Here is a 106,861-nt window from a genome sequence, read left to right on the forward strand (position 1 = left end):
CCCTTGAGTAGTGAAGTGCGTTACCACCACAATAACACAAGAGCGCACGTTAGTATATTTAACAGCGCCGTGCGTTGGCCAAGTGCTCGGGTCTGTGCTCGCGTACTGCACTTGCGTAAAGTTTGTTTCTGGCCTTATACTAAATATCAGATTGTCTGTAGTGCCGCTTGGTCAATCAGATTAGAGGGCTGGAATGAACTGTTGTGTAATAAGGACCAAGGTTTAAAAATAAATTATGATCCCTCTCATTTAGAAAAAGAAAAAAAAAACTGATCTGGCAGATTCTGCAAGGGGTGTGAAAACGTATGAGCAGAAGTGTATACTAAACCAATTCTTGTCTATGAAATGTTACTCATTTCATTCAGACATAGTTGCACGTAATTGAGTTTGACTGTTTCCCTTAAATGTCACAGGATGGCATTATTAGAATGACGAAAATGATTTTCGCTTACCTGTCTTGCAGTTGTGCTTTTGAGATGTCTTTGCCTGCCTTGCTTAGCGCCTTTGACATGTCACCTTTTCTTTGTCACATTCAACTCAATTACAGATCAGCAGTGAGGCACAGTAATTCACAATGCAGGATTCTGAGCCCAGTGTGTTTCAGCTACAGCCCAACATCATCTCAGTACGGCTCTTCAAAAGAAAAATCGGTGGGCTGGGCTTTCTGGTCAAGCAACGGGTGTGCAAACCACCCGTCATTGTATCTGACCTCATACGGGGAGGAGCCGCAGAGGAATGCGGGTTGGTCCAGGTTGGCGACATCATCCTGGCCGTGAACAACAAACCGCTGGTGGACCTGAGCTACGAACGGGCGCTTGAGACCCTAAAGAACGTGTCGCCTGAAAGTTACGCTGTCCTGATACTCCGTGGACCCGAGGGCTTCACCACTCACCTGGAGACCACGCTTAGCGGAGATGGCAAACCCAGAACGGTACGCATCACCAGGCCGGTCAACCCAGCTTCGAGCAAGGCATGTGAGCGATGCTCGCCCCTCACACCCAACATGACCAAAGAGCTAAGGGCTATAGAGAACCTGTCCTCTACTTCCACGCCTAGGAAGGAACCCAGGGAGAACAAACCTCTGATTCCTCTGCTCGCCCAGGAGTCTCTGCTTCGAGAAGGAGGCCATTCGCTCCTTAACGGGGTGGAGGAGAACAACGACCTGCTGAAGGAGATTGAGCCAGTGCTGAAACTGATCAAGAATAGCAAAAAAGACATCAATGGAGAAGGGCATAGAGTTGTGGAGAGGAAGGATGCAGAGGTGCAAGTGGAGAGGTGAGTGATATCAGCTTATGGGTCGATGACGTGACGCTCATTTTTTTGTCCAGATCTATTAAGATGTTCAAAAATACATTAAAAGTGCAATTCACACAAAACAATTACTGCCAACACTTTACAATAAGGTTGTAGCTATTCGTTAACATTAGTTAACATGAACTAATAATAAACATAACTTTTACTGCACTTATTAATCTTGGTTAATGTTAATACTAATACTTTTTAATTAGAAGTTGTTAACGTTAGTTAATGCATTTTGAACTTGCATTGACTAACAATGAACAATTGTGGGGGTTTTTTTTCTTTTCTTTTCTTTTTCTTTTTTTTTATTTTTAAATATAAATTAAAATTAAGCAAGATTAAAGGAATGTTCCGGGTTCAATACAAGTTAAGCTCAATCGACAGCATTTGTGGCATAATGTTGATTACCACAAAAATTTATTTAGACTCGTTCCTCCTTTTCTTTAAAAAAAAAGCAAAATCGAGGTTACAGTGAGGCACTTATAATGAAAGTGAATGGGGACAATTTTTGGAGGGTTTAAACACAGAAATGTGAAGCTAATAATTTTATAAAAGCACTTACATTAATGCTTCTGTTAAAACTTGTGTATTATTTGAGCTGTGAAGTTGTCTAAATTACAATTTTTACAGTAGTTTTAAGTTTTGTTGACATTACATCGTCATGGTAACGAAGTTGTAAAATTGGATATATCTTTACCCAGAAAAGGTTAGTAAGTGATTTGATCAAACTAAAATAATATTTACATGCATATCCTTTATGTCTTGTGGCTATATTTTTGAAACAGTGTGTATTTTAATGTTCAAAAATTGGCCTCCATTCACTTCCATTGTAAATGCCTTACTGTAACCTCGATTTTTACTTCTTTTTTTTTTTTTTTAAGAAATGGAGGGACGAGTCAAAATGTATTTTTGTGGTAATCGACATAATGCCACAAATGCTTAAGCGGTTGAGCTTAACTTCTATTGAACTTAATTGAATATTCCTAAAAAATATATTGTTAGTTCATGATACCTAATGCATTTACTTATGTTAGCAAGTGCAACCTTAATGTAAAGTCTTAATTACTTGACCAGTCACTTAAGCATGTTTTCAATTTCTGAGTCCAAAGTCATTTTGATACTTTTATGGGGCAAAATGTTTAAGTGGTGAAACCTTATAGGACAAAAAAAGTCTCTAAATGCTAAAAGATAAAATTATTTTTTTCTTTTCTCCCCAATTTGGAATGCCCAATTCCCAATGTGCTCTAAGTCCTCGTGGTGGCATAGTGACTCACCTCAATCAAGGTTGTGGAGGATGAATCTCAGTTGCCTCTGCGTCTGAGACCGTCAATCCACACATCTTATCATGTGGCTTGTTGAGCGTGTTACCGCAGAGACATAGCACGTGTGGAGGCTTCATGCTATTTTCCGCGGCATCCACGCACAACTCACCACACACCCCACAGAGAGCGAGAACCACATTATAGTGACCACACGAGGAGGTTACCCCATGTGACTCTATCCTCCCTAGCAACCAGGCCGATTTGGTTGCTTAGGAGACCTGGCTGGAGTCACTCTGCATGCCCTGGATTCAAACTTGCGACTCCAGGGGTGGTAGTCAGTGTCCTTACCTGCTGAGCTACCCAGGCCCCCTTTCTAGTATTTTTTTTATATGTGTTGTATATATAAGTATTTGACTTTTTATATTTGAAAACCATATATGAATGTAGATTACATTTGTGTTTTGCATACATTGCCATATATCAGATTTCTGATATGGCTGAGCCATATCTAGAGACCAGAAAATCATAGAGACTTTGGGGTGAGCTCTTTTGACTTGAGCAAGTAAGCAACAACCATAGAAACTCACGAGAACACCATAACAAGACTTCAGCAATGCCCTGGCAACCATTAACAAAACTTTAGCATCATCTACAACACACTTTCCTGCCTTGAGTTCACAGTAAAATTCTGAATTCAGTAGTTTACTAGGAAAACAAACTTTAACATTTTACACCTATACATCTTATTGTACATTAAAAAATAGTTATTTTCATTCCTGTTTTTCTGTTTTTTATTTATTTATTTTTTTTATGTATAGTTGATCAACCAGGCTAGTGTTTGAGAAACAGGGCCACAAGATTGTCATTTCCCCTGTATGATCTTATTACCTGGTGCCTCTTGTGGGTTCAATTAGTCTAATCATATCATCTGCAGATGGCAATCTGATTTGGGTATTTAACTCTAAATAATCCCTTGCCTGAAAGCATCAACTTTAACATTGCACTCATCACCTTCCCCAGGATATGATTCATGGCATTCCAGGAAACCACTAACTTCATATCCACACCGTTTGGAGCTAAACAACTTTTCTGATATTTGTACAAATCCAGGTTATGAATGCATCGTCCTTTTTTTTAGAACAATTTAGCACTGACATTTAAGAAGCAGGGATAAGCCCACTAACCTGATTTTCTAACATGCACTTTTGCAAGCAACATCACTTACCTGTATTCCCAGAAAGGTCTTGTTTAAAAGCTCCAAGTGGTTTGGTATGAGTAATGAGGTACACTACAGCAAATTACATGAGCACTATGTCATTTATGAAGCACAAAACAATTACAAATTCCAGAACAATCATTTCCTTAGCGTAAAGATCAGGAATATTGGATCGCTCCTATTATGATCAGTGAAGCCGTTCAATAAAGCTGTCTGGGTGACCTGCGGACAAGTGAAAAATTTCTTTGTTAATTATAAAAATACTTTTTTTGTCTCTTTCTTCTGCGCTCGATTCTATACAACTTCAGCTACTCTAGATATTGTTGACTTGTGTGACAAATTGCTTGTTATGTTCCTCATTTGTAAGTCGTTTTGGATAAAAGCCTCTGCTAAATGACTAAATGTAATAGTAAATTACTTGAGCAGCTTCATTCATTATAACTTTTAGAGCTCTACCTCTTTAAACGCACAATTAGTTGGCATAAATTTTGTTTGTGTGCTACAGTTGTTAGTACTGCACGTATCCAGTCGTCTCGCTTCACTGCAGCGGTTCATGTGTCCATGTGTGGTTGCTTTATCGGAGATCTAACACTTTAATTTCTGTTAGTTCCAGGCATCCAGACATCATCCAGCCACTGAAAAACATGGTCCACATTTTAATAATACCATTTTATTACAATCATGTCGATTGTCACTAGTCACTAGTCACTACCAATTAGTGCTTCTCGCTGTTGTTTTGAATGAATTTGACAACTAGCCAGAAATGTTCAAGGGATAAAGACGTCATTTCCTTAAACCGATGTATAGACCTTGAAATGGTCTATACAAAAACGTACGACTTTTACTCCCAAAGAGAAAAATTAATGAACCAACAATGTTATTCAGAATCAGAATCAGAATGAGCTGTATTGCCAAGTATGCTTACACACACAAGGAATTTGTCATGGTGACAGAAGCGTCCATTGCAAAGAGAATACAAAAAATATACATATACAACATATACTGTACATACAAACATTTGAAATATTCATATAAACATATATATGTAAACAGTGAAATAAGAATAAAAATAAGATACAACAGATAAATATATAGAGGAAACTACAGTAGGGCAATAATAATGTTGTTCAAATGTGTTATATACAGATATACAGTTATGTGCAAGGTGATTTAATGTATTGTGCAGAAGAGGTAAGATATGTCAAATAAATATCAATGGAATATAAACATGAATGAATAGTTGAATATGCACATGATTGTATTGTCACAATGGAGAGTATTGAGGGCAGTTTTAAATGTTCATAAGGTGAATGGCCTGAGGGAAGAAACTGTTCTTGTACCTGACAGTTCTGGTGCTTAGTGCTCTGTAGTGCCAGCCAGAGGGCAACAGTTCAAAAAGGTATTGTGCTGGGTGAATGGGGTCCAAAGCGATTTTTCCAGCCGTTTTCCTCACTCTGGAGGTGTACAGTTCTTGGAGGGTGGGAAGGTGAGAACCAATAATCTGTTCAGCAGTCCGGACTATACTTTGAAGTCTTCTGATGTCTGACTTGGTAGCTGAACCAAACCAGACAGTTATAGAAGTGCAGAGGACAGACTCAATGACTGCTGAGTAGAACTGGATCAGCAGTACCTGTGGCAGCTTGAACTTCCTCAGCTGGCGAAGGAAGTACAACCTCTACTGGGCCATTTTCACAATCAATGTGGGTCTCTCACTTCAGGTCCTTTGAGATGGTAGTGCCAAGGAACCTGAATGACTCCACTGCTGCCACAGTGCTGTTTAGAATGGTGAGTGAGGTCGATGCTGGGGTGTTCCTCCTAAAGTCCACTCTCATCTACACTGTTTTGAGTGTGTTCAGCTCCAGGTTGTTTTGACTGCACCAGTGAGCCAGCTGTTTAACCTCCCTTCTGTAAGCAGATACGTCATCATCTTGGATGAGGCCGATGACAAAAGTGTTTGACAGAGGGGTCCTTGGCAGTGCAGTCGTTTGTGTACAGGGAGAAGAGTAGTGGGGAAAGCACACATCCGTGGGGGGCACCAGTGCTGATTGTACATGTGCTGGAAGTGAATTTCCCCAGTCTAACTAACTGTGGTCTATCTGTGAGAAAGCTGGTGATCCACTGACAGATAGAGATGGGAACCGAGAGCTGGGTTAATTTATTCCATATTTGAGCAGGGATGATGTTGTTGAAAGCCGAACTGAGGTCCACAAATAGGATCCTTGCATAAGTCCCTGGTCTGTCTAGATGTTGCAGTTTGTAATGCAGTCCCATATTGACTGCATCATCCACTGACCTGTTAGCTTGATAGGCAAACTGCAGGGAATCCAGAAAGGGTCCAGTGATGTCCTTCAGGTGGGCCAACACAATTATCTCAAATGACTTCATGACCACAGACGTCAGGGCGACAGATCTGTAGTCTTTAAGTCCTGCAGTCTTGGGTTTCTTTGGGATAGGGATGATGGTGGAGCATTTGAAGCAGCTGGGAACTTCATAGTGCTCCAATGATGTGTTGAAGATCTGTGTGAAGATGGGGGCCAGCTGGTCAACACAGGCTTTTAGACAAGTGGGTGAAACACCATCTGGGCCCTGTGCTTTCCTTGTCTTCTGCTTCCGGAAGACCCGGCACACATCCTCTTCACAGATCTTAAGTGCAGGTTGAGTAGCAAGAGGGGGGTTGCAGGAGATGTTGGTGTTTGTGTGAAGTGAAGGTCAGAGTGGGTGTGGGGTGTGAGACTGGGCTTTTCAAATCTACAGTAAAACACATTCAGGTCATCAGCCAGTTGTTGATTCCCTACAATGTGGGGGGGTGGTGTCTTGTAGTTGGTAATGTCTTTCAGGCCACTCCATACTGATGCAGGGTTGTTAGCTGAAAACTTGTTTTCCAGCTTTTCAGAGTAGCTTATTTTAGCCGCTCTGATCTCCTTTGTCAGTGTGTTTTTGGCCTGATTATACATGATTTTATCCCCACTTCTGTAAGCATCCACTTTGGCCTGACAAAGCTGCCTGATTTTTGATGTAAACCATGGTTTGTCATTGCTGTATGTTAAATAATGTCCTCACAGAAACTGATATATGATGTCACAGTATCTGTGAGCTCGTTCAGGTCGGTGACTGCAGCTTCAAAAACACTCCAATCAGTGCAGTCAAACAGGCTTGTAGTTCCAGCTCTGCTTCACTGGTCCATCTCTTTAAAGACTTAACTACAGGTTTTGTTGATTTTAGTTTCTGCCTGTAGGTTGGAAGAAGATGAACCAGACAGTGATCAGAGAGTCCCAAAGCTGCTCTAGGGACAGCGATATGCATCCTTTAATGTTGTGTATCAGTGATCCCAGTGTTTCCCATTAACTGACTAGACTCTGGTGGCCCGCCACAGTCTAAATTGCCCCACCACGGTCTCATAATGAACCGAAAACATTTGTACACTTCTCATATACAATATTTTTGCACTTCTCAGTCTCATAATAACATAAATTTAAAAGGTTGTGTTCTGCGCTCTCTCACGCGCCAGTCAGCTCCAGTCAGTTCAGTCAGCTAATCGCCCGCTGCTGTAAATTCACGCACTCACACACACTCGCAGATATATGCACTGGAGTATTCCTGGATCCGTCTAACATTATCTGGTTGAGGAGGATGACAAATCTTTGAGGTAAGTAACGTTAACTAACATTAAATGTATCCACTGCATTTATACACTACTCCACACACAATTTATCATCATCAGTGTACAAGAGCAAACAGATAATATTACTGCCGAAGTTAGAATCATGATTAGGGTGACCATATGTCCTTTTTTTCCCGGACATGTTTTCTTTTTCAGACCTTAAAAAAGCATCCGGCCAGGATTTCTAAATTTGCGAAAATGTCCGGGATTCGGCTTTAGTTGCATTATAATGCGCATCTGGTCTAATACTTAATTGTGTGTGCGTGCATATTTGCATTGCTTTAACCCCTCTTTGTAAGTCCTGCATTCTCGCACTCCAATTGGTCGATTATAAGAGGTTTGCAGTAACTATTGGCCAAATTCCTGCCTGTCAATCTCTCCGCGAACGCGCAAATCGCTGTTGTGTTCAGCATCAAACAGCTTAACAGTAGCAGCAAATGACAGCTGAGTGGAAACAATGCCCAAACAAAAGTGCAAATTTACAGAAGATTTGCACAAAAAATTCCCATGCTTTCGTCCAAGTCGAGATCCGTGGGAGGCAGAATGTATGACATGTAAAGCTGGCAATTATGTGTCAGTTGCTAATAAAGGTACAAGTGATTTAGAAGCACACATTAGCTCTGCAAAGCATAAAGGGTCAGCAAAAGGTGAAAGTTCATCGGGTAAATTAACGGACTACTTTTTGCGACAAGGTAAAATTGTTATCACATTGCTTCATTTTACATTGCCATTCAAAATAATACTAATAGTAAATGAAGGTACACTCATGGCATCAAATATTTTATTTTAGTACATTCAAAAGAATGTTGGACATTTTTATTTATTTATATATATATATATATATATATATATATATGTAGTGTCTTTTTCACTGTATTAAAGTTTGCATTCATAGTAACACTGTTTTGAACCCTATTATTCCACCCCACCCCAATCCCAGCTGTCAGTTAAACCCTGGCTGGGGTTGAAGAGCATCATGTATATGGGGAAGAATTGGGGGCGCTGTTTCTCACAATTATATTTATTTCAAAGTTGCCTACTGCAGCTTTAAGAGCACAAAATTGTTTACAAGAGCACAACACTAGCCTCTTAATTTTGCTCTCAAAGTGCACCAGATGGAAGTATTTAACTATAAAATGTACAACATTTTCTTACGGGGGAGCATGCCCCCGGACCCCCCTAGAGGGTCGGAGGTCCACCTGCCATAGTCTCACAAAATCCTGTGGGAAACATTGGATCCAGTATATTTCTGTTTCTGGTTGGGCATGTAATGTGCTGTTTGTATTTGGGCAGTTCATGTGTTAGGTTTGCTTTGTTAAAATCCCCAAGAATAATAATAAGTGAGTCTGGGTGTTGTTGCTCCGTGTCTGTGATGTGATCAGCCAGTTATTGCAGCGCTGTGTTCACGCACACTTGTGGAGGAATGTAAACACTCACCAAAATAATCGAGGAAAACTCCCGTGGTGAGTAGAAAGGCTTACAGTTGAGGAAGAGCACTTCTAAATTAGGGCAGCACATCTTCTTCAATGCTATTACATCAGTACACCAACTTTCATTGATGTAAAGCATGTTCCACCGCCTCTCGCTTTCCCCGATAGCTCCATGATGCGATCCGCTCTGAACAGCTGAAAGCCCGGCAGATGTAACGCTCCGTTCGGATTGTTTTCACGCCAGGTTTCCATGAAGCACAGAGCAGCAGAGTTAGGAAAGTCCTTATTTGTACAGGTTAGGAGAAGTAGTTTGTCCTTTTTGTTAGGAAGAGAATGGAGATTCGCTAGATGTATGCTTGGCAGCGCAGTTCGGAAGCCGCGTTGACGCAGTTTGACCAGCACGACGGATCGCTTCCCTCGCTTGCGTCTTTTTACTCTAAATCTCCACTTTCACTTTCTCTTTTACATTTGAAAGTCACATGTGGTGCCTGTTTAATTTCACTTTCACATCTGAAAGTGAAAGTTAAAATGAAGATTTAAAGTAAAAAAGGGCTTAAATATTGTCCTGTTTCTCACCCAGACCTATTATATCACTTCTGAAGATATAGATTTAAACACTGGAGTCATGTGGATTACTTTTATGTTTCCTTTATGTGATTTTTTTAAGATAAAAAGGTCTGATCACCATTCAGTTGCAATTTTTCTAAAAATCTTTGTGTTCTGCTGAAGAAAGAAAGTCATACACATCTGGGATGGCATGAGGGTGAGTAAATGATGAGAGAATTTTTATTTTTTGGTGAACTATCCCTTTCCTTTCCTTTCTTAAAATAAAGCATTGGATTGGAGGATATCGCTTAAATTTGATGTCTGTATTGTATTGATTTGAAATTCTGTTTGTTGATTGGTTGGTCTAAAAGTTGTCACTTTCGTACAAGCCAATAAATACAATATTACGATTTTGCCATCCAGTGGCATAGCCAAGGGTGGGCTAAGCCCACCCAAATTAGACCCAGACCCACCCAGAATATTAGAGATAATTCTTTGATTTCAAATATATGTTTATAAAATAGTTAAAAAAAATGCATAAATTCTGATTTATGAAAGTATAAAAGAACTGTTTGAATGTGCCGCTTCTCTGTTGTTGAGGACAATTTGTAAAAAAAATAATAATAATTTTTATTGAGGCCCACCCAAAAGTTATTTCCTGGCTACACCCTTTTCGCCATCTCATACAAAATATTACAAGTTGTCATGAGACTGTGAACAATTCATGAAACAGCAAAAATGTATAAGGTAACATGCAAAAATACCAAGCCATTATTTTGGCCAACAGACTTAATTAATCAACTGTATACAATTTCATAATTTTAAACACACGTGACAACCTTATAAAACTTATAAAAGTAAATTACAAATAGCTCTGCAGAAAATTGAGAGAATATAGAGACATTTGCGCAATATTTATGATCCTAAAACAGTGACTTCTGAGAAGGGTTGGTTTCCGGAGTGCACATTATTTTTGATGAGTGATTTTCTATGTGTGTATTTGGTGAGCCGTCAGTAAATAACAAGTTCGATATCATAGTGTATTTATTCCATTCTCTGTGAGATTACTCTTGCGTTGAATGCTCATATCATTCTTTAGTGAACAGGAAGTACTAACAGGCAGTGTGAGAGTGTGAAGCTTCCAGCACCACTGAAGATACCATGCATAATGATAGACGTGAATATCATTGTCATTTTGTGATCACCCACAGCCAGATTTCACATGCTCTAATTAATTCTAACCTAATATAAATGTTATAGTGTCCCAGACAAACCATACAGTATAATAACCAGTATTCAGTGCGGGGTAGTAACAAATTACATGTAATCTGGATGACTTTACGAAAATCAAGTACTTGTAATTGGACAAGTACTTTTTATGGATTACATGATTACATGTTAATTAGGCAACGGCAGTAAACTGTTCATAATTGATTGATCACCATAATTATTCTCTTTTTTAAATCTTTGACATTTTTCACTCTAAACCAGCCTACCTATGATACACATTCAGTAACTCTTCAAGTGTTTTCAGAAGAGAGGGAGAGGGGGAGGGTTGTGAAATTGCACACAGACCTGATACTTGTCATTAGCTATGTGTTTGGAAAATCATCAACTCATCCATCAAAATGTCCAAATACACATCATTTCATTTTCATAATGTAAACCAATTGCATTAGCGTTATAAAATTATTTTTAGTTTTGTGAATTGCATTTGTACTCAGCTTCAAAAATGTGAATGAATGCACTTTTGATTTAGTAATAACTTTAAGGCTGTTTTTGTGACATTCATTCTTAAATATAGATGGTCTGGGTGTGTTTCCCAAAAGTATCGCAAGCTTAAGTTGATCGTAGAGATCACTGGCGCCAGTTATTTCTACAACCTACTTACAGTGCTTTTGGGAAACATAGCCCAGATCTCTTACCACACATGGATGGCATTTGTAAAATGGCAAAATTGCATGACCACAATTGTGTAACACGCCCTGGAAACCTGTCCATATTTCTAGAAATTCTCATATAAGAAATGCCTGTTAAACTCAAACATAAACTCAAATAAAAAAGTAAGGTTGGAAGTAATCCCAAAGTAATCCAAAATTAATCAGAATAGATTACCCCAAAAATCTAATTTGTGGGATTACGTTACTGATTGCAACTGATTTGTCATGTAGTATGATTTGTCATGTACCTGATTACAATTCAGAAGTAACCTACCCAGCACTGATAGTATTGTTACAGTCGACATAAAGGAGTTTCTTATTTTATCATATGTGCTTGCCTTATGCCACAACAGGAAGTGAAACTGAATTAGAGTTGGCATCTTTAGTCAGTTGACTTAGAATTGCAAAGACCAAACAATATGTTTGGGCGGATCGATCCTAAAGAATCAATACTTCCGAGATTGATGTTGTACCATGAGGATTGATATTTGCTTAAAAGTATTGACACTAAAGGTTTTTACTAAACTAGTGATTTTATTATATCTTTACTATGAAAACTGTTGCATTTCAGAAGACTCAAAGTGAAAAAAGAACTACATAAGTAAATAGCGTATGATTGGATGTATTTCTCCTTACACCAAATTCATGCGCAGTAATTCTGAAAAACACATGCAGTCGCAGACTGCGCTCATTTAATATGAATTTATTTTGTAATTTAATTTGGTGGACAAAAGTTTTTCAAAAATTAATAATATTTTAAAACAAAATTGTTTCACACCTTATTTTTTAAGAAATAATTATAAGAGTATTCCAAACCACTTATGCAGACATTTCTTTCTAGAATTTTAGCTTTTAAAGAGATTGTCTTTATTTTTACTGTCTCCAAGCAGTTGCCGATCAGCTCTCATTTGGTATAAATTTATTTAAAATTAATTATTTTAATTTAATAAATGATAAACACAATGTCTGATATTTTGCAGTTTAGGTCTATAAATAAATAAAAAAAGGCTTTTAAATGCAATGTTAATGGCTAAAATTACCCAATTTATCCTCAGAGACTAATAATAATAATAATAATAATTGATAGAGGTATTGGTAGCAGTATCAATATCTGTGATTTTGGCCTTGATAGTACTTTGTATCAGATTGAAAAGAAAACAAGTGGTATTGCACATCCCTACCAAACAAATGTCCACAGTCTACAAATGGCTTTTTAATAGTTGCCTCTGCACATTAACCTGATAGGAGAAAGTACACATCACTTTTAACTAATTTTCTTTTCTATATGAGAAAAATGAACTAGAATTATAATTAGTCTTGGAATATTAACATGGAATGAAAAACATAGATGGCTGTTTACCATTCAAAACAAATCATGCTTTTCTCACTCTTCTCACATTTGTGGTAAAAGTGTTACTATCGTGCTCATCATGCAATGGCAAATAAAAAAAGTGTCATGTTCTGAATGTGTTTGTGGACATTTTAATGTTCATTATACATCTGATAGGATGGTTTATATTGTCAACGCATTCAGTATATGTGCATTGGATAAAGTTACAGTAGATTACTATATTTTTTTCTCCTTGATGTTTGTGTGAGTTTTAAATGTAAAGAACAGGGATTGAAGCTATTTATCATTTTATTTGATTTTGTGTTTTAGGTTTGGCGGTGATTCTTTTGTCAATAACATTTTTTTATTGGTTCCAACAAAGACAAGATTAAATTTAACCACAGAATTATGCATTCGGAATCATCACCCCCATGCACAAATACAAAACAACATCATACCCACATATAAACAGACACACAAATAGAAATACATAAGTACATAAAAAAAGACAAAGTTCAACAGATAGAGAGAAAAAAAAAAGGACACACCAATAAAATAAAAAAATAAAGTAAAAAAAAATCCCCCATACTCCGAATTAGCAGGGAGTAATACACTGATGCCTCATGACCTTTTCCAAAAGCAGTAATCACCACTCCCAGAGTATCTGCTGTTTTAGGGGGGTGGTGTGCTATGCCCAAAAACAGTCCAGAGCAAATGTGAGATAACGGGGTGTGATTTAACTTCTCCAATTTGTTTGATAGAAAGGCTTTGCTGTGGCGAGATAGGGGCAAGAACTTCCTTTTCAATACAAAACCAGGGAGGGGCTCTCTCAGGTGGAAGCGACCAATGAGTCAAATGTCTGAGACCGAATGCATAATAATAAAACAAACTCTTGGGTAGGCCTAACCCACCTTTGTCAATCGGCCTATGTAACTTATTTAAATGTAACCTGGGACGCTTACCATTCCAAATGAAGGACTTCACTATGCTATCAAATTGCTTGAAATAAGAGAGGGGGACATCTACAGGGAGAGATTGTAACAGGTAGTTAAATTTTGGAATACAATTCATTTTAATTACATGAACCTTCCCAATCATAGATAAATGTAATGAAGCCCACCTGCCCACATCGCTCAAAAACCTTTTTATTAAGGGATCAAAATGAGCTCTGACCAAATCAGACAAATATGCTGGAATAAAATGTCCAAATACTTAATGCCCTGTATGGGCCACTGGAAGGTGCCTCGCTGAAAAGCCGTTACTGGGCAGTATACTGTCAGAGCCAAAGCTTCGGATTTAGACCAATTAACTCTGTATCCCGAGATCTAGTGGGGTCGGAGACAAATAATAATATATAATCTGCGTAAAGCAAGATCTTATGCGCCACACCCCCCGCCACCACCCCTGGAAAATCATCTTCCCTTCTTATCGCGGCTGCTAATGGTTCCATGGCAAAACAGAACAATAATGGGGAAAGAGGGCAACCCTGCCGGGTGTCCCTATCCAGAGTAAAGTAATCTGAAATTAATCCATTCGTTTGTACCGCCGCCACCAGGTGTCTATAAAGTAACTTAATCCATACAATAAAAGTATTCCCGAACCCATATATTTCCAAAATCTTAAAAAGATAATCCCATTCTACCATATCAAATGCCTTTTTGGCGTCAAGTGAGATGGCAGCGACCGGAGTCTGATCATTCGCCACTGATCACATGATATTGATCAGATGCCTAATGTTATCAGAAGAGCTGTGGCCCTGAATAAACCCCACCTGATCTACACTACCGGTCAAAGGTTTTGAAACACTTACTCATTCTTTATTATAATTTTGTTTTCACATTTTAGAATAATAGTAAAGTCATTAAAACTATGGAATAACACCAATGGAACTATGGGAATTATGTTGTGACTAAACAAAATCCAAAATAAATCAAAATTTCAGCATCTTCAAAGTAGTCACCCTTTGCCTAGAATTTTCAGAAAGGTACTCTTGACATTTTCTCAACCAACTTCTTGAGGTATCACCCTGGGATGCTTTTTAAACAGTATTGAAGGAGTTCCCATCTAGATGCTGGGCACTTATCGGCTGCTTTTCTTTATTATTTGGTCCAAGTCATCAATTTCAAAAACTTTTTTTAAAGTTTTAATTACATTTTAGATTTATAATGAAATAAATTAATATATTGGCACAATTATATTTTTGTCTACAAAACGAATTTCAAACATTTAAGCATACGCCTTCAGATCAAAAGATTTTTAAGATCATGAGAAACATTTCGGTCAAGTGTTTCAAAACTTTTGACCGGTAGTGTATATGTATAAGAGATGTCATAACTTTACTTAGTTGGTTAGCCCAAATTTTTGACAATATTTTAACATCTAGCTGGATAAGGGAAATTGGACGGTAACTCTTACACTCACTTGGATCTTTGTCTTTTTTAAGAATCAGACTGATCCGGGCTTGTGTCATGGTTGGCGGAAGCTTCCCATTCTTTAATGATTCTGTATAAACTTCTAACAAAAATGGAGCCAGTTCTGTAGCATAAGATCTAAAAAACTCAGCGGCAAAGCCATCTGGCCCCAGAGCCTTGTCTGTAGGCAGGGCCTTAATTACCTTGTCAAGCTCCTCCAAGTTTATCTCAGAATCAAGAGAATTTTTTTGCTCAGTCGTCAGCTTAGGGACATCTAATGGTTCCACAAAGTTTCTAATATCTTCATCAGTAGACGAAGACGTGTAACAATAGAGATCAAGATAGAATTCTTTAAAAGCATTATTAATATCAATAGCCGAGGTAAATATTTCACCACTAGCAGATTTCACTGAGGGAATTGTAGAAAAAGACTCTCTCTGTTTTATATATCTAGCCAAAAGCTTCCCTGCTTTGTCCCCTGACTCAAGGTATGACTGTCTTGCCCTGAATAGCCAAAACTCCACCTTCCATGACAAAGTAGTATTATATCTGTATTTCAATCAGGTCAGTTCTCTGAGACCTTCGGATGACTTTCGGCACTTCAGCTCTGCCTCTGCACTTTTAATATTCCTTTCCAACTCCACGAGTTCTCATGCTCTGGATTTTTTGATGAATGAGGCATACTGTATGATCCAGCCCCTAAGAACTGCCTTAAGTGCCTCCCAAGCCATGCCCACAGAGGATACTGAGGACCAGTTGGTCTCCATGTAAACACTGATTTCAGCCTTTAACATTTGATGGAATTCAGGATTTTGCAAAAGGGATACATTAAAGCGCCAACTATATGATTTCTTTTACTCCATTTGTGGCAACACCTCTAAACTCACCAGGGCATGATCTGAGACTAAAATGTTTCAAATTGAGCAATCCAAAACAGATGACATGAGGGACTTAGGTATATATATAAAATAAATCTATTCTAAACTAAATCTTATGGACTGATGAAAAAAATTTATAGTCCCTACCAGATGGGTTCAAAAGTCTCCAAATATCTGTAGACCAAGATTTTTACACATCCTGTGAAGTGTCACTGTTGCTCTAGAGGCTTACATACTTTTGTTTCACTATGATCAAGGACTGAGTCCATCAAAAAATTATAGTCTCCTCCCAATATTATATCATGAGGGGTGTCAGTGGCTTGCAACATCCCTTTAAGATCTATAAAAAGCCCTGATTATCAGCGTTAGGTGCGTAAATATTAGCCAAAATCAACCTTTGCCCCTGAATTTCTGCTAAAACAATAATGACTCTTCCTAATTTAGCTTTAATCTGTTTGAGACATTTGAATTGTAGATGTTTATTTATCAATATAATGACCACCCTGCTCTTACTTGAACCAGCACTAAAGAAAACATGTCCACCCCATATCTTCCCAAATTTTTCAGCTTCCTGCGGGGAAAGATGCGTTTCTTGAAGAAACACTATTTCATATTTCTTATGCTTAAGAAAATAAATTACCTTCCATCTTTTTATGGGGTGCCCCAACCCAGTCACATTCCACGTGGAGAATGACAGTCCACTCATATTAACATTTGACCTTTTGACATATTTAGGAAACATAGATTGGGTGTCAAAAACAAGATTATAGAGACCACATTCTCCATTAGTGCAACAATAAAACCCCTAACTTCCCTCAGAACCAAACAAACAGAAAAAGAAAAATGTGCGCATTAACCCCACGCACGAAAGCGCCAACCGGCATCAATCCCTCTAAACTCAAAGAGTCCATGTATGCCTACGAGAGCCCCCCCGACAACTTTGCCGTCGGATTGCTCAAGTCTGGTGTTTTCGTACAAATTTTGTGAGGCAAAATTACATAACAGAAAATAATCTATAAAACAAACTCCAGCCAATAGGCAGAATAAACACTAAGAACGTGTAGAACGTCTCGAAGGTGTGTTCCTCCATAAAACAAGCTCTAGTCTCTAGCGGAACCAGCACAAAAAATTTTTAAGAACAAATTATATATATAAAGCCGTACAGTTTCCTCAGAAAGACAAACGAATGTTCAGTGAGCCGGCTGGTCATGAGTGTAGCAGATTACATAATCCTCCCAATGTCCTAGAAAAATACTCCACAAAACAAACTCCAACCAATAGGAGGCATAAGCACAAAGAACGTGCAGACTGTCCCGGAGGAGTGTTATTCCATAAAACAAACTCCAGCCGCTTGGCGGAACCAGCACAAAAGAAACAAAACAGACGTTCTGGTTCCTCGGACGGTCAAGAGTGTATTGTGTGAGTTTATTTCACTCAGAGGCCACATAAGAAACACACCATGACTTCCTCAGTCCATTGATTTTATGACAACATCGCTTGTAGGCATGTAGATATTTTGCGGCCATACTTAGTATCCATTCACAATCTGGCCGGGAACTTCAGTGTAAAAAAACTTCCGTCAGTGCAAAGGTTTCTTGAAGGAATGTTATTCCACAAAACAAACTCCAGCCACTAGGCGGAACCAACACAAAAAGAAACAAAAATGGTGCCCAGCTTCCTCAGACAGCCAAGAGTAAGTACAGTGGGTCAATACACTCACATGAGAAACACCAAATGGTTTACTCACCCATTGTTTCTATGAAAGACAACGTTGCTTGGGACACGTAAAACTTTGCAGCTATCCTTAATATCTATTCTCAGCTTGGCCGGGAACATCAGAGCAAAAGCAATCTTCCGTTGATGTAAGAGTTTCTTGCATTCCTTGAATCAATCACGTTTCTCTCTTGTAGAATTCGCAAAGTCCGGGAACAAGAAAATGTTGTGATTCTTCCAAGAAAGCTTTCCTTTGCTCCTCGCCTCACGCAACACAAGATCTTTATCGGATGATCTCAGATATTTGGCCAGAATTGATCGGGGCCTGTCTCCCTCAGTGGATCTGCGAACCGGGACTCTGTGAGCTCGCTCGATTTCCAGCTTATGGCCTGTTATGTCGAGCAGACTTGGGAAGAGCTCATCTAGGAATTTCACCATATCTCGGCCTTCCTCATGCTCAGGAGTTCCTACAATTTGTACGTTATTTCTCCTACTTTGGTTCTCCAAATCTTCAATTTTTTCAAAAATGCATTCTAATGCATACTATCTTAGTCATTAGCAGATTAGCGGCTAATTCTCTCTCCGATGACTCCAGATAATCAATCCGTTTCTCGACGTCCGACACTCTTGTAACCAACTCAGAAAATTTAGTTTCCATCGCCGTAATCGATCGCCGTATTACAGCAAGATCCTCTAAGTCGGCAACAGCTTTTGTCAGCATCACAGACATGATGGACAGTTGACGCTGGATTTCTCCCGCCGCACCGTCCAAACCGAATCCTTGGTCTGCAGGCCTGTCAGAGGTTTCAGCTTGAGCACGTAAGTGTCTTTTAATATCTCCAGAGCCCGAGGATTTCGACTGCTTTGCCATGTTGACTTCAAAGAACAGATATGTAGCAGGATGTATCGAATCTCACCGGATTATGACACAAAAATAATTAAAAACTAGCAAAGTGCGCAGAGCTCGCCGTTTACACGTCCGTTCCTCGCATGGCGTCATGTGACTCCGATTCTGGTGGTGATTCTTTAATGCTTTGATAACATATTCATTACACATTTGTATCCTTGACACTTGAACCTTTTAAATAATATTCAGAGTTTAATTCAATTTAAGCTCTATTGATGGCATCTGTGACATGATGTTGATTACCACTGAAAATATTTTTGATTTGTCCCTTAGTTTGTAAAATCAAACGTAAAAAAAGTGCGAAAAATGAAATCTAAAACAGTTTTTTTGTTTTTTTTACAAACTGAGGGCAAAGGTGAAATAACTTTCTGGAGTAATCAACACATGCTGTTGATAGAGTTTAAGATGTGTTAACCCAATTCCTTTAAGTCTTCCTATCTTGAACGGAATTATTCTTTAATGTACAAGAGGAAACAAATGTATTAAAAGGTTAACTTGACTCACTCAGAGAAATAATTTTTTTTTGAGTGGGTGTCTGTACTATACACCAAAGCTTGTTTTCTTCTGACTGATGTTGAGCTGTGCGCTGAACTGTTTGTGATTTTCAGAGACCTTGGTGTGGGAAATGGACAGAATGACCAGCTGGCGTCGGATAACGACAGAGTGTTTGATGACCTCTGGAGAAAGGATAACATGCCTACGGTGCTTAACAACCCTTACTCTGAGAGTGACAAGGTAATGTATGGTCTAAACGGCTTACAAGTGTGTTTAAAGGATTGCAAGTGAGTCAGTAGTCTATCATTATTTGTTTTCCAGTTTAAAAGGTGCATGTTTAGAAATATTGAAGCTGCATTTACTGTATACCGTATATAGTCTAATGTTCTCGACAGTGTGCTCAAATGCTCAATAAGTCTGTTTTGCACTCTTAAAGGGATAATTCACCCAAAAATGACAATTCTGTCATTTTCTTATCCTCATGCCATCCCAGGTGTGTATGAATTTCATTCTTCTTCTAAACACAAAAAAAATATTTTTAGAAGAATATTTCAGCTCTGCACATCCATACAATGGAATTTAATGGGTACCAGAATTTTGAAGCTCCAAAAAGCACATTAAGGCAGCATGAAAGTAATCCATATGACTCCAGTGGTTAAATCCATGTCTACAGAAGCGATAAGTTAGGTGTGGATGAGAAACAGATCAATATTTAAGTCTTTTTTTATTTTTTGCTATAAATTCTCCTTCCTGCACAGTAGGTGGTGATATGCATGAAGAAAGTGAATCGGCAAAAACAAGAATGTGAAAGTGAAAGTGGAGATTTATAGAAAAAGGACTTAAATATTTATCTGTTTCTCACCCACACTTATCATATCGCTTCTGCAGACATGGATTTAACCACTGGAGTCATATGGATTATTTTATGCTGACTTTGAGAATTTTGGAACTTCAAAATCTTTGTACCCATTCAGTTGCATTGTGAGGACCTACAGAGCTGAGATATTCTTCTAAAAATCTTAGTTTGTGTTAAGCATAAGACAGAAAGTCATACACATCTGTGATGGAATGAGGGTGGGTAAATTATAAGAGAATTAAAATTTTTGGGTGAACTAAACATAACAACAGCCCGACACAATTACAGTATATAATATTATTTAAACATAAAGGTACCAATTATAATCTAATTGCCTGATGTTGTAGGAGAACCGTAAAGGAATAGTTCACCCAACATTTTTAATTCTCAGTCGCAACCCAAAAATAGCAAAAATAAATATTTGTAGAAAACATTTCCGATACGCTAATCTTAAGAACCTACAGTATAATCAAAAACATTTTAATCTTTAAAGAAATGTTTCACCCAAAAATAAAGAGTCTGTCATAATTTAATTGACAAATCATATTCCAATATTCTGTGCATCTTCTGAAAGCACATATTAGGTTTGGTGAGAAAAAACTCAGTATCATTTTTATCTTGACGTCCATTTCGGATTCGTGAGCGCTATGATAGAAGCTCATTCACAGAGGCTCTCATGTTTATGCGAGACTTGCGTCATGTAGCACTAAAAAATTCTCGATTCTCAATATCTTAAATTTTAGTTTCTCAACAAAACCTATTGTATCCATTCTGAAGGCTTGGAATATGACACCGGAGTTTTTTTTTTTTTTTAAGCTTTAAAGTGAGTCACTATTAACTGCCATTGTATTGAATAAATGGCCTGGGATATTCTTTTCAAAATTTCCATTTGTGTTCAGCATAAGACAAAAACGTCATACGGGTTTGGAACAGGGAGAGTAAATGATAGTGGAATTTTCATTCTTGGGTTAATTGTTCCTTTAAAGAATTTTCAACCCAATACAGCAAAAATAATTATTAAGGTCATATTATTAAGATGAACCTAAGGTGTAGCTAAAAACCATTGAAAACCCTTTATTCGTAAAAGCATATTCCAGGTTCAATACCAGTTAAAGGGATAGTTCACCCAAAGATGAAAATTCTCTCATCAGCATCTGTGGCATAATGTTGATGATTGCCACAAAAAGAATTTCAACTCGTTCCTTCTTTTCTTTGAAAAAAGCAAAAATCAAGGTTAAAGTGAGGCACTTATGCACACTGCACAATGGAAGTGAATTTTTGGAAGGGTTAAAGGCAGAAATATGGAGCTTATAATTTTATAAAAACACTTACATTAATTCTTCTGTTAAAACTCGTGTACTATTTCAGCTGTAAAGTAGTTACATTCGTGTTTTACCGGGAATACAGGTTTAATGGCGTTATGGAAACAAAGTTGTAAAATTGGACATAACTTTACACAAAAAAGGATAGTTAGCAGTTTCATCACACTAAAATCATGTTAACACACATATTGTTTATGTCTTGTGGCTATACTTTTGAAACAGTGGGAATTTTAACGTTTACAGACTGGGCACATTCACTTCCATTGTAATTACCTTAATGTAGCCCAGATTTTTCCTTTTTTTTTTTTTTTAAGAAAAGGAGGAACGAGTCTAAAATGTTTTGTGGTAATCAAAATTATGCCACAAATGCTTAACTTGTATTGAACCCAGAATATTCCTTTAAGAGTGTATATGCAAGTTGCTGTTTCCTGAATATATATTGTTCTCTGTATAATGGTTTTACTAACATTGTGCTGACTTCTTATTACACATTTGACTATATTCTTGACATTAATAAAGGCAGTTTGCATTCAGCCATGTGTGAATAAGAAAACATATTGTACAATCGTGTCAAATGCACTCTATAGCACCTGTCATATGGTCTTCTCTGTCCCTGCCAGCATAGTGCTTGTGTACCATGTGCTTCTACATTCTCTGCGGTGCTTACATTTCACATCAGCACATGACTCTCTCATCTGGCCACTTGTGACGCATTATCCCTCTGAAAGAAACCGGATAGATGGAGGCAATACAAGACCAAGGAAGCCAAGGAATGAATTAGTGCAGCTGTGCAGTCCAAGAGAACAGAGAAAGGGAGTAGTTCTCTCGATCTCATAATGTAGAGTCTGGTGGATGATTAATCGTCAGTGAGTAAGATGAGGAAGGGAGGGGTGAGAGAATACAAGTGCGATAGAGAGAGAGAGAGACAAGAGCATGGGTCCAAGGTAGCATGCGTTTGTTGTGAGACTGAATGAGGCACAATGAATTGGTGTGACAGAGAATGATGCTAACGTATTTGTTTATATAATGACTGTTGGAATGATAAATGATCCTAAAGAGACTGTATAGGTAACTGAGGCTTTAAAATGTTGGAGTTCGCACAGAAAAATGAAAGCTGCGTCCCAATTCACATACTTAAACTATGCACCTAAAGCAGAGACAGTAAAGAAGATGAGTCAATTATAGAAAAATAAATGGAAGTTTTGCTTTCCAGTTAAAAGAGCTGAATTCTGAATTTTTGACAGAGGTGTCACCTGTTTTTTTTCTCTAGAATGTGTATGTGCTGAATCAAACTGAAAAATACAGTTTATTAGTGTGATTTGAGAAAAAAATAAACATTTATGATACCATTGTTGTCAGATCTTATTGTTGATTTAAATTTATAAATGTGACATAATCTTAACAATCAATTTAGGAGATTTAAAGGTGCACTCAGTAGTTTTTTTCCCATTAAAAATGTTTTACTCCTAAAGAAATTAATTGTAATTTTGAAACATATGTATAAAATCATGACCACTCACATGAGATGAGGACTCTAGTCATATCAGTAACCTTATAAAAGCTGTTTTATTCTGCATGGGGCAGGGGCCCATAGCATCACATGACCATCTGAAAACTACTCGCTTAATCTCAGTAGCTGTCTTGTTATTGGACACTTTCACTCTTGGATTAAACTAATCATGGCTGATTATTTAAAATTATTGATTTTGAATGATGCTGCATCCACACCACAAGGTGTCACTGTAAGTCCAAGATGACACAAACAAAAAGTTACTGAGTGACCTTTAAAGGAATGTTCCGGGTTCAATACAAGTTAAGCTCAATCAACAGCAGGATGTGGCATAATACTGATTACCAAAAAAATTATTTTGATTTTGATTACATTGATGAAGTCTGGCGGAGCGACTTCATCAATGATGGCGATGGGTGGCATATTTCCTCCTTGCCTCCCACCCCAGCTTGTGGCGCCTTAGGCGACCATCAGGTTCACCTGTGCCTAGAAACAGTGCTGATAACACGTATAGACCGTATTCACAGTAGCGCCATGTTTGAATTTTGACGTGAATGAAAGCGAAGCTGTGAGGGATACACTTAGGGTTTGTCTCAGTCAGCTCCCTGTTGTTCAACTCTGTGAACAACAGTATGTTACCCATTGAAGAGAAATAAAGATTTGTGTTAATAGAGTCCATAATGTTTATGTGTTGTGGCTATACTTTTTAAACAGTGTGTATTTTAATGTTTATGGACTTGGCCCCATTCACTTCCATTGTAAGTGCCTTCCTATAACCATGATTTTTGCTATATATATATATATATATATATATATATATATATATATATATATATATATATATATATACACACACACAAGGGACAAGTCAAAATTATTATTATTATTATTATTATTTGGTAAACAACATTATGCCACAAATGCTGTCAATTGATCTTAACTTGTATTGAATCCAGAAAATTCTTTTAAATCTTTTTTACTCAGTGTTCTTATCAGGTTGTTATGGAATACTTTATGTTGTTTTACATTTCTGTGTCAAGCTTTAAATGGAACAGTTTTTTTTTTTTATTATTAAAGAATTGTCTGTGCTTTGCAAAGCTAACCTTGCTGACACTTGTCGACAGAATGCGTGTTTCATTTATTTAGTGGTGGAAAACCCACTGAAGCAACAGAGGTGTGAAGATTTGAAATGTTTCAGATGATAATAACCCTTCACGCTGCCTGATGGGGTTCAGGTTCTTTAGAAATTGTAAAGAGATGTCCAAGGCTAACAGTAGCATCCTGCCTTAATTAAGTTCTAAAAAGGCATGTTCGCCCAGAAGAAGTGGTTCAAAGCAATTGGACACACAAGCTCCACATGATACATACACAATGATAGACAGATACATGGATGGATTCTAGTGTGCAGTGAAGGTTGAATGCTTATATAGAATGCTCGTCTCTCAAGTGCTACGGTGTGGAATGTGTTCTGGAAGTGTCGATGATGTTGCAGCTTGTCCGCGTGGCCATGTGTGCTTGTCGTTGCTTGGGGCGACACTGTCATGTAAACAGAATCCTTACAAAACCCTTCAATTGAAGTTCCTACACCTTTTTCATTCATGCTGCCTTCCTGTCATGATTTACACTCGTATGTTGAAGGATGTATCATCTCCAATTTTTGTCCTCAAATTTCACTTCTGACAAAATTATACTTCTCATCCGTTTTGCTTCAGATGTCTCATCTGAAAACATGAGTGCAGCTTTCTTCGTGCCAAGTGAGTGTGGTGTGTTGGCTTTGAGATAATAATCGTGTATGTTGCGTGTGTTGTTTAAGCCAGAGAATGTACCAATGTTGAAAGAGAGGGACTGCTCTGTCTTCTGAGGAGAATTAAATCCAATGAGTAGAAGAACACCCACTGTTCTTCCAAAGGACAGCAAACATAATGGGCCAAGATTCAAGTTTTCATTTGTATGATCAGAAACTGGCACAATTATGCATGTGATGTTGTTTTGAATCCGCTGGTCTGTAGACTGTGTCTTACGAGGAAAAGACAGCTGGATTTACATTGGATTCCTTGGATCAGAGAAGTCCACTCCTGATTGATTCTTGCATGTTGCAATTTGCAGTCATCTTTTGAATGGCAAGTCAATAAGTGTATTCTATCCTGTCAAAATCAAAGCTCATTTAGGCCTTTGCTTAATAGTGCTGATGATCTTTTTGAAATCTTTGAGTATGTAATTTATTTCCTTTTCCTGCTTGCCAATAGGTAGAATAGCTACACAAGAGCGAAGAACTTTGCGAAGAAGGTTCATTGCTGTTAATCGTCCTTTGGAAGTTGGTTTACTGCTTACATAAACATTAGGAATCTCTATCAGCAAAGTATGTCAAGAAGTGGTTTAGCTTAGCAGCCATGTCAAGATGATTCAAAGTCTATTTCACTCTGTTAAAAGCCTGCCAAACAAATTGGTCATTAGTGAAACATCTACTGTAATATAATAAAATGTTATGTTGCTTAAAAAAAACTGTTTAATCAGTTTACATGGCTACTTTTAGATGCTCTCAATTAAGAAGCATGCATTTTGCCTGGATAATGGTGTAGTTACGGCATCTACCAGCAGGGGTTCAAACCCTACAAGAGGATGCTCTCCATGGGGGATTGGTCCTATAATTAATGAATTGTGAATTTTATTGAATAAAACTGTTGGCCAAACACTGAATCAAAATTAAGCTGCCTTTAAAAAGGTTTAACATGTGTTCCTTCACACCCACAGCCGATATCCCAAGAACAAGTTTCCCCCACAAAGACTGTACAGAATGGAAGTCCATCCAAATGTCCAAGATTCATGAAGGTGAAGAACTGGGAGACTGGAACACTGTACAATGATACTCTACATCACAGCTCTGGCCAGGTAGGTTTGAAGCTGACTCATAAGTAATCAAACAGTGGTTAAACACCCCAGAGCTGAAATTATACCATTATGTTGAGTTTGTACCTATACATGAATTATATATGAATTTACATGAGAAGATCTAAGAAGAAATGCCATCTTGAGATTGAAAAGAAATTGAGAAGAAATGCCATCTGGAGGTTGTAACTTTGCAAGATTTCAACAAAAACGTGGTTCCATGGTAAAATGATGGTATCAGATGATAATACTAAACTTTAATGTGCCATGGTCCTAAGTAATTACCATATTCATGTACAATGGTATTTTCAAGGGCTGTCGATTTAATACATTAATTCTGTGTGATTAATTATATAAAAAAGTAACGTGTAAAAAAAATTAACACGACTAACGAATATTCCTGCCATCGGAGCAATTAAAGTTTGAAGTACCACTTTCATGTTTTTACAAGTCCAGACATCAGGGGGCAGTAAGCACAACTACAGCTGTACAGACAATGTGCAGCAGTACAGGCAACAATACACACTTACTGACAGCAGACAGCACAAGATGAGGGTGTGTTCATGCGTTCAAGCAGAGCTGAATGACACTTAATTCCAAATGCATGGGTCTTGAAGTGTTTTCGAAGTTTCAAAATGCACTTAACTTGACAGCCACCTAAAAACGCAGTGTTTATGATGCAATCCTCCAAAACCGACCATCGGACAAATATGTACAGATAAAAGCCCTTAGAATAATTCCACCTTAGACAGATTGAGGAATATAGGCTAATTGCAAAACGGATTGCTGTGGACTGTAGGTCAATCTTTTTTTTTTAACTTTTTTTTTTACACATCGGAAACTCAATTATGGTAATTCCAGCAAGACATGAACACACAAAACTAAAGTGGAATTTTGCTTATTTGCATTTCCTTGTTTGAAAAAAACCCCTAGCTTAAACCAACCTTTACAAAAAATCTAGAGTTCTGGCAAACTTGCCGCAACTTTGCAATTCATTATTTTCACATGCAAATGAGCTTGCTATTCACCGCAAATGTTAAAGCAGTAGTATAGTCTAGGGCATACGCAGACATACACCGTATGCCCACCTATCTTCCTTAGGATTTTGTGTATGCCCACCTAAAATTAGTGATGATACTTATGGCCGCATTTGATAAGGATTTTGACCCGGAACTTTTTAAATCTACTAACGCAATGCCGCAACATCGTTAGAGAAGGTTTTGTGTGTGTGTGTGTGTGTGTGTGTGTGTACAAAGGTTCTCTCTAGATGCGCACGGCGCTGCGGGAGCGCAACTGATGGCATAGGCAAGACAGACAGACTGACTAAACTGATCCACCAATCAGAACATTCATTTCAGATACGATTGGATGTTTGCTAACCAATCACATTTTCCGTTTCAGTTAGGGGCGGGACATTTCCAGCATCTAATGCTGATGCACAAGCATCCTTGTACTTTAATTTCACTGCTAAACATAAAAATAAAAAAAATTATAAATAAAATTATATATATATATATATATATATATATATATATATATATATATATATATATATATATATATATATATATGTGTTAACGTGAACATTACTACACTCATATTAGCTATAGTATACAATGCTTAACAGTTTATTGCGTATTATGTGTGTGTAGTTTATTAATTAGAGTAATTATAAAGTATTACCAACTTTCATAGTAGCCTAATGAAAGGAACATTAATGACACTTATTAATTTAAATACATATTTAACATCAAGTTACCATTGTTCTTAGTAGTGTCAGCAAGAAACTTGAACCCTGATATACATTTTGTAAGTTCATGTGGGACTGTAATTACAACAGTCAATTTTTTTTTTTTTTAAATGGAAAAATATATTTCTCACACATTTTACATATGTACTGTATATAAATGTAAATATATACATTTTAGATACTGGGGGGTAAATTCACAGTATGCCCACCTCTTCAGACACTATTACACCACTGTATTGAAACTAATTTGCATGAGAAAATAATGAGTGGCGAATTTGCGGCAAGTTTGCAGCAAGTTTGTTGCAAAAGATTTTTTGTAAGGGAACCTTATGTGGTTTGCTGGTGTTAGCTGGTTGGTTAGCTGGTCTCCCAGCCTGACCAGCTGACTAAGCCCCTAAATCCCTCTAAAACCAGCAATACAGACAAGTCAAACCAGCTTGGCCATACTGGGAGAACTTTAGCCTGGTTTGAGCTGTTTTACCTATGTCTTGAAGGGTTTAATTTTAGTTATTGCCCCCCACTGTAGACACAAATCTGTGCTAAAACATAGCTGCAGAGCCCTCAACATTAGCTCTAAATCTGAATCATTCGTCTAAGTGAGGGTTATGATGTTCTGCTTATGAGTGGCTGGCTTTGCATGCTAATTGATGCTAATTACAGATGGTATGATTTAGAATATATCACATTCTGAGGGATTTTTGTGTTTGCATCTCTAAACTCTACAGAATGTAACAGCTGCAAGACCATTTTCACAGTCACTTATGGCGAGTGAATGCGAAGAATATAATGAAGTCTTTTTAGTTTTTTAACTTTCTCTTGATTAGCACCAGTTGTGTAAATGCTAAGTCAGTTAGCTACAGTCACACAGGTTTCCCAGTACTAGCCACAAATGATTTACATGAGTTTGTTATGCCTAGTATTGGTAAGGAACTACAGTAGTGACACTGCTAACTTAACTACATTTTTCAGTAGCGTCTAGCGTGACAGTTGTTCAGCAGTTTTCAGAAAATTGTAGCTTTTTTAATAACAAGTAGCGGTGTAGCATGGTAATAAGCAAACATGCTTTCCTAGAATGTCCTTTCTCTCATATTTAGCTTTGGAAAGTCAGATTCATTTTAATGAATCTCTTCATTTGGATGGTTTTTGTAAATAAACCTAATAGAAAATAAAAAAAAAAAATTCACTGATTCAGTCGCTGAAGTTTTTTCAGTAGTGAAATATTTATATAAATGATGTTGTTTGTTACTCAGTTATAAAAATTTGGTTATCTCTTGTTTTATTATTTGTAATTTCTGTACATTAACAGCAGGGTCGTTTCAGACCATTCTGGCGCCCTAGGCGAGATCCCTATTGTTGCCCCTGTTGGGGGGTGTTTGGGGTGCGTTACAGCAGCCTCCTCTTTGGCGCCTCTCCCTCCAGCATGTGGTGCCCTAGGTGACTGCCTAGTTCAACTATGCCTAGAAATGGCCCTGATTAACAGTTCAGTTCAGTGCTCCTGCTGAAAAATAAATGGCTTAAAGTAGTCTTGGGTGATTTGCTGGTCCAAGCTGGTCTTTTAGCCTGGCCAAGTTGGTGATTAGCTGGTTTAGTCATTCAGCCAGCTGGTCTCTCAGCCTGACCAGCTGACACGTTAGGCTTGTTTTTTGTTTGTTTTTTTTCAGTTGGGCCTCTTATTCCTACTGCTAAAAAATGAATTATAGCATCTAGTATTTATTTAAAAAGCGATTTCCCCATTGAAAACTGTGGCTTCACTGTAGTTAGCTACTTTTTGTTGTGGTAGATTGTAGTGTATCTAACAATATTTTAAATGTAGTGGCTAAATACTTACTCAGCTTGACTGTAGTTAAACAGCTTTAAATTATGAGTAGTCAAAAGTAGCTTCCCATCACTGGTTGTTCAGGGTCAGCCAAAAGCCAGAGGTTTGGCTAGGCCGGTTCTTCTTACTCCATGGCAAGTCATAGCCATGATAACCTGGTTTAGTTTGCTCTGGGTGACTCAGAAACTGTTGAGGGACATGGGTCAGTGATGGTTTAAATGCTTCAGGAGACCGATTGTGCAGATTGGGACATTGAAATGTGCCAGCCCTCAATTAAGCAGCGCTAGACAGAGCAGGACTGTCATTATTTTTCCGTTCTGTCTTTGCCATTCCACCCCTAATGCAATGAACATTTTAGCAGCTACACAAAGTGACAGTGCACTTCAGATCTAATCTTATTACATTGACCATATGAGGATTTTCCTCAAGGCGATGGCCAACTTCCGCCTGTCTCTTTACTTCATATCCGAGCTCTGATGAAGCCTGCCACTTCTCAAGCCATTGGATGTTTGAAACAGCATTGCGTTTTTCATTAGTTTCCCAGTAATATGATCACTGTACAAACACATTGTGATAAATGCTGAAGCTTGTGGAGAAATGAAGTGGAGAATTTGATTAGTATATCGTCACTGTCTGATGAAAAGCACGTATGTCCAAAAAATGAATTTTTCAAGAGCATGGAAAAACTCTTTTTCTCAGAAACAATTTTGCAAAATGATTCGAAAAAAACATTATTAGTCACCTTAAGCACCATAAATAGAATTCTATCATTACACATCTGTTAGTGAACTGTTTGATATTTTAATTGGACTTCGATATTGTTAGTGAACGTGGACATACACGGTTTTCTTATCATGAGTTCCAGTGACGCATGTTCAGTTACAGACTTGTGTCTAATTGTTCGTGTTCCCAGAACTCAGTTTGTAGGTTATCGATTGCTAGTGAATTTATTTTTGGATATAATCTGAGCTTTCACTTACTATTTTAGATTGAAATCAGTTTTATGACTAGGGTTTCTAGTCTGGTCACTGAGTGGACAGTTCAGTTTCGAGACGCGTTTTATCAGAATTAGATTTCACTCGCAGTTTCGCAAAGATGGAAATCTGGCAACTGAATATGGCTGGTATAGTCTACTTTTTAAAGCCACCTGACATTGTGTGTGCATGAATGGCTTTGGTTGTCAGGGAAATCACAGAGCCAGCGCAATGTAGCCAATCTCTTCACTACACTTTAGCCAGACAGCTGAGGTAAATTAGTTGACACTCTTCAAAACATAAGGTCGGGACATACGTGGTTTTGATGGACACTTCTCAAGGCCAGTGGAGATACTTGTTAAACAGTTAGCCTTATTAAACATCTTTTCATTGGTCATTTTGATGAACAATTCAAACAGAAGGAAGAGGTCATTCGGCACATTTCGTCTATTGTAAAAAGTAAATTGCCAAAAGTGGAGATACATGTTTTTCATTGGACAGCGACGATATGTTAACCATCGTAGTATGGTAATAAGTAGTTTAACCAGTTTAAACAAAAGTCTCATGTTGCATGATGGCCAAGGCCTTTTTCACAAATTTTCCATCTGTAGCACGTAAGTGACAAATAATGTCTTGTCTTGCTTTTTATTTAGACTTCAGTTTTACCAGGTTACAGTATTCATGCACGTGTATGGGGCCAAACGTGTTCTTGCGCTAAAAAAGCTACTTTTGAAAAAAGCTGTTCTAATTTCATAGAATGCAAGCAAAATGAAATGTATTTTGGAAAACAAATAAAATAATTCTATGTAAAATATTTACAAATTTGATATTATGACAATGAAGTTTGTTCAAGTTTGACTATGCTGGTCCACCAGCTATACCAGCATTAACCAGAATGAACCAGAATGGACATTTCTGCTGGTTTAAACTTGCCTGCTGTTACAATGACACTGCTGCACTGCTCACATGCTCCAGACACAAAATGTGTGAAATAGGCATCTATCTGTTCCGTATTTCCCAGAATGTTGCAGCATGTTTTAATTAAATATACTTCATTGTCTTATTGTGCTAGTTGCATTTTGTTTTAGGTGCCTATCTGCACTGAGAGTGTTTGTATCGGGTCAGTTATGGTGCCAAACCAGCACAGTCGCAAGCCAGATGAAGTACGGACGAAAGAGGAACTTCTACCACTGGCTACAGATTTCATCGACCAGTACTACACATCGATCAAAAGGCAGGCCAACAACTTTAATCTGATACAGAGTTCTAATACAGAACTTCAATTGCTAATTGAATTTACCTATGTATGTTTGGCCACTATATGAGCAGATGTGGCTCCAAGGCCCATGTTGACAGACTGGAGGAGGTCAAAAAAGAGATCGAAACGTCTGGAACATATCAACTGAAGGACACCGAGCTAATCTATGGGGCTAAACATGCATGGAGAAATGCAGCTCGCTGTGTGGGACGGATCCAATGGTCTAAACTACAGGTACTTAAGTAGTTCTTTAAGTACTTAACCTGATGTGATCTAGCCAAGTAGGATACTTTGTTGGAACTGGAACAGTGTTTAGATCAAACATACTCCTAATCGTAACCTACCTCTGATGTCAGAGGTGAAATGATAGCTTGAATTTTGTTATAGTGAGCATGAAATCAAAATTGACCCTATTTACTTTTTAATACATATTCCTGGTCTTGTTGCACATTATTCCAAGGAAAATAAATTTTTGTTTTACTAATCATTCATAAAAATGTACGAACTTGTTCCACTTTTGAAACAAATGACTTTCTTTTTTGGCTAACATCACCTAGCCCTGTATTTTTTTCACAATCAAACCCCAATCGATAAAAAAAACAAAAAAGTTCTACTTTTCTATTTCTTTCAGTTTGTTGGGAAATCGATTTAATTCAGAACTATGTCACATTATGGAATTAAAGTGCGTTGCATCATTTAATGTTTATGTATCACTTTAAAGCAACAGAGAAGTGCCGCATTCAGACAGAAATCAGAATTCATGCATTTTTTTTAAACTATTTTGCAATATATATTTCAAGTCAGAGAATAATCTCTAATATTCTGGGTGGTCCTAGGTCTAATTTGGGTGGGCTCAGGCACACCCCGGCCCAACCTTGGCTATGCCACTGGTGCAAAATTATTGATAAATCTTGATTTCTGCATGAAAACAACAGGTTTTACACACATCTCTCCGTAAACACAGTTTGTGTATGGGGCAATATTTTCAGAGTGCCAAAACTGTGAAGTGTCTAATCCACACATTGCTTTGCATCATCAAACCTTCACCTCAACATGAGCAACAATAGTGTGACACCCATTGAAATGCAGTGCAACTACATAGAAAAGCAGTGAAAATGGAAAAATGTGCCCTAAAAAAAGCTTATTTCTTTTCCGTTGAGGTGTTTGACGCTCGAGACTGCACGACGGCTCATGGAATGTTTAATTACATCTGCAACCACATCAAATACGCCACCAACAAAGGAAACCTCAGGTTAGTGTGGCCATTTTTCACCCCTTCCCTTTCTCTTTTCTGTTTCTCCTTTTCTCAGCTCCTCACTTCTTCCCCTGTCAAAGTGTGTACTGCCATCCTCTCTTTTTCACCTTCTTCCACAGCCCTCAGTACAGCACCTGCCACAGCAGAGTCAAGCACTGGCACCACTGCCACATTACACAGCTAATCATACATGACACTTACTCTATGTTCGCTTTAATTAACGTCAGTCTTACAGAATGATTAGAGCCTGAGTGAGACAGAGAGAGGGGAGTGAGGAAAGGAGGTTTCAAATAAGAAGAGAAGAAAACGCTTTTATACAACTTGGAAGCCTGAAAATCGTACACTTGCGCAGTCAAAAGCCCCCGCGCTTACTCGTTACATCATCAGGAACTGTCAGAATAAACGACAGAGGGCTCCTACACTTTTTCAGTGCATAGACAAATCAAGGCGCATTTCCCTGTTAGCAAGGGGAAGTTTCCTGGTGCCTTTGCAGGCAAGCTGGTGACCCAAATTTCATCCCAAGTCATATTTTAAGAGTGACGGGACTTGTTACTTAGATTACTTTGGACTGACACTTTATGCTTTCAGCATGATGAAGTCGGTAAACAAGTAAAGACACTGTTTGATGATGTATTTTCAGCAATGGGTCGTGAATTTATTTTCCTGTGAAACACAGGTATTAGTGTATTAGTACATTTTGAAATAAACATTAACCAAGATGAACAAATGCTGTAAAAGTATTGCTTATTGTTAGTTAGTTAACAAATGTAGTGAACTAATGGAACCCTATTGTAAAGTGTAACCATTTGGTCTTGAGTATTAGTAAGGAGCTAGAACTAGTTGTAACAACTTCAGTATTTAGCAGAAATCCTGAATTCAAAGCACAGTTTTTTTTCTGTGTTTACATATTTTCTGTTGAAAGGAAGTTGTGGTGGGATATAATGAAGAGCTTTCCCTTTATTACAAAATATACAATAGCTTTTCGTTTTTGTAACAGCCTGGCAAAACCATAATTTGCTACATGCTATAACTAGTCGATGACAGGTGATATTAAAGAAACAGTTCAAATGTATTCCCCATCATGTCATTCAAAATTAGGGTTGGGAACCGAGAACTGGTTCTGGTTCAGAACCAGTTCAATATTTTAAAAAGACCAGAGCTGTTTGTTTTTCATGACTTTCTTTTCCCTTAAAGGTACACTCAGTAAATATTTGTTTGTGTCATCTTGGACTTACAGTGACACCTAGTGGTGTGGATGAAGCATCATTCAAAGTTTACAGTGTTCAATTACAGATGCCAATAGAAATTCACTATTTACAATCAGCCATGCTTAATTTAATCCAAGAGTGAATCTGTCCAATAACAAGCTGGTTACTGAGATTAAGTGAGTAGTATTCAGCTGGTTATGCGATTCTAAAATGGCAGCCTCCATGAGGGCACCCCTGCCACATGTAGAATAAAATAGCTTTTATAAGGTTACTGATATGACTAGAGTCCTCATCTCATGTGAGTGGTCATGATTTAATACATATGTTTAAAAATTACAATTAATTTCTTTAGGAGTAAAACTTTTTTAATGGGGAAAAAATTACTGAGTGCACCTTTAACAGTTCTGACTATTTGGATGGAACACTGTATTGAAATACTCTGACAGTGTTTCCTGCAGCGCTTTAGTGCATCTAATATACACAATATTTCTGAGTCCCATGACACCTTGCGGGCGATGTGGGCGGAACTTGCAGTTATGAACAATCGGCAGCACTAAAAAGCACAGAAACTTGGGAACAAATGAAAACAGAATCACAGCGATGCAATATTGTTCTTCCCTGCCCAACTGTTATTGATGACAGGTGGGAGGATGGTGGCCAAATATCACACTTAGGAGCATTTTGGTTACTTTATTGAGTCTTTGTCTAGCAATGGAGAAGCTATAAGCAAGCTGAAAAGCTCCGAAGCCTATCATTGCCATCACAGCTGTAAGAATGTACATGATTTGAGGACTGTCGATAATTATGCTTATTTTAAAGCAGATATTGAGTGTAGTCAGATCCCGAAGAGTCTGTTCTACTGAGATTGTGTACTTATTGCAGAGGCAGGGGAGGTTCAGATAGTTGGATGCTCATGCATTGCAGGGTTCAGGGGATGAGACGGTCATGCTGCTGTTATTGTTTGGATAAAGTACAATTATTTTGCATGAGATTACTGTGTTCTAGGCTCAGTCTAGCTTTATAATTTTAAGTTTACATAATCTCCGTACCTTAATGCTAGCCTAAACCTAGATTAAATGTTTTGGTGTTGACCGAAGAATGGTCCTGTTGATTGACTTTATCAATCTTGTGTAAGAAATCAGGATGCATGTACCATTCATAAAGAACTACATACAAATAAATAAATTAATGTGGACATACATTATAAACATTGTACAAAAAGTAAGGACTCCAAGCTAATGTAAAGCAATTCAGATACAATATGTATTATGAAATGCACACCACAAATACATTTAATTTATAATGAAATAATGGCCACGTTTTTTTTTCCAAATTAGTTTTTCCCATTTTGGGAAGGCATGGGCATCCTGCAAAGACATATTTAAAAGAAAATAGATTGCAGGCAGGAAAAATTCAGGGCAGAAGAAAATCAAATAATTATTTTCAAATCTCACTAATGAAAATGTGGCATAAATAATTATATAACTATCGTTGCAAAGCCATTATGGTGGGTAAGATAAGTATTCTCTGCTGTTGACTTCTTGTCAATAAAGTGAAAAGAACACAGAAACAAATTCATGAGTTCGCTGGTACTGTACATATTGTCTCAGAGCGTTCGCTGGTACATATTGTCCCGGAGCATATTAAGGAAAACATATTTGGCGTGCTGTCCAAAGCGGAGGGGCTCGATTGCGGAATCTATGGCTATGGAACCTTACATATCTTACGATCCCCGTCCATATTCCAAACCTGTATTACTTTCTTATGCGTAACACAAAAGGAGAAAATGTACTGAATATCCTGCTCCATCTTTCAATACAATTGCAGTTGATAGTGACTTACTTTAAAGCTTAAAAAAGTACCCAAAACTATCATAAATGTAGTCCATGCAACTTGTCTGTTATATTTCAAATAATCTGAAGGCATACAATCAAATATGTTGACGTCCATTGCATGTTTATGAGTGCAATGAGAGATTTTCTTGGGTTTTCACGCAAGAACTTGCATTGCATTGTTTACTTACGTGAATACGCATGCTGCTGTGAACAAGCTTCTCTAATGCATTTTATTAGTACACTAGCATTTAGATGGCCTCAAAGTTAATAAAGATGGACTAAAAGGACTACAAATCTCCAGTTATGATTTCACTAGGTTAACTGTTTTAGCTAGAAGATTATAAGCATAAATCCACATAGAGGGATCCCAGCATCACTGCAATGATCTTTGGTCTCTGATGTGCAGATCGGCTATTACCATCTTCCCCCAGCGGACAGACGGAAAGCATGACTTCCGTGTGTGGAACAGCCAGTTAATCCGGTATGCAGGCTACAAGCAGCCTGATGGATCAATACTTGGAGATCCGTCTTCTATGGAGCTTACTGAGGTGAGATAAGAAAGCTGCACTGCAACTGGGCTGGAAGGGTACCAGCTTGAGGTGACCAAGTCACAGACATCACCAAAGTTCCTTAATGGCATCATATTAATATAATGTCAACATAACAAGCAGGGGCTTAGGAATGATCTGAAAAGTAAGGGGTGGCATATTATAAATCATAATGAATATTAATTGGGTGACAACTCCTACCCACTTGAATGGGGTGATACAGAAATCACCAAAGCTGTTTGCCAAGCTTGCATATCTATATTTGTCAAATCATCAATTAAATCTGACAAAATATTATCATGGATTTTGATTCTAGCGCCAATTTGTCCAGCTCTTAAAATATGATGATTATTGCTGTAAAAAACAGTAGGGGGATCAACTTAGACAATTCTAAAATTGAGGGACTAGAACTCTATCCTATGTCACATGATCAAGATGATACTTACAGTAGTAAACATGTTTATAGAATATTCCTCTTGTTTCTCTTAACATCTCTGTAAGATGCTTGGAAACTGAAAGTCTGTAATGTTTGTAACTTGTAGATCTGTATGCAGCAAGGATGGAAAGCTCCCAAAGGCCGTTTTGATGTTTTGCCCCTTCTTCTCCAAGCCAATGGGAACGATCCTGAACTTTTTGAGATTCCAGATGATCTTGTACTTGAGGTTCCCATTACACATCCAAAGTAAGAAGAACCAGGCATTACTCATGATCTGAAATCTATTGGTTTTCTCCTCAAATGTTCATCCACCTAGAAAATGACAATAGCCAATGTCATCCATACCAGAGGGAAATCACATATCAGAGAGGCTGCAGCGTTTAGAGCTTCAGGAGGCATAGCAACGAGGAACTCAAGCTGAGAGTGTTCCTTTAATGAGCATACACTCAGGAATGTGGGCTAATTTGGCATAAAACTGGCCATCTTACTAGATCCGGCCTCTGTTTTTATAATGCTGAGCATCTTTAACCCTCATAATCTGATGAGATTGACTCTAGTGTTTTTTATGTTTGGGGTTCCAGAAACCCCAATGAAATATGTGTAAAAATAATAAGTAGTATTTCGAGATTTCCTTTAAAATTTTTTAATTAATTCATCTGACCTAATCAAAACCCCGTAGGCAGATGTTATTGAAGCATTATCCCTTAGACAAAGCAGTCATGCACTTTTCAAAAGTGCAACTCGTATCCATTCTAGGTTCTGTTTTGTTGCAATTTGACCCATTCTATAAACATTACATACATTAAAATAAATCAAAACAAACAGTTGTTTGGAGTGTCTCTCTACTGAGTGTACACCAGCCAGATAGTCTTACCATTTGAAAAATTACTAAGTTTATCATATTTTATACAGTATCTGTCATCTCTGAGAGCCCAAAAAGACATTTTCAAGAAAAGTAATTTTTCATTATTTGTTAAAAATACCACAACCAAATTATTTTCATGACTTCCTGTTCCGTTAACGGCTCATGAATGTGCATTTTTCCGCTGAACCGGACGCAACACCATGCTAAAATGCTCTGACAGTGTTTCATGCAACCACTTTAAGTATGAATTTAACATGCCACTGCAGCACTGCTACTCGATCAGCAGCTCGAAACGTGCAGTGTGACCATTGTAGTCTTATTTCCAAGCAAATTACTCAAATGAACCGGTTTGTTTGAATCTACAGCGCAACCAGTGTTACCCGATTCCTGAATGAATGACTCTTATGAGCCGATTCTTTTGAATCTTTAGCCTGAAACATACAGCGCTACCAGTGTAGCCCTATTGTTTATGACAATGTGCAGTTAAAAATAAAATACTATGAGTTTTGTTGTAATTTGTGGAATTCTAGAAGAATGAATGAATGAATAAAATATCTTAATTATCTTAACATCTTAAAGGAATAGTTCACCCAAAAATGAAAATTCTCTCATAATTTACTCACCCTAATGCATCCAAGGTGTGTAAAACTGTCTTTCTTCAGAAGAACACAAATGAAGATTTTTAGAAAAATATTTCAGCTGTGTAGGTCCATAAAATGCAAGTGAATGGGTGCCAACTTTTTGAAGCTCCAAAACGTACATATAGCCATCATAAAAATAATCCATATGATTCCAGTGGTCTAATTAATGTCTTCTGAAGTGAAACACTAGGTTTGTGTAAGAAATAGATGAATATTAATTTTTTTTTTACTAAAAATCTTCGCTTCTGGCCAGCTTGAGGTTTGTACATTGATGAGGGTGGAGTTCAAACTGCCTCTCGCGTGATGTAAGCCTACTCTGCATAGATATTCATATGTAGATCCCTTATTAGCAGCTATTTCAATGGACCGCGGTACTTTTTTGACACAAAAGGAGTTTATGCAGTGGTCTGAGCAAGGAGCTCGGTCTGTGGTATCTCCTCCACTCACTCACTTGCATTCAAACCAATTCAAACAGCTGTCTATTGACCATTCCAAGATGGCGCTGCAGTTGACGTATTCAAACCAGCTGAATGAGGCATCTATGTATGATTATCTATGCTCCTCTATTGTAAACAACACTGCACTTCTGTTTTTATCTTATTTCACACGCCAGTTCTCATGTGAACTTGAGCTCGACCCTTGTAAATGTTTGTAAAAGAAGTTTTAAAAATGTATCAATTTCTTACACCTAGCATTTTGTTTCAGAAAACATTAATTAATCCACTGGAGTCGAATGAATTACTTTTATGATGGCAATAAGTGCTTTTTGGAGCTTCAAAAATTTGCCAACCATTCACTACAGAGCTGAAATATTTTTCTAAAAATCTTCATTTGTGTTCTGAAGAAGAATGAAAGTCATACACATCTGGTTTGGCATGAGGGTGAGTAAATTATGAGAGAATTTCATTTTTGGGTGATCTAATCCTTTAACATGAGGATTGGTTGATCATTACAGACTAATAGTCTATGAGAGAAGCTCACTCTGGTAACTAAACTAACACCAACATTAAAAAGTCAAATTGCACACAGATCACACATTCTGATCAGAAATAACAACATCCTTGAAACTGATTGAAATACTATACACTATAATATTCACAACAAACACTACCATTATAAGACCGCTAGAACAACAAAACAACAGTTTACGACAATCATCAACACTTGTTTTCCTAAGGTTTGAAACTTTTATCAGCATTAATATAATGTCCATTATTGGGTGATTGCTTCAAAACACTCAAAGCCAGCTGACAAACCAAACAAGCATTTAAAATACAGGAGATTGCAAACATACATTTACATAAGCAAAGAATGTGTTAGTTTACTGCTGTTACAATTATGGGCTCAATCTTGGCAATATGTAGCACAGTAATTGTGGGAATGCTAATGCATGGATAAGCCATTTCACCAGAGCACTTCTGTTCACAGCATTAGCAATAGGCACAGGTGGAACTGGCCTCTCAGTGCAACACCTGAGAATCCTGCAGGTGCTCGTTTGGAGATAATGATAGTTTTGGCAGGGCTTACTATGCGCACGTATACTTACAGAGAAATTATAATGAAAATGGTAAACAGCACTCCAATCTTAAAGTTGTACATCTGCTATGCCAAGGAATTCTACTGATGTACTATATTATGCAAATAATCCTCAAGAACTTCTGCTGCAAATTGTTTCACTGCCATCTCAATTGGGCATGTGACAAAAAAAAAAAAAAAAAAACTCTGAACTTTTTGCCACATTAAAAGAGTGAAGAATGTTTTATAATCCCACATACAAGCTATGCTGCCCAACTTCTCTAATAGTAAGTGATTTCACTTGGTGGCCATCTTGGTAGGATAGCAACTGTTTTGTGATCTTATATCTACTGTACCTGAATGCAGTAAGACTGAAGTTTCCAAAACTGTTTGCTAAGCTTATACTTTTAAATAACCTTTATCAAATCACCAATCAAACCTGACAAAATGATTTCATAAATCTTTGGGTCCAATGAGGCTAAAATGTGTATTTTAATTTATGTGTTCTATATCAATGCTAGAGTTAAGATAAATGATGTATTCCATTCCAAGTCGTATCTAGGATATTCCTACTTGATATCTCCATCTCCAAACATCATTCTGTTGTCGGAGAAACAAAGTTATAAAAAATAAAAAATAAAGGAACAAAATTGCAATGCTAACTTTTGTGTTGCAGGTGTACATTTATCAAAAGAGAAGATAATTTTCTGTGTTTCACACACCTAGCTGAAAACGTTTACTAAATCAGTTTTGTATCATGTTATGTAGGAACTTTGACTGCATACAGTGCATCCGGAAAGTATTCACAGCGCTTCACTTTTTCCACATTTTATGTTACAGCCTTATCCCAAAATGGATTCAATTCATTATTTTCCTCAAAATTCTACAAACAATACCCCATAATGACAACGTGAAAGAAGTTTGTTTGAAATCTTTGCAAATTTATTAAAAATAAAAAACGAAAAAAAATCACATGTACATAAGTATTCACAGCCTTTGCCATGACACTCAAAATTGAGCTCAGGTGCATCCTGTTTCCACTGATCATCCTTGAGATGATTCTACAACTTGATTGGCATCCACCTGTGGTAAATTCAGTTGATTGGACGTGATTTGGAAAGGCACACACCTGTCTATATAAGGTCCCACAGTTAACAGTGCATGTCAGAGCACAAACAAAGCCATGAAGTCCAAGGAATTGTCTGTAGACCTCCGAGACAGGATTGTATCGAGGCACAGATCTGGGGAAGGGTACAGAAAAATTTCTGCAGCATTGAAGGTCCCAATGAGCACAGTGGCCTCCATCATCCGTAAATGGAAGAAGTTTGGAACCACCAGGATTCTTCCTAGAGCTGGCCGCCTGGTCAAACTGAGCGATCGGGGGAGAAGGGCCTTGGTCAGGGAGGTGACCAAGAACCCGATGGTCACTCAGACAGAGCTCCAGCGTTTCTCTGTGGAGAGAGGAGAACCTTCCAGAAGAACAACCATCTCTGCAGCACTCCACCAATCAGGCCTGTATGGTAGAGTGGCCAGACAGAAGCCACTCCTCAGTAAAAGGCACATGACAGCCCACCTGGAGTTTGCCAAAAGGCACCTGAAGGACTCTCAGACCATGAGAAACAAAGATTGAACTCTTTGTCCTGAATGGCAAGCGTCATGTCTGGAGGAAACCAGGCACCGCTCATCACCTGGCCAATACCATCCCTACAGTGAAGCATGGTGGTGGCAGCATCATGCTGTGGGGATGTTTTTCAGCGGCAGGAACTGGGAGACAAGTCAGGAACGAGGGAAAGATGAATGCAGCAATGTACAGAGACTTCCTTGATGAAAACCTGCTCCAGAGCGCTCTGGACCTCAGACTGGGGTGAAGGTTCATCTTCCAACAGGACAACGACCCTAAGCACACAGCCAAGATAACAAAGGAGTGGCTACGGGACAACTCTGTGAATGTCCTTGAGTGGCCCAGCCAGAGCCCAGACTTGAACCCGATTGAACATCTCTGGAGAGATCTGAAAATGGCTGTGCACCGACACTCCCCATCCAACCTGATGGAGCTTGAGAGGTCCTGCAAAGAAGAATGGGAGAAACTGCCCAAAAATAGATGTGCCAGGCTTGTAGCATCATACTCAAAAAGACTTGAGGCTGTAATTGGTGCCAAAGGTGCTTCAACAAAATATTGAGCAAAGGCTGTGAATACTTAATGTACATGTGTTTTTATTTTTTTATTTTATTAATTTTTTTATAAATTTGCAAAGATTTCAAACAAACTTCTTTCACGTTGTCATTATGGGGTATTGTTTGTAGAATTGAGGAAAATATTGAATTTAATCCATTTTGGAATAAGGCTGTAACATAACAAAATGTGGAAAAAGTGAAGCGCTGTGAATGCTTTCCGGATGCACTGTACATGTTGTTCGCGTAAAGCAATGTTCCAATTTAATACAACTTAAAGGGATAGTTCACCAAAAAATGAAAAATTTCTCATCATTTACTCACCCTTATGCCATCCCAGATGTGTATGACTTTCTTCAGCAGAACACAAATTAAGATTTTTAGAAGAATATTTCAGCTCTGTTGGTCCATACAATGCAAGTGAATGTGTGGCAAAAATGTGATTCTCCAAAAAGCACATAACATCGCATAAACATAATCCATATGACTCCAGTGGATAAATCCATATATTCAGAAGTGATATGATAGGTGAGGGTGAGAGACAGCTCAATATTTAAGTCCTTTTTTTTTTTAAACTAGAAGTTCTTCTACCTGCCCTGTAGGGGGCGATATGCACAAAGAATGTGAATCACCAAAAGCACAAGAAGAAGAATTTGAAGTGGCGATTGACTGAACAGGGAGGAGAATTTATAATAAAAAAATGACTTTCAATTTTAATCTGTTTCACACCCACACATTGATTTAACCACTGGAGTCTTATGGATTACTTTTATGCTGACTTATGTGATTTTTGGAGCTTCAGAATTTTGCCACACATACATTTGCATTGTATGGATCTACAGAGCTGAAATATTCTTCTAAAAATCTTCATTTGAGTTCAGCAGATGTCTGGGATGGCATAAGGGTGAGTAAATGTTGAGAGAATTTTCATTTTTGGGTGAACTATTCTTTTAAGCTCAATTGATAGCATTTGTGTTTTAATGTTGATTACCATGAAGAATTATTTTAAATCTAATTTTGTACCCTGTTTCATAAGTATAGCCGCAAGATATAAACATTGTATGTGTTAACATGATTTTAATGTGATAAAAATCACTTACTAACCTTATATTTGTAAATTTATATCCAAAATTACAAGATTTTATCACACTAAAATCATGTTAACACATACAATGTTTATATTATGTGTATTTTTCCAATTTATTTTGCAACTTGGAACCTTTCTCATCCTTATACTTTCTCTATTCATAATTCATCCCAACCATGTCCCCCTCCAGTGTCTCTCCTTCCACAAAGAATTATAGAATTATACATCACACAGAGGTTCTCACCACCTTGTTTCTCTTGTTTTTAGATATTCCTCTTTGTGCAGGTTTTTGACTATGCTTTTCTTTGTGTCTGTCTAGGTTTGAATGGTTCAAGGATCTGAATCTAAAGTGGTATGGCCTTCCTGCCGTGTCCAACATGCTGCTTGAGATCGGGGGGCTGGAGTTCACCGCCTGCCCCTTCAGCGGCTGGTACATGGGGACCGAGATCGGTGTCAGAGACTTCTGCGACAGCTCTCGATACAACATTCTTGAGGTACCGCACTAGACAGCCATAAATCTAGCCACACACTGTTAAAAATGTCTCTGGTGTCATGAAATAAGAAACGTCACTTTTTACACTGTAATACCACAGTTTGAGCATTAACAAAATTAATGTGCATTTGCATTAGACATTTACCCCAACAGTAAATGAGCAATATCACATATGTGGTTGATCATCCATTATATTAGATTAAGTTAATTATACGGTTTAATAAGCACCGTCTATTGAAATGCACCATTTACTACAGAAACACAGATTGTTAATTTACAAACATGCTGTCTTCAATTATCATTGTTTTTATACTCATCCAGTATGCCTCTACTCTACATTTAATACGCCCCATAAACAATAAACATTTTAAATTAATAACATCCTAACTTATCTTAATCTGCTGTGATTTCCAATTGGCTTTCTCTCATTTTACTCTACAGTAATCCATCTGCTCTGTTAAAGGAACAGTGCACCGGAAGTTGCTCTAAAACCATATAATTTTTCTTAGAAATGTATAAACCATAACCATATACATCTGCTCTTTTTCATAAAACAAAAGCGAATAGGGGGCTGTCAAGCTCTAAAAAGTACCATAAAAGTACAATAGAAGTAATCACTATACTGCACTATATTCCAAGCTGTACAATAACATTTAAAGGAATATTTCGGGTTCAATACAAGTTAAGCTCAATCGACAGCATTTGTGGCATAATGTTGATTACCACAAACATTTATTTGAACTAGTCCCTCCTTTTCTTTAAAAAAAAGTCAGAGATCCTCTTGTTGAAATCCACTCAATTAATTTATGTAATTTCAGAAAGGTTTCCTAATCTCTCTTGATCTTTCCGGTCTATAGTGACAGATCATGAATGGCAGTTCTATTAACCTAGGTTCAGATCCTGGGAGAATTCAGTATGAATATATTCCTCTCTGTTCTGTGTGATTCTTTCCTCCATTTCAGGAAGTAGCCACATCAATGGGGCTGGACACGAGGAAGACTTCGTCCTTGTGGAAGGACCAGGCCCTGGTGGAGATCAACATCGCTGTTCTTTACAGCTTTCAGGTAGCCTAAAGCTCAACACATGGGTGAATCTCACAAAAACTAGTAATAAAAGATCAAAATGATCAAAATCACACATTTTAGGACCATTATGTTTTTTTGGCATCGTGACATGATTTCCATGACTGTTTACTGTAATGTGTCCAGCATTTTGATTTTGTTAGTAATTGTTAGTAATTAGCATTTTTGCTGTCTGGGAATATTTTTTATTTTTATTATTTTTTTAAAATCAACAAATACTACCTTGATGTAGAAGTACTGCACATTTTAAATTATATAGCATTATTTCAGTTGAATTATTTTTTCTTAAAGTATATTTTGCGGGGAACTGTCATTGAAAATAGTGTCACATTGCAAAACTTCGGAACTTCTGAAAACTTTGATTTATGAAAAATATAATTATTTATTATTAATTTATTTATTTGTGTAAAATATGATCCGAAGATATTCTTAACTGTCTTGGTGAAGTTTACCCTCATGATTTTAGTCTTATTTTTGGTCAAGTTTACATATTTTTGCTAGTATCTAATTTTCCAGCCTGTCTCTTTGCATAGCTTTTTAAAGAGATTTCAAGCATTTCTGTGTTCACATTTATGAAGCATTCATAATAAAACAGAAACCAGTTCTCACAAATCAAAGGAAATAATTCTTAATAGAATTAAGAAGTTAGGACCATTTAACTGACAGCTCATTTGACTAAAAATATATAATGATAACTCCATGCAGTTTCATATTTTATATATAGGCTTTTATTAAAAGGTTTTAACACTTCTTAATTAATGAGATATAGTTTATCCTTATCTTTCATTATTGCGGATGAGACCGCAATCAAAACTACTAGGAATACTAGACATGCTGTAATCTAAGCAAATCTGAGATTTTAATTGCAGGTTGCATTGACAGATATCAACATGCTGGATTAAGCATGACAAAATACACAAAATGTGTTAGAAAATTGTCATAGACATGAATGCACAATATATTATGTGATTTGTTGTTGTTTACGTGTTTGAAAAGCATATCAGATTTATGTCATATATTGATAGAAAAACTAAACTGGGATCGGGGGCTTTTGTGGACTTTGACAAGCTTTAAGATGTAGTGGCAGGGTCCATAATTTACTTTTTGACACACTTTGCCAGTGTTGAGTGAACTGAGAAAATTTACCAGCCACAAAATATTTCTTATTGGTCATAAAACCAATTTTTGTTTTGTATTATGCATTGTTTTTACTCTTTTTTTTTGTTTCTTTTTTAACAATGGGATTATTTAGTTGTTTGCATGGAAATGCATGTAGGTCTGAACTGGTATTTTTTAGCCAGGATCTAAGTATTCTGAGAATACTTTACAATAAGGTTCCACTCGTTTACATAAGTTAAAGCATGAGGTATCATGAACAAACAATGAACAATATATTTTTACAGCATTTATTAACCTTTTTTAATGTTAGTTATGAATAAAAATACAATTGTTCATTGTTAGTTCATGTTAGTTCATAGTGCATTAACTAATATTAACTAAAACAACATTTGATAAAAAATGCTAGTATTAGTAAATATTTAAATTAAAATTACCCGGGGGGTCTGGGTAGCTCAGCTAGTACTGACGCTGACTACCACCCCTGGAGTCGTGAGTTCGACTCCAGCCAGGTCTCCTAAGCAACCAAATTGGCCCGGTTGCTAGGGAGGGTAGAGTCACATGGGGTAACCTCCTCGTGGTCGCTATAATGTGTGGTTCTCACTCTCGGTGGGGCATGTGGTGAGTTGTGCGTGGATGCCGCGGAGAATAGCGTGTAGCCTCCACACGCGCTACGTCTCCGCGATAACGCGCTCTACAAGCCACGTGATAAAATGCGCGGATTGACAGTCTCAGACGCAGAGGCAACTGAGATTTGTCCTCCGCCACCCGGATTGAGGCAAGTCACTACGCCACCATGAAGACTTTGAGCACATTGGGAATTGGGCATTCCAAATTGGGGAGAAAATATATATATATATATATATATATATATATATATATATATATATATATATATATATTTAAATGAACCAAGATTAATGTAAGCTAGTATTTAATCAAATAAAGTATTGTTCATTGTTAGTTCATGTTAAAGGGATAGTTCACCCAAAAATGAAAATGGTCTCATTATGTACTCACCCTCATGATATCCTCCGTGTGTATGACTCTCTTTCTTCACCAGAACACATTTGAAGAAAAACAGAAAATTATCTTAGCTCAGTAGATCCTTAAAATGCAAGTGAATGGAGATTTCTCCTTCGAAGCTCCAAAAATCACAGACAGTCAGCATAAACGTCATCCACATGACACCAGCTGTTAAATAAATGTCTTCTAAAGCAACACGATTGCTTTTGATGCAAAAAAGAAAAATATTTAAGTATTTTTTTTCCTCTAAATCATGCTTCTGTCAGCAGTGGTATGCACGTGTGACATAATCACATTGGCATTTGAAACACGCAAGAACTGAGGCTCGTGCATCACAGCTGGATGAGCAGCGCTGTTTACAAGTGAGGAGGAACACTGTAGAGTAGCTTGGTTGGATTTGGTTTAGATCTGTATTGATCTGTTTCTTTACTCACAATGGTGCGTTTGTGTACTCATCCTGGATGTCTCAACCGAGTAGAGAACGTGAGATTATGTCTGTCCTTTGGCAATGGGAATACATCACACGAGAGACCACTTGGACTCCACCCTCTTGTGAAGCTTACGCTCACATTGGATTATAGTTAAAAAGTTATTAAATATTGATCTTTTTTCGCACCAAAAGTGATCATATCACTTTAGAAGACATTAATCGCTGGAGTCGTATCGATGACGTTTAAGATGACTGTCTGTGATTTTTGGAGCTTCAGAAGAGAAATCTCCTTTCACTTGCATTTTAAGGATCTACTGAGCTAAGGTAATTTTCTGTGTTTCTTAAAATGTGTTCTGGTGAAGAAAGAAAGTCATACACACCTGGGATATCATGAGGGTGAGTAAATAATGAGATCATTTAAATTTTTGGGTGGACTATCCCTTTAATGTTGCTAACTATGTTAACAAATGGAACCTTATTGTAAAGTGTTAGCAGTATTCTCATTAATTATTCCCATATTTCTTTTCACAGATGTCAAAGGTTACCATCGTAGATCATCACTCAGCCACTGAGTCCTTCATGAAACACATGGAGAATGAGTACAGGGTGAGAGGTGGTTGCCCGGGCGACTGGGTGTGGATAGTACCACCCATGTCTGGCAGCATCACACCAGTTTTCCACCAGGAAATGCTCAACTATCGCCTGACGCCTTCCTTTGAGTATCAGGTAACCTAGGTTGTCTAGATTGAAGTCATACCAAGATTTTGACTTCTAACAATTGAACCTATGGGTAGAGTAGAGGGAAAGATGTATTTGTATGCTTAATTCATTTTCAGTGTTTTTTGAAATCTGAACTTTTTCATATTAAATAATAAAGCAAGAAGTTATTAGAGGCCAAGCATTATAGTAATTTTACCATGGTTAAGGGGTGTTGTTTGGCACAACATGAAACATCGCCTACTAATATAGTTCATTCATAACTGTAGGCTGTTTAGGGATGCCAAGCAAACATTTTAAAGGTCAACATTTAAATGCCACTTTTTTTTCAAATAGATAACATATTTGATAAGGTTTGAGAACTGTTTATTTATTTATTTATTTATTTTTATTTATTTTTTTATAAAATGTGTTTCATCAACCTAAGGAAGTCAAACTAAATATTAAACAAGCTGTTGTGTATTCTGTTTATTTTATTTGGCGTTTGTAATATTTACAACCCTATTAACAAAATTTAGGACATGTCTAAATACAGTTTAATACACTGATTTGTGTTTAAAATAAACATAAAATCAACATAAACATGAAATAAATGAAATAAAACAATCACATTTTTATTTTTTTAATTTGATGGTTATTAATTATAAAAATAATATAAATATTAAAAAAAATAATATTAATATAAAAATATATATAAATTAAGCTCATTCAGTAAGGGCTAGCTTTGGGACCAAATATTAGTTGATAAAATTCTGTTGATGAATTACAATCAGGTGAGTGTATATTTGTTATTTAACAGCTTCAAGTATGACTCAACCAATCAGACTTTAGAGCTGGAACCATTCAGTTTGTAATACTACATAAATAGTCACTTGATCAGAATTGTACTATTCATATTGGTGAAATGAGTTTCTTTGTTTCTCTCTTTCTTGCTCTCTGTCCAGCCTGACCCATGGAACACTCACGTGTGGAAAGGGGTGAATGGAACACCCACAAAGAAAAGAGCGATTGGCTTCAAGAAACTTGCCAAGTGAGTGGGTGGAGGGGCTGAGACCTTTGTATTTGTGTTGAGCAGGAAGTGTATGTTGAAATTGACATGTATGGGGCACCGCAATGCTTCCAAAGGCCAACGGTCTGCAACACTCCACATCTTTCAGTCCCATTTTTTGTAATTATAGCCCATAGCCAGAAATTTCAGCAAGCTATTTTGTTAATGGCTGTTAAAGAGTGATTTTCCCGGTATATTACACTGGAATAATGCCTGAATGCAGGGTACAGCAGAACGCAAGTGTAACTCACTGAATCAGACTTGGGTGTAATCAGGTTTCCCTCAATGTCCCTTGCTGTTCAGTCTCTGAGCTATTATAGTAATTGCCCATAGGATATCAGTAGCTGCGTTTATGTGATTGCGTAGTCGCAGAAATGGGGGAAGTGACTGTCGGCGCGTTAAACTCTTGCTGAGAGAAAGGAGAAAAGGATAATATTCACGCCGGTGGTGCACTTGTTGGGCAGCGATTGTCACAATAGAAATGATATTCAGTCAAGCCTGTTTTACAGTAGGGATGGGTCGTCCAACAACAAGGGAGCTGATTAGTGAAGTCTCCTAGTTAATCTAGATATTTTTCTTATATTTTTTAGTTTTGATATTTTTAGTGACAATATTTTCATACTTTAGCTGTTAGACATTTGGCATTGTAAAACCCTCTCGGAAAAGTTACGTTTTACAGTTTACCTCTTTAAAGCACCGCTGCTACAGCCATTTACATTTAGATGAATATCTTTTGCAACTGCGCCACATCTCGCGCTGGTTTTTTATGTGGCTCCTTGTACATATAGCATCAGTTTCCTGGTGAAATGAACACTAGAGGCGCTACAACAACAATTACTTTTTTCTTTTTTACACAAATCACAAATAAACCAGCAGATCATCAGTTCATAAACACTTACATTTCACACTGTTACTCACTCAATGCTATGACATCTAAACACTTTTACTGTAGTGCATGACTTGTAAGGCGATACATTTTAATGTTTGCATTACATAAGCAACTATATTTACAAGTTTGTTTCAGTGCTATCAAATGACGTGGTTACTTCAGCAATTGTGTTTTTCATCTCACATTTGCTTTTTCTGACACTATCGGTTAGGTTTAGGTTTAGGGTTCAGGGTAGGGTATTGTTGATTTAAACCTCTATAGAGTATTAAACTTAAAAACCTCATCTGTTTGGGAGAACATTTAACTCATTTTTAGCTCCACACAGTGGAAATTTCACCTCAGAACTGCCAGAATACTTGTAATGATTAACGTGATGTGATTTTAAAGAAATACACTCACTGAGCAATTTATTAGGAAGACCTGTACACTTACTTATTTATGCGATTATCTAAGCAGCCAATCGTGTGGCAGCAGTGTAATGTATAAAATAATTCAGATACGGGTCAGGAGCTTCAGTAAATATTCACATCAACTGTCAGAATTGGGAAAAAATGTGATCTCAGTGATTTCAACCGTGGCATGATTGTTGGTGCCTGACGGGCTGGTTTGATTATTCCTGTTACTGCTGATCTCCTGGGATTTTCACACACAACAGTCTCTAGAGTTTACTTAGAATGGTGCCAAAAAACATCCAGTGACCAGCAGTTCTGCGGTCAGAAACGCCTTGTTGATGAGAGCGGTCAACGGAGAATGGCCAAACTGGTTTGAGCTGACAGAAAGGCTACAGTAACACAGATGATCACTCTGTACAATTGTAGTGAGCAGAATAGCATCTCAGAATGCACAATATGTCAAAACTTGAGGTGAATGGGCTACAACAGCAGAAGACCATGTCGGGCACTTTATTAGTACCATAGTGTTACTAAAAAAAGTGTTCGGTCAGTGTATTTCGCCACAGTCACGTAATTTTCACGAGATCAGGCGGATTGTGTTACATTCTGTTTTTAAACATCTCCTAAGAAACATGTCCAATCAGGGACAGGTGAACGCCAAAACCAACCTTAATTATACAGGACTTCCTTGAAAGCGATTAGTCTACGAGTCATTCATGCAGCCCACTGTCCATTTTGAAAATGCTATTTTGCACATCCCTATTTTACTGTAATTTATCCTTGATGACATACCTCTATGTGCTTGTGTATGTTTGTCAGAGCTGTGAAATTTTCAGCCAAACTCATGGGGCAGGCCATGGCCAAGAGAGTGAAAGCAACCATCCTTTTCGCCACAGAAACGGGGAAATCACAGGACTACGCAAAAACGCTCTGTGAGATTTTCAAGCATGCGTTTGATGCCAAGGTAAAATAACAGAGGCTTCTCTGAGATCCACTTCTCTGAGATCTTTTTGTACTGGGACAGAAGTTTTGAGGTCTGCAAGTTATAGCACGTTTTCACAGTAAATAGTGCTTTTATCTCAAAAGCTCAAGAAAAATTTGATGTCTCACAATATGGCCCCTTTAACCTCCTGAGACCCAAGCATTACTGCTGTTTGCATTTTTAATATCCCTTTTTGATTTGTAACTAGTTGCACCTAATAAACAAGCAAAAAAATTATAATAAATAAATAAATTCTAGAGCAAATAGTTTTCCTAAAAATTGATGTCCACATATTTGGACAGTGGGACTAAGTTGTGAAATTTTAAATAATAACAAGCCATAGAAAGTAAAACAATTTTCATCAAATTGTTTATTTTGTTTCCAGGAGTGTTGGTTATTCATGTTTTTGAGAGGTTGTAGATATTACATCTGAATTGCTATAAAGCTGAATAAACAATTCTTATTCAAAGTAATGGCCAGCATCATCCAATCACTGTCAACCATGTTACAATAAAATTTTGCATTATAAAATGTTTAATCAATGTACTGATTATCATTGTCCCGTGTCTGCCAAACATCATCTGCAGCCTGAAACTAAACTTTTGGTCAGATTTTAGGAGTGAATGCAGTTAGCTGCATAGAAAGATATAGGATGCACCCTTGCTCCCTATTTAGTGAATGTCTTAACCTTCAGAGTGCTGTCTGTCTACACTGGTCTCAGAACAGTTCGAAATACCCCTTATTTTCATCCTAACTCCATATAAAGCCTCTGAAATCAACATTTTTCAGCTTTTAGATTCTCAATGTGAAAATGCACAGTCAATATAAAGAAATGCATTTACTTATGTTAATGAATAGATCCGTATTGTACAGTGATAACAAATAAAATATAAAATTTATGTTAAAATGAAATGTGGACCTTATGTTTATCAGCGTGCTGACGTGCAAAAAATGAATGGATTTTTTATAGTGGCATATCAAAGAAAACTAGAGTCGCTACACTTTACAACCAAACAGGTTTCAATAAAAAAAATGTAAAAGGTTTCTTACCAGAGGCACTTTTGTTGGTGCTGCGCCCGTAAGAGTGCTTCACGGAAATTGACGTCATGCTGTTTTGTCACGTGACGTGGTGCGCCAGAAGTTTAATGACAGTGTTGATTCTTGTGAACCATATTCAGTCAATTTAAATTCATTGAAATTAAGTGTTGTGTATAGCGAAGCCAAAATACAATGTCCACACATGTGGACGCGGGGTCACACAATGTTAAAATAATTTTCATTTCCAGATGAATGCTTTAAATGGATTTGCATAACCATTGATGTAGACAGTTGACAAAAAGCCAAAATGACAAAGAGTATTGACGCAAGGCATGCACATCCACATGAATAAACTAGAATCCCCTTTTCAATGCAGTGCTACAATGAGTGAGAAAGCCATTTTCGCACAAAATCAAGCTTGGATGGCACAAATGCTTCTTGTGCCACAATTTCTTCTCCTCCAGTGCAGTAAAATGCCAAGGGACACGAGAATTGACTCACCCAGGCATTGAGCTGTGGTTTTAGATAAGATTGCGTTATACTCACAGCTATGTAGGGTATTAAAAAACAGATAGTCAAAACTGTACTTGATCAAATATTTCAGCCTTAGGACAGGGATATGCAAAGTTATTTTTATTATCTGACAGAATAATCAATCTCGGTCATGTGCTCTTGTTATGACGTGACTAAAATGCAGATGACGTTTATATACTTCTCTCTCTCACTCTCTCTCTCTCTCTGCATGTCCTAAGAGCGTTTGCCCTGCCACACACGCTGTTACGTCTTTTCTGTTAATTGTATCATGGTGCATTAGCTGCTCGTTAGGCACCGTTCGAAATGTTCATTATCGTCACACCCCTTTTGGCAATATGTCAGGATCAAGCAATAACATGCCTCCCATCCTAATGCTCATTGCGTGATTTTTCACACTAACAAACCCTCAAATATCCCCAAACGCTGATCAAACATTCAGCAATTTAACAAATTAACAAACTTGGCTCCTGGCTTTTGAATGAAATGGAAATTCAATCACGTTAAAATAAAATGGTCTAGTCGAGGAAACGTTTTGAATCTAAAAGTCACAAAAAGTTCTAGTGAGTACTTAAAATAGAACTAATGTGTTGGATGAATGTGAACCTAAGTGCAGATTTAATTGCTCTGAAATGGAAAGTAACAAAATATTCAGTAACAAAGATCCAGTAAACAAATGTGACTTAGATTTAAGACTTGAGATGAACTAAGATAAATAACCAGAAATAGCCTAACAACATTCAACACAAGACAAAGGAAAAAATTTGCATTGTAATTGAATAATATTTGGAGAAATATGATGAGTGTGCAGGCATTGACTCATCCACCCAACCCCACTCCTTAGTTTGCTGTTTTGTGTCCTGCACCTATACCCAACTTTGTTTGAACATCCACACTTTTCTATTTTTTGTCCACACATGTTGAGCCATGGTGCTCATGCGGGAAACACAGGTTTGAATCTGGCCTGCACCACTGTATTAATACATAATAAAAGTGTCAAAATACCCTTGAAAATTATTAATTTACATTTGAAGATAGATTTAGTTTTCTGAAGTCATAATATTGAATAAATATACTGTAGTAGGAGAATTTAGTTTTAAAATGTGTATAATGCAGCACCATTTATTCCTGCAGGTAATCTCAATGGATGAATACGATACAGTTGACTTGGAGCACGAGACACTTGTGTTAGTGGTGACCAGTACGTTCGGCAATGGGGATCCTCCTGAAAATGGAGAGGTGTTATAACACACTTGTTACACATTTATTACACATTTATTACACAAGCATGAGCTTCCTTAAAAAGCTCCAGTGTTTAACTGAGCACATCAATTATATATTTCTTCTATAAAACAAAGTGTCAAACATTTACAACTCAACGTAATATGCTTTTATCGTGATCAAAACAGGACTTTACACATACTGTACACTATAGAGAACCTGCATTATACTGGAATTTCTTTACAGTCCTGACTGACTTTTAAATAGGCGTGGGAAGGGACAGTAACTCATGTCTCCTTTTACTCTTTCTCTTTTTTGCCACGCTGCAGAAATTCGGTGCGGCACTGATGGAGATGAGACATCCCACCACCAGCGTGGAGGACAGAAAGTGAGTGTGTGTGTGTGTGTGTGTGTGTGTGTGAGTGTTTACACAAGCTTGCGATTCTCTTCTCTTCCTCCCACCCATCTGCTTTCCCGTAATTATTTTTATTCGGTGTCCTCTGCTAACACACCAACACACACCTACACCCAGTCTAACATATTTCTAATAGACACACACGCATAACATGCATTTTTTCTTTCTTCTATGCACTCAAACCTTACAAACATGACCGTCAGTTGCATATACACACAAATAAATCACACTGTAAAATTGTCTATCTAATGTGTCACTTTTCTATACCTCTCTTAGGACATACAAAGTGCGTTTTAACAGCGTCTCTTCATACTCTGATACCCGCAAGTCCTCCAGCGATGAGCCAGAATCTAAAGCCAACTTCGAGAGCACTGGACCACTCGCCAATGTCAGGTAGTACCTGTATGTGAATGTGTGTAAGTTTGTTTGTTTACGTTTGTATGTGTATGTATGGATGAATATACTCGGACCGTTACGAATTTTTACATTTTCATGACAATTAAGCGAATATATCCCCCAGTTCTCATTACTGTAATACAGAAAATCTTATTCTCATTAATGCCAAAAACAAATATTTAATATAATAAATATGTATATTATTTATTAATTTTGTAATAATAAGTATAATAATAATAATAATGAAATAATAATTTTATTTAATAGCAATAATAATATTTATTGACATAATATTATTTTAAAGTATTTATTTCATGGGAGAACTTGTACGTGTACATTATTGATTTACTATAATAAAGTTGAAATTATGCAAAAAGTATAATTAATTTGATAAATATGTATTAATATAACAGATGTCTATATTATATATACTTTTATAATAATGTAATATAATCATTTTGTAATAAAATAAATTTTATTAATATAATATTATTTTAAATTATTTGTATAATCATTGTATTTGTTGTATGACAATTTAAGTTTGTTTACGTTGATTTAAATAAAAATATTGTCTTACAGTATTTTTTACTATAATAAAGTACAAATCTATCTATTTCAAAAATATGTATGATATAATAAATATTAATTCATATAACAGTAATATCTATATTTTATACAAATTTATAATAATATAATATAATGATATAATACATTTGGAATAAATAATGTTTATTAATATCATATTATTTAAATGTATTTATGCCATGGTAGTATTTGTTATACAACAATTTTAGTTAAACTCATGTTGAATTAAATAAAAATCATTGTCAAATTTAAAATGACTGTGTTACACTGATCAGCCACAATATTAAAACCACCTGCCTAATATTGTGTAGGTCCCCCTCGTGCCGCCAAAAAGCGCCAACAATCATGCCACAGTCCAAATCACTGAGATCACATTTTTTCCCCATTCTGATGATTGATGTGAACATTAACTGAAGCTCCTGACCCGTATCTACATGATTTTATGCACTGCACTGCTGCCACACGATTGGCTGATTAGAATCGCATGGATGATTGTTGGTGCCAGATGGGCTGGTTTGAGTATTTCTGTAACTGCTGATCTCTTGGGATTTTCACGCACAACAGCCTCTAGAATTTACTCAGAATGGTGCCAAAAACAAAAAAACATCCAGTGAGTGGCGGTTCTGCGGACAGAAATGCCTTGTTGATGAGAGAGGTCAACAGAGAATGGCCAGACTGGTTTGAACTGACAAAGTCTATGGTAACTCAGATAACCACTCTGTACAATTGTGATGAGAAGAATATCATCTCAGAATGCTATTCTGAGATGTGGGTTGGCGCTATTTTGGCGGCACGAGGGGGACCTACACAATATTAGGCAGGTGGTTTTAAGGTTGTGGCTGATCGGTGTATATATGAATATATACAATTATTTGTACAATTATTTTTAGGTTTTCATTTTTTTGTGTGTGTTTGTGTTGTGTGAGTGTGTGTGTGTTTGTCCTTGGTTTTCTTCAGCTGTGTGGTCTCTCTGACTTAAAGTGCAACTTCTTAAATAAATAAATAAAATAGAAAATAAAAAATAAATAGAGCAAAAGAACATAGAACAACCATCTAAAAGAAGTTTCCTGTAAAAAGAATTTTGTCCCAAAGCAATCAATAGGAATTTCACACTTTTATACACTCTGTTGCGTGTCAGCTTTGACTTGTGAGCTTTGCATTCATGCGTGCATGTATTTGTGTGGCATCCTTTCTGTCCTTGAATATCATCCTTTTAAATTTTCATAGTTTCAGGATCAAAGCTCACAGCTTCTGGCCTGATGTCCACAACCAACCCACAATTACACAGTATTACACTTCGTTTGGTGTATACAGTATATCTTTTTTTTGTGGGTAACAGATTTGTGATGTGTGTCTTTGTTTGTGTTGGTGTGCTTCATGTGTTTTCAACACTCGTTATCTCTCATGCAGATTCTCTGTGTTTGGCCTTGGTTCTCGGGCATACCCACACTTCTGCGCGTTTGCCCACGCAGTGGACACGCTGTTCGAGGAGCTCGGTGGGGAGCGAATTCTCCGCATGGGAGAAGGAGACGAACTCTGTGGCCAAGAGGAATCCTTCAGAACATGGGCTAAGAAGGTCTTCAAGGTACTGCCCAAAGCAAGCAGTGAGCTACACACACATTTTTGCATATCATTTTTCACATTTACACATTTTTATGGAATACAAAAGATCAGTTTCATCTTGAGGAGGTATGTCATTGCTTTAGACAAAAATAAAAGTACACTGTAAAAAGTGAAAATGTGCAGTTCCTACTTTTTTTTTAATTTTTTTTTTTAACTTATTTATTTATTTCTCCCCAGTTCCCACTTCTTAGTAGGTCCTCGTGGTGGCGCAGTTACTCACCTCAATCCGGGTGTCGGAGGACAAGTCTCAGTTGCCTCCGCTTCTGAGACAGTCAGTCCGTGCATCTTATCACGTGGCTCGTTGTGCATGACACCGCGGAGACTCCCAGCATGTAGAGGCTCATGCTACTGTCCGCGATCCATGCACAACTTATCACGCACCCCACTGAGAGCGAGAACCACTAATCGCGACCACGAGGAGGTTACCCCATGTGACTCTACCCTCCCTAGCAACCGGGCCAATTTGGTTGCTTAGGAGAGCTGGCTGGAGTCATTCAGCACACCCTGGATTCGAACTTGCGACTCCAGGGGTGGTAGTCAGCGTCAATACTCACTGAGCTACCCAGGACCCCGCAGTTCCAACTTTTTAACTTAAAGTCAAAATTACATTAAACAAACCCTATTTGCTTTTTTGTGTATTGCTGGTCTTATTGTGCATAATAAATCAGTGCAAGTTATTTCAAAGAAAAAACTTTTTTTTTTTTTATTGTTCATCAAAACACAACTTTATTTTTCTTGTTGAATATCCTGTTTTACTCTGAAATATATCACTTTTAAAATTGATTGTGGATGCTGTTTCATGTTGAATTTAACAAACTATTATGTACCTGACGTGACACTTTTGTTTAAAAAAAACACATGAAAAGCGAAAAATGACTTTCCTTGGTGTAACCTAAAGTAATCCGGTTGATTTAGATATTTTTGGATGTAGTCACCACATGAAGCACATTTATAGCCTACCTGACAAAATTTTTTTTTACTTTGTATTTCAGTGTGTAAGAGCAAAAACCCTTACACCACATCCATACTAATTCATTTTCATTTTAAAACTCCAAAGTATGCAGTAATGGAGAGCATTTTTGAAATGCTCAGTTTTCAGTGGAAAAAAACGTTGTTCTATTGTGAACAAGATGGATAAAATTAGCAAAATGTTTAAAACAAAACATTAGTGTGGACGTGGCCTTATACTTATGGTTTAGTTTATACTGTACATGATTAATAGCTCAATTACTTTCATAAACAATTAGTGAAATTCATCTGTTTTGACATCAACTTTTTTTTGTCCCAGGCTGCATGTGATGTTTTCTGCGTCGGTGACGACGTTAACATCGAGAAAGCAAATAATTCCTTGATTAGTAACGATCGTAGCTGGAAGAAAAGCAAGTTCCGGATGACATACACGGTAGAGGCACCAACACTGACACAAGGTAGCTGCTGTATTACCGTCCATTTATTAAAGAATGACTCATCATTTCAGAAAGCCAATAAGCTTCTGGCAAATGAAATGAAACATAAAGTCTTTCCCTGTGAATGGCGAAGCTTTTTTATTCACTTCAAATGTATGACGCATGCCAACTGAATTACATTTTAGTGCCTCATTAGTTTGACACAGATTGTCTTTGCACACTGTTAGCTTTACCGAGAGAATTGCAAACACTTCTTTATTCAATTTATGAAACTGTAAAGCAAAACAAAGCATTTAGGACTTTCAGCTGCTGCATATAAAGTCCTCTAAATGATCTTGAAATGGGGCAGCTCAGCTCCACCATGAGTTTTATAGCAAATAAAGTTGTAGGGCTGCTTAATTGCCTTTCAAGTTTTATATGTTGTAATTTCGCAAAGCACATTTTTAACAGCTGATTGTTTTTTTGTGTCCACTTTCAGCGCTTTACAACATTCATAAGAAGAAAGTCTACGGGGCCAAATTTGTTCAGAGACAAAACCTACAAAGTGCCAGATCTAAGTATGTTTTAGCCAATACTGTCAAATTGTACATTTCTATGGGGCATTTTCTAAAGCTTGTCTGAGTTTGTAACAGTAACAACTCCCAAAGTGGGCAGAATTTAGCAAAGAGTCAGTTGCTCTTGTGCATGAATGTATTTATTATTGTCTGTATAATAACAACCCCAGCTGTTACATATTACCTTTTGTGTGTGTGTGTGTGTGTGTGTGTGTGTGTGTGTGTGTATCAGCCGATTGACTATATTTGTGCGGCTTGATGCCAACAACCACGAGAGCCTGAAATACTTGCCTGGTGACCATTTAGGCATTTTTCCTGGCAACAATGAAGATCTAGTTACGACACTTATTGACAAACTGGAGGATGCTCCACCTGTCAATCAAATCGTAAAGGTGGAGTTCTTAGAGGAGAGAAACACGGCATTGGGTAACTATGAAATATATGCAAATGTATTTTCTGATCATAATAAGATATGCAAATATACAGTGGCCCCAAAAGTACTTGGACACTTTAGACACTCTTAAAAATTTATAAATGCCCTTACATAAGAAGATAACTTATTATCCACTAAAAATCACCTTAAACCAGTTGGTTAAAAATAATTGTAAAAAAATGCTAAGAAAAGTAAAGTTATTTCTGAGAAAAGCTCTAGCATCATTTAACTGCTATTGCTTCTAACTTTGATATTTTGTTATGTATTTTAAGTGATGCTCAATTGTCTAAATACTTTTTGAGGCCTCTGAATGTGAAACAGAAAATTTGAAACATTTTTATATAGACATTCTTTCTTCCATGATAGTGTCATACAGTTAAAGCAAATGTGAGATGAAAAACGGAACAGCTGAAGCAACCACGTAATTTTGTTGCACTTCTATGGCACTTTCGTCACACGTGTCAACACGCACTCTTTGCTGGACTTGTTCCCGGGGTCTTCCGCGTTCAAAGTCTAATGCTTGGATAAGCGTATAAATGTAGTAGGTTATGAATAGTAAGAAATTATGTTAAAATGTATCGTCTTCCAAATCAAGCATTACTGTATAGTTAAAATGTTTAGTTGTCATAAGATAATATTGTGTGAGTGACAAAAATGAAAATTCTGTCATAATTTACTCACTCTCACATTGTTCCAAACCCTAAGACTTTTTTCTTATGTGGAACACAAAAGTGTGGCAATGGCAGTTGTTAAGGACTCACTTTAAAGCTTAAAAAAGAACCTAAATGTATCACTAGAACTGTTTCCTTAAAGGAATAGTTCATCCAAAAAAATGAAAATTCTCTCATTTACTCACCCTCATGCCATACCAAATGTGTTTTACTTTCTTTCATCTGCAGAACTCAAATTAAGATTTTTAGAAGAATATCTCAGCTCTGTAGGTTCTTCCAATCCAAGTGAATGGTTTCCAGAAATTTGAAGCTCCAGAAAGCACATAAAGGCAGCGTAAAAGTAACCCATATGACTCCAGTGGTTTAATACATGTCTTCAGAAGTAATATGATAGGTGTGGGTGAGAAACAGATCAATATTTCCATATTTTTGTACTCTAAATTCTCCTCCTTGCCCAGTAGGTGGCGATATGCATGAAGTACAATACAAATCACCAAAAACAAAAGAAGAACTCCTCTTAGGAGAGAAGAGTGCTTAGGAAAGTGAAAGTGGAGATTTATAGTAAAAAAGGACTTAAATATTTATCTGTTTCTCACATCTACAATATCACTTCTGAAGACATAGATTAAACCACTGGAGTCATGTGATTGACTTTTTATGCTTTTTGGAGCTTCCAAATTCTGGCCATCATTCAATTGCATTGTAAGGACCTACAGAGCTGAGATATTCTTCTAAAATCTTCTTTTGTGTTCTACAGAAGAAAAAAAGGCACATCTGGTATGGCATGAGGGTTAACTATCTCTTTAAGGAGATATGTTGTAAAGTACTCTATGTCATGTTTTAATATAGCCCCACTGTATCTTTAAAAAGTGGTTAGCTCCAGTAACACTAGTTCGCTTATTAGATTTCTCACCAGACACCCTTACTTGTCGAGAAATATGTCAGAGTGACCAAACGCTGGGCAGTCACATATATAGAGACAGCTGTGTTCTTTGTAACTCTTTCTTGTTGCGAAATACAGAATGTCAGGATGACCGAACACTGGGCGGTGGCCTATATAGAGGGCCACTGGGGTCTGTGTAACTCCTTCTCCTTTATCTGACAATCATTACAACCTGCACTGTGTTGCAGAAGAGCCATTTTACAAAAGTATAGCCTATACCTTGCTCACACTATCAGGACTCCGCTTAAACTTTGCTACAATTATAAGCAATTTTAACAGGTGAGAACTGTAATAGTTTTGTTTGCTAAACTGTGCTGGGAGGGTAGGATGTTGCAAAAAATTTGAAATCATCAGCCTGTGGGGATTTTAAAAAGCATTTACACTCTCACATGTCAGACACCTCACAGGATCAAGATGGCAGAGGTCCAGTCGATAGTGACAGCAACGAGCTTTGTGACGTAGGTTGGGATATCTCTAACATTTATGCAGCACTGACAAAAATCTTGACCGACATGGAGGGCCTTGCAGAAATACGTTGAGCGATCACATCTATGGAGGTGAAAATTTCCACCCTGATCACAAGAATGGGTGATGTTGAAAAATGGGTAGAGTTTCTGGAGTCGGCCGAAAGAGAGCTACAGGCAAACCCGCCTGCTTCCAAGGCTGATGTGGAACACGTGTGAGAAAAACTAGAGGATATGGAAAATCAGAGCAGGCGTAATAATGTTCGTTTCATTGGAATCCCGAGCGAAAGGAAGGTCAGGATATGGTGCAAGTTTTTGGACAGGGTTATTCTGAATTTGATCAATACAGCGAGTCGCCGGCTAGAAGATAGAATGCGCCCACAGAATTTACGGTCAGCTTCCCTCAGCGGTTGACAGACCCTGATCTGTCCTGGCAAGATTCTTGCGGTCGGCTGACAGAGACTTTGTTCTACGAGTGGCGAGGAATAAAGGCAAGTTGTGCTGGGAGGACCACAAAATCTTGTTTTTTCAGGACTTAGCAAGATCGACTCAAGTGAAGCGGGAAGGATTCAAAGAGTGTAAAAAAATTGCTGCACCAACAGAAGGTAAGCTTCGCACTGCTCTATCCAGCTAAGCTGAGAATTGACGGCAAGGATGGGCGTAAGACATTTACATGCCCACATCAAGTTATGACCTTCATTAAATCAATGGAGTGAGTGGGTAACTTTGCCTGCACTTGATTAACAATACAGACGACACATTGTGCGTTTTACTGATGCAGCCGGAGAGGGTTTGTTGTCATGTTGTCTGCCCACTGGCTCCTGCCTGACTCTTTCTCTTTTCTCCCTTTGTTAACTTGTCTGCCAATAACTTGTGGGTTCGATGTTATTGTTTACTGGGGCCTATTTTATGTTTTAATTTTTCATTTTATTGAACATATTTATGTACAATTTAATGGCACAGTTTATGTTTAAAAAAGGGAAGAAAATAAATAAGTAAATAACTAATATATATATATATATATATATATATATATATATATATATATATATATATATATATATATATATATGTATGTGTGTATATATATATATATATATATATGTATATGTATATATATATATATATATATATATATATATATATATATATACTATGTAATAATCACCAGACTTGAGCATTCTGGTGGCAATAGTGTCGCAGAAAGTCTCGTGAGCATGCATGGACCGTCAGATTTCCGAGCGATGGACACCAGTTGGGACTGTTATGCGTGAGGTTGAAGCAAATGTTTTTTGTGTTCTGTGTTTTATCAAGGATGTTATGGTTACATCAGTGTTGACTAGTGGTCTATATAATTTAGCCTTAGGTACATCATTTAATATGTCACACTTTAATATAGGTAAAATGTTTCTCTCCATGTGGAATGTTAATGGACTGGGGCACCCTATAAAAAGAAGGAAGGTTGTATTAATTTTTTTATATAGTGTTCCTTCAAGAAATGCAGGGCATGGGGTGGGCATGTGTTTTGTAGTGCTGGTTCGAGTAAGAGCAGGGGAGTCATCACATTGATAAGTAAGCATTTACAGTTTAAAAGTCTCAAACAGATTAAAGATAATTTAGGAAGAGTCGTTATTGTTTTGGCTGAAATACAGGGGCAGAATCTGATTTTGGCTAGTATTTATGCACCAAATGCTGATGATCAGAACTTTTTTATAGATCTTGAGGGTGAGATACAAGCTGATGGGATCCTTCATGATATGGTTTTGGGTGGAGGCTTCAATCTTTTAATGGATCCTGTCCTTGATCATAGTGATGCAAAGGTGTGTAGACCCTTTAGAGCAATGTTGACACTATAGACGATGTGTAAAAATCTTGGTCTTACAGATATTTGGAGTCTTCTGAACCCATCTGGGAGGGACTACACCTTTTTTTCATCAGTTCATAAGATTTACACTAGAATAGAATTTTTTATTTTTTTTTAATTTTTGTATATCCAAGTCACTGACTGCTCAACTGGGGACATTTTAGTTTTAGATCATGCTTTGGTGTGTTTAGAAATGTTGCCACAAATAGAGAAAAGTAAATCATACAGATGGCGCTTTAATACATCCCTTCTACAGGACCCATAATTTCAACAAATGTTAAAGATAGAAGTTAATGCTTATGTAGAAACCAATTGGTCCTCAGAGTCCTCTGTGGGCATGGCATGGTAGGCGCTTAAGACAGTTCTTAGGGGGAGGATCATACAATATGCCTCATTCATTAAAAAGATCAAAGCACAGGAATTCATAGAATTGGAAAAGAGGATTAAAAGTGCTGAAACTGAGCTGAAGTGCCGAATGTCATCCAATGGTCATAGAGTTGGCTCAGCTAAAATATAGATATAAATTCTATTTTGTCACAGACATATTTTGAGTCGGGGGACAAGGCAGGGAAACGGCTTGCCAGATACATAAAACAGAGAGAGTTTTTTCCCCACCAGTCCTTCAGTGAAGTCTTCTGGAGGCAATATATTTATTAATAAAGCCTTCAAAGAATTCTCTTTTGATCTTTATAGTTCCAGGTTCACTTTTTCTGATAAGCAACTTCGTAGAGCCATTACACCTTCCTAAATTGACTCAGATATTACCTTGGAGGAGCTTGTTGAGGTACCGGGGCCAGATGGTTTTGCTGCAGAATTTTTTTAGATCTTATGTCACAGAACTGGCTCCACTTATGTTAGAAGTTTACACAGAGTCATTAAAGAAAGGTGAACTACCACCAACCATGACACAAGTCTTGATCAGTCTCATTCTTAAAAAAGATAAAGACCCAAATGAATGTGAATGTTATCATCCAATTTCCCTGATCCAGTTATATGTAAAAAATATTGTCTAAAATTCTGGCTAATCGATTAATCAGAGTAATTACATCGATTATACATATAGATCAAGTGGGGTTTATTCATGGTCATAGTTCTTCTGATAATATTAGATGTTTTATAAATATTATGTGGTCAGTAGTGAATGATCAGACCCCGATCACTGCAATCTCACTTGACACCGAGAAGGTGTTTGATAGGGTGGAATGGGATTATCTTTTTAAGATTTTAGAAATTATGGGTTTGGGAACAATTTTATTGGGTGGATTAAGTTACTTTATAAACAACCAGTAGCGACAGTTCAAACTAATGCATTAATTTCAGATTTTTTTTTTTTTATCTTGGTAGGGGAATTCGGCAAGGATGTCCTCTCTCCCCTTTAATGTTCTGTGTTGCCCTGGAACCATTAGCAGCCACAATAAGAAAATAGGATGATTTTTTTTTTTTTTTGTAACAGGAGGTGTGGTTCATAAACTTCTTCTCTATTTAGATGATATATTATTATTTGTCTCCGACCCTAAAAGATCTATGCCTAGCCTCCATAGAATTATTAATTCTCCAAATTTTCAGGATATAGGGTGAATTAGTGTAAATCGGAAGCTCTATTTAATTTTGACCCATTAATGAAAAGGTTCTCATGTGATGTGGATAGGTGGGCTTCACTACATCTGTCTATGACAGAGAAGGTCAATGTTATAAAAATGAATTGTATCCACAAATTAAATTATCTACTACAGTCTCTCCCTCTAGAAGTTCGTCTTTCTTATTTTAAACAATTTGATAGAATATCTAAGTCTTTTATTTGGAATGGTAAATGACCTTGGATGCAATTCAGTAAGTTACATAGACCAATTGACAAAGGAGGCTTAGGCCTCCCCAAAATTTTGTTTTATTACTATGTGTGACAAGGAGGAGGATGGGGCCAGGCGTCCAATCGGGCTAATCAGCCGAGGAGAAGGATAAGTGCAGTGGGATGCAGCAGTTTGGGAGAGAGAGAGCCACACGCAGCTGCCGTATGTGCGTTTGTGTTGTGCGTCTTTTTGTTTCATTAAATATTATGTTGACCATTCAGCCGGTTCCCGCCTCCTCCTTTCCCATTATAACCTTGATACATTGGTGCCGAAGCCCGGGAAGGAGGAGGGATGCGCTGATGTGGAGTCCTCGCCACTACCAGTCAACCAGCACGGCCGGCCGCTGAGGATCTGAGGCACGCTGCCGTTTCCCCCCATAGAACAATAAGAATAGAGAAAAAAAGAAAAGAGAGAAAAGAGGGGGAGGAGCGTGACCATCTGTCTGGGGCTGGAGGACCTATTACTGTCCACCGGGGAGGAGCGAGCTGTCGTCCGCCAGAGGTTGGGGAGTGGCTGAGGGCCGGGCGACAGTGTATTTGGGCGCCGGCGAACCAGGTTATTCCTCTCTCTCTCTGTCTCACTGTCGCTCCACTTTGCCCTTTCCCTCTCCTCTTTTTTTTTTCCCTCCCCTCGTCCCCCTCCCCAGCCCTAGAGAGGCGGGGAAAAGCCTGCCGGCAGGCGGGGCCAGAAGGGGGAAAGGGGGTGGGGGGGGATGTACGTCATACCAGGGTTCCCCAGTCTGAGGCAAAGGAGGGAGGAGTGTGACGAGGAGGAGGGCAGGGCGGGGCCGGGCCGTGACTAGGCACGCCCGGCCCCCAATTGGGCTAATCAGCCGAGGAGAGGGATAAGTGCAGCGGAATGCGGCAGTTCGAGAGAGAAAGAGCCACACGCAGCTGCAGTGTGTGCATTTGTGTTCTGTGTCTTTTTGTTTAAGTTTTCATTAAATCATTATTTTGATGGTTCAGCCAGTTCCCGCCTCCTCCTTTCCCATTGTGAACCTTGTTACACTATGCTTTTAATCTCAGACACCTGGCCCATTGGTCTCTTCCAACAGAGAGAGCTCCTCCCTGGTACAATATTGAACAAGCTGTCCTTGGCCCAATCTCATCATTGCAAAGTCTTTCTATCAAATTGCCTAGAGAAGCAAAAATGCATCTTATTATTTCACATTTACATTCAGTATGGACAAAGGTTTCTCGCATGTTCAATTCTGATATTTACCTAAATGTTTCCTCAAGTATATGGCTGAACCCCCTTTTGCTGGAAAGAATGGTTGGAGAGGGGTGATGCTACACTTGGTGACTTTTATGAAAACAGAGCTTTGAGATTTTTTGAAAATAAAACCCAGCAATTTGGGGTTTCTAGGTCTCAATTTTTTAGGTATTTACCGTTGCGCCATCTACTTTGTACTACTTTGGGGGGTTGTGTACAGCCCCCTAAAGCTGCAGACACCCTCTGTATGGTGCTCACAGCCTTTGGAAAGGGGCATAAATCATCAGTGTATTAGTCCATATTGATTCAGAGTTTTGGTGATGGGGCCTTAACAGCTCTTAAGAGGTTATGGGAAAGAGATTTGAACTTGGTATTGGAGGATGGGGAGTGGGAAAGGATTTTAGATACTCAAATTTCATTCTGCCCCAGACTATGTATATTGAGTGATGGGGTGGTTAAAGTAGGTGACAAATATACAAAAAACTGGGTCCAAACTAGTGTAATGATTGGCAGACAGATAATTCTCGGAGGATGGAAGTCAACTGGCACTCCCTCATTTCAAGAATGGTTCACCGAATTGGGTAGGGTGGCGGCATTTGAAAAGATGTCATATAAACAGCTTGGCAAAATAGACATGTATGTTAAGAAGGCTGGAGGGCTCTCATTGAGAACCATGTGGAGAGAAACAGAATTGTGGTGGAAATTTAAATTCTGTTCTTTGTGGAATTCTTTCTTTTCTCTTTGTTTGTTGATTTTTATATTGTTTTATGTTCTCATATATTTTCTTTTGTTTGCTTATATGTGTGCATGGTATAATTTAGGCTTTGACCACAGGGATATTTGTTGAGGGACAGGGTGGGGTTGGGGGATATATTTGGAGTTAAGTTGATTCTGTGCTTATATGTTATGTTTATTCCATATTTGACATAAGAATCAATAAAAATGTTAATAGAAAAAAAAAGGAATAATTCAACCAAAAATTATAATTGTTATCATTTACTCACCCTCATGTTGTTCCAAACATGTATGACTTTCTTTCTAATGGAATACAAAAGGAGAAGTGAATGACGCTGTTAATATGTCTTGGAACAATACAAAAAGTACCATGAAAGTAGCCCATACGTCTCTTGCGCTAAATTCCAAGTCTTCTGAAGCCATACAATAGTTTTGTGTGAGGAACAGACATTGTCAATGTCAAAATATACCATAATATATGTCAAGTATGTCATAAATACATCACACATATTCAAATGTGGTTCTTTCGTGTCAAAACCGAACGTGACGCACTTAGTTTGAATATGAGGAAAGCAAATGAAATCTGAGAGTTACTGTTGAGATTTAAGTAAATAATAAAATTTCAGTCTGTTCCTCACACGAGTAATCTTTTGGCTTCAAAAGACCTGGAATATAGTGTATGAGTTGTATAAACTACTTTTATTGTGCTTGTATTGTCATTTTTGGTGCTAGACATTGTCTTATTGCATGTAAAAGAACACTCATCACATTCTGCTAAACTTGTGTGCATTAGAAGAAAGAAGGTCATATGAATTTGAAATATCTGCATTCTTAACAAAGCAGTGTAATTGGTGGCACAGTGCTATCTGCATTCTCTTTTGTAGGTGTGATTAGTAACTGGACGGACGAGAGTCGTATTCCGCCCTGTACCATCTATCAGGCTTTCAAATACTTCCTGGACATAACCACCCCTCCAAGCCCTGTACTACTGCAGCAGTTTGCTCCTCTAGCGACTAATGAAAAGCAGAGGAAGAGACTGGAGGTGCTCAGCAAGGTAAGACAAAACCGAGACGCCGTTTACACCTGGTATATGTTTCGGCTGGTCCGATCACAACTGTGCTAAATACAGGAATAAAAGGGGTCCAAAATGTTTTATGAGTGGATCACAAAAACCACATTCGGAAGTGGTAAAAAATCAGCCAGAATTCATAAAAAAAAATTACTTGACTATGACGACATTTTTGCAAAAATACATTACATGGGTTATTAAATGCATTGCGGCAATTTCGAGATAATACGTCCACTGTGTGCCACAAAAAGTGAGTAAAATTTTCTCCCGAACAGAAGAGGTTTTTAAGATTAATGCTGTATCGAGTTTCAAATCAACAAAGCCTACATCCCTACCCTGAAATTAAACATAAACCTAACGGATAATGTCATAAAAAGCAAATGTGAAATTAAAAACACAGTTGCTGAAGCAACCACATCATTTTATGGTGGTTTTTGTTAAACAAAATGTGTTAAAGTAAAAATCACCTAATCACCAAATCATGCACTGTAGTAAAAGTGTTTAGATGTCATAAGATAGCATTGTGTGAAAGAAAGAGTGAAACGTAATTGTAAGGGATGGGACAATATGTCGTACGTGTCGGTTTGATATGCATTATGGGGCTCTTGATTCGATATAATAACACTTAAATGATAAAGCATGACAGAATTTGTTTTTTTTTTTAAATAAATTTGCACAAAATGCAAGTAATAATTTCTCATCAAATTAAAGATTTTTAATACACAATATAAATGCTCAAAGTTTAAACAATAAGAGTTTTTCATACCTTTCTCTATAAAAATGTCAAATAAAAAAAAAGTCAAATAAGCCTTTAAAAATAGTGGGCTACATTCAGGCTGATCAGGTGCAGAACAAGCAATAGAACTGAACAGAACATGTCCTGAAAAAGTATGTGAAAGTGTATATTTATTTTTAATAATTTGTTTGTCATCATTATTATTATCAGATTTTAACTTTTTAAAAATATACAAATTCTGCATTCTATCAATTAATATTATATCACAAACTTGTATTATAATAATGATATGAGCTTTTAATTTTTGAAATAATGTGTACAATTTACAACTAAAAACACTGAGTTTATATTCATTTGTATCACAATCGCAAAAATGGTACTGTCACTTTAAGAGTTCAGCGTGCAACTCACAGACTTGCACACACAGATGTTCCAGTTAATTATCGAGAGGGATTATCATTTCTTTGTACGTTTTTATTTGACTGTAAAGAATAGTAAGGTTATTAAAAGACACACTATTCAATGAAAGTGGAGTGCGGGATCCAATCTTTGATGGACACACAATACACAGAAGAAAAGTGCTGTTTTAATCTCAAGCACTTTTCAACAAAACAAGCCGATTTTAAAAGGAAATAATCATCTGATTGGAAAATGTTAAAAAGCGCATATATACCATGTCACCGGTCCTACTCGACCTGCCCCGAGTGGGATTCGAACTGGCGATCATGGGAGCATGGGAGTCAGACGCACTAACAAAAAGGCTATATAACCTCTAGCCTTGGTTGCTAGTGCATCTCTTAAGGCCAGGAGAGTGAGGTTTACACACTGCAGAGCTATCATATACCAGCTGGCTACCGCTACATGTATACATGCACAAGAACTTCACAAACTTCTTCAGAGTGCCTGATATTAACATATTGAGCAGTGACCTACATGAGTAGCGAAATATCACATATGTGCCAATTTCTTTTCCCCACGCTTTCTTTCTTAAATGCACTGACGTTATGATCGATGAATGCAGTCATGAAATCCGATCACAAGGGGTCACAGGAGACGCATTTGAACGGCCACGTGTAAACAGCAATGGTGTCTCGCCTGACTTCTTGATATCGGATCACCCGAAACGCATCTTAAAACCAGGTGTAAACAGGACCTGAATGACTATACACAAATACAAACACTCATACATTCTCATAATTATCATATTTGCATCAAAAGCAGGCATATTAAAACTCAGTAATGATCTGAGACCCATTGTCAAAAACTTCTTCCATACGAGACAAAAGCTGTCACGTCGCCACATGCGTCTCTGCCTTTCCGTTTCAAATCGGCAGTAATTTTCTCAGTTTGATAACTTATTACCTGTGAAAATCAACCCCCCTCTTTCCCGCATTGTTTTTTTCTCATTCTCTCTGTCTGTCTTTCTCCCTCATGCTCCCTCACGCATGCCTCTCAATGTCAACACTGTGAGCTGTCCTCAAGACATGGAAATATTTCTCCGTCATTGCCTCCCACTGAAACGTTGGGTGAAATTTTTCGTAATGTAGCTAGCTATAATTGGCCGCTAAGTTAGTGAGTCATCCTTTCTGGTACAAATAAGTCTGATGAAAGAATAGAGCAAACGAGAGAAGGACAGAGAGATGGAGAAAAGTGGGACATTGACAGTTTGATTTGAAGACGTTCTTTCAGTCGGGTTCACTACTGGTTCCTAAAGGCATTTAAAGATGGTAACTCCCCTCAAGTGTTTCTCTAACTAACTGATAATAAATGTTGTATGGTTTTCTTTTCTACATACAGTATAGTTTAAGGATTTAGAGGTGAAACATTTCATGAGCTAATACTGTCAATCACAATGTAAGTGTATATTCATAATAATATTCAAAAATTGAAGGGATAGGTCACCCAAAAATGAAAATGAAAATGTGGTCATTATTTTCTCAGGCTCATTTCAATATAAACCCATTTGCTGTTATTTTTCATTTGGAACACAAAAGGAGAATTTTTGAAGAATCTTCATGCAGCCCCCTTTTTTTATATATACAACAGAGGACTTCAGACTCCCACCCTCCACCTCATTTTATATGGCCCGCAAGCTAAGTTTTGCAATAAAGGATGGCAGGTAAATGGAATTTCTCACTGACCAATCTGTTAGCGCTTTCCTTGTGAATAGTAATGAGCCTTAAACCTGTCATCCTATCCTTATTTTTTGGAGTGCATTTTGCTCGTTTTAAAAAATGTACCTTGTATTTAGACTACTGTTTTTTGTTACAAAAATGCCATAGTTTTTTTTATATAGATACAAGTTACTAACAATGCTAGTAAGGAGCCATGCATGGTTTTACATATGGGTTACCATGGTCTTATTACAAAGTTATGAATACTATGGAGGAACAATGGTAAATTTTCATAATTATAATGGTCCTAGCTATCAGGTTTCCTTTTGCGTAAAATCTGTTCTCTTCTAATGCTCGTTTACTGACCAAGTTTATATGCACTTTAGAAAAAGGTTTATTCCAGGGTTTTTGAAGAAAGCGGCACTCTGAAACGTCATGTAAATGAGAGCGCCTTTTTCCTTACGGATTAAGAGAAAGCGGATTAACATACCCAGGTTTCTCCTGGAGAATGCGGCTTATACGGTCATGTAAATGCATAAGTGCCGTTCTTACAACTTTTTGAGTAGTGCGGGTGTGCGTGAACAGATTGGATAACAAATCAACACAGCGGAAAACTAAAGTATAAAAATTAAATATTGACTGTCCCTCATATTTGTGTAAATACGCTTGTACAATGGGGGAATCCTGGAGTTTTACGTAAGAGGGAAACCCCACTATTGCAGTGCAATTCCTCTGCAGGTTGAGATGGAAAGTTAAGGAAACAAATACAGAAACAACTTTAGAATATCTGGAAATAAAGCGAAGCAATGGAGAATAAAATAGCAAAGTCTTCCTCTGATGCCATGTTTGTTATTTGCACAATTTAACAATGATCCGCCCCTCCGGCTCGTCATCGTCGCCCCGCCTCTTAGGGCTGCCCTTCAGCCAGGCTCATGACGGGAGTTGGGCAGGAGAGTGAGAAGAGGTTCATAATTAATAAGCCTCGTTCTCACAGCGGTGAATGAAGTACACCTGACGTGAATAATGCTTCATCACCGCTGTCTTTAAAATGCAGAGCGCACCTCTTCTTGGGGAGCCGGCTTCAAATCTCCACGTGTGCACACACTAGCATCTTCGCATGCCCAGGACCAGAGCTGGGAGAGTTCGGACGAGATGATGCGCCACCGGACCTGCCCCTCGGACCCCCGGGCCGATTAGATGAGTCGCCGGTGGAGAATTGCACACTTCGTGGCCGACGGGCTAGAGGCCGGGCCGCCTCCCCCTCTCACCTGCCACGGTCCTGGGAAGACAGGCCGCCAAGGACGGCGCTGCCCCTCATGCCGTGGACCTTGGAGGGGAGCGTGTGCGACCGACGGACCCAGCTCATGCCTGGGCCATCCCATGGACACTACCCTGCCCTTCACGGAGCCCCGTCTCTCTGCAAGGATGCCAGATTCCCCCTTTGTTATGAACACTATTCCCCGTGGAAACTTTATTATCCCTTTTATGGACATGTTATTTTGATTATTATTGCCAATTGTCATGCTGGAGGGTCATGTCAGGATGAGCCTGCAGGAAGGGTACCACATGAGGGAGGAGGATGTCTTCCCTGTAACGCACAGCGCTGAGATTGCCTGCAATGACAACAAGCTCAGTCCGATGATACTGTGACACACCGCCCCAGACCATGAAGGAACCCTCCGCCTCCAAATCAATCCCACTCCAGAGTACAGGCCTCGGTGTAACGCTCATTCCTTTGATGAAAATCACGAGTCCGACCATCATACCTGCTGAGACAAAACCATGATTCGTCAGTGAAGAGCACTTTTTGCCAGTCCTGTCTAGTCCAGCGATGGTGGGTTTGTGCCCATAGGCGACGTTGTTGCCGGTGATGTCTGGTAAGGACCTGCCTTACAACAGGCCAACAAGCCCTCAGTCCAGCCTCTCTCAGCCTATTGCGGACAGTCTGAGCACTGATGGAGGGATTGAGTAGGGACCCTGGGCATCTTTCTTTTGGTGTTTTTCAGAGTCAGTAGGAAGGTCTCTTTAGTGTCCTAAGTTTTTATAACTGTGACCTTAATTGCCTACCATCTGTAAGCTGTTAGTGTCTTAACGATCGTTCCACAGGTGCATGTTCATTAATTGTTTATGGTTCATTGAACAAGCATGGAAAACATTGTTTAAACCCTTTACAATAAAGATCTGTAAAGTTATTTGGATTTTTACAAAATTATCTTTAAAATACAGTGTCCTGAAAAAGGGATGTTTCTTTTTTTGCTGAGTTTATAAACAATAGTTAACTACATTAGTTCACATGAATTAACAATGAATAATAACTTTTAGATGACTTATTAATCTTGGTTCAAGTTAGCGACAACAAACTAATACTTTTTCATTAAAAGTTGTAAATGTTGACATTAGTTAATGCACTATGAACTAACATGAACTTACAATGTTCAATTGTTAATTGTAATAAATTAATATTAACCAGGGTTAATGAAATGTTGTAAAGAAGTATTTTTTTCATTGTTAGTTCATTATATCCTATATTACTAACATTAACAAATATAACCTTATTGTAAGGTGTAACCAAATCATACAGATTTAGAGCAACAAATAGAATCTTCCCTTTAACAAGGGATCTGAAAAGACCTTTCTGGCGATGTTTTATGCTCACATGACTAACACTTTTACACACACTATGATTTTGTCAGGTTTTTTACTTGCTTCTGACTGTCACTGAGCCAATAATTGCCTTTAACTGCTATTCAAGGATTAACAAGTCAAGTCATTTTTATTTGTGTAGCGCTTTTCACAAATTATTCTGTAACAGAAAATGAAGCTCCAATGTCTGTAAAGTCATCATTGTGTGGTCTAAAGAAAAAAAAAATGTTGATGTCATTTGATTGGAAAGAAGTCAGGGTTAATCCGTTCTGTGTCTGCTCAGGGTTTGCAGGAGTATGAGGAGTGGAAGTGGTACAATAACCCCACCATAGTGGAAGTTCTGGAGGAGTTCCCATCCCTTCAGATCCCCTCCACTCTGCTCCTTACCCAGCTCCCCCTCCTACAGCCACGATACTACTCCATTAGCTCCTCTCCAGATGTTTATCCAGGAGAGATCCACCTTACCGTGGCTGTGGTGTCCTATCGCCCCAGAGGTAAAAATCAAGATAAAAATGTTGTTGCTCAGAGGTTGCTCTTTGTCTTTGATGTTTCTCCTAAATTCACTGAGAAGTAAAGTTAAACACAAATTAGACAATTGTAAACATAAAGTATGAGTACTGTGCTATTTAAATTATTTTGAATTGCATAGCTCAGATAATCTGGTCTTGGAATAATTTAATGAGAAATGTTTGAGTTCATTTCTGATATCTCTTACTTTTGATTGCAAACATTGGTATCTTGGAAAATCTTAGCACAGATTGTGACATTGTTGAGAACTGAGATGTCGAGAACACGTGTGATACGGATGTGCCCAAAGCCGAATACCTTATTCGGAAAGGCACGAATAATGTCATCAGAAATGAATAAAGGATTCATCCAAATAATATAAAAATATTTGTATGACTGATTATCCAAAAAGCACAAGGATAAAGTGACATTTTAAATAAACATATCTAAAATTATAATGAATTTATGAATCTGTGCAGCCAATATTTCTAAAGTGTAAACCTTATGAATGAAAATACACACGGTGTGATTTCAGATCGGATGGGCGCGGTGTTAACTCCATTTGCGGTCTCTATTAATTGATCATGTCTGGAGCTTGTCAAGTGTAACATTTACTAAGATACGACATCATATACACTTTCCACTTCTTGAAATGTCTATGTTAATGTATCACACAATTCACACGTAATGATTCCCATGTATTTATTTATAGCCTAAGCCTGAGCGTGATGTAAAATTTTTGACCTGAAGTGATTTAACGTTGGAGCTCGTCTAGCCGTCTCTTACATTTGACCACATTTATATCCACATCAGTCATTAAGGTTATTTACTGGTTTATTAAGACTTTATTCCGAAAAAAAGTTAAAATGCTCCATAAAGGTTTAAATGCTCCATAGAGTATTGATCTATTAGGAATATTCCTCCTTATGTAAAACGAAGAAACTGAAACTCCGTCTTTTGTCTTCTTCTTCTTTAAACTGGGCTAAATTTAAAAATTGTACGTTTTTTTGAACTCTGGTAAGGCGCTATATAAATGTAACATCATTATTATTCTTTTTTTTCTTTTTTTTTACTAAATAATGGTGTCCTATCGTAAAAATTCCTGATAGACTTACGGGACTTTCACCTGTTTGTAGGCTATATTGATTTTATTTTAATTTCTTTTAATGTTTGAATTTGTAATTAATAATCACTGCAAAATGTGTGCTTGACACCTCTTGCCTCCAGAATAATGTTGTTATACATGTACAGACAAACGAAAATTCAGTTTCATGCAGATATTAATATCTGAAATAACAGGAGAAACCACAACATATTCCACAGTTTTATTCCATATTCCAACAAATTCAGCTTCATCTGTTAAGAAAAAATTTTTTTTTTAAATAATAATTGTGTAATAATAATAATTATTATTAGGCTATTATTATGAAAAGGCATATACAAGGCATATTTTATTAATAGAAACTATAAATGTTAGAGTAGTACTTAAAAATGGGCGTTTCGTCTTGACACACTTCCAGTTTAAGCCCCGCCCACACCTGGTTCTATCCATAGACAGATACAGATAATTTTGTCATACGAACAGATACAGATACAAATACAGATAATGGCTTCGCTGCACACCCCTAATGTGTGAGATTACTGGTGTCTTTTTCTCAGAAGACAAATATGAGAGGCAGGAGATTTAATCTAAAGTCTCAATTTGATCTCCATTTAATCTTGTTGATGTCAAGGAGAAACAATTGAAATGTAAAGATCTCATCTGTCATTTATTTCTTACACTAAAAATTTCAAATGTTTAATCAGCATCTTTATCTTGTTTGTCAGTAAAAATATCTAACAAGATAAATTCATTATAAAAGCCATTCCCATAAGGTATTAGGACTTGTTTTTAAAAATATATTTTGAATAACTTTTTTAGATAAGTAATTATCTAAAATTAACTTGTTTTGATTGATTTTCACACTTAAAAAAAGCTTTTTTGATGAGATTATTTCCAGTGGTGACTAAAGCAAAAGTCTCCATTTGCTCTCTATTTAATATTGTTGCTGTGATGAAGAAGCAATTGAAATTTAAGAAGACCTCATTCGAAATGTTTCTGTCTTGCACCGAAATAAATCCTTTTTTTAACCTGTATCTTTATGTTTGTTAGTAAAAATATCTTAAGCATCATAAACAAAATATACTGTATTGTCTAGAAAAGTAATTTGCATAAGGTATTAAGACTTGTTTTTAGAGAATATATCTAATTAGATAATGTAAGTAATTTAAGGGGAATAGTGTTGGTTTGAGTAATATTTTGAAAAAAAATTCAAGTGGAGACTGAAGCAAAATTCTTGAAGGACTTGTTTTTAAAAAGAAATATTCAGTATCTTTTCTAGATAAGTAATTTATCTAAAAATAAAAATAAAATAAACTTTTTCACACTTAAAAAAGCTTTTCAATAAGAATAATTCCAGTGTTAACTTAAGCAAATTCTCCATTTGCGCTTCATATAATCTTGTTGATCTCCAGGACCCCGTTTACACCTGGTATTAAGATGCGTCTTGGGTGATCCGATCACATGTGGTCAGGCGAGATGCATCGCTGTTTACACCTGGTTGCTTAAATGTGTCTCGTGTGACCATTTGTGATCAAATTTGGAGAGGAAGGACTCTGTTTAATGACGACATACAGTACATCAGTCACCATGTCAGTGTGTTACTGCATGACATTAAAGCACAACAAAGTCAGAAAAGACAAAGAAAATGTGAAAAATAATGGCACTCTGTTTCTCCCAGATGCATCTGAAATTTAATCTAAGCAAAAAAGCAATATTTCAAACAGAATTGTCCATTATTTTAGTGGATTACCTGTATTAACCTGAGCTGCAGATGTCTGTGCTTCTCATAAGTATCCCTGCATATTGATATCAGACACACTAAAGAAGATCCGTGAAGTTCTCATGTTTGTGTATGTATCCGCTTTTTCAAATTTTCCCAACGGACGGCTATTTCCATTTAAAGTCGCTTGTAACCGGCAAAGTTAAAACACTTGTTTTAGCGCAACAGTTGATTGACAGATGAGGGGTGGCACTTCGCTGCTGCCAAGACGCATTCAGAACGGATTAGCATTTACACCTCAAATGGATGCAGTCATATGCGTTTTTGACCACATTCGTATGTAGTTTTTGTAATCTGATCCCAAAACGTTTTAGACCCCGTTTAGACCTGTATTTAGCACTGAACACGTGATCAGATCACCAAAAACGCATCTTAATGCCAGGTAGAAACGGGGTCAAGAAGAAGCAACTGAGATTTAAAGGAGATCATATTTTTGTGATTTTTCTTTGTGACACTAAATAAATACATTTTATTTTTAATCATTATATTTGTCTTGTTCGTCAGTAAAAATATCTTAAATGCCCTTAAAATTTCAACTTATAAAAGCAAAAGTTTAGCAAAAGTCTCCATTCTTCATTCCAGTCATTCTAGTCTTCATTTAATCTAATTTCTCTCAAGTAGTAACAAGTAAGATATATAAAAAAAAAAAAACTCTAAGTGAAAACACATTAGCAAAATCATAATAAAATATGTAATGCACTGTATATGGTATTTAAGCAATACAATAAAATGTACAGTGCTAAAAGTGTCCATGTTTATTTTTCACCCATCTTAAACCATGATTGTCACTCTTAACAGCCTCTTATTTTCAACAGCCGGAAAACCCAACAGCAATATCATGTGAATAATTGGGTGTTTAATAAGAGACTATGAACTTAATTAGTGAATTTGACTCAAGTGCCTAATGAAGTGTGAATAATCTCTTTTGTCAGAGAAGCTTTGTGATTGTCTCTGGTATTTGATTCAGGCTGTTATAACAGTCCAATAACTGCTCCTTAATCCAAATAGAAGGTCTGTTTTCTCATATTTTCTTGGACACTAGAATTTTCTGAGGATCAAATTAATTCTAGATCTGTTCATTTGCTGTTAAGCCTTTTTAGTTAACACTCACTAAATAGAAACAGTGATCTCATCTCTCTTTCCCATTTTAAATGCATTGTAAACATGTAATTATGCGCATAATGGCATAATAGGCAGTTAAAATGTAGCAATTTCAATCTATTTGAAGCTTGTGATGTCAGCTCTGTGCAGTTCTAAATTATGGCACATTAGATCAGTGTCACAGCGTGTCAGGTAAAAGGATTATGTGTTTTATCCCATCTAGATGGAGAGGGTCCCGTACACCATGGAGTGTGTTCCTCTTGGCTCAATAGCTTGGACACAGAAGAGACCGTGCCATGCTTCGTCAGAGGGTAGAGCATTGATTTACTCCTCAAATATGTCCATTAATGTTTTGTTTTTTATGTGGGTTTTATGGAATCAATGGATGTATTTTCTGTTTCAGGGCTCCAACTTTCCGCATGCCAAAAAACAGTCAGGTTCCATGTATTTTGATTGGGCCAGGCACTGGAATTGCTCCATTTAGAAGCTTCTGGCAACAGAGACTATATGAAATTGAAAATAAGGGTAGACATTCGATGCACATCCAACCATCCATCCATTGTTTCATTTTTTAAATGTTTTTCTTTGTTAAACTTTAATTTTTGGTGTGATTTTATTTATCAGGAATCAAGGCGTGCCCTATGATCTTGGTTTTCGGCTGTCGGCAGTCGCAGATTGACCATATTTACAATGAAGAGACCATCCAGGCCAAGAACAAGGAAGTGTTTAAAGAGCTTTACACCGCATACTCCAGAGAGCCTGGGAGACCAAAGGTGAGAATGTGAAGCCTTGTCAGAGGTCAGCTTGGATAATTCAAATCCATTTATGCACCAAAAAAAAAGAAGGGTTTTGCCAGATTACCCATGTGAATTATAAAGAACAAGGAGGAAAATGAGAAAGGGTTCTTTTTTTGCCGAGTCTTTGAAAAGCAACAACCCCAAACCAGTTTTGCGTTGGAAATATTAAGCAACTGCAATGTTAGACCAACGTAAAACTTGATTCACCACAGACAGGAATAGCATGTGGGTATGAATATATGCCCGCCATATCCAGCTGTGCTCTGTTTTGTCCCTTTTCAATTTCTTATTCTTTTTCCATATTCTTCTCAGAAATATGTCCAGGACGTGCTTCGTGAGCAGCTGTCTGAAACAGTCTACAAGTCTTTGAGAGAAGAAGGAGGTCACATCTACGTTTGTGGAGACGTTACCATGGCTGGAGACGTACTGAAAACAGTCCAGCAGATTTTCAAACTACACGGCAACATGTCTTTGGAGGATGCTGGCTTCTACATCAGCAAACTAAGGGTTAGATCCAATTGTTTTCAATTTTCCAAACTATTTTTCTATTACTATTATATCACTATTACTATTGCTCAAACTTAGGGTTGTGGATTTGAACAAACTTCGAACTTAAAGGAATAGTTCTCCCAAAAATGAAAATTCTCTCATTATTCACTTACCCTGATGCCATCTTAGATGTGTATGACTGCCTTTCTTCAGCATGACGCAAATTAAATATGAAGCTCTGCAGGTCCTTATGTAAGTAAACAGGTGCCATCAGGCTGCTGGCTATTTGACAGTCTAAAAGGCATACTGCATAAAAGTAATCCAAACGACTCCAGTTGATCTATGAATGTTTTCTGAAGCAAATCAATAGGTTGGTGTAAGAAACAAATCGATAATTTAAACGTTTTTAACTTGAAATCGTTGCTTCCAACAGAGGAACGTACATCAAGAGAGAGTTAGTTCGTATCAAACAGAAATAAACTAACTCTCTCTTGATGTACGTTCCTCTGTTGTATACAGTGTATGTGCTTCCGACTTCTCGCATGAACGTGTCACTGCGCTTACGTCACTAATGCGTCGACTGCTGGCAGAAAGCGATTTGTTTTTTCAATAAAGTTGTAATTATCTATTTGTTTCTTACACCAACCTATCGATTCACTTCAGTAGACATAAATTGATCGACTGAAGTCGTGTGGATTACTTTTTTGCTGCCTAAATATGTCTTTTGGAATGTCAAATAGCCAGCAGCCTGATGGCACCCATTTACTTACATTATAAGGAACTACAGAGCTTCAACATTTTGATAAAAATATTAATGTGTGTTCTGCTGTCAAACACATCTGGGATGGCATCAGGGTAAGTGAATAATGAGAGAATTTTCATTTATGGGTGAACTATTCCTTTAATGTATTAAATTTTGATGTATAACTTGTCCCTCATAGTTGGTGCTATGGACATAAATTATGCCTCAGATTGTGCAGTTTATTGAGGAGAGGTGCTCTATTACTTTTCTAAACAATTGAACTTAAGATTTTTGGCTGGCTGACTATAAAACGAACTGACATTTTCTTAGACTTACATTGAAGGAGCGAACCAAGCTATATTTTATAGATCAGGGGCCGGTTGCATAAAACTGTTTTAGACTAGTCTGATTAGTTAGATGTCTAAAATTTTGGTCTTTTTCAGTCAGTTGCAAAAAACTTGTCTCTTTGTCTCTTTTCTACACCGGGCGCATCCGTTGATGTAATGTGCTGCAATGGCTTGAGGCTGTCTACACTAGACGCATCGACACAAACGTTCTAAACCGTTTAATTTGTGTAGAGGCTATCAGCGCGTGCAGCACAAAATGGAACGGGACACCTGTTTATTGATGGTGCGATGAACACGCCGCAACAGACACTTCCAGTGTAGACAGCATCATTGATTATAATGGGGTTTATGTTACTTTTGACACGACTGGGTGATAGATCAGTCTAATTTAAGACCAAAATGAAAGACAACATACCACTAAGCTAACTTTTGTTTACATTCCATGTTGCCATGGAAAATAAGTGTCAGCTGAGCCAGTGGTGGCTTCAGTTGAGGGATAAAAGGAGCTTGAGTTGAGACTTTGTAGAAGACTTTGACTTCCACTATGGTAACAATATGTTGTGTGTTGTTTATTATTTGGGTTAAAATCACTAAATTTGTTCATTAGAATAAATTTTGAAGCATTGTATGCCGCTAATAAGCAAATATTTTCAGCGAATGAGAACTAAACAGTCGGCCATTTTTTTTAGGCTGATAAGTGTCTTACTTTTTCCACAAGGCAATGCAAATTAGACTTGCTAAAGACAACTGCAAGCATGTTTTATGTAACAGGCTTCCTATGGCATCTTTAACTAGTCATAATAATTGTTAGACGCAGTCTTAAAGGTGCTGTAAGTGCTTAAAGGTGATATTAATTAAATAAGTGTCCTGAGATATCTCACTGGTCTCTGTGACAGCTGTAGACTTTGTAAACAGCAGACATTGATGCTTTTCACCTGTCAATCATTTTGCTCGTTCTCATAGTGTTGTTTTTGAAGTGGATCATTAAGGCTATGATTCATAATGTTTGTCAGTTGAGGGCACTATTGTGCCACTGTTGAATTTGACAGCCACAGGAACAAACAATGCTGTTCTTTTGCTCGGTTTTGGTCTCAAAATTAACTTTGGAGGGCGGGGTTTTGGAATGAGGTGGTGTGGCTAATTCAACAGCTCAGTCACGTGAAAGCTTCAGAACGGTAATATCGCTTACAGCACCTTTATGTTAATGGCTATGTTTATGCAACCAGCCCCAGAATATCATAGAGACTTGGGGATGGGCTCTTTTGACTTGTGCCAGTAAGCAACCACCCAGAACACCCCAACAACCACCCACAACATGCCAGCTTCATGGCAACAAGTTTTGTAAAGGCAAGCACCACTCACATTTTCTTGAGAAAATGAAAATAAAAACCTTTTTTTTTTTGTTATACTTTTATGTTATCATCTGAATGCTTTCAGCTTTAAGAGCACCAGCCATAATAGCCATTGCAGTTCCTCAAACCATAGCAGCTATTCAACCATTGATGTTAAACTGAATTATTGTGCACAAACAAAGGGTAACAAAGTGTTAGGTCATCAGAGAAGATCCAGCTTTTTTTTTTGCCTTTGTCTACATCTCCTCTCCATTTGTTGAAGGACGAGAATCGGTACCATGAGGACATTTTCGGTGTCACCCTGCGCACTTACGAGGTCACCAACCGTCTAAGGTCGGAATCTATTGCATTCATCGAAGAAAGCAAAAAAGACTCGGATGAGTAAGTCCTGTTTTCTTATTCCTCTGCAATCTCTTAAGTCACCTTGGGTTATCTTTGCTTGTAGGAGGACCTTGTGCTCTGTTGATTACTGTCGATACAGCCTCTGGACCAGCATCACTGAATGCCAGCAGTAACCATAGAGACGGAGGCTGAGAAGTGGCTGTAGCGTAACAGGATTAGTGAGAAGAGAGTGGATGTGCCATTCTCTGTTTGTGCTCTCACAGATAAGAGCTTGTTCATGCCGTACTCTGCCTGAGAGCGGAGAGAGGGAGAAGTGCTTTAACCGTATCATGCTTAACTGGCCTTTTTGCCGAATGGCCACCGTAGTTCTTGTAAGAGGTGCCAACTGAGATTTTTGCAGTTTTATGATCAAAGTCCTTCTGTTGGAGGACGAGAGGTACCTCACATTCTCTCGCCATTTGTCATTCAGCACTTTATGGAAGTAAATAGGGGACAAAATTGAATAAATTAATGTATCATGAAATGTTCCAATCAATACATAAAAATACAATGAATGTGAGTATAATTAATTCAGTAAGGAGTTAAATGTTTTATTTTTGTTTTTTATGTATTTATTTATTATTTAAATATGAAAAACCTAATGAAATACACCTTGAACTGTAATGTCATGAAATGATGAAAAAATCTATTTAAAAATCTAAAATTAAATAAGAAATGTATTTATTTAAAATGAAAAACTACATGAAATAATTAAATAGGTTTTGAAATGTAATAATGGGGATAAAAATAATGAAATAATAAAATACTTAATGAAATGTTGCAATCAATGCATAAAAATCCAATGAAATGTGAGTGTAATTAACTAAATGGGGCATGACATTTATTTATTTTATTATTTCAAATGAAAAATGAAATGTGCCTTGAAATGTAATGTAGCAGAAAAAATAAATACATAATGAAGTGATTAAACACATCATGAAATAATAATTTAATCAATAAATAATTGCACAATAAATAATGCAATAAAGTGTGAGCATACTTAGATAAGGCATGTGAATTTTTTTTATTTAAAATAAAAAAATGACCTAAAATACTGCATTAAATAAACTTGAAATTCAATAACGCAGACAAAAATAAATATTTCATGAAATAGCAAAATACTTCTTGAAATGTTGCAATCAATACAAATAAAATGAAATATGAGCATACTGTAATTAATCAGATAAGGCATGAAATTTTACTATTTTATTTTAATATTTAAAATTAAATGCAACATAAAATGTAGTATAGCGGACAAAATAAATACATACATCATGAGATTATTAAATACATCATGAAATGGTGGTCAGTCAGTAAATAAAAATACAATGAAATGTGAGCATAATTAAACTAATAAGGTATGAAATGTATTTATATGTGTACAATGAAAAACAATAATTAATTTCATAACAAATTAATTGATATTGTTTTGTTTCTCTGTTATTATCTCTTTTAATATTTGTTCTCTTCTCTCTTTTCCAGGGTGTTTTGCTCAGTCTAAGTTTCCATCCATCTTGCTGGCTTTTGCTCAAAGGCTCCAAAATCGGCCAATGAGAAGCATGATGTGGTCAGCCACGATATATGAAAACTGTGCCAAGTTTGTCTGTTGATTTCTTAAACAGTTTCTTCTTTCCTTTTTTACTAAACTATTTAATGTTCTTCGCTCATTTGTTGTGCATATCTATGATCAAAACCGGCATTATTAAGACAAGTACCTTTCACTTGAACACCTAAATGCACTTTTTTGTGTCTTAATGCTTTTGTCATCATTATTGGCCTGCGTGTGCTCAGACATGGCCTGCCTTTTTAATGTTTAAGCAAGATCAATGGCTTTCCTGATGTGCAAATATGCATAGATATTGACTTCAATATTATGAGATAGAAAGTATTTGGTTTGCCTCAAATTTAGTGTTTGGGTTAGTGTGCACATTATGATCACTTTGGATTAAAGACTAAATCTCTATCTGAGTCAACAAAATGTTGAGGATGTGTTCATTTTCACACTTGAGTCTTCTTTAAAGGTGAAGTGTATAATTTCTGCAGGGTTATAGTGCCACCAAATGAACTGACATAAATAATGATGTTTTAAAACAGGTTTCGTGAACACTTATTAATGGCGTACTTAACGTTCTCTCTCCATATTAAGCTGGGATAGAACAAAGTGTTTTTACATGGAAATACAGAATTTACCTTTAAAAGAACCCTACTCAGACCCCTTTAAGTGGACCAAAAAGTGAACTGAGTGAGAAAGAACCCAGTTCTCTTTGCGCTCCCACTCTCCCTGGCCTTAAAAGTGGGCTCAGATCTCATTTTGGTCCATTTTAGTCCACTATCCATTCACACTGTTGTTATTATTATTATATTATTATTATTATTATTATTATTATTATTATTATTATTATTAAATTGATTATTAGAATAGTAGTATGCAAAAATATATCTCAGACCATGTGAAAACACCCCAAGATTAGACATGGCATTTGTACCAACAATCAACATTTTTCAACACATAGTTGTTCAGCATTCACCAACTTTAAAACAAAAAATACTTTCTTATTTCCATTCTTCCTTTACTAATTATTATTATTATTATTTTTATTTTTTTTGTGATCGACTGAGAATTAGTCTACATAGATGGGTTAGACCTGTACAAAACCACACTCTGTATATTATCACTTCTAAAGAAAAGCCACACTGCTAATTGACAGTGCAATGGTAACCATGCATCTTAACGTGCTAAAGTGTCATGCAATTTGGTTAGAAATCCTGTGAGGTTATTGTAAATATCTGTCTTGTTAACAACCCTCAATAGGGAGAAAAAGATTATGACATTTTACAATGGTAATACTTGCAAGCAGTCTAAAGGTTATATCGGGAAGATTTATTGCAAAACACTTTTAGTGTGGCTTAAATCAGCATCTATCATGAACGTGTCAGGTCACGCTTGCCTTTTGCAACATGGAAAAACCATCCAGAATTTTCCATGAGCTTTTTTGACATACGTATCTTTTAAAGTCCCCTATCACCTTCTCTCTTTCTCAATTTCTCTTAAAATGGCAGTGGCAAGCTCCTGATTTTGATGTCAAGTCACAGTATTAACTGCATACAGATGGTGGCCAAAGGCTGTTTGATTGTCAGGGGACAGCAAGCCCCAGTGACTCCACATAGAAGTGTTTAAAGACTTAAAAATACAGTATGCCAGCCTTATCAGTAAGTCAAACACTGATTATGACAATAGATGTAAATTAATTGTAAATACAATTGGTACAGTTGTGCTAATTGTACAGTTACCCACACTTAAATATAAATGTCATTGTATTGTATCAAGTGGCATCTGCAAACAGATGATGTTAGAGCTTTTCTCTTAAAACTAACTTTACTACACTTTGCCATTTTTGCAATTACTTTGAACCATTTGGATTAACCAAGGTCATTTTAGTGGATGTATGATGTCAGTTCCCCTCAGGTTCACACAAATGTCCTAGCAGAGTGTCCACACTCTCAGAAAAAAAAGGTACTGTTTAAGGTACAAAGCCATCACTGGGGCGGTATCCTTGTTTTGGGTACATATTTGTACCCTTAACGAGAAAAAAAAGGCACTCTCAGAGGAATAAAACATATAAATGTACCTTTAAAGGTTCATAATAGACCCTTGGGGCATTTTCACACCTGGCTCGTTTTGAGTATTTGTTTCTGCACCTGGCGCGTTTTCTTCCTTAGTTCGGTTTGTTTAGGCATATGTGAACATTCAGTCACACTCTGATCCGCACCAAAAATATCAGTCTGAGACCACCGAGAGTTGGGCAGTCCAACATAATGGACCAATGAACCAAATATGAAAACCACAAACATACCTGATGGATCTTTGGAGAAGACATCTGTAGGTCAGCACTTCACTGTAATTTATTATCAAAGCACGTGCAGTATATAGCCTTCTGGCGACTATATTAGATATAGTAGCGTGTTTTAAATAGGAGCTGTTTCATAATTACTGAGGTAATTTTAGTACGATCGCTTCTTGGATAGCGGCAGAACCCAGGTAGGACGGCGTCAGCAACGTTTTGAAAGATAAACAAAAATTCAACAAATAAATAATTTTCCATAGCTTCACTCTTCTGTTTGTGTGTGTGTGCATGCACACACACTCTGTGACTGTGATAACAGGCACTTTTTAATGTATATTCAATGACGGATAAAAATAACCATGATATAAATTTTTACAACTCATGTCATCCGTGTCGGATTAAGTGTATTTGCAGCGCAGCCTCTGACTGGAACATACATTCTGTTTCATGCGGTGATATTTTTCATAAGCACGGCATAAACAGTACTCGAAAATTTGTAACGGTTGACACGTTTGTACAGATATATCATTTTAAGCTGTATGTCAAAGGATGCACTAAATCTCTGAACAGAGCACAAACACTCTGACAGTGGTGTAGCCAGAAACAAGGCTTTGGGTGTGCCAAGTGAAAACTTGATATGCAAGAGATGAAGCATATTAATTTCTTTTCACCTCTAAATTCTTTTTAGCTCTGTGTTACGTTATAATGACTTAACTAAACAAATAAATGGCAATTTTATAAGTGGAGTAGGTAAGCCTGTTAATGTATCTAAATATTAGGCTTCATATTTAGTCATACAATTCGATGTCATTATTTTGGAATGGTTCAAAATTATTTTCCACAATTATTTTAGGGATGTTATTGCAGGGATGTTCGGTACATGTGTGACTGGAAATATAACTAAAAAATAATGCTAATGTTACATTAATTACTCAGCCAAAATGAAAAGTATGGTAACATCATGTCTGACTTGATGCAAACTAACAAATAGACGGTAAGTAGACTGTTGAATATGCTTAATACATTTTAATATAATCTCAGAGGAACTGTATTTAACCAATAATTGAAATATAAAGAAAAAAATATTTTTACATCAAGCAGGGTCACAGAATTAACAACTTAAGGTCGTAAGTCTATAACACGTGTTATGAACAAACATCACGAGTAAAGGCGCATCACTGTACCTTTTCATGTGTTGTCTCCAAATATTCAATAAAAACATAATATATCATAATTGGGGAAGCAAAGAACAACAGAGAGCTAACAGTATTTTGCTCATATGGGAGCATGCAATTATGAATAATGATGCAGAAATTCGAACTCCGTAGCATAAACCTTCTTAGTTTAAAGTGCACGCTTTTTTCCTCAGTCTCATGCTCCGCGTCTGTTGCGAGAGCACGCGTGTAATCTGAGAAGGCCTCTGTAGTATAGTCATTACAGTCGATTATTAAACTCCGTAACTGATGCATCCAAGATTCAGCATTACTGTATATCAATTGATTTTTACAACACAACTTACATTATTAATTGTCAAAAAGGTATTTCATTTGGGTGTGAAAGCTGATGTTTTGGGTGGCATATGCACACCGTGGCACACCCGTGGCACACCCGTGGCTACGCCACTGATAAGGGGACAGTTTGCTTACAGTACATGTGACTTTTATTAACACAGTTTTGGAACAAATACAAAAAACAAGCTACATGTCTGAAAATGGTATAAAGAGGTACCCCACAGCCTTTGTACATTAAACAGTAGCCTACTTTTTTTTGAGAGTGCACAGGTGTTATTCATCACATTCACCATGGACATGTTTAGCATTCAGAAAGTGTATATTATATAACATCTAATATAATAATATAATATAATGAATATAATCTGTTCTTGTTTAAGCAAGTTCTTTTTGTGAAATTCATGGCTCTAAAAGTGTGACCTCTTTTTATAATAAATGACACTTGACTTGATATTTTGTCAGCTATTCAATGGCATTCATTTTTAAGTGTGGCTTATGTATACAAATACTTTACAAAGACCAGTTTAAATTGAAGTACCTTAGAACAATAAAGGCAGTGTCATCCTATGTTTCAGTGGTGACATTTTAAAATCAATAAAAGCGTAATTCAAATAATGTTGGTTGGATTTTTGAGACTGATAAAATTTAGAAGAGCCCACTCTCAAATATTAATCGTTCTGCATTTGTCAAGCTGACTGTATGAAAAGACTTTTGAGGGATCTATAAAAGTCACAAAAATCTCACTGGTTCTTTGGCTTTCAGGCAACAATCTTTTTATGAAACATCTTTGAAACTCTGAACGTCAGTATCCAGAATGTATTGACAAAAACGAGAGGTTGTACACCTGTTAGCTTCATTCAACTTTATTTTTGTTGTCTGTATTTTGTACTAAAGGTTGAACACTTGCAAATGTAATTGCTGATTCTTACAAAGAGCAAAAAAATAAAAAAATTATCAATGCAACACATAGGTTATCTTTTGTATGCAATGCCTTTAAAAAGTATAGTCTTTCTGGGACTGAGTCATTTAAGAAGGGTCAGTTTTTTGCTTCCTAGCTTGCTTTGGATTTGCTTTGAATCCTTTTAATTTTTGAGTTTGTGTGGCCTCTGGCATGAAAAATATTGCGTGGAGTTATTCCATTTTGAGACAATGTATTTTCTGTTGGCTTTCTGTGGGAGAGTATTCTTGTTCTATTTACACTGTTAACACTGAATGTTGCCCTCCCTCGATTTGGGTTTTGCACCGTTTCAACTCTGTGAAAGAAGTGCAGCAAAAAAATTTAAATAATCACACACATGCATATGTTTAAAGGTACAGTAAATATCTAAATATTATATGTATGAGATTTTTTTAAGAATGTATTTTGATTATGGATATTGATTTTGTTTCGTCCATCTGAGTTGCTTGTAATATATTAACGTGAATATAATGTCTGATCTTTCCTATTGGTTGGATTATACTGAATGCATGATGTCACCATGTCCTGTTTTGCTCTAAACCTCCACTGTGTCGGTTTAACGGTTGTGAACACATCATTCCTCTGTGGCTGGACGGAGAAGAGTTTACGGAATTTTATTTTATTTTTATTTGTGTTCGTCCTTTGCTGCTGCTAACAGAAACTGTTCCGATCAATCTCCGCTGTGAGTCTTCTATTGTAGAACTTCGAAACATGAAAACATTTGCCACTTTAATGCATATACTGCGAAGACTTTGCATCTACTTAATAAAAAACATTTGTATGTCAAGACATTGAGTTCTTTTTTTTTATTTTATTTTTTTATTTTTTTTATCTAATTACTGTCAAGTTCATTTAAAACATTTATTATGGAGTAAAGCATGTATGTGAATACCCAGATGAAACATTTATTGCTCAGAGGATGCTCTTTTATAGCTCAGAAGACTTAATGGAGTTCTCATTTAAATCTTATTAAAGTATCAAATTTAACTCAGATGTTTCTCTATAAAGATAGACTCAAATGAGACCATTGTTGGCATACAGGAAGATTATAGAGCGAAAAAAGGAATGTAGATAGCATAGCTCATAATTTGGCCTTGGAGGAACTTTAATGTTAAGAGTCCTTGTTCAAATCTCTAAAATCTACTGAAAAAAACTATAGGATGCAAATCTAAGCTCAGTTTGTGACTTTGCTGAGATCTCTTCTGAAACTCAAGAGGAGTCACATGATATAACTGGGATATATTTTTTCTCGGGGAAGCATATTTAAGCAAAAATCTCCATTTGCTCTCCACTTTATCATACTCACTCAAAAAAATAACACTTTGTTTTCTTAAATTAAAATTACCATGTGATTTCAACTTAAATACTTCAAGTAGAGGGAACCTAACTGACGAAAGTAAACCCAACAAAATTTAACGTCAAAATAACCCAAATTAAACTCTTTTAGTGAGATGCTACTGTAGCTAGTGACATGAAATGTTAGCATGCTAAATACATGCTAGTGGCAAGCAACTTGGTCACTATGCAATGGTTATGCTATTGCTCAATGGATAAAGCAATATATAGAATACTTAAATTGTATTGGTCCTCAACCTATGGTGGTAACCCCCAAAACAATGACATAAAACTCTTAACACAACAAAACATAAAACACTAATAATAAGTCTTCCACTTACTATTCATTTTGCACACAACCTGCCCCCTTTTTTTTTTTTTTTTTTTTTTATGAACATGGTAGGATTGGGTAAAACTAAAGATAGTGAAAGTTCTTTTGTGTGTGTGTGTGTGTGTGTGTGTGTGTGTGTGTGTGTGTGTGTGTGTGTGTGTGTGTGTGTGTTGCTGCCTTGATTTTTCTTTTCTACTTTCATTCCACTATAAAATAATATCTTATCTGTAATATATAGATACATATTTAAGTCAAGTGTTATTATTCAAATGTGCAACAAAAGTACACAGCAGTACTTGTTGACATGTGTATTTTATCCATGTTAATTATTGAAAGTATTTTTTAAAATTTAAAATAAATTGTTTAGATTTATTTATTTGCATGTATATAGTTATAAGTAGTAAGTATAAATATAGGTGGTAAATATAAAGAATAAGTAACAAGTCAAAGAACAAGTGGTAATATTAAAAAATAACCAGTAAAAAATAAGAGATCACCTTTTGTGACTTTTCTACTATTTTTTCATTATAAATCAATAACTTATCTATAATAATAAATCAAGTCAAAGTTTCATTTGTCACATATGCCACAACAGCACACAGTACTTGTTGACAAATGTATTTTTCTACTTGTTCACCAATGAAAGTAAAATTTTTAAGGTTAAAATAAATTTTATTTAAATATTAATATTATTTTATTTATATAATTATTAATAGTAAATACAAAAAAATATGTGGTAAAAGTTATATGTAAAGTAAAAGAACAAGTGGTATTTACGTACTTGTTATATATATATATATATATATATATATATATATATATATATATATATATATATATATATATATATATATATATATATCTGTATATAAGTAAAAAATAAAATAATTACAAATATAGAAGGTTATAAAAAATTATTAGAATGAACATTCAAATTATATGTAGAGAGTGGCTGATTATTTTACTTTTATGTTTCTTACACCAGTTACTGCAGGAAAGGATTGTGTGCAACATTATGAGAGGGAAATGAAACCATGACAACCAGTCAACAAAACAAATGAGTTGAACAATAAGGCCACCCTCACTGTTCAGCCTCCCCTGCTTATTGGATAATCTGTGCTAAAATGCAGCTCTGCAATTAGTCAGAGTGAATGTCATTCAAATATGATCCTCCCACAGAGCGGGTTAGACTGGGGTAGCAGCAGCAGCAGGTGACACCACAGCACTGATTTTCTTTCTATTTGATTTTATGAAAGGATATTGATTCTGTCTGGCTTGGGAAAAACAAAACAAAACGAAAACAATAACAAAACAGATGTGATTTACTTGGATTACAACACTGTCCTTCACAAGGTTTAACAAACACACAAATACAATATGGTTGTGGGCAAAAAAGAGACAGAAGAATGTATTCTACCATCAGTGTGTGAAGATGAAAGTGAAAAAGAAGAGGATTTGGGAGGAATCCCAAGCAGGCCTATCAGCAGACCAAGAAGTCTATACAGCAGAGGGAGTGTGAATGGCAAAGTGAGTGTCACTGCTTATGGCGTTGATGACCTAAAGGGATAGTTCACCTAAAACGGAAAATTCTGTCATCATTTATGCACCTTTGTGTTTTTCCAAACTGACTTTCTTTAGGGTACCATGAATCCCATTTTTTCTTTTTTTCATGCTTTGAGAATATGTGGTGACTGGGCTTAATGAGTGCAGATTTGTTTCCTGTGTTGATATATTTCCTATTGAAACAGGGAGGTTGAGTGGGACATTCTCATTCTAGACTTGAGTGCCTTTCATTAAACAAAACTTTTTACACACTCCTGAGAAAAGACATATACATTTTTATTCAGTTTTCCTGGAAGAGAAAAACTGTACATTTTTAATATGGGTGTGCCTTCAACTTTGGGCAACTTCATGTCCCAGGGCTTGATTTTGCCTAAAACCAACAAATTTACACTTTCCTTTTTGTTATATGAAGGTTTTCAAATGCCTTTAATGTACAGATTTGACTGTTTTAGCCTTGTCCCAGACCCAGACTTAAATATTAAACATGAAAATACAAATACAAATTATTACGTGTTTAAAAGAATAATTATGAGGCCAATTCCCGCATGACGTTTATTTTATTTTATTTTTTTACAATTTTGTGAACTTGTTAACCTGGTGGACAAGAGTCTCAGTGAAGAGCATGCTTGACATGAAATATTAGACAAGTGATATGTGAAGAAAACATGGAAAAATCATTGCATTGTGCGTCATTTCCAGTCTAGCTGTAATTTTGCCAAATTACGCAAAAAGTGTGAAAATATCATTTTTCTTTGTGTATTTAGGATACATAAAACATTAGCAATAAAATTAGCCATAGCAAGACAAATGAGTCTGCAATTTTATTCAAATAATAATAATAATAATAATAATAATAATTTCCATCACCGTAGTTTCCACCACTGAATTCTACTAAACACAATACAGAATTTGAGATGTGTTGGAAATGGCACTCTAGTGGGAATTTTCGGTTTTCAGACAAAAATGACATTCTGTAAATCTCCTGTGGTGTATGTACATGCAGTACTCTGTTGGACATTGTTGGTAGACAAATTTTAAAACAAAATTTGTGAGAGTGTGAAAAATGTTTTTAACAGAATTTACAGTCTAGATTCTAGAATCCACAGAGCTAAAAGTGCCAGAAGTTAAAGAAACATCTATATATAAATTTTGTCAACTTTAAAGGAATATTCCAGTTTCAATACAAGTTATGCTCAATTGACAGCATTTGTGGCATAATGTTGATTACAATAATAATAATAATAATTTCAACACATCCCACCTTTTCTTTTAAAAAAGCAAAAATCGAGGTTGAGGCACTTACAGTGGAAGTGAATGGGGCCAATTTTTGGAGGGTTAAAGGCAGAAATACGATGCTTATAATTTTATAAAAAGCACTTTCATGAATTCTTATGTTAAAACTCATGTATTATTTGAGCTGTAAAGTTGTTTGAAATGTCATTTTTACAGTCGTTTTAGTGTTTGTTGACATTACATCGTCATGCCAACGAAGTTGTAAAATTGGCTATAACTTTACACAGAAAAGGTTAGTAAGTGATTTTATCACTCTAAAATGATGTTAACACGTATATTGTTTACATCTTATGACTATACTTTTGAAACAGTGAGCATTTTAATGTTAAAAAATTTTAATAAGTGCCTCACTGTAACCCATATTTTTGCTTTTTGTAAAGAAAAGGAGGGACAAGCTAAATTAATTTTTGTGGTAATCAGTGTTATGCCACAAATGCTGTCGATTGAGCATAACTTGTATTGAACCCGGAATATTCCTTTAAGGGGTATTGTCAGTGTTGTCAACTTTTACATGGAGACTCACATAAAAAAACTAAAAGCCAAAAAAAAATAAAAAAAATAATGTAATTATATGTAATTAAATAATGATGTAATGGGGTCTTTAATGTTGTTTATCCAAGACATGTTCCCAGATCAACAACCTTATTGGTCCTGGAGCAACCATTAGATTTGGATAAGGATAAGGAGCCCGTGTTCGAATTAAGGAATTAATTAAGTAACCCCATGGTTGCTTGTAATGAGCTTAGCTACAGCAAGAGTATACAGCATGTCTATTCTTATTTGAGTATAAGTGCACACCTGAAATTGTGTATCCTTTCTCTTAGAGAGTGCCAGTGGGTGAGAGATCACCCAGCCAGCATCAAACCAGAGTGGGGCTTCAGAATGACGATTATACAAATGAGGAGAAAGAGGAGGTAGGGGAATGTAGAACTAGCCGCCCGGCTGACAAACCACGGAAGGAGGCAAAGTGTGTCATCAGTGCTGAAGACTATGACATAGACCTGGAATTCGACTGCATTCACAGTGAGAGTTCTTCTTAAAAGTGAGAGTGTGAACCTGAGCACATAGAGAGAGCGTGGGCTGCCGGGCTTCGTGGGTGATGCACCTTCTGATAGAGGGTGTCAAACAGCTAAGGGCCACAGAATATGATGTTGCCACTCAACAGGGAATAAAACAAGCAAACGGCCATGAGTCATGCTTGTAATTTCAGACAAACCTCTCTCTCTTTCTCATTTTTCACCTGCTTGTTCTGCAGATATCGAAACACCTACACACACTCTTCTGCATATACATAAATCATGGCTCTATCCATCTCTCACTGTCTCTCTGTTTATTCAGCCTATTAGAGGTGGCCATCTGCTAGATTACTGCTGTGTGCCTCCGCATAGCTTAATGAATGGCTTGGGAATTTTCCACATTCATGATAATTGCGTATCTCAACGAGAAACGATGTATTGTTGTCACATTTGGTTTACAAAGTGACACCAGCTCATTTCAGTTGAGGTATACTATACATTGGTAATCTTCTGTATTGACTGTGGTGTTTGCCAATGTATGCGTCATTATTACTGTTGTGCATACTTAGGATTAGGGATTTGAACATACCCCTGAACCTTAAGTATTAAACCCTGGAGCATTGCTCCCACACCGTTTGTGCTACCTCAATTTGTGTTCCTTGTTGAGGAGAGGGGTGCCTTGTAAGTGATCAGACTTACGATTTTCTCCTGCTAGATGATGAAATGGGCGAAAAACTCCCTTAAACATATCATGGAGGAGGGAATCCGAGGTAGGGTTTTGCCAGCTGTATGTAAGGTCTCACTTAAATTGGGACGTTAAGTAACTAACTACTAGTTAGGTTGTATGTCAATGCTTTACTTGGTTGCACTAACGCATGACTGAAGACTATCAATCGCCCAGAAAATCCCAGCAATTATATAACGATGCACTAAAAACATCCAGAACACTAAGCAACTGAATAGCAATGCCCTGGCAACTACCAACAATGCCGTAGTATCATGTTGGCGAGTTTTGCACGGGCAAGCACCATTCACAGTTTCTGTAGAAAATGTAAAAATTTAGTTGGTTCTACTACTTGACTGTATAGGCTGATAGATTGACCTATTGTCATTGTAGCTGTAATTATTTTAATAATTTGCATTGTTGATACAAGGGATATTCTACTAAACTAAAGAACAAAAGGTATTCTGATTGTGTTCTAGATGAAAGACCACTATACGACCCTACAGGCCAGACTCACTACAGAGAGGCATGTAAGATGCTGAAAGTTATTCCGGTGTCCCACTTCCTTCGAAATATAAACCAAAGTGAGCTCAACATGATGCATTGTGGGTTGGGTCCACAGGTAATTGCAATGAAAGAGAAATTCGGTAACAAAAGTACCTGATGTCATACTTAAAGGTGAAGTGTGTAATTTCTGCACCACTTGTGGCACCAAACGGAATTGCAAAAATTTTGCAGTTCCCCTTTCTGCCACTGGTTGGAAAAAAGATAGTCCTGCCCCAAACTCACACCACTGGTTGAGCTATTGTTGCTGTTATGGGCTGGACAGGTTGCTCAAACTACTAGAGCAATGTTTTGAATGTGCCACAGAGCCACAGCATTTACAGACTGATCTCACAGTTAAATCAGAAACAGTAGATTGACTTTTCTTTAGCAGAAATCGGTCTTTGCTTACCGAATTGTGAAACACTGCCCCTAGTGGCCAAAGTTGTAACTGTTGTTGGGCATATGGGCATGTGCGAGTGCTATTTTCCAGTTGAAATGTCCATGGAGGGGCACAAAAAGTGAGTTGTTTTCAGCTGTACATGGTGGAATACAGTAAAGAGGAATGCATATTTTAAAAACTGTACCCCTCAACCCAAACCTGCACAATTGGTGAAGTAAAAATGAAATGCTAGGGGGGAAAATGCAACCTCTGAATCGTGCTCGTCACTGATGCTATCGTGATTACTTCCCAGTTTCAAATTCGGATCTGAACCTAGGTCTCCCATGCTGCAGACATGACGTGCTTCCAGTCATGTCATAAGAGAAGGTAAACGTGTTGGAGCCAATGCAAAAATGTCTGAAAGGGTACCGGAACTCTTGGAAACAACATGCCGACTTCCCGTGTTTACACTTTTTGGGGAAATCAACCTACAATGACTTAGTTGTCTCTGCATATTTAACTGGGATAGAAGTAGGTATTTAAACACACACACATACACAAACAAAAACACACTTCACCTTTAAGAACAGAAATTAAATAAAGAGAGAAATAAAACAAATATTACACATTTTAACAAGTCTCCTCTGTAGGGCACCAAAGCTCTGGCGGTCGCCTTGGTAACCAACACCTCCATCTTGAAGCTGAATTTGCGAGATAATTGGATGGAAGGAATGGGCGGGGCTGCTATTGCTGACATGCTCAAAGAGAATTGCTACATCACAGGTGACTTTCTACAATGGGTGCCTCACCGTCCCATACTAATGTCTTGTTTTGTATTTGTCTTTGAGGTTTAGTAGTATTGTGAACTTCAAGTCTGTTTGATCCAGTATGTGAGGCAAGGTTGTCATAGTTCTGTAGACATGGTGGGTTGGACAGACTGCAATGTAATTTCAATGGGTTTTCTTGTTCGTTCCGCCATTGTGAAATCTGCTAACATGGGTTCCAAAAGTCAGAGAACACAAGTGAAACACAAGAGAAAATGCTTCAATTTTGCATTATTTTATAATTTCATATTTTATTTTATTACAAAGTGTATTAACAGCATTAAGTTTTGAATGTAAAGTAGAAAAGGTTTATGTTACTTACAGAATGTCTTATTTGTTTTGTACCTCTTTTGCTTTATGCATGCTGTGAAAACAATCCAAATGCAAACTTTGACCTTATTTCCATTCAGAAATTGATCTGTCAGAAAACCGGATGGGTGAGGATGGATCCAGGGCATTGGCCGGCATGCTGCTGGAAAACACTGTCCTGCTTTCTTTCAACCTCTCAGGAAACCATCTGGATGATCGGGCGGCCAGACACCTGGCTCCAGCTCTGACCAGCAACCAGAAGCTTCAGCACCTCAACTTGAGCCACAACAGATTCGGAGATACGGCAGGTGTGAAATGATGTTAAAAGCTTCCAGTAAATGTCTCATTCCTTTGATACAGTTGCTGCTGACCTAACAATAACTAAAGTGGTATTTACATAATTTGGAGCATTTTCCTACCACATGTTGAATGGCTCCACAAAACACTTGCACTAAGAGCATCCAATCTTTGGAAGACTTTTTCATGCCTAATTACACAAGTACTGTCAATTATAGCTTGAATTGAATAACAAAAAATAACATTAGCCTTGACTGAAATATTCCATAATGTGAATGAAACAAAAATATGTGACTTTTGCTTAAAATTAATTGATCTTTTCACTTAATAGACTCTATTATCAAAAGTAACTTTTATTAGTTTGTGTGTTCCCTGATTCAAACCCACGGCATTGTTAGCACCACACTCCACCAGCTGAGCAACAGGAACTATACAAATTTTTAATTTGCAGAACAAAATTGAAAAGAGTTCTATATTGAGGCCACATCAACATCAATATGTTTTTGTTTAAAAAGTTTTTTGCCACATAATAATTTTGCTACATTTACACCTCTCATCCACACTAGAATGGCGACTATTTTGAAAAAATAGTTTGAGAAACTCTTCATTACCATATACTTCGGAATCGAAAACTGAAAACAAGTTTCTCAAACTCAAACAGATTAGTAGGGATTATGCCTGAGAGTCGATATAAACTTTCTTTTAAACAAACTTTTACTCACACTGTTCAAAATGTTTGACAAAATTCTTAATTGTTATTATATGAATATTCTAAAAACGGATAGTTCTGACCCCAAACCTGTGACCGCACATTCTATATTAATGCGCCAAGACACTACGTTGCTTGGCAACCGCAAAATTCTACAGTTAGGATAAAGCAACAAGGTACGAGAGGCCATGCTTTCTACAGTTTTCCTGAGCAACCACTGGGCGGGGTTATGATGATTCTAATGGGCTGTTTTCTGTTCCTGGTCTCAGGATGCGATGTAAATACTAGCCGAAGCGAGCAATCCAGATGGAGAACAACAACCTTGTATGTTCTTTGTGAGTAAAATTAATTTCAGGCTCAACTTGTGCAACTGTTGGCTGCCATAACAACTCAAAGTTTTTAATGATATCAATGTAACTAACCCCGGACCATCGCTTCATGAAATCTACTCACTCAGTTGAGGCACTGTCAATAAAAAACGGTCATCTCAAATCTGTGAAGTCTCAGCACTATACAGCCACATGTTTGTTGAAAATGTCTACAAACATAACACCTTAAACATTACATTACCCGTTAAGAATATACGCCAATGCGAGTGAAAAACACTGGAGACCGGAAATTGAAAACAGTCAAATCGTGGAGTCACTTCTGCTTTCAGGAAAAAGGTGGATATTGTGAATATAGTCATGGCTGAAGGGTGTTGTTAGGTACAACGGGAACAGAGTGCCTGAAACCCTCTCAGACATGACGATATTCACAACATGGCACAGCCTCGAGTGCTTTTATAAAACGGTCACCACATAATAAAAAGGACAGAAATGTTCATTAAAATTTTATACTGTATTTTGTAAGTAAAATCATTAAATGTCATCCTTCCACCATAAAATATAGTCCCTGGCAATAAACAGTAAACTTAAATTTGCTAGGTAACACGAATAACTGTCAGCTTTCGGTGCTGCCAGAAACTATTTAGCAGAGACGGGTCACTTCTATTAAAATGAATGGGAGAAAATGGAACACCCAGTGGTCAACGGATGTAGAAAGGAAGTCCCAGCTTACAGGTAAAAGAGCCAATCACCTCTCAGACACAGAAATCACCTGTCAATTAACTCAAGCGTATAGCGTTTTTAGCATGATCTGAGGTCAAGAAGCACAATTTATGATACCAGTGTAGTCAGATTTTACTGCTGATTTGAAATATGTTCTTTGATCGTAATCTTGACCAACTGTTTTGGAGATTTCAGTCTATCCCCATTCAAGTAGATAGGAGCTGCACTGGCATGCCACTTGTTTACCTAGAAAAATAGATCCACGTGAGCGTTCCAAAGATGGCCACCAAGTGAACTGACTTGCTGAAAAGACTTCGGTGCTGTGGAGTGATACAAATAGAAGTTCCATGAAGAGATCAGAGCTGTGCTTTATCATGTATAAAGCACGGCTGTTGACCATTTAGCATCCAGGACCAGAACCATCCGTTTTATAATTAACTATATTACGTGGCGCCACAATTATTTATTCTGATTATTTTTGATTGATAGAATACCCCTATAAAGTGGTAAAATGACTTTAACACACAGCCTCTCTTGGCTTAATGCTTTATAAATTAAGTATTAAATACATACTGAATGTGTCAGTATAGAAACCTGTTGATGAAATCTTTCATTTTTATTTTATTTTATGCAAATCCTAGCGGTCCCGAGTGGGATTTGAACCAGTGATCTCAGGCATGGGAGTTGAATGCACTAGCAAGGAGGCAATAAAGCCATGGCCCTTGCCTCAGTCACTAGTGCATCTCTTAAGGCCAGGAGAGTGAGGTTTTACACACTGCTCAGCTATCACATACCAGCTGCTACCATTACACAAACACACCTGCCTAACAATTTTTGTGGACAGATTTTTTGTTTGTTTGTTTGTTTGTTTTTATATCTTCCTTGGAGACCACATCGAACAACAATACTGTAAAACTTTAACACAATTTTTTTATAGCTAAGTACTCTCTTTATAACTACAATGCAAATCAGAAATGATACTTCACATCAACATTCAGGCAAGACATCTTTATATTTGCAAGCGTCTGATATATCCAGAGGGCTGGATCTCATATCATCAGAAACTACAGTATGATGATGAGGGATATGGAATACAGTCCTCAGCCCCCACAGCTGTCAACATGAATGACAGAGTGTGAAAAAGGAAAATTGCTTCAATAATCCAAGAGGAAAATATTGCAAGGAATCATCAAGAGGAACTCCTTCATGACCCGCTATGATTCATACACCCTTAACAGATTCTGTTGGCACATCTCCATTCATTTTACATATGGCAAAGGCTTTCTTTCTATAATCCTACGCAACTGATAATTATGCTTGGTATTGTATCCTGATGACCACTGAAAATGTGTTCAATAAGGCCTGAAAATGTTAACCTAAAAATGTGGTAACATCTTAATTATCTGGTTTCGTTCAAGTCAAAATTATTATTTAACATTACTGAATCAAACAAATTAATAATACAAATAGTTTAATATTAAAAAAACAATCTCCCTTTCTCTTCCACCTTACTCTTTTCAATTTCTCTCCTTCCCTCAGGAGAAATCCTGGGTGCTGCTATTGCCGAGAACACAGCATTGAAGTCACTCAATCTGGCTTGGAATTGTATTCGAGGAAAAGGAGCCATTGCATTTGGGAAAGGCCTGGGGGTAAGAGGGAAATGTTCTTCCTCTGCCAGAGTCAGTCGCTCATCTGAAAAACTTTCTCTGATCAACTCTTAAACAATTCAGATGCCATAAAGTGTCGTACTGTAGACCCACCATGCTATTATTTATGCATTAGAGGGGTCATATCATAAGCAATTCATATTTTCCTTGATCATTTGAGATAAAAGAGTTCACTGTACTCTTAAAACATACTGCAACTTTCTGAACTCAAAACAACCTCCCCGGTCCCAGAGACCATTTATTGAAATTGAGCTTTATGACGTCTGTCAGATGAATGCATTTTAAAACATGACTTTTGACATTTAAATATAATTGAAATCTATTCGATATTCAAAAAATTGGCACGGCCAGTCACTGTGAGGTAAGAAAGAGAAAATACGAGAGATACTCATAATAATTCATACGAGATGGCGAAATCGTGAGATATCATGCGACTTAGCTCATAGGAAAAGGTACAAATTTTTTGCTTCCCATAGAGACTATCCAATCAACAAACAAAATTTCAAATCGATAAAATACTTGCCATCAAATTTTTGCTAGGTTATTTGCTAGATTTTGCACTTTATTTTTAGAAATGAAAAGCCTGTGAACACATTTGGTTTGTCATATTTATACAACTGACTGATAAAACGTCAATAACCTGTAATACGCTTCCCTCTTCTTTTTCCAAACCCCAATGTTTTATTTTTTTCTATGGTACACAAGTTTTTTTCCAATTAAAATCATGGCTAGGTTTAGGCTTTGGGTAGACTTTATGGTTATGTTTAGGTTTAGGGTAGGTTTAGGGATTAAAGAAATATTCTGGGTTCAATACAAGTTAATTTCAATTGACTGCATTTGTGGCATAATATTGATTACCACAAACATTTACTTATCCCTAATTTTTCTTTAACAAAAAGCAAACATCTGGGTTACAGTTAGGCACTTACAATGGAAGTGAATGGGGTCAATTTGTAAACGTTAAAATGCTCACAGTTTCAAAAGTATAGCCACAAGATGTAAACATTGTGCATGTTAACAAGATTTTCGTGAGATTAAATTGCTAATTAACCTTTTCTGTGTGGTTATATCCAATTTTAAATTTAATTTTTTTTTGCCATGATGACATAACGTTTGACACCCAAGAACCCTAAAACAACTGTGTTAATGATCATTTCAACAGGTTTACAGCATAAATACTGTAATTTACAAGTTTTAACAGAAGTGCTTTTAAAAATATATATGCTTCACATTTCAGCCATTAAACCCTACAAAAATTGACCCTAATTATTTCCATTGTAAATGCCTTACTGTAACCTCGATTTTTGCTTTTTCGAAAGAATAGAAAGGACGATTTGAAACTATTTTTTGTGGTAATCAACATTATGCCACAAATGCTGCTGATTGAGCTTAACTTGTATTGAACCTGAAATATTCCTTTAAACTTCAAAACCACAATGTTTCTCTTTCTTCCATGATACTGTACACAACAGTTATTTTCCTATTAAAATCATGGTTAAGTTTAAAGTTTTGGTAAAGGGTCAGACTTCATGGTTTGGATTTGGTTTGCGTCAGGGGTTAAATTATTAAAAGAGCACATTTTCTTACAATTTCACCATTTCATACAATTATAATAAATTCTCATGAGACCAGGTTGAAAATGACAAATAGAAAACTAAATTGCAACTGTTTTTGCCTCAAAAAATTTGTATATGACCCCTTTAAATAATAGGAGCACTTAACTTCTGAATATACACTGATCAGCCACAACATTAAAAACCACTTATAGGTGAAGTGAATAACATTGAGTATATCGTTACAATGGCACCTGTCAAGGGGTGGGATATATTAGGCAGCAAGTAAACAGTCAGTTCTTGAATTTCATGTGTTGGAAGCAGGAAAAATGGGCAAGCGTAAGGATCTGAGCAACTTTGACAAGGGCCAAATTATGATGGCTAGACGACTGGGTCAGAGCATCTCCAAAACGGCAGGTCTTGTGGGGTGTTCCCGGTATGCAGTGGTTAGTACCTACCAAAAGTGGTCCAAGGAAGGACAACCGGTGAACCGGCGACAGGGTTATGGGCGCCCAAGGCTCATTAATGAACGTGGGGAGCGAAGGCTAGCCCGTCTGGTCCGTTTCCACAGAAGAGCTACTGTAGCACAATTTGCTGAAAAACTTAATGCTGGCCATGATAGAAAGGTGTCAGAACACACAGTGCATCGCAGCTTGCTGCATATGGGGCTGCGTAGACGCAGACTTGTCAGAGTGCCCATGCTGACCCTGTCCACCACCAAAAGCTCCTACAATGGGCACGTGAGCATCAGAACTGGACCATGGAGCAATGGAAGAAGGTGGCCTGTTCTGATGAATCACCTTTTCTTTTAGACCATGTGGACGGCCGGGTGTGTGTGCGTCGTTTACCTGGGGAAGAGATGGCAGCAGGATGCACTATGGGAAGAAGGCAGGCCAGCAGAGGCAGTGTGATGCTCTGGGCAATGTTCTGCTAGGAAACCTTGGGTCCTGGCATTCATGTGGATGTTACTTTGACACATACCACCTACCTAAAGATTGCTGCAGACCACGTACACCCCTTCATGGCAGTGGTATTACCTGATGGCAGTGGCCTCTTTCAGCAGGATAATGCGCCCTGAGACACTGCAAAAATTGTTCAGGAATGGTTTGAGGAACATGACAAAGAGTTCAAGGTGTTGATTTGGCCTCCAAATTCCCCAGATCTCAGTCTGATTTAGCATCTATGGGATGTGCTGGACCAACAAGTCCAATCCACGGAGGTCTCACCTCGCAACTTACAGGACTTAAAGGATCTGCTGCTAACGTCTTGGTGCCAGATACCACAGGACACCTTCAGAGGTCTTGTGGAGTCCATGCCTCAGCGGGTCAGGGCTGTTTTGGCAGCATGAGGGGAACCTACATGATATTAGGCAGGTGGTTTTAATGTTGTGGCTGATCGGTGTATATTGCTCTAATCCAACTGTTGGGGTTAATTTTAAAGGGAAACATCTTCCTGCGGACCCTGGATTTGTCGTACAATGGCCTGGGCAAAGAGGGAGCCATTGCTTTAGAGGAAGCACTCAAACAAAACAACACACTTGAGGATCTGAATATTAGGTACTGTTGTCATTACTGTATTATGGGCTACAGGACCTGCTCATTTATGAGTCAATGTTTTGAAGGCACAAACAGTCCTCACCTCTTTTTTTAAGAAAACAGACAGTTTGATGTGTGTTTGTGAGAGTATGATAAATACTTTGAACATTTACACCATTTTAGGAAGGGTTGTCCTTAATTTATTGCAGCAATTATGAGGTGGCAGTCTGTTTGAATGGCTCGGTGTTTGTCTCTTAAATTGGTTTGAATGTTCACAATGCACAGTTATTCATATGATTTATTTGCAATGGTGAAATTAACAAACACAAGCCTCAGCAAAGTAAAAAAAAGCTGACATTTACAGTAAAAGTGTTACTTTTGTTGTTTCTTAAAATACTTACATGTTGTCCTTGTCTTTTTCTTTAGCAATAATCGCATACCTCTTGAAGGTGCCATACATTTTGCGCTGGGCCTCAAAGAGAACACAACTCTACGAATTCTTAAAGTATGGCTCTTTAGACAAAACATCAATATGGTAGCAGCAGGGAATTATTAGATCATGTAATACAAGGATTAAAGTGCCTTTTCAAGCTATTTTTAAGCTAAACTTTCAAGTTGGTGTCAGAGATTTATGGCATTTCTTTGTTTTTATATCACTAATTGTATTGGTTTTCTGTGGGATCCAGATGTCTCGGAATCCGATGCAGTCAGCAGGGTGCTTCGCCATTCTAAAATCAGTACAAGTAAACCCAGAATCTGCGATAGAGTTCTTGGACTTCTCTGTAAGTGCCTCTTCAACATTCATTACTTATTTTTCCTTCCTTCCTTTTCTAATCTCAGTATCTCTAACCTGAGCTTTCTTGTAGGACATTTACGTGGACCAAGAGTTTGAAGACTTGTTTAACACCATGAAAGACCCACTCCCAAACCTTCAAGTGAAACATGGTGGAAAAATAAAGACTGCACCAAAAAAGAACTGAACTTTCAGTTCAATTTTCTGATGTTCAGAAACATCTGGACAATCTACTTGTAATCATGTGGTCAGTTAAAGGATTAGTTCACCCCCCCAACAAATTAAATTCTGACATTGTTTACATACCCTCAAACCCCTATGACTTTCTTTCTCAAGTGGAACACAAGAAGAGAAATTTTGAATAATGCTGATTCTGCTTTTTCCCTTACAATGAAAGTGAATGGTGACTGGGACTGTCAGTCCCAGACTTTCTCCCTAACATTTCCTTTTGTGTTCCACAGAGTCATACAGGTTTTGAGTGACATGAGGGTAAGTCAATATAATGTAAGAAGTTTTATTTTTGAGTGAACTATGCCTTTAACTGAATTGCAAGTATATTTTTAAACTTGTCAAAAACCAATAATCTAAAAACAGACTTATCCCAGAATCTTTCACATGGTTCACTGTAACATGGTATTTACTTCAGTGGTTCAGTAAAATTAGAACTGATGACAGCTTTAGTAACCTTATGTAAAGTACAATCTGCACTTATTATTATTCACTACATGATTTTCATGAAAGGTTGATGGCTGAAAATTAAAAACAAAACAAAAGTTGACCTTTGATTGTACAGTTTTTAAAGACTGCATGCATTGTCTTGACTACATAAGCAATATAATTTCATGGACTACAGTTGTGCTCAAAAGTTTGCATACCGTGGCATTGATTTTGAAAATATGACTGATCATGCAAAAGAACTGTCTTTTATTTAAGGATAGTGATCATATGAAGCCATTTATTATCACATAGTTGTTTGGCTCCTTTTTAAATCATAATGATAACAGAAATCACCCAAATGGCCCTGATCAAAAGTTTACATACCCATGAATGTTTGGCTTTGTTACAGACACACATGGTGACACACACAGGTTTAAATGGCAATTAAAGGTTAATTTCCCACACCTGTGGCTTTTTAAATTGCAATTCGTGTCTGTGTATAAATAGTCAATGAGTTTGTTAGCTCTCACGTGGATGCACTGAGCAGGCTAGATACTGAGCCATGGGGAGCAGAAAAGAACTGTCAAAAGACCTGCGTAACAAGGTAATGAAACTTTATAAAGATGGAAAAAGATATAAAAAAAATATCCAAAGCCTTGCAAATGCCATTCAGTACTGTTCAATCACTTATCACTGATCTCTTGATACCAAGCCAAGGTCAGGTAGACCAAGAAAGATTTCAGCCACAACTGCCAGAAGAATTGTTCAGGATACAAAGAAAAACCCACAGGTAACCTCAGGAGAAATACAGGCTGCTCTGGAAAAAGACGGTGTGGTTGTTTCAAGGACAATACGATGATACTTGAACAAAAATGAGCTGCATTGTAGAGTTGCCAGAAAGAAGCCAATGCCACAAAAAAGCCCGGTTAGAATTTGCCTGACAACACCTTGACACGCCTCACAGCTTCTGGCACACTGTAATTTGGAGTGACGAGACCAAAATAGAGCTTTATCGTCACAACCATAAGCGCTATGTTTGGAGAGGGGTCAACAAGTATTGTGCACCTTGAAACAACCACACTGTCTTTTTCCAGATCAGCCTGTATTTCTCCTGAGGTTACCTGTGGGTTTTTCTTTGTATCCTAAACAATTCTTCTAGCAGTTGTGGCTGAAATCTTTCTTGGTCTACCTGACCTTGACTTGGTATCAAGAGATCCCCGAATTTTCCACTTCTTAATAAGTGATTGAACAGTACTGACTGGCATTTTCAAGGCTTTGGATATTTTTTTATATCCTTTTCCATCTTTATAAAGTTCCATTCCCTTGTTACACAGGTCTTTTGACAGTTCTTTTCTGCTCCCCATAGCTCAGTATCTAGCCTGCTCAGTGCCTCCACATGAGAGCTAACAAACTCATTGACTCATTTTTGCATGATCAGTCATATTTTCAAAATCAATGCCAACATTTCACAATTTCTGCCAGGGTATGCAAACTTTTGAGCACAACTGTATATAATTTATGAAATACCCTTTTTCATTCATATTCCACACAAACACAGGAGTGTATAATTTATATTTCAGCATTTCTGTTATTAACAGAGTAATTCAAATAACTGCATGTAGGCCTAGGTTTGACAGCAAGGTTTGAACTTTTAAAAATGTTAAACTCCTTT

At 37.1% G+C, this 106,861-nt stretch overlaps 2 protein-coding genes across 2 annotated transcripts; both read left to right on the forward strand.

Annotated features, from left to right (window-relative positions):
• Positions 1-574: 574 nt before the first annotated feature.
• nos1 (nitric oxide synthase 1 (neuronal)) lies at positions 575-89,385 on the forward strand. The gene is made up of 28 exons (XM_051692600.1): positions 575-1,275; positions 19,202-19,328; positions 25,528-25,665; positions 31,291-31,436; positions 31,532-31,694; positions 32,621-32,712; positions 36,165-36,306; positions 36,849-36,988; positions 43,342-43,516; positions 44,478-44,579; positions 47,701-47,895; positions 48,831-48,916; positions 51,035-51,179; positions 53,901-54,005; positions 54,317-54,375; positions 54,679-54,795; positions 56,794-56,968; positions 58,295-58,433; positions 58,891-58,969; positions 59,199-59,392; positions 68,020-68,189; positions 73,981-74,191; positions 78,411-78,498; positions 78,591-78,712; positions 78,812-78,960; positions 79,297-79,491; positions 82,177-82,295; positions 83,778-89,385. The coding sequence occupies exons 1-28, from the start codon at positions 575-577 to the stop codon at positions 83,794-83,796; spliced, it is 4,293 nt and encodes a 1,430-aa protein (XP_051548560.1). The 3' UTR covers positions 83,797-89,385.
• Positions 89,386-91,486: 2,101 nt separating this feature from the next.
• Positions 91,487-105,310, forward strand: lrrc74b (leucine rich repeat containing 74B). Its single transcript, XM_051695996.1, has 11 exons — positions 91,487-91,802; positions 93,956-94,154; positions 94,815-94,828; positions 95,302-95,493; positions 96,447-96,579; positions 97,031-97,237; positions 100,524-100,633; positions 103,645-103,760; positions 104,166-104,244; positions 104,426-104,521; positions 104,606-105,310. The coding sequence occupies exons 1-11, from the start codon at positions 91,653-91,655 to the stop codon at positions 104,717-104,719; spliced, it is 1,410 nt and encodes a 469-aa protein (XP_051551956.1). The 5' UTR covers positions 91,487-91,652; the 3' UTR covers positions 104,720-105,310.
• The last annotated feature ends 1,551 nt before the right edge of the window (positions 105,311-106,861 follow it).

Source organism: Myxocyprinus asiaticus, chromosome 4, assembly GCF_019703515.2.
Source record: "Myxocyprinus asiaticus isolate MX2 ecotype Aquarium Trade chromosome 4, UBuf_Myxa_2, whole genome shotgun sequence".
In the NCBI taxonomy this organism is placed as follows: Eukaryota; Metazoa; Chordata; class Actinopteri; order Cypriniformes; family Catostomidae; genus Myxocyprinus; species Myxocyprinus asiaticus.

Excerpts from the sequence above, each read along its gene's own strand:
- nos1 (XM_051692600.1), top strand. The coding sequence starts at position 575 with ATGCAGGATTCTGAGCCCAGTGTGTTTCAGCTACAGCCCAACATCATC. Across the intron at positions 68,190-73,980 it reads GACTGGAGGTGCTCAGCAAG|GGTTTGCAGGAGTATGAGGA; the intron begins GTAAGACAAAAC and ends GTGTCTGCTCAG. Across the intron at positions 78,713-78,811 it reads ATATGAAATTGAAAATAAGG|GAATCAAGGCGTGCCCTATG; the intron begins GTAGACATTCGA and ends TTTATTTATCAG.
- lrrc74b (XM_051695996.1), top strand. The coding sequence starts at position 91,653 with ATGGTTGTGGGCAAAAAAGAGACAGAAGAATGTATTCTACCATCAGTG. Across the intron at positions 95,494-96,446 it reads ATTGTGGGTTGGGTCCACAG|GGCACCAAAGCTCTGGCGGT; the intron begins GTAATTGCAATG and ends TCTCCTCTGTAG. Across the intron at positions 97,238-100,523 it reads CAGATTCGGAGATACGGCAG|GAGAAATCCTGGGTGCTGCT; the intron begins GTGTGAAATGAT and ends TCCTTCCCTCAG.